Here is a 144,179-nt window from a genome sequence, read left to right on the forward strand (position 1 = left end):
AGAAAGCTATCAATAATAAAAACCGAGAATGAAGCTAACATTACTTTATATATTAAATATTCTGTTAAAAATTCATAATTTTGATATTAAAAAAGATGCTGCTGATGTTCATTATTTTGTCATTCCACAGATAATCTCTTTGAAAAATACACATTCTTGGAAAAGCTTCTTAGTCGGGATTTTATCTTTCTTCCTGGTAATACAAGACAGGTAAGAAACTGGCATTTTTTTTTTTTTTTTTTTACATGGAAGTCACCATTTATCAAGGCCCGGAAGTCACTCGGGAATAAGGGTTATTTCGTATACAGTAATCAATGGGATAGTATCGTAGTAATCATTAGTATTGGAGATTTGATAAAGTGTCTTACTTAAGGATGTGGTTCATCAGGAATTTGTTTATGTTGGACTTGAAGACATCCAAATTGTAGTAAGGTGGGAAACAAACAGACGGAAGAGAGTTCCACTGGTGTGCAGTTCTAAGAAAGAAGCTTTGTTCATGCAATCTATGTTTTGGTTTTGGCACAGTTAAAGAGTGGGGGAATTTTTGACAGTGGTTTCAGTGCTTTGCTTTCATTGGTCGATCACCACTTTCTACTTGATGAATTTTCGTTATTTTGGGATATGTTACTACTTCCGACATTATTTAAATAATATTGTTTTTGCTTAAAAGGATGTATTAAAAAAAAATTGATCTGTTGCCTCTCTTATAATATAAGTATATAAGCACCTGATAAACTTACAGAATTATCTCCCTTTAATGGAACTCTTTTAAAAGAACACTGATAGCTCCAAGATGGTGATAGAGATAAGTCGGAGTTACGACTATGCAGAAAGCACTACTCCCTACAAAAGAATCGTGAGGGTCAACTATGCACTATCAAGGCTGAAGAGAATTGCCTTTATGAAAGCTAAGAAACTCTTCAACAGATTTTAACTCTTCACATCTGCCAAAGTGATATCTTGTAATCTGCTTTAATTTTATCTTGTATGTTTTTTTTCCTCAAATGTAGCTGCAAGCCTCTGCATAATTAAATCTTTTGCTTGTTAGTGCTGGTTGAATTAATAACCTTAGTTAATTGTGAAGTAAATAAAGTGAGCATACCTTTGTTCTTTAAATAACTTCATTTGTGGAAGGTATATCGATGATGAAAAGAGAAACAAATGAATTAACAATGTAACATTTTATCAGCACACACAAGGTGCAAAAGAAATGCGTCTTTTTACATATGTACATGAAGAAGGTATAGATGTAAGAGAAAGAACACTTCGCATTGCATGTTCTTTCATACAAAAAAAAATAATCAAAGGGAGATAATCCAGAGTCCCCAATTTAAAGTCCACATCATCAGTTAAAGGATAAAGAGACACCTGTAAGCTGGTTGTATCACTCACAAATAACGGGGACAACTCTTCAATATCTCAAAATCGACGGACATTGCTATCCCCAATACTTTTTTTGTACAACTACAATAGGAGATATCCATGGGGTCGGCCCTTCTGCTTTTACCCTCACCTTCAGTTTCTTGTCTTTGTGTATTAATTCTTTTATGCCTTTCATCACGTGACAAAGAACTCTGAAGAATCTCTGAGTGATATGCTGTGTGTTTTCATCTATGTGTGGACCTTTTTCCCTTTGAGTTTACCTTGACCATTGAACAGGTCTGCATCCTTAAGAGTAGACAGTTGACTGAGAGTTTGTTGTGAAGTGAATAAATATCTTTGTTCCTTAAATAACTTAATTTGTGGAAGGTATATCGATGGTGACAAAGACAACAAATAAATTAACAATGTAACATTTTATCAGCACACACACAGAGACGCACAAAGAGATACATCTATTTATTTACATGTTTACTCGGAGAAAGCTATACACAAAAGAGAAAGGGAACTTCGCATTACGCGCCCCTTTTATAAAAAAAACAGTCAAAGGGAGATGACTCTAAGTGCCTAATTTAAAGTCTGCGTCATTAGTTAACAGACAAAGGGAGGCAACTGCTTAGAGTCCACATCATTGAAAATAAGGATCAAAGAGAGACAACTCTTCAGTATTTAAAAAAACACTTAACATTAATAATTTCCAATAGTTATTATCGTTATTTCTGATACATTTTGTTTGGAAATTTTTTTAAATTTCTTACAGGATTTTGAGCAAGCCTTATTGGTCTTAACTCATACTTGCGGAGTTGCTGTGCAAGACAGAGCTGTTCAAATAAAGACTTCCACCAATAAATACACAGTCTTCTTCAGTCACATGTTTGAACCTTTCTTGTTAGGATATTGGGTGAGTTATTTATATCAATTTCACTTTATTTACCAACAGTAAAGAAGAGTTTCTTTCCCGAAAAAATAAATGGTCGATAAAATCTTTTATAACGAAATAGTTTTACACAAGATGGTGGAAATCCAAAATATTGTTACTTTATTTTTTCTTGTTTGGTTGAGTTAATTAATTTTGTCATTTTTAACACTTATTTTATGTTTTGCAGAAGTCATGCCGGTGTATACCAAAGAAAAAGTCCTATCTCATTAATATTTACGTATTTCCAATTTAATAATGTAAACTTTTAAAACATTTTTATCATATAAAACCATTCTAAAAAAATAAAAACAAACATTTCAAATTACAGATTAAAAATATTTTTTTTTTATTACAAAAGAAAAATAATTTCAAAGTAATGACTATTTTTAGGTAAACTTTTAAAGATATATAAAAATCGTTCTGAAAAAAAAAAAACTTTTTCAAAATAAGGACTGAAAAAATATTTTTGGATTATGACATATTTTATTAAAAATAAAACCATTCCAAAAAGATTTCAAAGTAAAGACTACTTTATGCAAAACTTTTGGTTCTACTTCATTATTGTAGCAAAAATTGAAACCAATGCTATCTACTTAATAGCCAAAAATTACAAAAACGATCTGATAGAAATTCATTATTAAAGCAGATAGTTTTTGAAGAAATTAGCAATTTTAACTGAAAGCGCACATATTTGCAGGGGAGATAATTCATTTTTGAAACCTGCCAAAAGCTTAAGCCAAATGAAACCGAGTTATTTCCTTTGTGTTTACGTCGCATATGACATAACATAGCAAAATAATTTTTTTGTTGAATCATATAAATACGTGTTTTATGTAATATTCCAAAAATATTTAACTAATTGTAACATTACAAGTAAGTAGATAACATTGCTTATTGTTGAAAATGATAAAAACTAAGTTATTGTTTTTTTAAATGAAAACTCATTTTTTGTAGATGTCGGATTTTTCTACAGTAACGAAGGAGAATCAAATTTTTTAATTAAATTGGAATTACGTAGACATTAATCAAAAGCAACTTCTTTCCAGCATACACCAACATGATTTGTGCTAAACAGAAAGTCAGAATAACATAAGTTTATTTAAGTTAACTTTTTTTTTAATAGTTGCTACTTATCAAGACTAAAAGTCATTTAATGAAATGGATAGATTTATTTTTAGTTGAATGATGAAGAATATTACGAGAGGAATGAAAATAATGGAATGCATGAAATTAGTTTACTTCCAAGGTCTATGATGAGTATTAGTTAATATTGGATTTGAAAACGAGCAAGTTGTAACCCACAGAGAAACAATTCCATGGTAACATGTTCTACAGATGGGAATTTTTTTTAAAAGAAACTCTGTTCATGGAACATGGAAATTTCATTTTATGTTAAACACACAAAGGGAAAAACAATATGGATTAAAAGATGGATAGTTAAAATGATGAAGAATATTTTAAAATTGAAATTATGAATCAGATGAACAAAATTAGACGAATTATAAGCACGGTTTATAAGAGTTTATGATAACAAATAATATCACATAATGGTGTATAAGAGTTTATGATAACAAATAATATCACATAAGGGTTTATAAGGGTTTATGATAAATAATATCACATAATGGTTTATGAAACAAATAATATCACATAATGATTTATAATGGTTTATAATAACAAATGATATCGAATAATCATGTTGACACACCAGTTCTCATAAAATCACCAAAGTTAAGCAATGTTGAGTCTGGGTAGTATCTGAGATGGGTGACCATTTAGAAATTCTAAGTACTGTGTATGCTCTCTGCTTATCTCGGCATTGTTTCCAGTCGTCCTGAACATCAACTTGCCACTGGTATTCAACAACACCAACTCAGGAGAGATGTGGTTGGAGATTGCATCACTCTTGCCACAAAAATTCCACGCGCAGGCATCCTTACTGTTAAGACTGAAGGAAGCTTGCTTGATGATAAAAATGTGAAGTTCAACTCTAATTTCAATCCAAACCCAGCACTAACTCTAATGAGAATTCATAAAAAATTAAAAGTAAATGTTTTAAGTTTAATCTATTATGAAGTAAAATTTTTCTGTCTTCCTAATATTGCTTAAGAACATTTCTGCAACAACGAGGGTAAAAAACAACTTTCAAAATATGAAACAACTCTTGATTTCTGTTAAATTATTTATTGCTGAAACATTTAAAATTAATATAAAAAAAAATTATAAAAATATTTGCTTTTAATGGTTTTATTTTTAATATTTTCAAATAATGTTATGGTTCATCAACAATTAATAGATAATGTTATGGTTCATCAACAATTAATAAATAATGTTATGATTCATCAACAATTAATAAATAATGTTATGGTTCATCAACAATTAATAAATAATGTTATGGTTCATCAACAATTAATAGATAATGTTATGGTTCATCAACAATTAATAGATAATGTTATGGTTCATCAACAATTAATAGATAATGTTATGGTTCATCAACAATTAATAGATAATGTTATGGTTCATCAACAATTAATAAATAATGTTATGGTTCATCAACAATTAATAGATAATGTTATGGTTCATCAACAATTAATAGATAATGTTATGGTTCATCAACAATTAATAAATAATGTTATGATTCATCAACAATTAATAAATAATGTTATGGTTCATCAACAATTAATAAATAATGTTATGGTTCATCAACAATTAATAGATAATGTTATGGTTCATCAACAATTAATAGATAATGTTATGATTCATCAACAATTAATAAATAATGTTATGGTTCATCAACAATTAATAAATAATGTTATGGTTCATCAACAATTAATAAATAATGTTACGGTTCATCAACAATTAATAAATAATGTTATGATTCATCAACAATTAATAGATAATGTTATGGTTCATCAACAATTAATAGATAATGTTATGGTTCATCAACAATTAATAAATAATGTTACGGTTCATCAACAATTAATAAATAATGTTACGGTTCATCAACAATTAATAAATAATGTTACGATTCATCAACAATTAATAAATAATGTTATGGTTCATCAACAATTAATAAATAATGTTACGGTTCATCAACAATTAATAAATAATGTTACGGTTCATCAACAATTAATAAATAATGTTATGATTCATCAACAATTAATAAATAATGTTATGGTTCATCAACAATTAATAAATAATGTTGCGGTTCATCAACAATTAATAAATAATGTTGCGGTTCATTAACAATTAATAAATAATGTTATGGTTCATCAACAATTAATAAATAATGTTATGGTTCATCAACAATTAATAAATAATGTTATGATTCATCAACAATTAATAAATAATGTTATGGTTCATCAACAATTAATAGATAATGTTATGGTTTATCAACAATTAATAAATAATGTTATGGTTCATAAACAATTAATAAATAATGTTATGGTTCATCAACAATTAATAAATAATGTTATGGTTCATCAACAATTAATAAATAATGTTACGGTTCATCAACAATTAATAAATAATGTTATGGTTCATCAACAATTAATAAATAATGTTATGGTTCATCAACAATTAATAAATAATGTTATGATTCATCAACAATTAATAAATAATGTTATGGTTCATCAACAATTAATAGATAATGTTATGGTTCATCAACAATTAATAAATAATGTTATGGTTCATCAACAATTAATAAATAATGTTATGATTCATCAACAATTAATAAATAATGTTATGGTTCATCAACAATTAATAGATAATGTTATGGTTCATCAACAATTAATAGATAATGTTATGGTTAATCAACAATTAATAAATAATGTTATGGTTCATCAACAATTAATAAATAATGTTATGGTTCATCAACAATTAATAAATAATGTTATGGTTCATCAACAATTAATAAATAATGTTATGGTTCATCAACAATTAATAAATAATGTTATGATTCATCAACAATTAATAAATAATGTTATGGTTCATCAACAATTAATAGATAATGTTATGGTTCATCAACAATTAATAGATAATGTTATGGTTCATCAACAATTAATAAATAATGTTATGGTTCATCAACAATTAATAAATAATGTTACGGTTCATCAACAATTAATAAATAATGTTACGGTTCATCAACAATTAATAAATAATGTTACGGTTAATCAACAATTAATAAATAATGTTACGATTCATCAACAATTAATAAATAATGTTACGATTCATCAACAATTAATAAATAATGTTATGATTCATCAACAATTAATAAATAATGTTATGGTTCATCAACAATTAATAAATAATTTTGCGGTTCATCAACAATTAATAAATAATGTTATGATTCATCAACAATTAATAGATAATGTTATGGTTCATCAACAATTAATAGATAATGTTATGGTTCATCAACAATTAATAAATAATGTTATGATTCATCAACAATTAATAAATAATGTTATGGTTCATCAACAATTAATAAATAATGTTATGGTTCATCAACAATTAATAAATAATGTTATGGTTCATCAACAATTAATAAATAATGTTATGATTCATCAACAATTAATAAATAATGTTATGGTTCATCAACAATTAATAGATAATGTTATGGTTCATCAACAATTAATAAATAATGTTATGGTTCATCAACAATTAATAAATAATGTTATGGTTCATCAACAATTAATAAATAATGTTACGGTTTATCAACAATTAATAGATAATGTTACGGTTCATCAACAATTAATAGATAATGTTACGGTTCATCAACAATTAATAAATAATGTTATGGTTCATCAACAATTAATAAATAATGTTATGGTTCATCAACAATTAATAAATAATGTTATGGTTCATCAACAATTAATAAATAATGTTATGGTTCATCAACAATTAATAAATAATGTTACGGTTCATCAACAATTAATAAATAATGTTACGGTTCATCAACAATTAATAAATAATGTTACGGTTCATCAACAATTAATAAATAATGTTATGGTTCATCAACAATTAATAAATAATGTTACGGTTCATCAACAATTAATAAATAATGTTACGGTTCATCAACAATTAATAAATAATGTTATGGTTCATCAACAATTAATAAATAATGTTATGGTTCATCAACAATTAATAAATAATGTTATGGTTCATCAACAATTAATAAATAATGTTATGGTTCATCAACAATTAATAAATAATGTTATGGTTCATCAACAATTAATAAATAATGTTACGATTCATCAACAATTGATAGATAACTGTAGTCAAATCAAAATTGAATTTATTTTCAATAACAAAATGGCGGCTGTCTACGCAATTTCGAGTGTAATCACTCCTCAGAGATTTTTCAGGTTTTGTGCTGTTATCTATCAAGAATAGAATACAAAGGAAAAAAAACAAACTCTGAAAAGTACTTGTACGTGACTTTACAGTGGAATTGAGCTTTCACTCCACTGTTTGAGATACGAAGAGTCCTTTGGCACTGAATGAGACAATTGGTTCATCAACTGAATGAGACAATTGGTTCATCAACTGAATGAGACAATTGGTTCATCAACTGAATGAGACAATTGGTTCATCAACTGAATGAGACAATTGGTTCATCAACTGAATGAGACAATTGGTTCATCAACTGAATGAGACAATTGGTTCATCAACTGAATGAGACAATTGGTTCATCAACTGATTTAGACAATTGGTTCATCAACTGAATGAGACAATTGGTTCATCAACTGAATGAGACAATTGGTTCATCAACTGAATGAGACAATTGGTTCATCAACTGAATGATACAATTGGTTCATCAACTGAATGAGACAATTGGTTCATCAACTGAATGAGACAATTGGTTCATCAACTGAATGAGACCATTGGTTCATCAACTGAATGAGACAATTGGTTCATCAACTGAATGAGACAATTGGTTCATCAACTGAATGAGACAATTGGTTCATCAACTGAATGAGACAATTGGTTCATCAACTGAATGAGACAATTGGTTCATCAACTGAATGAGACAATTGGTTCATCAACTGAATGAGACAATTGGTTCATCAACTGAATGAGACAATTGGTTCATCAACTGAATGAGACAATTGGTTCATCAACTGAATGAGACAATTGGTTCATCAACTGAATGAGACAATTGGTTCATCAACTGAATGAGACAATTGGTTCATCAACTGAATGAGACAATTGGTTCATCAACTGAATGAGACAATTGGTTCATCAACTGAATGAGACAATTGGTTCATCAACTGATTTAGACAATTGGTTCATCAACTGAATGAGACAATTGGTTCATCAACTGAATGAGACAATTGGTTCATCAACTGAATGAGACAATTGGTTCATCAACTGAATGAGAATTGGTTCATCAACTGATTTAGACAATTGGTTCATCAACTGAATGAGACAATTGGTTCATCAACTGAATGAGACAATTGGTTCATCAACTGATTTAGACAATTGGTTCATCAACTGAATGAGACAATTGGTTCATCAACTGAATGAGACAATTGGTTCATCAACTGATTTAGACAATTGGTTCATCAACTGAATGAGACAATTGGTTCATCAACTGAATGAGACAATTGGTTCATCAACTGATTTAGACAATTGGTTCATCAACTGAATAAGACAATTGGTTCATCAACTGAATGAGACAATTGGTTCATCAACTGATTTAGACAATTGGTTCATCAACTGAATGAGACAATTGGTTCATCAACTGAATGAGACAATTGGTTCATCAACTGAATGAGACAATTGGTTCATCAACTGAATGAGACAATTGGTTCATCAACTGAATGAGACAATTGGTTCATCAACTGAATGAGACAATTGGTTCATCAACTGATTTAGACAATTGGTTCATCAACTGAATGAGACAATTGGTTCATCAACTGAATGAGACAATTGGTTCATCAACTGAATGAGACAATTGGTTCATCAACTGAATGAGACAATTGGTTCATCAACTGAATGAGACAATTGGTTCCTCAACTGAATGAGACAATTGGTTCCTCAACTGAATGAGACAATTGGTTCCTCAACTGAATGAGACAATTGGTTCCTCAACTGAATGAGACAATTGGTTCCTCAACTGAATGAGACAATTGGTTCCTCAACTGAATGAGACAATTGGTTCCTCAACTGAATGAGACAATTGGTTCATCAACTGAATGAGACAATTGGTTCATCAACTGAATGAGACAATTGGTTCATCAACTGAATGAGACAATTGGTTCATCAACTGATTTAGACAATTGGTTCATCAACTGAATGAGACAATTGGTTCATCAACTGAATGAGACAATTGGTTCATCAACTGAATGAGACAATTGGTTCCTCAACTGAATGAGACAATTGGTTCCTCAACTGAATGAGACAATTGGTTCCTCAACTGAATGAGACAATTGGTTCATCAACTGAATGAGACAATTGGTTCATCAACTGAATGAGACAATTGGTTCATCAACTGAATGAGACAATTGGTTCATCAACTGAATGAGACAATTGGTTCATCAACTGAATGAGACAATTGGTTCATCAACTGAATGAGACAATTGGTTCATCAACTGATTTAGACAATTGGTTCATCAACTGAATGAGACAATTGGTTCATCAACTGATTTAGACAATTGGTTCATCAACTGATTTAGACAATTGGTTCATCAACTGAATGAGACAATTGGTTCATCAACTGAATGAGACAATTGGTTCATCAACTGATTTAGACAATTGGTTCATCAACTGAATAAGACAATTGGTTCATCAACTGAATGAGACAATTGGTTCATCAACTGATTTAGACAATTGGTTCATCAACTGATTTAGACAATTGGTTCATCAACTGAATGAGACAATTGGTTCATCAACTGAATGAGACAATTGGTTCATCAACTGAATGAGACAATTGGTTCATCAACTGAATGAGACAATTGGTTCATCAACTGAATGAGACAATTGGTTCATCAACTGAATGAGACAATTGGTTCATCAACTGAATGAGACAATTGGTTCATCAACTGAATGAGACAATTGGTTCATCAACTGAATGAGACAATTGGTTCATCAACTGAATGAGACAATTGGTTCATCAACTGATTTAGACAATTGGTTCATCAACTGAATGAGACAATTGGTTCATCAACTGAATGAGACAATTGGTTCATCAACTGAATGAGACAATTGGTTCATCAACTGAATGAGACAATTGGTTCATCAACTGAATGAGACAATTGGTTCATCAACTGAATGAGACAATTGGTTCATCAACTGAATGAGACAATTGGTTCATCAACTGAATGAGACAATTGGTTCATCAACTGAATGAGACAATTGGTTCATCAACTGAATGAGACAATTGGTTCATCAACTGAATGAGACAATTGGTTCATCAACTGATTTAGACAATTGGTTCATCAACTGAATGAGACAATTGGTTCATCAACTGAATGAGACAATTGGTTCATCAACTGAATGAGACAATTGGTTCATCAACTGAATGAGACAATTGGTTCATCAACTGAATGAGACAATTGGTTCATCAACTGAATGAGACAATTGGTTCATCAACTGAATGAGACAATTGGTTCATCAACTGAATGAGACAATTGGTTCATCAACTGAATGAGACAATTGGTTCATCAACTGAATGAGACAATTGGTTCATCAACTGAATGAGACAATTGGTTCATCAACTGAATGAGACAATTGGTTCATCAACTGAATGAGACAATTGGTTCATCAACTGAATGAGACAATTGGTTCCTCAACTGAATGAGACAATTGGTTCCTCAACTGAATGAGACAATTGGTTCCTCAACTGAATGAGACAATTGGTTCCTCAACTGAATGAGACAATTGGTTCCTCAACTGAATGAGACAATTGGTTCCTCAACTGAATGAGACAATTGGTTCATCAACTGAATGAGACAATTGGTTCATCAACTGAATGAGACAATTGGTTCATCAACTGAATGGGACAATTGGTTCATCAACTGAATGGGACAATTGGTTCATCAACTGAATGAGACAATTGGTTCATCAACTGAATGAGACAATTGGTTCATCAACTGAATGAGACAATTGGTTCATCAACTGAATGAGACAATTGGTTCATCAACTGAATGAGACAATTGGTTCATCAACTGAATGAGACAATTGGTTCATCAACTGAATGAGACAATTGGTTCATCAACTGAATGAGACAATTGGTTCATCAACTGAATGAGACAATTGGTTCATCAACTGAATGAGACAATTGGTTCATCAACTGAATGAGACAATTGGTTCATCAACTGAATGAGACAATTGGTTCATCAACTGAATGAGACAATTGGTTCATCAACTGAATGAGACAATTGGTTCATCAACTGAATGAGACAATTGGTTCATCAACTGAATGAGACAATTGGTTCATCAACTGATTTAGACAATTGGTTCATCAACTGAATGAGACAATTGGTTCATCAACTGAATGAGACAATTGGTTCCTCAACTGATTTAGACAATTGGTTCATCAACTGAATGAGACAATTGGTTCATCAACTGAATGAGACAATTGGTTCATCAACTGAATGAGACAATTGGTTCATCAACTGAATGAGACAATTGGTTCATCAACTGAATGAGACAATTGGTTCATCAACTGATTTAGACAATTGGTTCATCAACTGAATGAGACAATTGGTTCATCAACTGAATGAGAATTGGTTCATCAACTGATTTAGACAATTGGTTCATCAACTGAATGAGACAATTGGTTCATCAACTGAATGAGACAATTGGTTCATCAACTGAATGAGACAATTGGTTCATCAACTGAATGAGACAATTGGTTCATCAACTGAATGAGACAATTGGTTCATCAACTGATTTAGACAATTGGTTCATCAACTGAATGAGACAATTGGTTCATCAACTGAATGAGACAATTGGTTCATCAACTGATTTAGACAATTGGTTCATCAACTGAATAAGACAATTGGTTCATCAACTGAATGAGACAATTGGTTCATCAACTGATTTAGACAATTGGTTCATCAACTGAATGAGACAATTGGTTCATCAACTGAATGAGACAATTGGTTCATCAACTGAATGAGACAATTGGTTCATCAACTGAATGAGACAATTGGTTCATCAACTGAATGAGACAATTGGTTCATCAACTGAATGAGACAATTGGTTCATCAACTGATTTAGACAATTGGTTCATCAACTGAATGAGACAATTGGTTCATCAACTGAATGAGACAATTGGTTCATCAACTGAATGAGACAATTGGTTCATCAACTGAATGAGACAATTGGTTCATCAACTGAATGAGACAATTGGTTCATCAACTGAATGAGACAATTGGTTCATCAACTGAATGAGACAATTGGTTCATCAACTGAATGAGACAATTGGTTCCTCAACTGAATGAGACAATTGGTTCCTCAACTGAATGAGACAATTGGTTCCTCAACTGAATGAGACAATTGGTTCCTCAACTGAATGAGACAATTGGTTCCTCAACTGAATGAGACAATTGGTTCCTCAACTGAATGAGACAATTGGTTCCTCAACTGAATGAGACAATTGGTTCATCAACTGAATGAGACAATTGGTTCATCAACTGAATGAGACAATTGGTTCATCAACTGAATGAGACAATTGGTTCATCAACTGAATGAGACAATTGGTTCATCAACTGATTTAGACAATTGGTTCATCAACTGAATGAGACAATTGGTTCATCAACTGAATGAGACAATTGGTTCCTCAACTGAATGAGACAATTGGTTCCTCAACTGAATGAGACAATTGGTTCCTCAACTGAATGAGACAATTGGTTCCTCAACTGAATGAGACAATTGGTTCATCAACTGAATGAGACAATTGGTTCATCAACTGAATGAGACAATTGGTTCATCAACTGAATGAGACAATTGGTTCATCAACTGAATGAGACAATTGGTTCATCAACTGAATGAGACAATTGGTTCATCAACTGAATGAGACAATTGGTTCATCAACTGATTTAGACAATTGGTTCATCAACTGAATGAGACAATTGGTTCATCAACTGATTTAGACAATTGGTTCATCAACTGATTTAGACAATTGGTTCATCAACTGAATGAGACAATTGGTTCATCAACTGAATGAGACAATTGGTTCATCAACTTATTTAGACAATTGGTTCATCAACTGAATAAGACAATTGGTTCATCAACTGAATGAGACAATTGGTTCATCAACTGATTTAGACAATTGGTTCATCAACTGAATGAGACAATTGGTTCATCAACTGAATGAGACAATTGGTTCATCAACTGAATGAGACAATTGGTTCATCAACTGAATGAGACAATTGGTTCATCAACTGAATGAGACAATTGGTTCATCAACTGAATGAGACAATTGGTTCATCAACTGAATGAGACAATTGGTTCATCAACTGAATGAGACAATTGGTTCATCAACTGAATGAGACAATTGGTTCATCAACTGAATGAGACAATTGGTTCATCAACTGAATGAGACAATTGGTTCATCAACTGAATGAGACAATTGGTTCCTCAACTGAATGAGACAATTGGTTCCTCAACTGAATGAGACAATTGGTTCCTCAACTGAATGAGACAATTGGTTCCTCAACTGAATGAGACAATTGGTTCCTCAACTGAATGAGACAATTGGTTCCTCAACTGAATGAGACAATTGGTTCCTCAACTGAATGAGACAATTGGTTCCTCAACTGAATGAGACAATTGGTTCCTCAACTGAATGAGACAATTGGTTCCTCAACTGAATGAGACAATTGGTTCCTCAACTGAATGAGACAATTGGTTCCTCAACTGAATGAGACAATTGGTTCATCAACTGAATGGGACAATTGGTTCATCAACTGAATGAGACAATTGGTTCATCAACTGAATGAGACAATTGGTTCATCAACTGAATGAGACAATTGGTTCATCAACTGAATGAGACAATTGGTTCATCAACTGAATGAGACAATTGGTTCATCAACTGAATGAGACAATTGGTTCATCAACTGAATGAGACAATTGGTTCATCAACTGAATGAGACAATTGGTTCATCAACTGAATGAGACAATTGGTTCATCAACTGAATGAGACAATTGGTTCATCAACTGAATGAGACAATTGGTTCATCAACTGAATGAGACAATTGGTTCATCAACTGAATGAGACAATTGGTTCATCAACTGAATGAGACAATTGGTTCATCAACTGAATGAGACAATTGGTTCATCAACTGAATGAGACAATTGGTTCATCAACTGAATGAGACAATTGGTTCATCAACTGATTTAGACAATTGGTTCATCAACTGAATGAGACAATTGGTTCATCAACTGAATGAGACAATTGGTTCCTCAACTGATTTAGACAATTGGTTCATCAACTGAATGAGACAATTGGTTCATCAACTGAATGAGACAATTGGTTCATCAACTGAATGAGACAATTGGTTCATCAACTGAATGAGACAATTGGTTCATCAACTGAATGAGACAATTGGTTCATCAACTGATTTAGACAATTGGTTCATCAACTGAATGAGACAATTGGTTCATCAACTGAATGAGAATTGGTTCATCAACTGATTTAGACAATTGGTTCATCAACTGAATGAGACAATTGGTTCATCAACTGAATGAGACAATTGGTTCATCAACTGATTTAGACAATTGGTTCATCAACTGAATGAGACAATTGGTTCATCAACTGAATGAGACAATTGGTTCATCAACTGAATGAGACAATTGGTTCATCAACTGATTTAGACAATTGGTTCATCAACTGAATGAGACAATTGGTTCATCAACTGAATGAGACAATTGGTTCATCAACTGATTTAGACAATTGGTTCATCAACTGAATAAGACAATTGGTTCATCAACTGAATGAGACAATTGGTTCATCAACTGATTTAGACAATTGGTTCATCAACTGAATGAGACAATTGGTTCATCAACTGAATGAGACAATTGGTTCATCAACTGAATGAGACAATTGGTTCATCAACTGAATGAGACAATTGGTTCATCAACTGAATGAGACAATTGGTTCATCAACTGAATGAGACAATTGGTTCATCAACTGATTTAGACAATTGGTTCATCAACTGAATGAGACAATTGGTTCATCAACTGAATGAGACAATTGGTTCATCAACTGAATGAGACAATTGGTTCATCAACTGAATGAGACAATTGGTTCATCAACTGAATGAGACAATTGGTTCATCAACTGAATGAGACAATTGGTTCATCAACTGAATGAGACAATTGGTTCATCAACTGAATGAGACAATTGGTTCCTCAACTGAATGAGACAATTGGTTCCTCAACTGAATGAGACAATTGGTTCCTCAACTGAATGAGACAATTGGTTCCTCAACTGAATGAGACAATTGGTTCCTCAACTGAATGAGACAATTGGTTCCTCAACTGAATGAGACAATTGGTTCCTCAACTGAATGAGACAATTGGTTCATCAACTGAATGAGACAATTGGTTCATCAACTGAATGAGACAATTGGTTCATCAACTGAATGAGACAATTGGTTCATCAACTGAATGAGACAATTGGTTCATCAACTGATTTAGACAATTGGTTCATCAACTGAATGAGACAATTGGTTCATCAACTGAATGAGACAATTGGTTCATCAACTGAATGAGACAATTGGTTCCTCAACTGAATGAGACAATTGGTTCCTCAACTGAATGAGACAATTGGTTCCTCAACTGAATGAGACAATTGGTTCATCAACTGAATGAGACAATTGGTTCATCAACTGAATGAGACAATTGGTTCATCAACTGAATGAGACAATTGGTTCATCAACTGAATGAGACAATTGGTTCATCAACTGAATGAGACAATTGGTTCATCAACTGAATGAGACAATTGGTTCATCAACTGATTTAGACAATTGGTTCATCAACTGAATGAGACAATTGGTTCATCAACTGATTTAGACAATTGGTTCATCAACTGATTTAGACAATTGGTTCATCAACTGAATGAGACAATTGGTTCATCAACTGAATGAGACAATTGGTTCATCAACTGATTTAGACAATTGGTTCATCAACTGAATAAGACAATTGGTTCATCAACTGAATGAGACAATTGGTTCATCAACTGATTTAGACAATTGGTTCATCAACTGATTTAGACAATTGGTTCATCAACTGAATGAGACAATTGGTTCATCAACTGAATGAGACAATTGGTTCATCAACTGAATGAGACAATTGGTTCATCAACTGAATGAGACAATTGGTTCATCAACTGAATGAGACAATTGGTTCATCAACTGAATGAGACAATTGGTTCATCAACTGAATGAGACAATTGGTTCATCAACTGAATGAGACAATTGGTTCATCAACTGATTTAGACAATTGGTTCATCAACTGAATGAGACAATTGGTTCATCAACTGAATGAGACAATTGGTTCATCAACTGAATGAGACAATTGGTTCATCAACTGAATGAGACAATTGGTTCATCAACTGAATGAGACAATTGGTTCATCAACTGAATGAGACAATTGGTTCATCAACTGAATGAGACAATTGGTTCATCAACTGAATGAGACAATTGGTTCATCAACTGAATGAGACAATTGGTTCATCAACTGAATGAGACAATTGGTTCATCAACTGATTTAGACAATTGGTTCATCAACTGAATGAGACAATTGGTTCATCAACTGAATGAGACAATTGGTTCATCAACTGAATGAGACAATTGGTTCATCAACTGAATGAGACAATTGGTTCATCAACTGAATGAGACAATTGGTTCATCAACTGAATGAGACAATTGGTTCATCAACTGAATGAGACAATTGGTTCATCAACTGAATGAGACAATTGGTTCATCAACTGAATGAGACAATTGGTTCATCAACTGAATGAGACAATTGGTTCATCAACTGAATGAGACAATTGGTTCATCAACTGAATGAGACAATTGGTTCCTCAACTGAATGAGACAATTGGTTCCTCAACTGAATGAGACAATTGGTTCCTCAACTGAATGAGACAATTGGTTCCTCAACTGAATGAGACAATTGGTTCCTCAACTGAATGAGACAATTGGTTCCTCAACTGAATGAGACAATTGGTTCCTCAACTGAATGAGACAATTGGTTCCTCAACTGAATGAGACAATTGGTTCCTCAACTGAATGAGACAATTGGTTCATCAACTGAATGAGACAATTGGTTCATCAACTGAATGAGACAATTGGTTCATCAACTGAATGGGACAATTGGTTCATCAACTGAATGAGACAATTGGTTCATCAACTGAATGAGACAATTGGTTCATCAACTGAATGAGACAATTGGTTCATCAACTGAATGAGACAATTGGTTCATCAACTGAATGAGACAATTGGTTCATCAACTGAATGAGACAATTGGTTCATCAACTGAATGAGACAATTGGTTCATCAACTGAATGAGACAATTGGTTCATCAACTGATTTAGACAATTGGTTCCTCAACTGAATGAGACAATTGGTTCATCAACTGAATGAGACAATTGGTTCATCAACTGATTTAGACAATTGGTTCATCAACTGAATGAGACAATTGGTTCATCAACTGAATGAGACAATTGGTTCATCAACTGAATGAGACAATTGGTTCATCAACTGAATGAGACAATTGGTTCATCAACTGAATGAGACAATTGGTTCATCAACTGAATGAGACAATTGGTTCATCAACTGAATGAGACAATTGGTTCATCAACTGAATGAGACAATTGGTTCATCAACTGAATGAGACAATTGGTTCATCAACTGAATGAGACAATTGGTTCATCAACTGAATGAGACAATTGGTTCATCAACTGAATGAGACAATTGGTTCATCAACTGAATGAGACAATTGGTTCATCAACTGAATGAGACAATTGGTTCCTCAACTGAATGAGACAATTGGTTCCTCAACTGAATGAGACAATTGGTTCCTCAACTGAATGAGACAATTGGTTCCTCAACTGAATGAGACAATTGGTTCCTCAACTGAATGAGACAATTGGTTCCTCAACTGAATGAGACAATTGGTTCCTCAACTGAATGAGACAATTGGTTCCTCAACTGAATGAGACAATTGGTTCCTCAACTGAATGAGACAATTGGTTCCTCAACTGAATGAGACAATTGGTTCCTCAACTGAATGAGACAATTGGTTCCTCAACTGAATGAGACAATTGGTTCCTCAACTGAATGAGACAATTGGTTCATCAACTGAACATTCAAGCTTTTTCTAGATTGGTTGCCTTTACACTATGCAGAAGCCATGTCTGCTCTGTTAGCTCTGAACTGATAGTTACAGTCCAGTCTAGATCTCGCTCTCGTCTATCAAGGACAGAATACAAAAAAAAACAGAAACGCTGAAAGGTTTGTACATGACTTTCTTTACAGTAGAATTGAGTTTGTACTTTTTCATGCAATCCACTTTTTCATGCAATCCACTTTTTCATGCAATCCACTTTTTCATGCAATCCACTTTTTCATGCAATCCACTTTTTGAGTGAGCTACGAAGAGTCCAATGAAAATGAGATGATTTTCCATACCAGAATTTCAGGTTTTTAGTTAAAGTTTACTTTCTTTTAGATTCGTTGCCTTCACTCAGCCCAGAAGCCATCTGTGCCTCTTTGGCATTGAATTGATGATAGTAACAGTTCAGTTATGGGGATCGTCATCAAAGAGTGCTGATTTTTTTTTTCTGAGTTTTTCTTGTTTTAAATGAACTACTTTTTACCATGGCTAAGGAGCCCCATCCAGAGGAATGTAACTTTACAACTGAATTTTACCAAATACTTTATCCGCTACACCACGGGTGATGAGAACAATAGCCTGAAGAATCGAAATATACAAATAATTGATCCTCATCTCAAAAATTCAGAAACCAAGTTGATGTCTATTTTGTTGCAAATCTCATTTTTCAATGTTGTTGCAATTTTTGTGTCTCACTTTCTCTCCTTTCTTTCACCAGGTCCTCTGTCAGCATTTGTTGTCGATTCCGTCGATTGCCCATGACAAGCCAATGGCAAAACCAGCCAAGATGATCACAAAAGAAGCTCAAATGGTCGTGGCTCGTTTACTTCGGGAACAGCTCATAAAACACCCCGAAACCTTGTCGCTTGATCTGCTCAATAATGGACTGACGGCTTTGTGCAATATGAACGCCTTACACAAGGAGAAAAGGTATTTCACAGTTTAGTTGTATAATCGTTTCTTCTTTTAAAAATTTTTTAATCTTTTTTTTCAAATTTAAAAAAAAAATTTCTTTTAAATTTTTTTTCAAAATTTTTTTAATCATTTTTCTTTTAAAATTTTAAAAATCTTTTTTTCAAAATTTTTTTTAATCGTTTCTTCTTTTAAAATTTTTTAAATCCTTTCTTCAAAATTGTTTTTAATCGTTTTTTTTAATCCTTTTTCTTTAAAAATTTTTTTTTTTATCTTTTCTTCTTTTAAAATTCTTTTTTAATCCTTTCGTCTTTTAAAATTTTTTTTAATCCTTTCTTCTTTTAAAATTTTTTTTTAATCCTTTCTTCTTTCAAAATTTTTTTTTAATTCTTTCTTCTTTCAAAATTTTTTTTTAATCCTTTCTTCTTTTAAAATTTTTTTTTAATCCTTTCTTCTTTTAAAATTTTTTTTTAATCCTTTCTTCTTTTAAAATTTTTTTTTAATCCTTTCAAAATTTTTTTTTAATCCTTTCTTCTTTTAAAATTTTTTTTTAATCCTTTCTTCTTTTAAAATTTTTTTTTAATCCTTTCTTCTTTTAAAATTTTTTTTTAATCCTTTCTTCTTTTAAAATTTTTTTTTAATCCTTTCAAAATTTTTTTTTAATCCTTTCTTCTTTTAAAATTTTTTTTTAATCCTTTCTTCTTTTAAAATTTTTTTTTAATCCTTTCTTCTTTTAAAATTTTTTTTTAATCCTTTCAAAATTTTTTTTTAATCCTTTCTTCTTTTAAAATTTTTTTTTAATCCTTTCTTCTTTTAAAATTTTTTTTTAATCCTTTCTTCTTTTAAAATTTTTTTTTAATCCTTTCAAAATTTTTTTTTAATCCTTTCTTCTTTTAAAATTTTTTTTTAATCCTTTCTTCTTTTAAAATTTTTTTTTAATCCTTTCTTCTTTTAAAATTTTTTTTTAATCCTTTCTTCTTTTAAAATTTTTTTTTAATCCTTTCTTCTTTTAAAATTTTTTTTTAATCCTTTCAAAATTTTTTTTTAATCCTTTCTTCTTTTAAAATTTTTTTTTAATCCTTTCTTCTTTCAAAATTTTTTTTTAATCCTTTCTTCTTTTAAAATTTTTTTTTAATCCTTTCTTCTTTTAAAATTTGTTTCAGGGATGGGGCTGTTTATATGGCACCAAATACCGTTGTATTAACTAAAGTAACTGAAAATATTGGTATGTTTGTCGAAAGTTTTTATCTTTTCTATTTACTAACCAGAGAAATCTCATCCACAAAGGCGCTCAATAAGTAATGCCCTTGATTCACCTCTCATAGCAGTAGAGCAACGGAACTTAGCACAATTATTAGTCTTTCTCTGCATAGGAATTGAAAAGTGTTTGCAAATCGATTTTATTTTGAGATTTTGACAATGACTAAGACGAAAACGAGATGATACACATAAGATGGTCATTTCAAAAGTAAAGCCTCCTATTTTTTTTACCTAAAAAAAATTGGTGAGCTATGAAGATAAAAAACATTTTAATTAATGAAAATCAAATTTTTGTTCTTCAGAATTTATTTTTCTGCAGATGTCACCACCATTCTCAGTGTTCTTTTGTCAGGAATTTAATGACTCATCTCTGCTTCTGGTGCGTGTCCATGATAGGGGTTGCTTTCTTAGACTAACACACCATCAATATCTGCAGCAGAGCGATAAAACTTTGAGGTCATGAATGCATAAGTTCAATCATCATAACAACGCAATTTGCAATACCCTCTGATCCATTCGGACGGAATAAAAAATAGGAAGCATTACTTTTGGAATACCGCTCATATCTATATATCTATAAAAGTGAAAATGTCTGTGTGTGTGTGTCTGTCTGTCTGTGTACATTTCCCTACACAATAACACTATCAATTTTCAGTCTACAGACTCGAGATTTGATATAAGGACTATTGAGATTTGGGAAAATCTTTTTAATTGGTTTTCGGCCAGAAATTTGGCTGCTGAGGGGTCAAAGTTTAATGATTTGACCTTTGAGAACTCTACCAAACTCCTCCGCCAATTTTGGGTCTAAGCACTTGAAATTTTAGATATAGGTTACTATAGGATCAAACTTTATAATTTGATTTGAGCCCAAAACAATAAATGTTAAGGGGTCATAATTGGGGTCAAAGTTTTTTAAAAATTGACGTCTGTGGTCTCTACCAAATTACTCAGCCAATTTCTGGTCTAAACATTTGAAATTTTACATAAAGGGTATTCAAACATAGGGCAAGTTTTTTAATTGGTTTTTGCTAAAAATTTGGCTACCAAAGGGTCAAAGTTCAAAAGATTTTACCTTCGCAGTCTCTAGCAAACTATTCAGCCAATTTTGGATGTAAACATTTGAAATTTTACATAAAGGGTATTCAAACATGCAGCAAGTTTTTTAATCAGTTTTTGGGCAAAAATTTGGCTGACAAGAGGTCAAAGTTTACAAAGTTGACCTTTGCAGACTCTACAAAACTCGGGTCTAAACACTTGAAATTAGATGTAAGTTATTTCGACATGAATCAAACATTTTAATTTAATTTGAGCCCAAAACAATAAATGGTAAGGGGTCAAAAATGGGGTCAAAGTTTTAACAAAATTGACATCTGTGGTCTCTACCAATTCTTCTCTTTGGTAGTTAAGGAAGCCTATTATATAGAAAGTATTACCGTACATATACACACTTTTTAATACATACATATGCACATAAAGTTATGGACAGTGCATAGGGCCCAAGAAAAGCCGGGCGGAACTGCTAGTATACAAAATTTTCAATTGAAAAAATGTCAGAAAATATTAAAAAATAATAGTATCCACTTGATTCCGCAATCCAATAGTTTTCATACTTTCATACGTTTTTTTGTTAATTTTTATTTTCATTTTTTCCAAAGTAAAAATTTTTATTGAATTTGAAAAAAATTTTTTCAATTATGATTTTTATTTAAAACTAATTTCTTTTTGATTACAGCTCAGCACATTGAAGTTCCGACAATGCCAGTCGCCAGCATTAACGTGGATACAAAGACTGTAGTTGTTAATGCGAAATTATAAAATCTTCATTCCCATGAAAATTTCTTTGCTGAATGACAAGGGGAAAAAAGAAAGAAAATAAATGAAACATGTCATTTTTTTTTTTTTTTTAAACAACATTTGGGCAATAACTGTTTGTTTTATTTTTAATTATTATTTAAAAATATTTTTATTTACAATTTTTTATTTTACCTTTTCTTTTTCTTTTTTCTTTTCTTTACTTTTTATCTTTCCTTTTTCTACTTTTTCTTTTACTTTTTTTTTCTATTTCTTTTTCAAATGATGGGAACTCTAAAATAATCTCTGCTCAACTAACATCCTTACTATGAAAAGACGTTTCGCAACCATAATCATTTTATTAAAACTTTAAGCAGAAAAAAAAAAAAAAAGCATTTTTTTATATTTGTTGCTGTTTTTTGTTAAATTTTGCATCAGTGAAAAATCACATTTATTTCACGTGGTTTCCAAGCATATTTTCAACAACATTGTGCCTCGTTGGCTTTAAATTGTTTTTCATTCTAAACTAAAACGCTAACTTGTTCTTTTTTTTTAAGTTTTAGTTTGACATGAAATGCGGATAAAGACATTCACTGACACATAAAAGTAAAGGGTTTTGTTCAGAATTCTACTTGTATTTAAAAAAAAAATAAACAAAAATCTTAATGATGTAAGTACTCATAACAGAACGAAAATATCATATTCCAAAAATCTGAGGAATTTAAAATTGGCTCCAAATTAATTATTAAATAATAATAAATTAAGTAGTTTTACTTTTAATTAATGAAAATAAAATTTTATAAGTTATGTGGAGCCAAGGTTCGGACCATGGAAAGAAAACATGGAACATGGATGAGAAAAAAATTTTTTTAAAGTTCCAAGGATAGGATAAAGGATAAACAGAGCGTACTGTCCAGCATTAATGTCACCATTAAAGTACTTGTAAAACAAGCAGAGGGATGCAACATTTCATCGATGGGACAGAGGCTGAAGCCTAGATGACAGTTCAGGACCTATCAGGTTGGTGACTCTCTTCTGAACCTTGTCCAGGAGTGAGAGACAAGCAGTAGATGCACCAGCCCAAATGTGACAACAGTACTCCATACATGGGCGAATGGTTGCCTTATAGAGGTATAGGATACTTTCAGGTGTAAGTAATTTTCTAGCACGGTAAAGAGAGCCCACCTTCTTTGCAGCAGCCTTGGCAATGCTCTCAATGTATCTATTCCAGTTCATGTTCCCTGTAAACGTTAGGCTGAGGAGTTTAAAAGAAGTTCTTTCAGGTAATGTGTTCTTGGCCATTGCTATTGGTGGTAGAGAAGGTTTCTTGTAGTTATTGAAGGAAACAAGCTTAGTCTTGGCAGCATTGAATGTGACCGTCCATTTTTGTCCCCATTCCACTACAGATTGGAGGTCATCCTCTAGTGTTTCTGCCATTTCCTTGGATATGTGTCCATTTGTTTTCCCCTTATGCCTGTTATAGAGAGTGGTGTCATCAGCAAATATACCCATCTCTGAAACAATTTTATCAGAGAGGTCATTTATGAATATCAGGAATAATAAAGGTCCAAGGATAGACCCCTGAGGTACTTCCGCATTATATCTTTATGGCAACTGCAAAACATTCACAACAAACACCCATCTAGCTACAACCACTATCAACAATTTCCCCTATTCACCATTTCTGCCTAAATCTAAAGACAAATACCATGAACAAAGTTCCCGTCCTAGAATCGTCCACCTGTGGAACTTTGTTCTGTTGGTCTGCTTTCCTGCTGACTACAACATGGTTGTCTTCAAGTTTAATGTAAACAAGTTCTGGTTCAGCTTTCCCTATAAATAATCAAATTCTACCTAATTTTCACCACTACTCATCATTATGCTGTTGTCTCGATGACCACTTTTCCTTGTAGAAGCTTCCAAACTCGGATAAGCGATTACACCCTTGTAAAAAGCAAAAAAAAAAAAACAACAACAATGTATAATGTGTTTGAAAACCGCATGAAATATGTCGCAAGATTTTTTATAAATCGCTAAAATTAAATCAATTCTCTTTTTTTTTTTTCTTTTTTTATTAAACGGAGTAAAAAATCTCTCTTTTGCTTCTTATCTCACCATTTGTAATGTGGGTCAAAAAGTAATTAATATCAGACCCAACTTCGAGGAGATTATGTTCCTCACCTTCTGGCCAATAAAAGGGGGAGTCAAATCACTGATACCTGCATTACCTTCTCTCTTCCCGACTTGTTGAGAGAATTCTAAAGTAACTGAAAAGACGTTTCTGAATTTTTGAGATAAGTTTTTATTGTTCATGTGATTTGGATTCTTCCAACTGTTTTTATCTTGAGTGCTATTTTCACAACATTTCGGTTGATGTAACTATCGACCCTCTTCAAGTGTATCTTGTCAAACTGGGGAATCTTTCCGTTGAACTCTGGAATCTTTCTATCCGACACAGGAATCTTTCCGTTGAACTCTGGAATCTTTCCATCAAACTCGGGGAATTTGTCTGTCGAACTCGAAGAATCTTTCCGTCAAACTCTGGTAACTTTACTTTCTGTGGAACTTGGAAATCTTTCCGTCAAACTCTGGAATCTTTCTGTCGATCTCTGGAATCTTTCTGTCAACCTCGAGGAATCTTTCCATTAAACTCTGGAATCTTGCAGTCGACCTCGGGGAATTTTTACGCCGAACTCTGGAATCTCCCTGTTGAACTCAAAGAATCTTTCCGCCGAACTCTGGAATCTTTCCGTCGATCTCGGGGAATCTTTCTGTCGAACTCAGAGAATCTTTTCATCAACCTTGGGGAATCTTTCTGTCGAACTCTGGAATCTTTCTGTTAACCTTGGGGAGTCTTTCCATCAAACTCTCAAATCTTTCTGTTGATCTCGGGGAATCTTTTTACTGAACTCTCAAATCTTTAAGTCGGAATCTGGAATCTTTCCGTCGAACTCTGAGAATCTGCATGGAATTATGTACAGAATAGCATGCAATCCCTGTGGATTAAATAAATAAATTCTCTGCAGATTCTCAAGTTTAATAAAAAAAAATCCTGAGTTCAACAATGACGGTTAAAAGTTACATCGAAACGTTGTGAAAATAACAAGATGAGAACAGCAAATAACATTAACTAAAAATAGTTTTGTTTCTGCTTTGAACTTGTATAAGTGGTAGGTATCTTCCCCTCCCATCCGCATTAAACTGGTTCTAGGTGGCATACCTTCCCTCATTGGGAGGCAAATTGACATGCGTTTTGTATTTAGAGGGAGATGTAATGGAATAATTGTTCTTTTAATTTTATTTTCTAATATGTTATCTATTCTGGTCCTGAATATTATTTTAAGGTGTATCTGGTGGCATGGCCCCATATCGGAAACTTTGGGGAGTGACTCCTTTGTTTGCATTATTCCCACGAGAATAAAGTTAACTTGGTGCACAGCTTTTTCTCATTTAAAAAATCTTCAAGCTTCGAAATCAAGTATATAACGAAATTGGAATCAAACCCCACATTCACTCTTTTCATTTCTCCAAATGATATCAAGCAATATTTGAACACAGGTTGTCGTTGTGTTGGTGTGTGCAGAGAAAATGAGAAAAGTATCTGATATATTACGATATGAATAATGACTGGAAAATCTCTGGTTCTTGTTCAGAATCCTCCTCCCCCATATTAAAAGCATAAATAAATAAAAATCTGCATTATGTACGTACACGTAACGAAACAAAAATATCATATTTTAAAAATCATGTCAATTGATCACGTAGTTATGTTTTTATAAAGTAAATCATTTTTAAGTGATTAATGAAAATTTGCAGACATCACAACAAGATTTTAAGTATGAATCATTGAGTTATCTCCCTTTGCTTTGGGGGGGGTTTCAAAATGGTGGACAATACAGCTGCTCTCCGGTTACTCATAGAATTTGATTTTCTTATTTAAAAATAAAACTATTTGATCAATTTATGTGCTTTTTGAAGTATGATATTTTCGTTTCGTCATAGACATTTTTCTTAATTTTTGTTTTTTAATATGATGGAGATTCTCGACAAGAACTAAATCTCTTTTGAATTCAGCTAATATTAGGGTTTTTTTAATAACTTCTGTTGTATAAAAACAAAAAAACATTGGAGACATTTATCTATTATCTATTCTATAAAATTATATCAGCTGAATTTTAGTCATCAGACTTAAATAGCATGACATCTGAGATATGGATATTTCATTCTCTTCAGTCAGTTTGTCTTTTTTTCCCTTCCAGCATTTTTTTTTTTTTTTTAGACAATAACAAAATATCTTTCACTTTCTGTTTGAAGAATAAACAAAACAAAAAAAAAATCATCTACTTCAGACGAACATCACGATAACGACAACCTCAAAGTGACTCGAATAATGCAACGCAAATAATTCATGTTTTAAATTGCAAAAACTTATCCCCCCCCCCATATATTTTCTATTATATTTTCTATTATATAAAAGGCAGTTGTGTGGGTATAGGTGTGTGTGTCTCCAGTTAAAAGGAAAAAAAAAAACTACAGAACAAATATACACAAACATTATATATTCTTGATCGGCGTTGCTCTGGATGAATGATATCTAAAATTTAAAAGAAAATATTTATTCTTTGGGCGTCAACTGGGTCACGATTTTTTTTTTGTTTTTTTATCCATCTTCAATGTTAAAATGTACTAATTTTGAAGAATGTTGTCTCATTCCTTGATGAATTTATTATATAAAGAGATGTGTGTGCCTAACTAGAGAGGAATGGGATGAACAGAAGATAAAAAAGAAGTTGAATAGAGGGAGGGGGAAATGGATAGGAGAAAGATAGAGACAGGTTACACTTGTGCTCTGGACAATGCCTGGTAGCCCTGCTAGTTAGTTATATTTAATAAAAATGATTTGGTAACTATAGCAACAACATAAAAATAAATTGAAATAGTTTTTTGTGATTTCAATTGCAAAACATATTTTCAGTTATTGATTTATTTCTAGAAAAATTTTACAATTTTCTCAATAATTTAATTAAGAAAAAGATGAAACTGGCGGGGGGGGGGACATGACGACAAAAAAGACTCCCGGGCAACACCTGGTACATGAGAACAAAAACCTGGAAATAAATCAAGTTGAATTGGATTAAATTCATTTTGTCTTTTTTCTTGTGCGATGTCAACTAATGAATCTCATTCGGACAATAATAATCCGCTGTGACATGATAGTGACAACAAGTTTTGGATTTCAGGAATCTGTTGTTGCTATGCGATCATCCTCCCAGGCATTAACTCCTCCTTTGGGGGTAGGGTAGTATATGTTCATTTCAACAATCTATAATTAAATTAGTCTTCATAGGTACAAGATTTAGAACGAACATTATGCAATACCAGTGGTTTGTTTGATATGACCCTATCCGGCGTTGCCCAGTAGTGTATTTATCTGTAATTGCTTTTCTATTTTTTAAGCATACCATTTTTTTTTTTTTCAAAATACCCCCCCCCCCCCACCCCAAAAAAAAAGAAAGGCATAGTTAAAACAGAAAAGCAATTACAAATATATTTTCAATTATATTATATATATTTAAGAATATAAATAAGAAATATTGACCCGATGGGTCATGGGCAGTCTTGTATAATATTAAAAGTAATGAAAATAATCTTATGAAATCATATTATATGAAATGCTTTCTTCAATCGACATGCGTTTGTGTCAATATAACAAAATTAATGACAATAAAAGATAATGAAAATATAATGAAAAGCTAATACGGAAAATATATTGTGCATTTCAGAAAAAGATTGACATTTTATCCAGTAATTAAAAAGAATTGGGTTGATAATTTTATCCAGTAATTAAAAAGAATTGGGTTGATAATTTTATCCAGTAATTAAAAAGAATTGGGTTGATAATTTTATCCATTAATTAAAAAAAAATTGATAATGTTTCAAATTTAAAAAAAAATTGATATTAAAAAAATGATAATGTTTCAAATTTTAAAAAAAATTGATATTAAAAAAAAAAATCGATAATGTTTCCAATTTTTGTTACATAAAATCTCTGATATGCAATTCACTGAAGTCAAAAATTTTTTCTTTTTTTTTTTTTTTTCTTTTACAAAAGTTCATTTCTTCCATTACATAAAGCCTTTTATTTCTTTTTCAAATTTTTTTAACATTTCTTTTGAATACCGGTAATTTTTTTTCTATTTAAATATTTTTTGTTGTTTTTACTTTTTCTCTGAATTTATCTATTTTTATTGTTATATGCGTATATTTTTTTTTTTTTTTTTTCAATAAAAAATTTTCTTGCTGTGGTTAAAAATGAGTTTGTGTGACAGTTTCTATTAAATCTCTATCTACTTATATATAAAAGGCACATTCTGTGTGTGTGTGTGTGTGTGTGTGTGAGTTCTTTATGGACTTTGAAACGGACAATTTTTTGGAAATTTCACACAGATCTACTTTATAACTCTGAGAGTGTTCTTAGAATTTGTACCGGAATACGTCCCATAAGTATCGAAAATTGATAATAATAAAAATCCCATTAAAGAAGAAACAGTCCGATTTTGGCCAAAGTTAACACTTTTATACAACCTAACATCACAAGTGCATTTGAAAAATTATATCATCGCACAAGCAGAAGGTTGTGGCATATAAAAACAACAGTAGGTCCTTTGGTAGGACAGGGGCATGTTCGTATGTAGGAGGATGCCGTCATCTTCCCTGACAGAGTTATAGATGCAACTGGAGATCATTTCTCAAGTTGATATTTTTGTGATACTCCCTCCTTTGGAGGAAGCCAGTTTAATTTGCTTAACTTGCCTTAGGGTGAGTGTTGCTGGCTTTTTATGTAGTTGCAGACATACTGTATAACGTAGATGTTTCAAATTATTAATCTTTTTCATTTCTTCAGAACTAGTTATTCAAATTTGGAAGCAAGAATTTACTTAGAAATCCAATGGAAAGTCTTCAACGGAGGATTATATAGCTACGAGGAGTCTTCAATAAGATTCCAGACTTTTTTATACAGGCATTTAAAATTGTTGTAGACTCTTGAAAATTTAGTATGTTATTGCTATAATCTTATAAGATGACTGACTAGTTTTTATGATTTCAGGCTCAAATGAACAGCTACAGCAGAAATTGAAATGCACCCTACTAAAGCCTGATTGTCAGCCAGCACTCTTCAAATCGGGTCAGTGGCATTTCTACCAGGACAATGCACCAGTCCAGAACTCCATCCTTGTCACAGACTATTTGACCAAGATGGGAATTAAGACAGTTCCTCACCCTCCCTAGTCCAGACCTTGTTCCCTGTGACTTTTGGTTATTCCCTCAGCACAAGGAAAACCTTAGAGGCTGTCGTTATGAGACAATTAAGGAGATGAAAAAGACCAGGGTCATTGACACGCTCACACGAGGACTTCCATGGGGCCTTCCAGAAATTGTTGGAATGGTACAACAAGTGCATTGCAGCCGGAGAAGATTACTTTAAAGGGGACTAAAGTTTCATGTGTCTACTATAAATAAAAGTTCCCATACAAAAAAATCTGGAAACTTATTGAAGGCATTTTGTAGTTTGTCGTTCTTAACAAACACGGAAAGATATTATTTGTACCAAAAAGATTTTCTTTTTATTAGATTAATTTGAAATTTTATAAAATATTTTATTAAAGAACAATGTTTTTTTAGTTTTTAAATTTTTATTTTTCTAGTGATATTAACTCCAAGGGGTCAGTTCATCGTGAAGAGAGGAAAGAATATGTCTGGTGTTATTGGCAATTGTCAGTTTGAAAATTTTTAGAAAATCAAATAATGCTATAAAATATTTTATGAAATTTATAAAAATTATTTTTTATTTTAATTTTTTGGGAGCTTTTCGATGTAAGGAATTTTTTTCATAGAAAACTGTTTTTAAATTTCATCTCGGGATACATAACCTTTTCTTTCTTTCAGTCTGAAATATGATAACTATTGGCAGCTTTTAAAACCTCATGTTTGGCGGCGTCCGTTCACATGTCCCCTTCTCGATAAATCTCGTATCAGACTTGTTTAAAAAAAGAAACGTTCTTATTTAAAACCTCCAGATATGCTGTTTGATCACACGGTTCCTCCCAATTCGGAACCCACATATTCCCATCCACTTCACTTTTGAAGTGTGATCCCTGTGACAATCACACCTGAACCTACTCAACAAGAATGAGATGACGCAATAAGCCGCCATAATACAACCCTGTAGTCAACAGTTTTGTTTGAATAATTCAAAATGAATCCAACTACTCTTCTCATCTCACGTTATTCGCACAACGTTTTAGTTGATGTAACCTCTTTCTTCAGGTGTATCTTGTCGATATCTGAAATCTTGAATTTGAGATTCTTCACAAAATGTCAAATAGAACCCTAATTTAATTCATAGTAGCATATTCTCGTCCTGTCAGCCATAACTCAGTAGAAGATCTTTTGTATTTTTACAATTGTATTTTTAGTGCTGCCTGCACTGAGGGTTGAACCTTCAACCTCCAGAATAGTGTAACTTAAAACTGAATTCAACTAAGTACTTTATCCACTGCGCCACAGGTCCACAAGAACGTGTGGTGTAGTGGATTGTCAGCAAGAAACTGCAGCATGATGGATAAAGTACTCGATAAAATTCTTGAGTTCAACACGATGCACCCAAGAAAGGTCGGAGGTTACATGGACTGAAACGTTGTGCAAATAACACTCAAGATGAGTTTGATTATCGTTCAACTAAGAATCAGTCATTCTTAGTTGAGGATTTATGAATCTCAAGCAAAAATCGGTAAAGAGATTACTTGAATTGAAAAGAGATTGCTTTGAATGAAAATAAATTGCTGTACCTATTTACTATGCCTCCCCACGGGATAGAGTTAGACACCAGGGTCGTTTTTTAACGTGGAGAAAAAGTACAAAAATAAAAATTGTCTCAGTCGTGAAGGATTTCTCCTCCACCGAAAGAGAACAAGAAATGGAAGTGCAGCATCTGAAGAACAGATGGTATTTATTTGCTCCCCCACCGAGCAAATTAGGCACAAGGCCGATTTTTAAAGTGAGGAGTGAAGGGGAAATGGGGACCAACTCCCCGGGGAGTAGGGGAGCTGGATGGTGACAATTGGTATGAAGGGTTGCCCCTACATTGACCAAGGTCTTATATGTGGAGTTGCCCCCACATATGGTCTTTGCTTGCAGTATCTGCCGGAACAGATACTACACTTTGATCTTGACCAAAAGGCCATTGCTGTAATTGAAAAGAAATTTCTTCAAATGAAAAGCAATTGCTTCGGATGAAAAGACATTGCTTCAAATGAAAAGAAATTGCTTGAAATGAAAAGCAATTGCTTCAAATGAAAAGAAATTTCTTCAAATGAAAAGAAATTTCTTCAAATGAAAAGAAATTGCTTCAAATGAAAAGAAATTTCTTCAAATGAAAAGCAATTGCTTTAGATGAAAAGAAATTGTTTCAAATGAAAAGAAATTGCTTTAATTAAAAAGAAACTGCTTCAAATGAAAAGGGATTGCTTCAAATGAAATGCAATTGCTTTGGACAAAAAGAGATAGCTTCAGATGAAAAGATATTGTTTCAGATGAAAAGAGATTGCTGTAATTGAAAAGAAATTGCTTCAGATGAAAGTACTCAGCTGGATTATCTACCTTTCTCACTCCTTTTTCAATTGAGTTAAACATGTTAGATATGGACCGGGTAATGCCAAGTTATCTGGACGATTATTATTATAATCATTATTGATATTTTGTAAAAATAGAAACAGAAAACTTCAACCTCTGTCCCATCGCCGCAATGTTGCATTCCCGTGCCTGTTTCACAAATATTTTAATGGAATGTGCTCTGATGAACTTGTTGCACTTGTGCCCCCTTGATGTACATATCCCCGACAAACCTGCTTAGCAATAAAATTTCGCCCCTTCACTGTTGAGATTCCTAAATGTCAGAAAGTTTTCTAGTCTAATAGTTTCTTTCTTTGAACAGCCACTTTGGAATTCCCTTCCTGCTTCCCTGGCTGTACTGACATACAAAAGTTTAAATGTAACGTAAACCAACATCTTGTTAATCTTTCCTAGGCGTGGCCCAAATAGTTCCTTATGGCAATATGCCTAGTTAGGGGTGAACATAAGTAAAAAAAAAAAAAAATGTATCAAGGCAAAATATATATTTACAGATAAAATTATGTTAAAATAGTTCCCAAAAATGTTAACTTGGTGAAAAGAATGTTAGAACACAAACAAAATACGTGACGAAGGTAGATCATCCAATTTGTGTCGTTGGTCACGTAGAGTTAATGACATAATGAGATAGCATGGTAATACATGTAATGAATTGCGTTTGGAGTCGGAGGGGAAAAAAGTTGGACGATTAACACAAAAGATATCATTGTGACGTTTTGGAGGTTGGGAGAAACCCGACTTTAGCATCTTTCTAAAGAAATGGCAGAAACACTAGAGGAAGACCTCCAATCTGTAGTGGAATGGGGACAAAAGTGGTTGGTCGCGTTCAATGCTGCCAAGACTAAACTAGTTTCATTCAATAATTACAAGAAACCCTCTCTACCACCCATAGCAATGGCCAGCGACTCTTTATCTGAGAGTCCATCTTTTAAACTCCTTGGCCTAACGTTCACAGGAAACATGAGTTGGAACAATTACATTGAAGGCATTGCCAGGGCCGCTGCAAGAAAGGTAGGCTCTCTCTACCGTGCTAGAAAACTACTAACACCCGAAAGTATCCTGTACCTCTATAAGGCCACCATTCGTCCATGTATGGAGTATTGCTGCCACATCTGGGCTGGTGCATCTGCTACTAGTCTCTCGCTCCTTGACAAGGTTCAAAAGAGAGTCGCAAACCTGATAGGCCCTGAACTGGCATCTAAGCTTCAGCCTCTGTCCCATCGACGAAATGTTGCATCCCTCTGCCTTTTCTACAAGTATTTTAGTGGTGAATGCTCTGACGAACTGCAATCACTTGTGCCCCCACGACGCGAGCACCCTCGACAAACCCGACAGGCTACTAAATCCCACCCCCACACTGTAGAGATCCCTAGATGTAAAAGATCTTTTTACTCCAATAGTTTCTTCCCCAGAACCGCAAGACTCTGGAATTCCATTCCAGGTCCCTGCTTCCCCAACAGTACTGACGTGCAGAAGTTCAAGTGTAACGTGAACCGACACCTTGCTGCCCAAATCCCTACATAGTACCCCAGTAGTTGTTGCCCCTGATAGTAGCCCCCTACACCAAAGTGGCAATTTGCCTTGTTTGGGGTGAAAATGTAATAAAGAAAGAAAAGAAAAGAAAAATATAAAAAAAATTATGTCTTGCAGCTCTGATGGGAAATCAAGAATAAAGTTATATTAAATAACCTGTTATTTGGTTTCCTTTGGAGGGAGATGAACTTAAATAATAAGAAACAAAGACACAACAGAGAAAGGTATTTTCTTTGCATGTGCGCCACACAGACTGAACGTTAATGAACTGTTTTCTTATATGTGAAACAACCACACACACACACATATACAACAATAGAAGAACATTTGAATCACTAGACGTCACACACTATATATATATAACAACGTTAAAGAGACATCAGTTATATAGATGCTGTTTATATACTGGTCGATTATACAACAAATATAGAATGGAAGTATAAGTCTCATTGGTTATCCAAAATTCAACGGTTCTGGATATGACCTAAAACTATATCCGATGGTGAGGCCCCACCTTGCGGGCCTTGGGGAGTGTGGAGCCACCCTTTAATTGCCATTGCTCCCAGGTCCATTCTGACCCGGAGTGGTAGTACCTGTTAGGGTCCCAACTATGGGTTAAATAGAATCCGACTTAAAAAACAAATATACTCCATTAAAAATCGTTCCTCAAAATAACTAGATTCGACATTAAATAACCTGAAAAAGGTTGATATGCCGTAAAACAAAAACAACCAACCAACCAAAATTCAACCTAACAAAAATAAAGAAAAATCTTTATAATGTACGTGCCTGTCATGGAATAAAAATGTCATACAAAAAGCATAAATTGAACATTTTTTTTTTTTACATAGGAAATCATTTTTTTTTTTTTTAATGATTTTTAGCGATCAATAGTAAATCAAAGCCTTTACAAAGCTGATTTTGATCTCTATTTCTGTTTTAGTAGTTCAAATTGAGTTGTCTCCCTTTATTTATTAAATATGGTGGACCAAAACACACTATTCTCACTTCCTCATAAAATTATATTTTCTGAATAAGAACAAAAACTAGTTGATTAATTTATATGATTTTTGGAATATAACATCTTCATTCCACGATGGATGTTTACATCATAAAGATTTTTCTTTATTTTTGTTTTTTCTTTATTTTTATTTACTTATTTATTTTTTTAATTCAATTTGAATTCAGGACAGGAACTGTCTTTTAATTATTTTATGTAGAATTTTTAATTCTTAGAAACTTTTTTTTCTATTAATTTTAAAAATATCTTAAATGTATTAGTTGTTAAAGGTTTATTAGATGGTGGGTTAAACCAGGTTATGTTTCTTTTTAATTAATATTTTTTTCTAGTGTTTCGGAGAGTATTTAATCCCACACTTAAATTCACTTTTTTTTAATGTTCCGTTATGCATTGTTGATTTTTTGGAGGATTTATCCATTTTTATATATATTGTTAGATATATCTTTTGATATTCTAAGTGGGTTGTTTGGCATACCAAAAAAAAGTTATAAATTTAAAGCAGGAAATAAAATACACAACTTGGTTATCTCCCTTTCTCACTGTTTCCTTAAACTAAAAATAGAATGGAAAGGTGTGTTAACTGTGTTCGGCAGGTCAGTGTTTGTAAGAAATCCTTAAGATACAAATCTGGCTTTGCTCTCAAGTCCAATCCACATAGATTCCTTACAATGTATATATAATTTTATTTACTTATTTATAAAATACACATGTATTGAGCACTTTTGAAAAAAATATATATGTTCACATTACATTTAAACTTCTGCAGGTTAGTACAGTCAGGAGACCGGGAGGGAATTCCAAAGTCTAGTAGTTTGAGGGGGAAAAAACTATTAGAGTAGAAAGTTTTCTAGCTTCTACAGACCTCAATGGTGATGGGATTTTGTTGCATATCAGGTTAGTCGAGGGTATTTACAGCAAATGGGTACAAGTGCAATAAGCACCTTCCATTAAGATACACGTCTCTTGACCTTTCCTTTCCAAATCAGAGAGGAGTCTTCACTTTCAAACCCCAGAAAATATTTTTTTTTACATCTTTGGAACTCCCTTCCGGGATTCTACTTTCCCAACTGTACTGACATGCGGCATAATCACGTTGACACACGGGTTCCCATTGGATCACCGAAGTTAAGCAATGTTGAACCTGATCAGTACTAAATGGGTGACCATTTGGGACTTTCAGGTGCTGTATGTGCTCTCCGCTTATCTTGGCATTGTTTCCAGTCGTCCTGGACTTTTCCTTGCCACTGAATCAAACAGTGCCGATTCAGGAGAGGTGTAGTTGCGATTGCTCAACCCTTGCCTCACAATTACATGCGCTACTGCCCCTAAGGGGGATTCTTTGTCTTTCAAGACTGAACGGAAGCATGAGGGACATGCAGAAGTTCAAATGTAATGTGAACAGACATCTTGCTACTCATTTCGCTTCATAATATCCCTGCAACTTATGTTCCCGATAGTAGCCCCCACTTCAAAGTGGCACTGCGCCTTGTTTTGGAGTGAAAATTGAATTAAAAAAAAAATATAATCTAGTTGTTCACACTGTCTATTGACCTCCACGACATCTGCGACAAACAATATCGGCAGGATCACAGGTCACACCTGTTATTTGAATATCTGAGAACAATTATTATTGTATTTCCATATTTCCAATCTGACAATATTATTACATGTTCAGAATATACCAACAAGGTTGGTCGATTTCGCCCGGGATCCATAATATCATCACAAGAAACTAACCCTAACTCAGAAGAACATGTTACATATTACAACAATACTCAACTTTACATTGCAGAAGAGAACAAACCAAAAGCTCTAATTCCTTGAAGTACAACAAACCATGGTTGAACAAATGATGCCAAAAAGCTGTGAGGACACGACGTGTTTAAGAAAATTTGGTGCTTCTACACTATTGGGACAAAATTTTGTCGTCAATATTGGAGTTTTCAGATAAAAAAACAATGGTTTCAATAGATTTTTTTTTTTTCAATTCTAATAAATTACAATTAGTAGCTTCCAAATTATGCAGTCGAAATTACCTGAAAATTACTGAATTATTAAAAAAAACAACTTTAACCATGTTAGCAGGTGAAAAATTGCTGCCATCTTGTTTAAATCGAAACAGAAAATGACCTCCCTTTTGAACTCTCCTGTGTCTTACAATCGTTTTCGTTAAATTCTATTTTTTATTTTCTTTGATAAATAATTTTCTATTTTATCGATTTTCGTAATTTTTTTGACATAAACATCTTAAAAATACAAGGAATACGTAGATACCATTGTTTTCATGTGAAATTCAATTTTATGAGTTCTGAAATTTCGTCCCAATAGTGTAGAAGCGCCGAAAATGACACAACAAAAGAAAATTTGGAGCTATGCAAAAAGCAGCAGAGTAAAAGCACAAAAAACTTAGAGAATTAAAATTGAACACATACATCAAAAATAAATGTAACCAAAAAAATATGGGAATCGTGTAGTCAGCGAAATGTTTGTTCACATTACATTTAAACTTCTGCATGTTAGTACAGTCAGGGAAGCAGGAAACAGGGAGGGAATTCCAAAGTCTGGAAGTCCGAGGGAAGAAACTATTAGAGTAGATGGATTTTCCTCACCAGTGAAGGGGTGGGATTTTGCTGATTGTTGGATTAATCAGGAGTATGTATATCAATAGGATATGAGTGCGATAAGTTTATAAGAGCACATTTGATTAAAGTACTTGTAAAACATTGCAGTGATGGGACAGAGGTTGGAACTTGGCTAATAGTGTGGGATATCTTAGTTTTGAGACTCATTTTTGAGTTGTGTCTAAGAGTGAGATGCAGTAACCCAGATGTGGCAACAATATTCCATGCATGGGTGAATTATGGCTTTGTGAAGTTACAGGATACTCTCTGGTGTGAGTAATTTTCTAGCACGATAGAGGGAGTCCACCTTCTTTGCAGCTGTCCATTCAAAACTTCATAAACTATGATATATCTGTTAAGACATGATGACGATGCTGCAAAAAGAGAATCACTCTTTCTTCGAATACCCAGAGACACATTCAGAAATATTAGAGTGGTTGAATCCACATAGTGAGAGATGCCAGAGGAACAAATAGCTTAAAGCAAAATAGGGGAGAGATAGGGAAACTTGGCATTTTTTTTTTTTTTACTTGGGGGGGGGGGCACTGCTTATCAAAATCCGAAAGTCACTTGATGAAACCACTACCAATAATTTCCCCACTCTTTATCTGTGCCTAAACCTAAACGTAGATTCCATGACCAAAGCTTCTTTCTTAGAACTGCACGCCTGTGGAACTCTCTTCCGTTTGCCTGCTTTCCAGCTGACTACAATATCGTTGTCTTCAAGTCCAATGTAAACAAATTCTTGATGAGCCGTCTCCCTTAAGTAATCCAATGTACCAAATTTTCACTACTAACGATTCCTATGATATTGTCCTATTGACTACTGTACACTCTTTAATCCTTATCCTCGAGTGGCCTCTGAGCCTTGATAAGTGGTGACTGGTATGTAAACAAAAAAAAATGATAAGGGTCAGGTTATCGTTGAGACAACACTGTGATTATCGATAAGGTGGAACTTCGGTAGAATTTCTTTACTTAATAGGACTGCTCAACAGGAACTTGTTTACATTAGACTTGAAAACTGCAGTGCTATAGTCAGCTGGGAAGCAATCCCACGGTATTGTGCTTCACAGACGGGTAGTTCAAGAAAAGAGACTTTGCTCATGGAATCTACATTTAGTCTTAGGCATAGATAAATTGCAGCTAATCAGAACAATTAACTCAATCCCAGAACTAAACTCGTGTGTGTGTGTGTGTGTGTGTGTGTGTGTGTGTGTGTGTGTGTGTGTGTGTATTTTACGTAACATAAGCAAGACTCTAGAAAACCAAGCGTTAGAAGAAAAAGAAGAAGCGCCTGTTATAGCAGACGCGTCTGAAGTATATGAATAATAATGAGATAAATCAACCAATCAGAATCGTTAAAAGTGTTTTCATTCGTTTCTATGGTTACCGTTTATGATGGCCGATTATTTCAAAACAGAAAATTAAAATGAAATTTCTGTTTTTCAGATTCCGAAAATAAATAATTTTTCCTCGCAAAACTAAAATACTAATCAATACAAATATATTTATACGGTTTTTAACAATCAGGTGAACCATAAGGTTCGAATAAACAGTAAGTATTTCTTTGTTTGATACGTATGCGACTGTACTGAAACAATAACGTTATTATTTAGAAAGCCATTCTTAACATGGGGAGAGGAGGGGATTTTGTAAATAGTCTTTACTTTCATCCAACAATTTCACAGAAGATAACGTAAAAATTGTATTTAATTTGAAAATCCTATTAAAAAAAATATATGCTTTGCTTTAGTCAGTGAAATTGCGACAGCAAACGGTATCTCCGTTTATTAAATTTTTTGCCGTATGTTTTTGTTTATTAAACTGTTAGATAAAAGTTCAGAATAGTTAAATATTGGGGTTTGCATTACTGTACACATAATTCGAAAAAGTTGTCAAAAAACAAATATATAACAAATAAATGTTATCAAAGACAAGATAAGTTACTTTTCTACCAAACTGGATATAATTTTCGTGTTTTTATTCAATTTAACATGTTTATTCAGCTCGAAAAGCATAGTGTTTACCGATGTATTGGAAAATTCAAGATGGCGGCCGATTCTCTCTTTAACACGGTAAGTTTGGAAAAAGGTGTAATAAATAAAAAACCGGTTAAAATACTGTTAAAAACTCGCTCAATATATGTTACCGTGACGTGACATAGGTTGACATATATTCGGCGGGTTTTTAGTAGTATTTTGTATAGTTTTTTATTCATAACACCTTTTCCCAAACTTACGGTGTTAAAGAGGGTGTGAGACGCCATCTTGAATTTTCCAATACATCGGTAAACACTGTATGTTTTTCGGGCTGAATAAATATGTTACATTGAATAAAAACACGAAAAATATATCAAGTTAGGTAGAAAAGTAACTTATCTTGCCTTTGATAACATTTATTTGTTATATATTTGTTTTTTTGCCAACTTTTTCGAATCTATGTGTACAGTAATACAAACCCGTTAAAAGCCCTCCTCAGGTTAAGAATGGCTCTCTAAATAATAACCTTATTATTTCAGCACGGTTCGTAAACTGCACAAGTTTTTTTTTTTAATTATTATTAATGACTGTTTTCGCTTATAATTGTGCTTTTTTTTTCCTTAATTTTTAACTGTTTGCTATCGTTTTCGACAATATATATATAGAGATATATTTAAAAAAAATACAATTGTCGACACAAATGCGGAGATTTCTGTAATCTGATGGGAATATGCCGACGACAATGCAGTCCATATTTTGCATAAATAAAAAAAATTATTAGAAGAGATATCGATTTGGGAAAATATACCATTGAGAAATGTGCAATGAGGAACACATTAACATGGTACTGCTTTCCTACAGACTACAGCATGGTCGTCTTCAAATCCAATATAAACAAATACTTTTCATAAACCGTCATCAAATTTTGTTTCATTCCATTCATCAGTTTCATCCCTCTCATAATATTGTTCATAATTCAATTGAAAATCCAACCATTTCCTTAACCTTTATTCTCGAGTGGCTTTTGGCCTTAATAAGTGATGACTAATTAATAAAAATATTGCTTGAAGATGATGAGGTTAACCTGCTGATATAAATAAAGAGAATTTACAAGAAGGTTGGCATTGCCACATGTTGCGATGAACGGGAGGGCCAATTGAAGAAAGAAACATGCTTTTCATGAACCTGAACACTAACTCTAAGTCTGGGTGGTAATACGTAAAAAAAAATTTAAAAAAAAAAAAAAGCCAAAAACGGTGTGTAAGTAGTAGTGGGTATAATGAGATTGTTAAAAATTAATTCAGTCTAAAGGACCGTTAAAAGTCAATCTTGCCAAATATTTATGTTTATTAAGTTTGAAAAAAAATTTCTTTTAAATTTTTCACTTCTGACAGCTAATTGGATAATCGCTTCGCCATCTTCTGGCTGCTTACTTAACCTACCAGAAGATGCTGATGCAAAGTTGCCAGAGATCAGGTCATTAACTGGATAAGTACTAGCCTCTATATGCCGGTTGTGACATCAAGTTACTGCTCCCATTTTTGTAAACAATCACAAATACACCAGAGAGAGACACACGACCATGCATGCTAAAAATAGCAACAATTTTTCCAACAAAAAAGAAAAAACACGCAAAATCTTTATTTTTTGCAAACTAAACAAAAACAACCAACTTATTTTGAACTAAGATTTTAATATACGAGGGGCGTGCAATAAGTAATGCCCCTGACCCACTTCTAGTTGTCTGATCTAGCTGAAATTTTGCATGTGTAATGATTTATATCTCTACGGGTTATGTGGCAAATTACAGCTCTGAACAAATTGTGATTTCTGTTTTACAGGTGTTTGAACTGAGTCAGGTGCGAAATGGAGCCTGTTGAATGTCAAGCAGTGATCCGGTTTTTGTATTTGAAAGGACGCACACCACAGGAGACTTTTGATGAAATGAAAGAAACTTATGGTGATAATACCCCATCATATGACCTTGTAAAACGCTGGCATCGTGAATTCAAACATGGCCGGAAGTCTGTGGAAACAGCTCCCAGATCTGGTCGCCCCCCTTCTGCCATTGATGAGGCATCTGTCCGTCAAGTTGAGGCTGCCATTTTGGAAGAGCGGCGCATTACTATTCGCCAAATAGCCCAAGATGTCAAGATTAGTACAGGGTCTGTGGAAACTATCATTCATGACTATTTGCATATGCATAAGGTGTCTGCCAGATGGATTCCATGGTTGCTCACACCATTCCAGAAGCGAGAATGCGTCAAGTGCTCGAGGATGAATTTGGAGATGTGCCAAGAAGATGAGTCAAAGTTTTTCAAAAGACTGATTACACAGGATGAAACCTGGTTGCATCACTATGATCCAGAGACCAAAGCCCAGTTAATGCAGTGGAAGGACTTGGACTCACCACCTCCAAAGAAGGCAAGGGTGCAGCCCTCTGCTGGCAAGGTCATGCTCACAGTCTTCTGGGACCAGGACAGAGTAGTGATGAGAGATTTCCTGGCAAAGGAGGAGCCTATTATGCTTCACTTTTGAGGAAATTAAGGTAAGCTATCAAAATCAAGAGGCGGGGCAAGATCAGCAAAGGTACCCTCCTCCTGCAGGACAACGCTCCGGTCCACAACTCGCCTGTCGCCAGATCAGAAGCACGGGCGTGTAGTTATGAAATCCTCCTCCATCCTCCCCACTCTCCTGACCTTGCACCCTCTGACTTTCACCTCTTTCCAGCCATGAAGTTGTTTTTGAAAGAAAAGCGTTTCCCAGATGATGCAGCCTTGATTTCTGAAGTCACGTCGTGGTTGAAGGACCAACTTGGAGTGTTCTACAAAAACGGTTTCCAGAGCTGCATCAAACGATGGGAGAAATGCATAACTCTGGGTGATTCCTATGTAGAGAAAGACTAATAACTGTGCCAAGTTTCGTTGCTCTACTGCTATGGGAAGTGGGTCAGGGGCATTACTTATTGCACGCCCCTCGTATACAGGCAATAAGTACCCAAGACATTTTTGGCTGTAAGAAATCCGGCCTGAAATTAATTATAGTTATTTGTTTAACAAGCCAATTTCTGTAATGTGAATACTTTTCCATGAAGTGAGGAATTTCATAACAAATCTACAGAATAGTTTGGGAGCAAAGAGATTCCCAAATCGCAACTTTGACACACACACACTTGTCAGATCATCGATCCCAGAAACCAAGAGACTCGGCAGTAGCAATAGTAGCAGTAGTTCAAACAGTGTTTTTCTATAAACTTATATATTTTAAACTATATATTTAACTATAAATGCGATTCAAACAGTCCTTTTAAAGACAACTCACAAACTACCTGAACATAATACTTCACGCTGATGTCCCCTCTTTTCTTGTTTATTCTTGTGACAACACAGCATTGACGATGGTCTTCATTATTTGGGGTGCCACGTTTAGCCCAAAACCTAATCTACCGGCAAACACCACCATCTGAAAGGGTCACATCGTCTCACTGACTCGGACCTGCAGGTACGCTTTTCTTAGATTCAGCAGGGACACACTGACGCCACTCTTATAGCTTGGTGGCACAAACGTGAGTATCTGCCGTGAACACATCAACATGTGTGTTTAGGTCGCTGTAGTCCATCACTGGTCTCACCTTTGCTTTGTTGTGCTGAGCAACCACCATCAATGAGATCAGGCCTTTGGGAGGTCCAAGTTTCCCCATAGGGGTAGGGAATTAACCAGCATTCTTGATCCATTCGCAGAGTTCCTCTTCGTATGCAGGCCTCATTTGGTCAGGCACATGGTACTCTACCTCGTTCACAGTTTGGTTGGTTCCTGGTTTTCCGACCACTTCAACAAGGTGGCCTAAGCCTTCTGCTGCTGGTCAAATTCAACAATAAAGTCTGGCTGGTCGATCTTCAGTGCAGTGCACACTGAAGCCTTCTCTAGAAACTGTACTACCCCCATCTGCATCATGTGAACACCACCGAGGGCTCTGATGACATCATAGCCTAGAAGCAGGTCAAAACTCAGTGATTTTTCAAGCGCTACTAGTGCCTCGATGTTAGTCGAATTTCCAGTTCTTGTGCGAATGTTCACAGCGCCCACCCCGCAACATATCCGTGTCTCTCCATTGATAGTGGTCACCTTCTTCTAAGCGCAGCAGAGGTCCATGCACGCTATGGTGTGAGAGCACCCGAAATTGAGGAGTGCTGAGCACAATGTCTCATTGCTATAGACCTGAATGGTTGGAAGTTCCTCATCTAATTTCTGCTTGGGGATGAGGTCGACGCTGGCACCTTGTTCCCAACCTCGTTTCCCGCACAATCCCAAGCCATACGATCAGTCTCATTACACCAATAGCAATGAACAGCTATCAGTCACTGCCAGCAGTTCCTCACAATGTGGCCCTGCCCATTGCACCTATAACACATGACTTCACTATGCAGGTCAGGCCCTTGAGACATTGTATCATTACTCGGTGTGGACTGCAGCAGCGACTACCGGTTCTCTCATGTCATAGGTATTCTTCATTACGGTCCTGGCCTGGTCTACCAGGTCATTAAGGGACAACGAAGCTATGCTTGAGCTTGCTTGCAGGAGTTGCTTTGCTCCGATTGGGAGCCCTGCCAGAAATTTGTGTGCTAAGACCCGCTCAGGCAGCCCACCAAACAATAACATCAACTTCATCAGGTAGGCCAGATACATGTCTACAGTTTCACCTGGACGTAAGGTTCTTGCCTCAAATTGTGTGGCGGGGTCAATAGCAAACGCCTTGTATAGTGCTACCTTGATCTTCTCATAATCTTGTTTTTCCTCAGGACTGCCAGACAGATGCAGAGAAATCACATGTTCAATGCTCTTCACTTTAGACAACAGACAATACAGTTCCACCTTCTCTAGCCAGTCAAGTACCAGAGTCGAGCCATCAAATTCTGGTATTAATTTAAGGTTGGACTTGTCCCCTATTACACCGAAATAGCTTACAGTTAAATGGACTGGTATTTTGAGAGAAAAAAAAGAAACAAAAACACCCATAAAAATTCATGGATAGAATTCGTCACTGTATTTCCTTCTCACAATTTTCTCTCTTAACTTCCAGCACGCGTCTGTCCCCTTCACCTCTGCCAACAGGCGTTTTATTAAAAAAAACTGACTGTATTTCTTTTGCATATGTGTGCAGTGGAAGGTGTGATCTCGTGTGCTTCCACGAGACCAGACCTTATAAAGCGACGGCCACCATCTTTAATTTCTTTCTCTCAGATCCCACCTGAAGGTAAGTCGTATAGCCACACAAGGCACACACATGTGGGCGCTTCCTTCTTTGATTATTACATTCAACTCTACAGATCAAAATCCAGTAAATAATTTTCATTCTAGAAAAATGTCTGATGGCCTCAGAACAATAAAAGGATTCATTTAATCACCTGCACCGTGCGACACAATGTCCAAATGAAAAAATGAGAAGCTGAAAGTTCTTTGAGATCCAGAAAGTCTATCAGGAGTTATCTTCATGTGAAGATATCCGATACTTGTGTATCTAGTGGACATGGACAGAAGAGAGAGGGGGAACATCTTTCCTTGTTTTCAGGGTTCCGCTGCAGACTGATCGTGATTATTTCTGCTGCACTTCCTTCACAAACGGAGCATCATCCGGTCAGATCTGTACTATAATTACGCTCTGCTTGTCATTGAGCACTTTTTGAAAGACACCAAAATTTCACTGGATTTGCATCTAGGAACTACAGCAACACAATCATTATATATATATATATATATATATTAATGATGGGACGATTCCAATATTTTTCCTGATTCCAATAAAATTACCGATTCTGTTCTGTATTCCCAATTCCAATTTTAGTTCTTTTTAAATTTCCAAATATAGGGTTGCTTTTTTTTTGGGGGGGGGGGGTCGGATTACAGAAAAAAATAAGTCTAGATAATTGATGTGAATGTATCCACATATACATATCTATGTGCATATACATACATATATATATATATATATATATATATATATATATATATATATATATATATATAGGTATATGTACATGCACACACATGTTTTTTATTCATTTGGAGTAGATATGAATAAAAATATTTCAGAGTTATTACATAACGGTGTATATTCTTTACTGTTTAAATTTATAATGTACTTGGTGGTTGTCAGAGGTTGAAACTAGTCAGAGTTTAGAGTTGGCGATTTAGAAGTTAAGGTTTAGAGTGCTTTGATATAGTAGAGAAAATTATTGATTTCAATTAGAACAAAAAGGTTAAGTTTAGGCTGATTCTTTAATTTCGTTTTATTTGTTTGGATCAAGTCGCATTAAACGTGATAGTATTCCTATGGTATAAGAGGCAAGGACAACAACACAACACATACAGATAATTTTGATTTTGTCGAATATTTCTATTAACAGTAAACATCATAAAAAAGTTTGAAAGAGACTTAATATGGGAGATAACATACATGCATATGCCAAGTGTTAAAATCACAGATGAATTGAGGGAAATAGATAAATATTTGGAGTATGTAGAGAAATTGCTTGGAAGTAACGGATATAGTCATCTGGGATAATTTTTGGAGTGGTTTTGACAAAGATAGTGTAGTAATGAAATTAGCCAATATTTAATTTTGTGGAAATTGAAGTGAAAAGGAGCATTTTTGTGGGATCTTAGTATATATAGTCTTCGAGGCATGTTTGATAGGGACGTAAGGAGGAGGAGTATGTAAGTGATTAAGGAGGTGTGATTTATAATGCTTACAATTTATTCATGTTTCTTATTTTTATTTAGGAGTTTATCCTTATCTTTAAATTTAGTGATAAATAGTTTTTCATTTAAGCAAAGAAAACAAGGGGAGTTAAGTGATTAACAAGTTCTGTTTTTTTTTTTGTTTTTTCAGGATTTCCCAGTTAACAATTAGTGTTAAGTTTTTCCTATTAGTTCACTGTAATATGCATCCAATAATGTCTTATCCAAAGTATAATGATAAGAGTTTATAGCTCAATGTTTAGAGCACAATTTAACCGCGATACTTGACTTTTGCATTTTAAACTTTAATTTAAGCCATTATCACTGCACAAGTATAAAGACCCGGCATATAAAATAAACAATAGGTTCTTTGATATAACAGAGGCATATTCAAAATGAATGTTTCTATTTAGAGTACAATTGAACCATGATACGTGATATTTGCATTTTAAACTTTAATTCAAGTCATAATTTATAAAAATAATTTTATAAAATCAACAGTATGTTCTCTACAGTGCAATGTAGACTACAATGTATTGTGGACTAAGTCACTGTGGAGAGGGTTGAAAAATGGGTGATTTTATTAATTCCGATGACAATAAAATATGGGAGGGTGAAGCATTTGTTCACCCTCATTTATTCCCGGGCAATGTCGAGTCCCCCTGCTAGTATATATATATATATATATATATATATATATATATATATATATACACACACACTTTTTTCTGTTGATACTAGTTTTTGTGATCCAATTTTTGCAGACCAAAATCCTACATCGCATGCTGGTCCGAAAATATTGACAATTCCTTATAAAGTTCAATAATGATTTCCAGTATTTTTTTTTAATTTTTAGGTTGCTATTTTAACAATGGATCGTTCAGAAGAATCAGAACAAAAACAGGCAAACGTGACTGATGAGGCACAGAAGAAACCAGACGATGAGGCAGCAGGTCAGTTTTAGATAAACAAGTATGAGATGCCTTCAATAAGTGTCCAGACTCTTTTCACAAGGGCAATTTTATTGATAATATACATATGAAACTCTAGTCCCCTTGAAGTAATCTCCTCCGGCTGCAATTCACTTGTACTGTTCCAACAACTTCTAGAAGCCCCAAGGAAGTCCTCTTGTGTCAATGACCCTCATCACAGCGTCTTTTATCTCCTCAATTGTCTCATAATGAAAGCCTTCAAGGTTTTTCCTTGAGCTTATGGAATAACCAAACATCACAGAGAGCAAGGTCTAGACTATAGGTAGGGTGAGGAACTGTCTTGATACTCATTTTGGTAAAATAGTCTGTGATAAGGATGGAGCACTCTTGAGATAAACTTTGTGCAAATCTTCCACATCTTCAGTTACTCATGAATAATTTTGTAGACAGTTCCCACACTGACATCAAACTGTGTACTTATTGTCTCTATAGACACACGACGGTCCTTATCCATGAAATTCTGTATTTAGCCAATCAACTCTGATGTTCTGACTTCCTTACTCCTCCCACACCTCTCATCATCCCTTACAGACTCTAGGCCTTCCTTGAATCTCTTGTGCCACTCAAGATGGTCCAAAAGCAATCTGAAGCATTCCATACAATTCTGTGGCATTTTTTCTAAGTTTAAAACAGAATTTTATTGCATATCGTTCTTCTAAAGTGTCCTCATGTGACGTGATCGACCTGAGGGAGCGGTTTGCCCCATCATTGGGGACCGCATAACTATGCTAAAATTATTTTAATAGCTCCTGGGTAACGGAAAATATCCCAAAGATTAAACTAGAGGATATAAATATATATTTTGTTTCATTGTCAAAATAGATATATTTGCTTATGGTTTGGAAGTCAAAGAGATATATTTTGTTATTCAAAATTGACGACAGGAAATTGTCTGACACCAACAGACTCAGTGCCAGGTGTTCTGACTGACAGCTGATGACCCATAGGGGTCATGGGAGTTTAATGTTGATTTGAATCTCAGATTACAAACTAGCGACAAGGCTGGATTGCACACCCACAGTCTGGGTTTTTCCGTAAGTGCGTGGCATGATTTGGTTGGCTGAGGAAACTTTCCACCCCGAACACTGACATTTGTATTAATGCGAGTGCCACGCGAAATTAGTCAGTTTCTAGTCAGAGTTTATGCATGGAACTCGATGTAACCACACCGCTCCCTGAGACGTGACCCCTCCTCCGACTTGTCTGACGCTATCTCCGAAGAGAAGAGAGATTTGAGACTTTTAAAAACTTACCAAGAACTTCACGTGTACATATATGTAAAAAGTCTGTAAACTTTGTGAAATTAACCTTTCGTAGAATAGAATTCAAGCGTCTGTTGTCCTTCTTGCCTGCGTGAGTTTTGTTATTCGTTTTCAGCATACCAGATTCAATGTGATGCCTCCAGAAGTACAATACAATACGAGCCAAGTTTTATGAAGTTTTCGAAGATCAGGTGTACTTACGTAACTTCATAAGAGGGGGGGGGTGATACACTTACGTTCAGATTGCATTTTTGAAATTCACCAGCTGCTACAGTCAGGCTTTAGTAAGGTGTATTCTAATTCCTGCTGTTGCAGTTGATTTAAACCTGAAATCATAAAAATTGGTCAGTCATCTCATAATATGTATAGCAATGACATACTGAATTTTCAAGAGTCTACAATTTTAAATGCCTGTACAAAAGAAAGTCTGGAAAGGATGATTGGAAACACGAGAAAACAATGGACAGCTTCTGAATACCTGAATAAAGTTTTTGTGTTTCGACTTATTTTAAAGTGTTTTCTTTTTAAAAAAACAATGGTAACCTATTGAATTAGAATCAAAAACAAAATGGTGGTTTCATTCGAGTCATAATCGAAAATTAAAATGCTGACAGAAACCCTAACGCAGTAAATGTCAATCATGCAAAAATGTAGTGTTCTACCAATAATTTGTTTAATTTTCGACTTTTGACGATTATTGAGACTCGACTCTAATGGGACCACCACTTTGTTTTTCATTCAAACTCGACAGGTTTTATTTTTTTATTTAAAAAAACAAACAAACGTAAAACAAACAACTCTAAAATGACACTCTAAAGTAAAAAAAAAAAACTTTAAAATAAGTTAAAATACAAAACATTCATCCAGGTAGGTAGAAGAGTAACTTAGCAACATTTAATTGTTGTTTATTTGTTTTGCTATTTTGTTGCCTAATCTGGAAATTACAAATTTTGTATTCAGAGACATTTTTCATGAAAAGCAGAAAAGAGACTGACACAAAATATGAGTACACTCAAATGAGTACACTCAAATGAGTACACTCAAATGGATGTCAAAAGCACCAAAACTCATCTAATATCTCTTCTTTCCTAACATTAATGACCTCAAGGGGGAAAATAATGACCTCAAGAGGAAATAACTCATGTTTTATTTTTTATTTATTTATTCATTATTTTTTTACAAGGTCCGAGAGCCACTCAAGGATAAAAGTTAATGAATGCAAGCTGATAGTGTAGTAATCGTTAATTTTGTAAATTGGGTTGAATTTGATTATTTAAGAGGACTGTTCAACAAGAACTTGTTTACATTCGACTTGAAGGTTACGATATTGTAGTTGGCTGAGAAGCAGGCCAGCGGAACAGTGTTCCACAGGCGGGCAGTTCTAGGAAAGAAGCTTTATTCATGGAATCTGCATTTAGAGTTAGGCAGAGATAGAGAGTGGGGGAAATTGTTGATAGTGGTTGTAGCTAGTTGAGTGCTTTTGGGGAAAGTTCGACAAAGGTGGGGGACCATAGATTGAAGCTCAAATGAGCACTTGCCATGAAAATCACAATAGAGCAGAGACAGGTTCACTACGTTTCTTCTGTGGGAAAGAGGTTGTAGGGAAGAGAAAAAGGAATTACCCACTAGCTTTCGAAGTTGGTTTTGAACTCTGTTAAGGCTGGAAAGGGTGCGCCGAGCTTCTTCTGCCCAGATGTGGCAACAGTATTTCATTTTAGAGTGTAACTGGCTTTTATACAAATAGTGGATTGCATTAGCAGTGAGATAGCTGCTCGAACGGTAAAATGATCCACTTTTCCACCAATCTTTTCTCATATTTCTGGTGTTTTGTGTAAATTGACGATTTTTTAAATCAACACATTTCAGGTGAAAACATTATTAAAAATAAAAATAGAAATTAGCGAATTATCGAGTTTTATCCTATGTTCTAATATGGAATAGTTGTGCGACCAATTCAGGATGGCAAACTAACTTATCTCCCTTGACTTAAATTGACTTAAAATTAAACGCATTTTTAAACACTGTAATTGTGGATAATTTTTTGTTAAAAATATATCTAGCACATCTACTGAATCTGTTTTTGTAATTTTTGAAATTTACACTAAATTTAAACATGACGCATAAGTATACAATAATGTTTTCACCCGAAATGAGTTCGTTTAAGATATCACCAGTCCACACAAGCAATCAATTTTTAATTCAATTTTTCGTTTTTTAGGGGTTTTTTTTTTTTTCAAAGGAGTCACCACTTATCAGTACCGGAGGCCACTCAAGGATAATTGTTAATAAGTGTACAGTGGTCAATTTGATAATATCGTAGTAATCATTAGTAGTGGAAATTTGGTGGCTTGGATTACTTAAGGGGATGGCTCATCAAGAATTTGTTTATGTTGGACTTGAAGAAAACCATATTGTAGTCAGCTGGAAAACAGAGAAACGGAAGACAGCTCCACAGGCGTGCAGTTCTAAGAAAAAAGCTTTGTTCATGGAATCTACATTTAGGTTTAGGCACAAATAAAGAGTAGGAGAAATTATTGATAGTGGTTTCAGGTAGATGAGTGTTTTTCGTGAAAGTTTGGCAAGGGGGAACCATAGATTGGAGCTCAGATGAGCCTTGCCATGAAAATAATGATAACATCTTGTGATTTTTGCTTATTGCAGTTCCTGAAGATGTCACCATTCAACAATTGGGTCAAACTGAAGAAGTCTTGAATTCTTCGGCTCAAGAAGAGAAACAGTCTGAAAAATGTGTGGGAGACAAAGACGCTGCGGATGTAGAGAAAAATCCTGAACCCGGAGTTGAAAAAGAAGACGCCCAAGATGTTCCTCCCACGCAACAAAAGGATCAAGACGTTTCTGAAGCGGCTGACATGGACATTTCGGCTGAAGCTGAACCTGTTAGCACAGAAGAGGCGGAAAAGTGTCTGCCAACCGAGGAGATGGTTGAAATTGAACCGAACGCAGATGTCGACGTAACGGATCATAAAGTGGGTGATGATGAACCGATGGAAAGGGAGATAATTCAGGATAAAAAGGAAGAAGAAACTTCTGAGACAGAGAAGAAAACAGATGAAGAGACAGGTAAGATTTTAATTGAACATCATCATCATCATCATCATCATCATCATCACAATTACTACTATCACTACTACTACAGCCACTATTTTTATTATTATTATACTTATTATTAGAAACATTAACAAACTATTTGGAAAATGTTCCTATGAGACTGATATATATATATATATATATATATATATATATATATATATATATATATATATATATATATACATATGTTTTTTCAGAATGTGAGAGATTGTATATAATAAATTCCACAGCCAAACAACGTCGCAGCCCACAAGAGCCATGACAGTCAATGAACCGGAAGTCCAAGACTTGAGAAATTCTTGCATGCGGGGTGTTTGCTCAGTTGGTAGAGTGCTTGCCTCGCATGCAAGCGGCTCGGGTTTTGAATCCTGAGTTCAGATGTGTCTAACTGATGAGCCCAAATGAGGGCGAAACTCGAGTCTTGGATATATATATATATATATATATATATATATATATATATATATATATACGGCACATTTCCATCAATAACCACACTTTGAATTTTTTTTAGATTTTCAGAAACATTAGTCATGATAAAAGTAAATTTTTTGCCAGAATGGATTTTCCGGGTTAACTCTGGTTGCCCCCACAGAGGGTATTATAGGAGTAGAATTGCCTCCAAATTGTTTGTCTATTCATTTAGTTGCAATTTTCTCAATAACCACACTTTGGAATATTTTGAAATTTTGCACAAACATTAGTCATGGTAAAAGTAAATTTTTTTTGCCTTGTTAATGCTTTAAAAAGTGATGTGCTATATCTATTTGTTATTATAGATGCTTTAGACAAGACGGAAAAGACGGAGGAAACCAAATCGGATGATCTGCCTTTGAAAGAATTACCAAATCCAAGAGCAAATATCACAGGTTTGTAAAACATGATAAATTTCTGTTGTATTTGTATCTATTTCATTTTTTTTTTACATCATATAGTCACTGCTCATCAAGGCCCGGAAGCCACTCAAGGATAAGTGTTAATGGGTATTGTAATGGAAATTAGATAAGTTAATTTATTTAAGAGGACGACTCCTAAAGAATCTGTCTTTTTGGGCCTACCTGAGGAATTTGCCATCTGTCTTTGGTGGAGCTGGAAATCTGTTGTAGCAAGACGTTTAAACGACCCAAGACAAATAATGGGTTTATACATATTTATTTCACTCTTAGGCATTATGTCGAGCAGAGAAGTGATCGATGATCTTGGCTTGGGGTGGTTCTTCTATGTCTCCATTCTGAGACCTCTCTCCCCTTTGTAAGGAGACTGTTTTTAGATTAATCTTCTTCCTTTTATGTCTTCAATCCAACTCAACAATGCTTCAGTAAACTGTAACATGTGACAGACGACACATCAACCTCCAGTCACCTGTTCAGATACCTTCCAGTGCAAACTTGATTGATCACCGAGTTTGACAAGGTTTGATAACCTTATCAAAACATAGATTCAACTCTCTTATTTACTTTGCCAATTAGATAGATAGATAGATGGATAGATAATGAGATAAACTTATAGATCTTCAGATAACAGATAATTAACTCTTCTGCTCGGCCAACTATATAACAGGGGTAAACGGATGTCTCCTCAACTTATATATAGTCGAAAAATATGCTAACACATTGAGAAAATATGCTAACACATTGAAAAATATGCTAACAAATTGAGAAAATATGCTAATATATTGAGAAAATATGCTAATATATTGAGAAAATATGCTAACACATTGAAGAAAATATGCTAACACATTGAAGAAAATATGCTAATAAATTGATAAAGTATGCTAATAAATAAAATTTATGCTAAAAAATAAATTGATAAAATATGCTAATAAATTTATAAAATATGCTAATAAATTGATAAAATATGCTAATAAATTTATAAAATATGCTAATAAATTGAGAAAATATGCGAACAAATTTATAAAATATGCTAATAAATTGAGAAAATATGCTAACAAATTGAGAAAATATGCTAATAAATTGAGAAAATATGCTAATAAATTGAGAAAATATGCTAATAAATTGATAAAATATGCTAATAAATTTATAAAATATGCTAATAAATTGAGAAAATATGCTAATAAATTTATAAAATATGCTAATAAATTGAGAAAATATGCTAACAAATTGAGAAAATATGCTAACAAATTGAGAAAATATGCTAATAAATTTATAAAATATGCTAATAAATTGAGAAAATATGCTAATAAATTTATAAAATATGCTAATAAATTTATAAAATATGCTAACAAATTGAGAAAATATGCTAACAAATTGAGAAAATATGCTAATAAATTGAGAAAATATGCTAACAAATTGAGAAAATATGCTAATAAATTGAGAAAATATGCTAATAAATTGAGAAAATATGCTAATAAATTGAGAAAATATGCTAATAAATTTATAAAATATGCTAATAAATTTATAAAATATGCTAATAAATTTATAAAATATGCTAATAAATTGAGAAAATATGCTAATAAATTGATAAAATATGCTAATAAATTTATAAAATATGCTAATAAATTGATAAAATATGCGAACAAATTTATAAAATATGCTAATAAATTGAGAAAATATGCTAACAAATTGAGAAAATATGCTAATAAATTGAGAAAATATGCTAATAAATTGAGAAAATATGCTAATAAATTGATAAAATATGCTAATAAATTTATAAAATATACTAATAAATTGAGAAAATATGCTAACAAATTGAGAAAATATGCTAACAAATTGAGAAAATATGCTAATAAATTTATAAAATATGCTAATAAATTGAGAAAATATGCTAATAAATTTATAAAATATGCTAATAAATTTATAAAATATGCTAACAAATTGAGAAAATATGCTAACAAATTGAGAAAATATGCTAATAAATTGAGAAAATATGCTAACAAATTGAGAAAATATGCTAATAAATTTATAAAATATGCTAATAAATTGAGAAAATATGCTAATAAATTGATAAAATATGCGAACAAATTTATAAAATATGCTAATAAATTGAGAAAATATGCTAACAAATTGAGAAAATATGCTAATAAATTGAGAAAATATGCTAATAAATTGAGAAAATATGCTAATAAATTGATAAAATATGCTAATAAATTTATAAAATATGCTAATAAATTGAGAAAATATGCGAACAAATTTATAAAATATGCTAACAAATTGAGAAAATATGCTAAATTGATAAAATATGCTAACACATCGAAAATATGCTAACAAATGTTAGCATATTTTCTCAATTTGTTAGCATATTTCCTCAATTTTTTAGTATATTTTCTCAATGTGTAAGCATATTTTCTCAATTTATTAGCGTATTTTCTCAATTTGTTAGCATATTTTCTCAATTTATTAGCATATTTTCTCAATTATTTTGTTGAGAAAATATGCAAAATTGAGAAAATATGCTAACAAATTGAGAAAATACGCTAATAAATTGAGAAAATATGCTAAAAAATTGAGGAAATATGCTAACAAATTGATAAAATATGCTAACAAATGTTAGCATATTTTATCAATTTGTTAGCATATTTCCTCAATTTTTTAGTATATTTTCTCAATGTGTAAGCATATTTTCTCAATTTATTAGCGTATTTTCTCAATTTGTTAGCATATTTTCTCAATTTATTAGCATATTTTCTCAATTATTTTGTTGAGAAAATATGCAAAATTGAGAAAATATGCTAACAAATTGAGAAAATACGCTAATAAATTGAGAAAATATGCTAAAAAATTGAGGAAATATGCTAACAAATTGAGAAAATATGCTAACAAATATGCTAAATATTAGCTAACAAATTGAGAAATATTTTCTCAATTTAGCATATTTTCTCAATTATTTTGTTGAGAAAATATGCTAATAAATTGAGAAAATATGCTAATAAATTGAGAAAATATGCTAATAAATTGAGAAAATATGCTAATAAATTTATAAAATATGCTAATAAATTTATAAAATATGCTAACAAATTGAGAAAATATGCTAACAAATTGAGAAAATATGCTAATAAATTGAGAAAATATGCTAACAAATTGAGAAAATATGCTAATAAATTTATAAAATATGCTAATAAATTGAGAAAATATGCTAATAAATTGATAAAATATGCGAACAAATTTATAAAATATGCTAATAAATTGAGAAAATATGCTAACAAATTGAGAAAATATGCTAATAAATTTATAAAATATGCTAATAAATTGAGAAAATATGCTAATAAATTGATAAAATATGCGAACAAATTTATAAAATATGCTAATAAATTGAGAAAATATGCTAACAAATTGAGAAAATATGCTAATAAATTGAGAAAATATGCTAATAAATTGAGAAAATATGCTAATAAATTGATAAAATATGCTAATAAATTTATAAAATATGCTAATAAATTGAGAAAATATGCGAACAAATTTATAAAATATGCTAACAAATTGAGAAAATATGCTAAATTGATAAAATATGCTAACACATCGAAAATATGCTAACAAATGTTAGCATATTTTCTCAATTTGTTAGCATATTTCCTCAATTTTTTAGTATATTTTCTCAATGTGTAAGCATATTTTCTCAATTTATTAGCGTATTTTCTCAATTTGTTAGCATATTTTCTCAATTTATTAGCATATTTTCTCAATTATTTTGTTGAGAAAATATGCAAAATTGAGAAAATATGCTAACAAATTGAGAAAATACGCTAATAAATTGAGAAAATATGCTAAAAAATTGAGGAAATATGCTAACAAATTGATAAAATATGCTAACAAATGTTAGCATATTTTATCAATTTGTTAGCATATTTCCTCAATTTTTTAGTATATTTTCTCAATGTGTAAGCATATTTTCTCAATTTATTAGCGTATTTTCTCAATTTGTTAGCATATTTTCTCAATTTATTAGCATATTTTCTCAATTATTTTGTTGAGAAAATATGCAAAATTGAGAAAATATGCTAACAAATTGAGAAAATACGCTAATAAATTGAGAAAATATGCTAAAAAATTGAGGAAATATGCTAACAAATTGAGAAAATATGCTAACAAATATGCTAAATATTAGCTTACAAATTGAGAAATATTTTCTCAATTTAGCATATTTTCTCAATTATTTTGTTGAGAAAATATGCTAATAAATTGAGAAAATATGCTAATAAATTGAGAAAATATGCTAAATTGAGAAAAATATGCTAACACATTTAAAATATGCTAAATTTAACAAATTAGCATATTTTAACAAATTGTGAAAATAGGCCAAATTGATTTTGAATAAATGCTAACAAATTGAGAAAATATCAGGTTAGTGCAAAAACAATATCGTTTTCTCACATACGTTACTGTTATATATGATTTCTGAATTAATTCATTAATATATATAGCCATGTTATATATCATTTTGAAGCGGTTTCATGCCGGAGAAGATCCCCAACACTTCCCATAACCGAAATTGCACAAAAAAAAAATATATGAAACAAATATATTTAAAAATATATAAAAAGAAACTGAACAATAAAAAAAAAACTAATCAGAAAATTAAGATATAGAATTTTACTGGAGCTTTTCCAACCAAATTAGTTACCTTTTGGATATTAAATAAACTCATTTTAATAAAATGACGATATTTTTTATAATTTTACATATTCGTATATCAAGTATATGCATGTGTGTGAGGAAGGCAGAAACAATATATATATATATATATATATACACATATATATATATACATATATATATATATATATATATATATATATATATATATATATAGTAATTTAGTAATTTATAAAATATATATAGCAATTAAGCTACACTGAATATTTGGCATTTCATCCACTCTAGGATTCGTCAGGCTTATGCGCGAATTCTGTGGTTGTTTATTGTTTTTATATGGTCCTCTTCTGTTGAGGATTTCTAGTTAGCCAAACAGCTTTCTAGTATCCACCGCGCCCCTTCCTATCAGCCAATGGGCATGCATTTTATCGAACAAAGGATCTGTTTTAGAACTAGGTTAGTGGTTTAAGGCAGACATTTTCCTTCTTTTTTTTTTATATACATAAATATACATATGTGTACATACATATATGCACATATATATACATATATATATACATACATATATGTGTGATCGTTTATGTATATTCATGTTTATTTATTTATTTGTTTATTTTCTATTGTTTTTGTTAGTATATATATATATATATATATATATATATATATATATATATATATATATATATATATATATATTAGAATAGGAACCTGTTAAAATAATGAGAAAGAACTGAACCATAATCAAATGTTAAAAAAAAATACATTAGTCGATTAAAAAAAAAATCACGAAATGTAATACAACCCAAGAAAAAAGTGAACATTATTCGTTATAGAATAAATAAGTCGATTAAGAAAAAATAAGAAAAGATAGAAAAATCACGAAATGTCAAAAGAACAAAAACCCAAAGTGCTTTTCGTACAGACGGACTTTTTCAAGGATATGCATCTGTAAAGAGAAATGGAAATTATTATTATATATTTTTTTTTTTTTGTAGAATTGTTGTAATAATAATAATAATAATAAAGAACCTTAAATGGAATGTGTCCCGCGAAGTAGTTCCAACTGCCAGCGAAGTTTTCTCTGCTGACACAAAGTGTGTGTAGGGGGGGGGCTAAAACTTATGGCAAGTGCCTAGAGGACAGACAGGTGGAACTTAGTGCATCCTCTGTGTAAAATAGAAAAACAATCCGAAGAGAATGTAGAAGCACTATCTTTTTCATCGACTAAGTGTGGTCCAATAGCCGATTCTACTAATTGGGAATGCCTGGAAATAGGCTGATGATCCCAAATGTAGCGCAGCACATGCTGAGCGATTCTAACCTGAAGACGCTGGGTCATCTTGCCTATATATATATATATATATATATATATATATATATATATATATATATATATATATATATATATATATTTGTTTCTTGTTTTGTGGCCACAATTAAAATCATAAAAAATTCTGGTATAATTGCTTGTAGGTCATCCTATAAGCAACACTTGTACAAACTGGTTTTGTGTCAAGTTAGCAAATATCCGCTTATTGTTCAGATGTCGTGTTAGATTATCATTGTTGTGAGAATAAAAATCCAAATAATACGATTTATTTTTTATTTTTTTGTTTACTTGCCTCCCCACGAGGGCAGAGTTAGACACAAGGTCGGTTTTTAATGTGGAGGAGAAACCAGCACTTCAAAAAGGGAAACTCTGGTTTGTAACAAAAATAAAAAAAAAAATGTATCACTCGTGCCTTCTTTTATTTCTGTTTGTTTTCCAGTGAAAGTGAAGTTAATGCCGGCAGAGCAAGTGATTACTGTGGCCAGCATGATGGGACAGACGATAGGCAACCTAAAAGAATATTTTGCAACTGAGCTAAAAATGAAAACCAATCAAATTAAACTCCATTTTGGAAGTAAGTCGAAGCAGTTCTGAATCTTTTCACAACACATTGTTTTAATCTAAATAATAATTTACTTGCTGGTACGTCTAGTGTCACAGAAAACATAATCATTGCAAACATTAATTAATAAAAAACGAATTACCCCCCCCCTTTATACTCGCTGCTTATGAGTTAAATACCATTAAAACCATTTGCTCTCCAAAAATTTTTTAAAAAGACAAAAAAAAAAAAACATGGCTGTCTGTTTACGGTTTCATAGTGGCTATTTTATTTTATAATTAAAAAAAGTCATGCTGAGAGGAGACTAAATTTTTTTTTTATTATAGTTTCTTTTACAAATTAAAAAAAAAATTCAAGTGAGTTTACATCTGTTCCTTTAAAATTTATATAAAAAAATTATTCACAAAAAAAACAAAACAAAACAATGTGTTGTGTGTTAAATTTTAATTGAAAAAAAATCTAAATTTTTAAAATCAATTCTTTTTAGCTTTAAAATTTGCTAAAAATTGTTTTAAATTCGTTGTAATTTATTCTATTTTATTTTTTATTCATTTTATTTATACATGTTTTGAAATTTTTCAACTACTATGGTTCTGCTAGTATATATTATTATACTAAAACTCTGAATTTGCTTGTCACATGTCACCATCTCAAATTTTAACGTCATGACGTCATTTTCTAGTAAACTTTACAACTTAACGATTAAGGCTGGAGTGATATATGTTTTGGTTTCGATCCTAGTTGATGGCACCCAAGTTATATATATTTTTGTTTAATTTTTAAAATCATTTCTATATATTGAGGGCAATATAATAATCAATTGAGAGTGGATCTATAATTTTAGCAGGTATTCTGTAGTTGATTTTTTTTTTACGACCTAACTCAGTGTATTATTAGCACCCCCAATCTCCCAATGTTAAGAACGGCTTTTGGAATAAACACCCCCAACCTCGAAAACTATACTACGTAATAAAACATACTATAAAAATTATAGGGGAGGAGGGTGATTCTCGTTCAGGTCGCCCAATGGAGTATTGGCTTTATAATAATATATACGCAATCTTTATAAATTAAAATATTATATTTAAGCATATTGTATGATCGGGCCACACTGTGGGTAGCATTACTATATATTAGGTACAATATAATAATGAATGGAGTATTGGTTCTATAATAATAAATACAAAATCTGGGATCAAGTAAAGAATAGATACCCTGTAGCAGATGATGCCTCTTGGCGGCGACTGGCGCACATTTCAACTAACACCGGTGATTCGACCTTGACATTGGCACAAGCACTTGGCGTCGGTTGTTTGTAAACACGTCAAATAGCAAACATACTCGAATATTCGCCAGCAATTTTTTTTTTTTTTAATATATTTACAAAACTTTTGAAGATTTAAAAGAAAAAATATATATTTACAAAACATTTTTTTAAAGTAAGTAATAAAACGAATGTATTTAAATAAAAGATATTTAAATAAATGGGCGTCTTTCTGTTTCGGATTTTTGCGACCAAGATTGATTTTTATGTACCGTGTTTTTTCTTGGGGGGGGGTCTGTGTGCGTTTTTAAGACAATTCAATATTTATTTAATTATTCTTTAAAACATTAACTTCAGTGACAATTAATATGTTTTTAAAATAATATTTTTAAATATTAAATTTTGACGAATATTCGCGAACAAGATTAAAAAATATATATATATATATATATATATATATATATATATATAATTTAAAGGGGGTTAGAACAGTAGTCTAAAGAGCAGAGTGTATTTTAATGTGATAGTAAAATTACTAATTTAATTAAAATACAAGAAAAGAACAGTGCTCGTTGTAATTCAGATATATAATAAGTTTGATAGGCAAATATCCTAGAGCTACTTTAATATTTAGAAATGTGATTGATAATTTAAAATTCAAATTAGAATTAAAAATTAAAAATATGTTTCATAAGAAGGAACAACAAAAAGTCAATAATTTGTACGATCGTTTCGGAAACGATGTTTTTATTGTGATAGACATTAAGCCACGGACAATAATTTTAACATATAGTTTTTTTTAAAACAGTGTCTCCTCATCAGCAAAAGTATTGGGTGGTTTTTTTTTTATATATGTAAAAGACACCATAAATAAACCTAGCAATTTTTAAGTAAGGCAGATGTATCTTTTAATTGTTCGCCTTTTGAAAACCATAATTATCGTCAAAGCATTCATTTGGATGTTGATTGTAGCTTATAAATTTCGTACAAAGGCACCATTCGCCCATGCACAGAGTATTGTTACCACATCTGGGCTGGTGCATCAACCATCAGCCTTTCTCTCTCTATGATAGGGTCCAAAAAGAGTTTTCGATCTCATAGGTCCCACCTTGTCAACTAAATTCCAACCCCTGTCCCATCACCGCAATGTTGCATCTCTGTGTTTGTTTTACAAATATTTTAATGGAATTTGTTTTGATGAACTTGTTTCACTTGTGCCTCCTCGGGGTACATATTCTTGACAAACCTGCAATTAGCAAATCACACCTCTTCACTGTTGACGTCCCTAAAAGCTTTCTACTCTAATAATTTCTTCCCTCAAACTGCTAGACTTTGGAGTTCCCTTCCTATTCCCTTGACTATACTGATATGCAGAAGTTCAGATGTAGCGTAACTCAACACCTTGTAAATCTTTCCTAGACATGGTCCCAAATAATAACCGCTTGTTAGGGATGAACGTTGAGGAAAAAAAATAAATAAAATAAAAGGATTAAAAAAAAATGGAAATCGTAGATTTTGAGTTTACTGGTTTAGGATTTGTGAAAAACAGATTTTTCTTTTTTTAAAATTTTGATTAAAACTGAATTTTAAAATTTTGTCTTTTACTTTTTGAGAGGGACTTTTAGGGAGCGGGAAGGGTGATCTTGAAAGGGAGTAAATATGGTTAAGTGATGATTTTTGCTTTAACAAAAATTTGATCTGGCTTCGTAGCTGAGAAAACAGATTTTCCTTTTTTGAAAGTTGTGATCCAAGATAAATTTTAAAACATCACTCTGTATTCATATTTTAGAAGACATTGATCGCTGCGAATACCAGGGATTAATGTGGCATTCCGACATATATATATATATATATATATATATATATATATATATATATATATATATATATATAGGACTGTGACTTGGGAGTCAGCATTCACCAATTCGTAGTCGGAATCCATTGATATTGGAGATCATGGTTGGAGGTGCAACAATATATATAAGTCGAGAGTGGTAGAGTATCACTGGGACTATTAAAGATAAATTTAATCAGATCTCCGATTTACAGAAAGGTCCTATCGAGTCACATCTACATTCATATAAATATAAAACGCGTGAATAACTTCGGAAAAATAATGACATTCGAATAAGAACTTGCGATTGCTGTGTTGCGGGGCCGGTCATCCAGGGACAATCGACCCAACAACTAACAAGGTAGACACAGGCAAAAAGTAAACAGCAAAAAGACAAAGAAGAATGACAGACACAGGCCGGAGGAACGAGGTTGCAGGTGTGAGGAGCGAGGTGCAAGCGAGGTTGCAGGTGTGAGGAACTAGGTGCAACGAGGTTGCTGGTGTGAGGAACAAGGTGCAAGCGAGGTTGCAGGTGTGAGGAACTAGGTGCAAGCGAGGTTGCAGGTGTGAGGAACTAGGTGCAACGAGGTTGCTGGTGTGAGAATCTTGGTGCAAGCGAGGTTGCAGGTGTGAGAAACGAGGTGCAAGCGAGGTTGCAGGTGTGAGGAGCGAGGTGCAAGCGAGGTTGCAGGTGTGAGGAGCGAGGTGCAAGTGAGGTTGCAGGTGTGAGGAACGAGGTGCAAGCGAGGTTGCAGGTCGGAGGAACGAGGTGCAAGTGAGGTTGCAGGTGTGAGGAACGAGGTGCAGGCGAGGTTGCAGGTGTGAGGAACTAGGTGCAAGCGAGGTTGCAGGTGTGAGGAACGAGGTGCAACGAGGTTGCTGGTGTGAGGAACAAGGTGCAAGCGAGGTTGCAGGTGTGAGGAACTAGGTGCAAGCGAGGTTGCAGGTGTGAGGAACTAGGTGCAACGAGGTTGCTGGTGTGAGAATCAAGGTGCAAGCGAGGTTGCAGGTGTGAGGAACGAGGTGCAACGAGGTTGCAGGTGTGAGGAACAAGGTGCAAGCGAGGTTGCAGGTGTGAGGAACGAGGTGCAATTGAGGTTGCAGGTGTGAGGAACGAGGTGCAACAAGGTTGCAGGTGTGAGGAACGAGGTGCAAGTGAGGTTGCAGGTGTGAGGAACGAGGTGCAAGTGAGGTTGCAGGTGTGAGGAACAAGGTGCAAGTGAGGTTGCAGGTGTGAGGAACGCGGTGCAACGAGGTTGCAGGTGTGATGAACGAGATGCAAGTGAGGTTGCAGGTGTGAGGAACGAGGTGCAACGAGGTTGCAGGTGTGAGGAACAAGGTGCATACGAGGTTGCAGGTGTGAGGAACGAGGTGCTAGTGAGGTTGCAGGTCGGAGGAACGAGGTGTAAGTGAGGTTGCAGGTGTGAGGGACGAGGTGCAAGCGAGGTTGCAGGTGTGAGGAACAAGGTGCAAGCGAGGTTGCAGGTGTGATGAACGAGGTGCAAGTGAGGTTGCAGGTGTGAGGAACGAGGTGCAAGGCAGGTTGCAGGTGTGAGGAACAAGGTGCAAGCGAGGTTGCAGGTGTGAGGAACAAGGTGCTAGCGAGGTTGTAGGTGTGAAGAACGAGGTGTAAGTGAGGTTGCAGGTGTGAGGAACAAGGTGCAATGAGGTTGCAGGTGTGAGGAACGAGGTGCAAGCAAGGCTGCAGGTGTGAGGAACTAGGTGCAAGCGGAGGAGCAAGGTGAAAGTGAGGTTGTAGGTGTGAGGAACAAGGTGCAAGCAAGGTTGCAGGTGTGAAGAACTAGGTGCAAGCAAGGTTGCAGGTGTGAGGAACTAGGTGCAAGCGGAGGAGCGAGTTGAAAGTGAGGTTGCAGTTCGGAGGAGCGAGGTGCAATGAGGTTGCAGGTCGGAGGAACTAGGTGCAAGCGAGGTTGCAGGTGTGAGGAACAAGGTGCAAGTGAGGTTGCAGGTGTGAGGAGCGAGGTGCAAGCGAGGTTGCAGGCATGAGGAGCGAGGTGCAAGCGAGGTTGCAGGTGTGAGGAACAAGGTGCAAGCGAGGTTGAAGGTGTGAGGAACAAGATCCAAGCGAAGTTGCAGGTTAGAGGAACAAGGTGCAAGCAAGGTTGAAGGTGTGAGGAACGAGGTGCAAGCGAGGTTGCAGGTCGGAGGAGCAAGTTGCAGACAAGATTGCCAGAAAGCTGCAGGAGGAGCTGGAAGGCTGCAGAAGTGAACTGGGAGTGCTGGAGATTGGGAATGAAGTTCGCTGTTGGTGAGTCTAAGGAGGCAAGTAGTAGGGAATCGCATTAATAGAAAAACTTATTAGTTTTTCTGATAAGGGTTGGTTGTTTAGCCTTATAAGGGCTCTTTGTACTGCTGCTAAGAGTTGGGAAAATTTTTGACAGTGGTTTCAGCTAGACGGGTGTTTTTCATAAAAGATTGGTGAGGGGGCACCAGAGATTGGAGCTCAGACGAGCACCTGCCATGGAAATAACGATAAAACAAAGATAGGCTCGCAACGTCTCTTCTGTGGGAGAGAGGTTGCAGGGAAGAGAAAAGGGCATCCTCCACTAAGCCACGAAGTCTATTTTGTACTCTGTCAAGGCAAGATAGGCTGTTTTTAGCAGTTCCTACCCAGATATGGCAGCAGTATTCCATCCTTGGACGTACTTGGCTTTTATATAGATAGAGAATTGCATCAGTAGTGAGATATCTTCTGGAGCGGTAGAAGGATCCCACCATCTTTCCAGCGACCTTGGCAACAGACTTGATGTACGTGTTCCATTTCAGATCAGGAGTAACGGTCAAGCCCAGAAGCTTATCAAAACATGGGGCTTCTCCTAGACGAGAGCCATCCATTTCAATTGATGCCAGATGGGGATCAGACCGTTGATGATGTAAAGATAAGAGTTTAGTTTTAGATGCATTAAAGGTAACCAGTCACGTCTTCCCCACTGAACCACATGCTCGAGATCAGAGAAGAGAGAATCAGAGAGAACTTTGTCATTTACAGCCTTTGATGTGTTGCCGTAGATGGTTGTGTCATCAGCATAGATGTCAACAAATGATTTAAGTATGTGCTTTGGGAGATCATTGATGTAGATCAGGAGGAGAGTTGGGCCCAGGATGGACTCCTGAGGGACTCCAGCATTAACACTGCAGGCCTCTTATTTTTGTACATCGACCACTACTCTTATGAGCCTATAAGAGAGAAATAATTTAATGATTGAGAAAACATTTCCAGTTATACCGTAGTTGGAAATCTTGTGAAGTAGGCCTTTATGTCATACCTTGTTGAAGGCCTTTGATATGTCAAGAGCAATTGCCCTAGAAAGGAAGCCTTTGTCGAGAGATTCGCTAATCCTATGACATATAACCGTTAGCACATCTGCTGTAAGTCTTTCAGAACGGAAACCATATTGCGTGTCACTAAGAAGGTTATTCCTGCTGAGGTAGTTGACCATTTCTCTATTTAATATGGATTCCAACAACTTAATCATGACACACAGGAGACTTATTGGTCTGTACTGAGAGGGAGATGACTTGTCACCTGAATTCTTAAATACAGGGCATATTGATGAGGTTGTTCAAGGTCTTGGAAAGCACTTCTCTTTAAGGCAACGCTTAAGCAGTTTCGTAAATATGGGAGCAAGTTCTGGTTGAAGCTTTTTTAACACTATAATTGGGATGCTGTCAAGGCCAGTTGCTTTACTGGAATTTACTTGATTAGCTTGGCGACCTCATGCACAGATATTTGTATGTTATCTAGCATGCTTTGTGTTGTAGGAGGAAATATGGGGAGTTGATGGCTTTCGTCGTATAGGGTAGAATTAGCTGCAAAGTTCTTGGCAAATAGTTTGGCCTTTTCTGATGCTGACGAGATGACCTCTGGTCCATTGATAACGGTTGGGATAGAACGCACACTTCTGTTCAGGATCCTATTTGTTATTTGCCAAAGCTGGTGGGAACCAAGCCGCTGATCAGCTACTTTGGATTTAATGGACTGGGCATATAGCTTTCTTGTATTTTTTATTACTATTCGGTCAACGTGACTGGTAGCGTCAGTCGTCGCTTCAGGAGCCTCCTCCTACTCCCCGGCTGAGTTGCCTTGACTTGGCTAAAATGAGCTGTATTCATTTGGCCAGTTAGTGATATCGCTCCCAATAAGACAAACAAACGACTCTAATCAATTCTAGGACGAAATTTATGCAATCAAAAGTAGATTGTGAGTTTGTTGATTCCATTTCAAAAATGTCAATTGCCTTTTTTAATGGCGTTTTGTTGATTTATTTGAATTCCAACATGCGTAGCGAAATCGATGATGAAAAGAGAAAGGGAAGGTGAATGAATTCACTGAACCCGGATATGTTCATACTGCCATTAGCCTATCGCATCCTTTGTTTAAGGGGAGGGAAAATGAAGAGGAACCGTAGGAGTGATGAACAAAGAAAAAAAATGGAGACGGTGATTTTGAAACCGTGTCAGCTGTACTGGAATAAAATAACAACGTTTATTAGCATTATTATTAGAAAAAGTAATTCAAATCATTTCAACGTCAAGGTTTTTGCAACAAGTGTTCATTAGTTTTGTTAATGTGGTTCTCGAAGAAAAGGCAAAAAGTTCACGATTATGAATTTTCATGTTGAGGGGAAACACGTGGTTGTTTTCTGGAAGGAAAATAAAATCATTACTTGCTTAAGTGACATGCGTGTGTGTGTGTGTGTGTGTGTGTGTGTGTGTGTGTGTGTGCGCGCGCGTGTGTGTGTGTGTTCAATACGTATGAAAATAGTAGTTTGCAATAACATAAAATGCCAAGAAAAATGAATCTCATTAGATATGATAATTTTTTCATATTGAGAATTTTAGGTACATAACACATGGGAAATCCTGTTATGTAATTTAACGTCCAGCATGGATGGAGTCTCTTGGCTCCATATTGAGCTGAAGAAATCTGAAGAGAAACTGGTTTGATTTTTGCGGACAAAAGCTTATATACACATGTTCTAGAATGTTCCGGACTATTTGTTGTATTGCTATGCGTAACATAGTTCCTTTATCGCATGTGTGTGGATGTGCAAATTATGATGTTGTAAGCGTGTGCATACTTCATATGTGTGTGTGTTGAAAATGGTGATTGCTATTAGAATGTCTCTGCTGAAGATTTGTTCCAGTCATATATAGCTGTCACTACATATATTTTAAGAATATATTGATATATATACCGGAATGCAATAAATCATTTAAGTTTTAAGTATTACTAGCGGGGGTGCCCGGCGTTGCCTGGAGTGTTTGGAGGTGTGTGTTGAGAACAAAAATTTTTGTAGGCTGGCAGGCAGGCAGGCAGGCAGGCTCGAACCCGTGACGCAAGGGCGGAAAAGAAAGGGAAAGAAAAGCTGAACTCTTACTGTTACGTTATGACGCCACAGGAAGTGAAAAGCGTTCAAATTTATCAATGTCAACCAAAAAGTTTTCAACTCAATGATAATTGAGTTGAGAATCACAGGAGTCGGTATAGAAATGAAAGTGGCTTTTAAACCTGGCCTGGGGCCAGTCAAGCTTTTGCTTTCTCTCGTGGTATTTATTTGCTTCCCCACAAGGTCGTTCCCCCAAAAAAGAGGGAACTCTGGCAGCGGCAAAATGAATAGCAATTGTCTGATATGAAGGGTTTCCCTGACATTGATCAAAGTTAATTGCTTTCAAGACGTTCTGGCATTAAAGGCCAGGCACTATATCTTCGCTCCGATCAGTTTCACTTTATTTATACAAAAAAGACAAACCAACACACGAAAGGACAAAATAGAGGGAATTTTTTAAAAATCGATCAAAATAAATGTAGAGACGATGTCTGTTCGCAATTATATATTATAATCTAGGGAGTATAATTATATATTATATATAATTATATATTATAATCTAGGGAGTATATAAAAAAAGTTCTAAAAAAATAGTAACGTGGTTGAGAGACCGCCCCCCCCCCAGCCTTTCTTGGAAATACAAAAACGCGCACAGCTGTTTTGCCTTTTATATATATAGATTATTATTATTATTATTATTATTATTATTATTATTATTATTATTGGCTCACAAGGAGCTTTCACACAGATCATTAAAGATCTCTTCTTGAAAATAGCCTGTGGTGTTCCCTGGAAGTTGAGTGACAACAAATATTCACAGATTTCCAGTACCCTCCATCTCTTTTGATAACATTTGCAAATGAATTTGCGTTATTGCAACAGCTGCTTGCCATTGATTTCTTGTTGGCAGCGGCTGTTGGTCTTCATTGGAATTTGAGTGGCAATAAGCTTCCCCAAGATCCCAGTTCTCTTTGCACTTATTATTATTATTATTATTTTGAGAGTTCTGGCGTCTCTTAAAGAACACTTTAAATGTTGTATGCTTTAAGTTCAGATCCTACTCATAACCTGTGGTGAAGGTTTGGCCGTTCTTTTTTTTTTTTTCTCAAGTAAACTAAAATTTGATAAAAGATCTTCTAAAATATGAGCTTTGAATTTTGAGAATATATTAATTGTTGGCGAAGACGTTTTATTTTCCTTTCAGAAAATTTCAAATTTATTTCGAACACCTTGCATTATCTCATTTTTTTTCTGTTTTTTTTTTTAAGGAAATATGCTGAATGACATGGTGACCTTAGGAGTTCTTGGTGTGGAACCCAATGGAACTGTCCAGTTAGAACTAATGTCAACCGATCCTGAAAAAAATCCATTGAAGCCTTACAAAAAACTGAGTGGCTTTGAACCAGATATTGTCAGCATCAATATCCCTGATGGTTTGTGTTTTATTTTAATGCAAAGCCAAGTTCTCGATGCATCTAAAAATAATTGTCCTTTATATAATAATCATCCTAATTATTTTGCCTTTCAATCTGATACAATATAATGATATAATGATCATCCTAATTATTTTGCCCTTTCAATCTGATTTGCAACTAACTTTCCCTCTCTGCCCTGCTCTAACTGAGTCTGTCGAACTATTCTAGAAATCCTAAAACTCCATCATGAAAAGTCTCCAGAAAAAATACACGGTTAAACCCAGAACTCCAACTTCCAATGTAGACGCCCCCACTACAATGTATCCTTCTCTAACATCAGGGTCTGTAGGAGTGAACCTAAGTGACCTCAGGCCACATACTACTACCATGAAGAAAAGACATTGTTTTTTTTTTTGTTTTTTCACACAGTGATCACCACTTATCAAGGCCCGGAAGCCACTCAGGGATAAGGGTTATTGCAAGTACATTACGTTAGTGTAGAGATTTGATGAAGTGTTTACTTAAGGGGGCGGTTCATTAGGAATTTGTTAACATTGGACTTGAAGACATCCAAGTTGTAATCCGGTGGCAAGCAGGCAGACGGAACAGAGTTCCACAGGCGTGCAGTTCTAAGAAAGAAGCTTTGTTCATGGAATCCGCGTTTTGATTTAGGCACAGATATAGAGTGGGAGAAATGTTTCACAGTGGATTCAGCTAGACAGGTGTTTTTCGTGAAAGATTGGTGAGGGGGGACCAGAGATTGGAGTTCAGACGAGCACCTGCCATGGAAATAACGATAAAACAAGGATAGGCTCGCAACGACTCTTCTGTGGGAGAGAGGTTGCAGGGTAGAGAAAAGGTCATCTCCCACTAAGCCACGAAGTCTATTTTGTACTCTGTCAAGGCAGGATAGGCTGTTTTTAGCAGCTCCTGCCCAGATATGGCAACAGTATTCCATCCTTGGACGTACTTGGCTTTTATATTTATTTTTGTTTCTTTAATCCTCTCTTTCTCTAAAAGAACTCAACTAACCAAGATACCCAAAAATCTATTCTCTTTTCTCTTCTGCTGTTACTGCTCGCTCACTCACACACACTCTCTCTCCCTCCCTCTCTCTCTCTCTCTCTCTCTCTCTCTCTCTCTGGCTCTTTGACCGATGATTGACCTAAAAGGATGAGTCAGTCTCCAGGTTTCTACGATGTCACACATGTCCTGGGAAGAGCAGACACAGAATTCTAAAAGTATGTAAAAACTAAGAAAATAAAATATTCCTCTCAAGCTAATCTTTGGATCCACTTTGTCAGTTATAACAACCAATAAACAAATATTACAACGGTGACCCGACAAAAAGGACATTACAACCTCAAAAAACAAACTAATTTTACCCAGCACTGAAAGGAAAGAAACACTTTTTGGAGTTTTCAGGAAAATTACAAGTAACTGTTATTTCACGTCACAAACGTTTTCAAAGAGAACCTTCGACGTAAGTAAAACAAACTATATTTTTTTCCCACCTTTCTTCGGTTAAAAGAAAAATACTAGAATATATTTTTGCATACACACACAAAAAAAAAAAGAAAGAAATTTAAAATGGAAGAAGCCTCATTACAACAAATTACAATAAAACCGCCGGAATTCATGGAAACAGCAGTGAATGGCTGGTTTTCCATTCTGGAAGCGCAATTCCATCTGCGGAACATTACAAATTCGACAACAAAATTTTATACGGTCATATCAGCTCTGCCTGCAGAGGTGGTAACAAAAATACCGCTTCATATTTTAAACAAAAAGGACTATGAGGAACTGAAATGCTCCTTAATTGAAGCGAATGAAAGAACGAAGCCTGAGTTGCTAGACGAGTTAATGTCTACAAACACAATAACAGGCCGTCCATCAGCATATTTAAAGGAGATGCTCTCTATAGCAAAAAGGATAGGCGTCGACAAAGAAATTTTTCTTCATAAATTTCTTCAGACCTTACCTGCAACAATTTCCCCCGTCATTGCCTCTCAAAAAGAACTAAATTCATCCCAACTTGGAAAATTAGAGAACGAATTAATGCCCTTATTAAATAACATGAACGGAACAACAACAGCATTCACCACTCAGCATCAGCACACAGAAAGGAATAAAAACGTTCGTATACCGATAGGAATAAAACCCTATTTCCCAGAACAAAAAACTAAAATATGCAGAGCGCACCTCTACTTTACTGAGCAGGCAAGAACCTGCAAACCGTGGTGTAAATGGCCAAAGAAACAGAACATCAAAATGTTACCAAGCTCGCGTCCACCCACACCACCACCAACAGCCTCGGAAAACCAGTAGCGCGAACCGTGTCAGTCCCTTTGAGTTTGCTGCTATTACAAATCAAAGCAAGATTAGGGACAACAATTTTACAATTTATAGTAGACACTGGTGCAAGCCTCTCAATAATACCGACGTCCGCGTTAAAAGGCGTGACGTTATACCCAACACCAGTATCACTCACCACTGCCAATGGAGAGAAAATAAAATGCCACGGCCAAGCTAACCTGGAGATTGCAATACCAAGCTTAAGAAGGACCTTTTCATGGACATTCGTGGTCGCTGATATCACCAATCCCCTCCTCGAAATTGACTTTCTAAATAACTTTGGCCTCACTATCGACTGCAAAAACAGGATAATTTATGACCCAACAACAACCACTAAAAAGAAGTTGTTATTAAACACTACTGCTCCTGTAAATGTGGTCATAAACGAAGCAAATATACACACATTTATTGAAACAAGCTTAGATAAATACCCAGAAGTTATCTCTCCTCACACCAACAAAAACAATAACTACTGCGGTATTTATCACAGAATCAACACAGGTAGTCACTCACCAGTTTTTGCTAAATCCAGACAACTGTCTGCTGAAAAGCTGACTGCTACAAAAGAAGAATTTAAGAGACTAATAAATGAAGGAGTAATAACCCCTTCAGACAGCGAATGGTCAAGCCCACTACATCTAGTACCTAAACAGAGTGGAGGATATCGCTGCTGTGGAGACTACCGCACCTTAAACAGCATCACTAAAAGTGATAGATACCCCATCCCTAATATTAATTCCTTTACTACTAAACTCACTGATAAACAACGATTTTCAAAACTGGATTTAATTTCAGCCTATCATCAAATTAAAATGCACCCAGATGATATTCCAAAAACTGCAGTTATTTCGCCAATGGGACTATATCAATATGAATTTATGCCGTTTGGATTAAAGAATTCTTCGGCTACCTTTCAGAAATATATGGACAGAATCTTTCGAGATATCGACTGTGTCTTCGTATATATCGATGATATACTCATTTTCAGCAATGACGAACAATCCCATAAAAAATATATTGACAGAGTTTTCCAAATCCTTCAAGAAAACAATCTCAAAATATCACTCTCCAAATCGATTTTCAACGTAACTGCTCTTGACTTCTTAGGCTTTAAAATTAACTTAAAGGGAATTACACCAACTGCAAATAAAGTAAAAGAAATAGAATCCTTTCCGTGCCCTAAAGATGCTAAAGGCCTACGCAGATTTCTTGGTATGGTAGGATTTTACAGAAAATTAATACCAGGATTTGCAAAGTTAGTTTTTCCTTTATCTAAGAGAATACGACTAACACCGAAAGGATTAATCACCTTGAATACATTAGAAAAAGAATCCTTCTCTACCATGACTAAAATATTGGGTAAGCTAACGGAACTATCCCATCCTCAATCAAGCTGCACACAGTATCAACTTGTCACGGACAGCAGCAAATATGCAGTAGGTGCTGCCTTACATAAAGTATACCAATAGGATTTTTCTTGAAGAAACTGACAGCAATACAGACAAGATATTCTACTTTCGACCGTGAACTTTTAGCAGCTTATTTGGCTGTATTACATTTTCGCCACCTCATTGAAAGTCGCAAAGTATTACTTCTAACAGACCACAAGCCAATATGCGGCGCATTTCACAGTTTAAAACCAGCAAAATCGGATAGGCAACAAAGACAACTAGCCATGTTTAATTTTATTTTTATTTCAGACTATTAGTCTCATCTTTATTAGTTGTTGTTTTTGGATCTTTTTATTGGTTCACAACGTTTCGGCCAACTTCCTCTGGCCTTCGTCAGGTGGTAACCGCGACGGATAGGAACTTCGAATCTCCTAACTGCATTCTCAGCCATCACTGCCATCTGTAGTTGTTGTCGTCTCACCACATTTTTGACCAATTACCTCTGGCACGCTTTGGGTGGGATTGAAACCGCTATCTTCAGACAATGTTCATCTGGAACCGTAGAGATTCAACGTCTCCATCAACTGCGCCACGGGCCCCGAAGGGCGATCAAGGTTGGATTCTTTGATCTTATAAATCCACGTTTATTTTATTATCTGATCTTCCATAGTCGGGTCAGTACCGATTGGTATATATATTATTCCTTAATTGGAATTCATTTTTTCAGATGAGCATTATATGTTAATTTTTATTTTTATTTCTGACTATTAGTCTCATCTTTATTAGTTGTTGTTTTTGGATCTTTTTATTGGTTCACAACGTTTCGGCCAACTTCCTCTGGCCTTTGTCTAGTTTTGGCCAAGATCAAAGTGTAGTATCTGTTCCGGCAGATACTGCACTTAAGATAATTTGTACCAGTCAATGGAGGGGAAACCCTCTATGCTGGGACAATTATTATTTTTGGTAACCAGAGTGCCCCTTTTTGCCTACTTTAAGGGGAGCTGGTTTTTACCTCACATTAAAAACGGCCTTGTGCCTAATTTGCTCAGTGGGGGAGCAAATAAACACCATCTGTTCCGGCAGATACTGCAAGCAAAGACCAGATGTGGGGGAAACCCCACATACCTGACCTTTAACCAGCTCCCATTTCCCACCTCTCGGGAGCTGGTCCCCTTTTTCCCTTCCCCCTCCCTTCACTCCTCACATTAAAAATTGGCCTTGTGCCTAATTTGCTCGGTGGGGGAGCAAATAAATACCATCTGTTCAGGCAGATACTGCAAGCAAAGACCATATGTGTGGGCAACCTCACATATAAGACCTTGGTCAATGTAGGGGCAACCCTTCATACCAATTGTCACTATCCAACTCCCCTACTCCCCGGGGAGTTGGTCCCCATTTCCCCTTCACTCCTCACATTAAAAATCGGCCTTGTGCCTAATTTGCTCGGTCGGGGAGCAAATAAATACCATCTGTTCTTCAGATGCTGCACTTCTATTTCTTGTTCTCTTTCGGTGGAGGAGAAATCCTTCACGACTGAGACAATTTTTATTTTTGTACCTTTTCTCCACGTTAAAAAACGACCCTGGTGTCTAACTCTGTCCCGTGGGGAGGCATAGTAAATAGGTATAACAACCAATAAACAAATATTACAGGTCTATGTTACCAGGAAACCAAACCAGACCTATTCTTCCTAAGCGAAACTGGCATTTGACCGACTATTTCCCCAGATGAGTTCATAATTAAAGGATATTCTAATTTAACGTCCAAATCTGACCCCCAAGATCGACATGGGCATGGAATATGTGCCTGCATTAGAGATGGATTTCCATGTGGTAGAGATATCTCCAGAGAAGACCTTAAATTACCCTGTATGTGCTTTCGGGTTGCACTTGTTTACACGACTGCGTTAATATTTGCCATTGCCTCGATAACAACGGAGTTACTATCTTAAAGACCACTTCCGACCACTCGGTTGTCTCAAAATAAAAACAAAATGTAATAAGTCCTTTGACATGCCTCTCCATCGTACAGTATATATCGATGGTTGACTGGGATAGTTTTCATAAATTTATATCACATCTACATCTTCATTCCATGTTTAAAAAGAACATGTCCTCAATAGTATCAGACCTGACGGAATAGTTCATTGTAGGTATAGACTGCTTCATACGCTCCAAAAAATTCCAGCAAACACCTAACAACCAATTGTGGTTCTCTCCGAATGTGCTGCTGCCATTGCACACAGAAATCACTTTTTCTATTGCTTCCAACATAAATGTACTGAGACTAAAGCCGCCTTCAGGACTAGCAGCAACCACTGTAAAAGAGTGATAAAGAATGTGAGAGAGTTATATGCTCAGTCTGTAAAGTCCAAAGTAGCTGAGCAGCGGCTTGGTTCCCACCAATTTTGGCAAACAACAAGCAGCGCCCTGAATAGAAGTATGTGCTCTATCCCAACTATCATCAATGGACCTGAGGTAATCTCGTCAATGGACCTGAGGTAATCTCGTCAATGGACCTGAGGTAATCTCGTCAATGGACCTGAGGTAATCTCGTCAGTATCAGACAAAGCCAAACTCTTTGCCAAAAACTTTCCTCCTGTGTCTGAAAACACACTATGTGACATACAAATATCTGTGTGTGATGTTGCCAAGCTAATCAAAAAACTCGATTCCAGTAAAGCATAGCACTGAAAAAGCTTCAACCAGAACTAGCTCCCATCCTTATAAAGCTGTTTAAGCGTTGTCTTAAGGAGAATTGCTTCACAACACCTTGGAAAATCTCATCAGTAATCCCCACATTTAAAAATTCAGGTGATCAGTCATTTCCCTCTCAATACAGACCAATCACTCTCCTGTGTGTCATGAGTAAGTTGCTGGAATCTGTGTTAAATAGAGAAGTAGTCAACCACCTCAGCAAATATAACCTCTTCAATGACATGCAATATATCTACAGCAAATGTGCTGTTATATCTCATATGATTAGCGAATCTCTCAATGGAGGCTTCCTTTCTAGGACAATTGCTCTTGACATATCAAAGGCTTTTGATAGGGTACAGCATAAAGATCTACTCCACAAGATCTCCAGCTACGGTATAGCTGGAAATGTCTTTTCAATTATTAAATCAGTTCTCTCTGATAGGCTTATAAGAGTAGTGGTTGATGAGCAGAAATCAGAAGCTCACTATTAATGCTGGAGTCCCTCAGGGATCCATCCTAGGTCCAACTCTCTTCTTGATCTACATCAATGATCTCCCAAATAACATCCTAAGATCATTTTTAGACATTTATGCTGACGACACTACCATCCATGGCAACACTTCAAAGCAGTAAACGATCAAGTTCTCTGATTCTTTCTCCTCTGATCTTGATCATATGATGTAATGGGGAAAGGCTAGTTACATTTAATACATCTAAAACCAAGCTTTTCTCTTTCCATCATCAATGCTCTGATCCCTGTCTGGCATCAATCGAAATGACTGGCTCTCGTCTTGGCGAGGCTCCATGTTTTGACAAACTTCTAGGTCTGACCTTTACTCCTGATCTGAGATGGAACACGTACGTCAAATCCGTTGCCAAGGCTGCTGGGAAAATGGTGGGATCGTTCTATCACTCCAGTAGATATCTCATTCCTGATGCAATTCTTTACCTGTATAAGAGCTAAGTAGGTCCAAGGATGGAGTACTGTTGCCACATCCGGGCAAGAGTTGCTAGAAGCAGCTTATCTTGCCTTGATAGAGTGCAAAATAATAGACTTAGTAACCTAGTGGGGGATGCCCTTTTCTTATCCCTGCAACTCGTCTGAGCTCCAATCTATGGTCCCCTGTGATAAGAAGCCTAAACCTCTACCACGCGTCTAACCTTGTAGGAAGTGCATAAAAGTGATATATTTATTAGTCCTGCGAGGTTAGCCGCGTGGTAGAGGTTTAGGCTTTATATCATGAGGTGCCTATTTCGAATCTCGCTAGATTCAGCCACTCTGATGAGTTGTAGACGACGAAACACGTGTCAGTGGATAATTATATTTTAAAAATGATATATATGCCGCTCTCCATTAAGGGGGTACCAGATTGGTCAATGGTAAAATTATTCCCAACAAGCATTTAGGTAAAAATGCACTTTCGTATAAATACTTGAATTCATTCAAGAAAGTATCGCTAACAAAAACAAATAAAACATTTATATATATATATATATATATATATATATATATATATATATATATATATATATATATATATATATAAATAAGAGCAAATTCTCCCTTTCTTAAGTGATTTTAGAATCAGAATCAGTAATTGTATTGGAGATCGAAAAAAATATTGGAATCATCTTATCAGTTTTAGTTTTAATTTGCAAAGTTTAGTTCGGTTCATATTGTGTAGAAGCATCGAAACTTGATTCAGCTTTGTATTTTGAATTGTTTGCATGTCTTCATCATCTTTTGATTGTAGTCAAAATGATGGAGTTCACACGCTCATGCCAGATATCCCTGGTCCTGCATAACTGCTTCCAGGTATCGCCTTTCAACATTGGCATCGTTTGCAATGACATCTAGATATGCGAGCATTTTACTTCTGGAGTTATTAGTTATGATTTCACAGAAGGAGGGAAGGAATAATTTTATTTACTTCTGTAAAATAATCGCCTGCAAACTGAACACGTCTTGCTTTGACAATAGATGATGCCAATGGAAGTTTGCCATAGATTTGTTGTTTGGTTGGATGGGTCTTCCATGAGAGATTTTGGGTTCACATGAGAAGGCGGGTATATGCACCATCTAGCCACGTTTCCAACCTTTTGGAAAGTGTCCATGTTTTTGAACCATAGAGGATGCGCTGTATTATCGATTTTGAAAATGTTCACATGACAACCAAATCACAACTGCAGGTTTCTAGTACTTTCCACCTCTTTCGATAACATTTTCAAATAAATTTACATTATCGCAACAGCTGCTTGCCATTGATTTCTTGTTGGCAGTGACTATTGGTCTTCACTGGAATTTGAGTGGCAATAAGCCTCCCCAAGGTCCCAGTTCTCTTCGCACTTATCTAGCAGAGGCCTGGTCAGTCCCTCGGTCTTTCCTTCCTCCTTGACTCTACTTGGCTATTTGGTCTCACTCTTTTTTTTTAGAGGGGGGTGCTGTGGCAATGGGAGGATGAGAGTGGGGTTGGGTTAGAGAACTTATAGATATGCGGTTTCAGTGTTCTTGGTTCCATGTAGTGTTTCATGTTTTGCCTTTGCAGCAGTTTGTCTGGCCCGCACTTGTTGCTCCTGTGGGTTAATTTCCACATTCAAGGTTTTTTCTTAATATTTCAGTTGTTTTCATTATTGTTGTTTGTTATATTTTCCAATCATTCCTTTGATTCCACTTTCTCCTATTCTTTTTTCCAAAGTTTTTCAGGATTGTTCCTAGTGCTCCTACTATTATAGGTATTATTTTGATTTTCTTCATCTTCCATATCCCTTTCAGCTTTTTGGCTAGCTCTGTGTATTTGCTCCATTCCTCCTTTTCTTTGATATTCACCCTGTGGTCAGCTGGAACGATTTGACAGGACTTTTCTTTCTTGTTTACTATTACAGCATCTGGTCTTCTTGCTTGGATGGGTTTATTGTTATTATTATTGCCATTATTATTAAATTTTATTCTTTTATTATTATTATTAATTACTAATATTTTTATTATCATTATTATTATTATTAGCAGTATTATTATTATTATTATTATTATTATTATTAGTAGTAGTAGTAGTAGTAGTAGTAGTAGTAGTAGTAGTATTAAAGAACTTTCTACCTATAAATAAAGATCAACCATAAAAATACGAACTAACAATTATTTTTTTAAGATGTTTATCCTAACCCTAACCCTAACCCTAATTTTTGACTAAGCTTTACTTTGCCAAATCGTTTTAGTTTGGTTTGTATTGTGCCATTGGAGCTTGATTCGGTTTTCTCCATTCATAGACGGAACTGCTTAGATCACAACCGTATTACGACTGCAAATTTCTGGATACCTATTCCTCAAAAGCACTAACTAAGTAGTTGTTTTTTTTTCTGTTGTTTTTTGAAAGGTAATGAAGTGCGTGCAGTTACGGTTGAAATTGAGAAGACGAACCAAAAGAAACCATTTCTTGGAGGATTCCGACATCGGATTAGTAAAAAGGAATTTCATAATGCCTCAACACAGACGAACCCAAAGCCTCTAGCTTGGCCATTAACTGTGAGATTCTCAAGAGCAACACAAACTGCAGTGCTCCGGGATCGATTTATGCAGACAGCAGAAGAGACGTCGACCCAAATGACGAAAATTGGCTATTTTGTGTCTGTGAAAACCGACAAGTTACTGACACCTGGGACGTATTTCACCGCGCAGGAAAAGGAAAATTTGATATTGAGCAAGGTAACCAAAATGGGTGTTTCATGAGTTATTATCTGTTTGCATCTGCCATGGGGGGTAGAGTTAAACACAAGGTCAATTTTTTAATGTAGGGTTCTCTCAAAAAGGGGTATTCTGTATGAAGAGAATATCATATTTTCTTGTTGACACCTTATTTGTGTTGTGCTTAGCGAAATCATGTTTTTTTTCTTCTTCTTCTTCTTCTGTCGACCAGATAAATGTTTATTTTAATCAGATACAAATCCGACGTACTTTTAATTGTGCGATTACTCGCTTTAGCCAATAAAATAAAATATACTACAATTTACTTGCTGTATTTGTGTGAGTTTTTTTTCTTTTCCAAATGCTAATGCCTTTTAACCATAAGGAGTATTAGCGAGACATGATTTTTAGAACAATTTTTTCTTTTCAACATTACTTGTATTTATAGAGATGGTAAAAAAGAAAATTGTTTTGTACTTACTGAAAACTGTATCATTGATTCAGTAATAGTAATTCTCAACGCAATTGCTTTTTGAGTTTTCCCAAAACGGGGTATTCTGAATTGAAACAAAAATAAGAATTGCTTCAGTATTGAAAGATTTCTCTTTAACTGACTGTTAATAGAATAGTCAAAGTGTAGCATTAGAACAGATACTACACTTTGTTCTTAGCCAAAAGGGCCAAGAAATTGAAATCTGATAAAATTTATTAAAAATCTATAATAATAATAAGTTTATTTGAATTCTTTGGATAACTTTATTAGCACAACGTTTTGGCCAGTGTAACTCCCGATCTTCCTCATGTGTATCTTGTTCAACTCTGGATATATATAAGGTGTTCCCAAATGGCTGACCTCATTCTAAGTGTCAAAGTGTAGCATTAGAACAGATACTACACTTTGTTCTTAGCCAAAAGGGCCAAGAAATTGAAATCTGATAAAATTTATTAAAAATCTATAATAATAATAAGTTTATTTGAATTCTTTGGATAACTTTATTAGCACAACGTTTTGGCCAGTGTAACTCCCGATCTTCCTCATGTGTATCTTGTTCAACTCTGGATATATATAGGGTGTTCCCAAATGGCTGACCTCATTCTAAGTGTCCATATCTCGAAAATTACTTAATGGATCTTAATGAAACTAAATACACTTTATGTTGAAGGTCATAAGTTTTATTGGTTAAATTTACAAAGAAAAGTACAAATATTTGTTGGTTCTATAACATATTTTCATAAATGTTCAATATGAGCGCCGCCTGTGACTCTGCACACGTCGAGTCGGTTGATGGCCGTCCTGGTGATTTAGGTATGCATAAGCAGCCCTTTTCTTGAAATTTTTGGTGCCAATTTGTGTTGTAGTTGATGAGTTCTTTGCCAAATTTGTGAAGAAGGCACGCTGCACTGTCTTCGGTGAGATACAACGCGCAGCTCTTTACAAACAGATTTTTCTTTCTCCAACTTTACAAAATGGCAAGGAAGAAGAAAAGAAAAAAAAATGAAAAGAAAACAACATACTGAAGATGGAGTTTAGCTCTGAAATATATTTTTGTTATAAATTTCAGACAAGTAAAATATTCGTTTATTTTCATAATATTTCGTTGTGATTTGGCTTTCAAGCACACTTGATGCGTATTTTATTTTATTGCATAAGAAAATTTTAAATATTTGAATATATTAATTTTAATGATATAAATTGTATAAGAATATTTTAAATATTTTAATATATTAATTTAAATGATATAAACTGCGTAAGAAATTTTTTAAATATTTGAATATATTAATTTAAATGATATAAATTGCATTAGAAATTTTTTAAAATATTTTAATATATTAATTTAAATGATATTAATTGTATAAGAAATTTTTTAAAATATTTTAATATATTAATTTAAATGATATTAATTGTATAAGAAATTTTTAAAAATATTTTAATATTTTAATTTAAATGATATTAATTGTATTAGAAATTTTTAAAAATATTTTAATATATTAATTTCAATGATAAAAATTGTATAAGAAATTTTTTTAAATATTTTAATATATTAATTTAAATGATATAAATTGTATTAGAATTTTTTTAAATATTATAATATATTAATTTAAATGATATAAATTGTATTAGAAATTTTTTAAAATATTTTAATATATTAATTTAAATGATATTAATTGTATGAGAGATTTTTTAAAATATTTTAATATATTAATTTAAATGATATAAATTGTATAAAAAAATTTTTAAAATATTTTAATATATTAATTTAAATGATATAAATTGTATTAGAAACTTAAAAAATATTTAATATATTAATTTAAATGATATAAATTGTATTAGAAATTTTAAAAAATATTTTAATATATTAATTTAAATGATATAAATTGTATTAGAAATTTTTAAAAATATTTTAATATATGAATTTAAATGATATAAATTGTATAAGAATTATTTAATAATATTTTAATAAATTAATTTTAATGATATTAATTGTACAAGAATTTTAAAAAATATTTTTATATATTAATTTAATTGATATTAATTGTATAAATTTTTTAAATATTTTATATATTAATATAAATGAAAATAATTGTATAATTTTTTTAATATTTTAATATATTAATTTAAATGATATAAATTGTATAAGAAATTCTTTTGTATAATTTAATCTATTAATTTAAATGATATTAATTGTTTAAGACATTTTTAAATAGTTTAATATATTAATGTAAATGATAATAATTGTATAAAATTTTAAAAAAATATTTTAATATATTAATTTAAATGATATACCATTAAAAAATGAAAATATCGAAAAAAGTTTAAATTGTATGTATCCGTTATGGAACGAAGTTTTCCGAAAAAAAATTTCACTTAATTTCATCAAGTAGTTTTTTTGTTTTTTTTTACAGCGAAAAAACAATTTGTTATGATACCGAGCAAAATGTTCGATTTTTAGGAAGAAAAGCTAGTATTAAAGATGGGAAGGGGTGTCAGCGCTTTAACTGGAGTTATCTCCCTTTGGCAGTTCTAAAATTCAAACAAATTTTTTTTTAAATCCAAGATGGCCACCTTCAATGCGCTCTCATAAAAACGGGTTTTTCGCTGTGAAAAAAAACTACTTGATGAAATTAAGTGAAATTTTTTTTTTTCGGAGAACTTCGTTCTATAACAGATGCATACAATTTATTTTTATTTTTTTTTCGGTATTTACATTTTTTAATGTCTTGACTAAACTGTACAAGTACCATATGTTTTATAAATTTTCAACTACCATGGAATTTCTACGTGTTTTGCTAGTATTTACTAGTCTTACATTGCGTTGTTACCGTCTTCTAAACTCCAAACCTCTCTTTAATAAAAAAAATATTTTTTGTGTGTGTGTTTTTGTTAGGTGATCATCTTGCAAACCTATTTACGCCGATATCTGGCCAAAATGAAAGTGAAACGACTTATGTTAAAGAAATCGAAACGGATTGAATTTGAGATGCAGCAAGATCTCCAGCGGAAACAAGAGAAAGAAAAACGGATCAAAGCTGAGTTTGAACGCAGAATGCACCCACGAACTGGCGTCGATTTTGACACTCTCTACAATGCTTTAGAAAGTGAGTGGCGCCATCTTTGATCATTTGATACATTTTCGGAACAATTTTTTTTTTTTCTTAAATAATGATGCTGCCGTGTGTGACTACACTTAGTGTGTACACCACCACCACCACAACAACAACAACAACAACAACAACAATAAAAAAAATCATAATTACAATAAAAATATTAACGTTTTTTTAATTTTTGAGATGAGGATCAATTATTCATATTATTTGGATTCTTTGAACTATTGTTCACATGTTGACTGTTATTTTCACAACGCTGTAACCTCCACCCTGCTTCAGGTGTATTTTTGTTGAACTCGGGGGTCTTTCTGTCGAACTTTGGGATCTGCACGGAATTTCAAACATAACCCTTTATTTAATCCATATGGATGAAGTACCTGGTAAAATTCAGTTGCAAAGTTCTGGAGGTTGAAGGTTCAATCTTCAGTGTAGGCAATACTCAAACAGCAATAACAAATTCCTTATGATTTTTACTCAGTCATGACTGGCGGAACGAGAGCATGTTACCACATTTGCTGTTTCTCTTGCGCATGCTCTGGCTAGGAATTTTTTTATCCGGGGCATCCAAATCAACAGAGATCAGACCATTCCTGTAATGATTCGATCCCTGTTGCTTTTGCGGTGGGAGCTAAGTTCTGTGCAGTTCTAGGAGATCCACCTTCCCAGGCCTTACCTTCTCTCTTCTCTGAGGGGCAGTTAGTTTATTGCTAATCATCTGAGGCACCCTCACTGGGGAATGCTGACGGAGCTGCTCAGGCACTTTGTGCAGGTCAGAGTGATCCTACTCAAGTGGGATGCTGACTTCTCAATCCCACTTTTCGGACCCTGGTGTCTAAGTTCTTGCAGTGGGAGAGAACTAAAAACTTACCACGGTGGATTAAATAAACGGCGCTGTTCGAAATTCTGTGCAGATTCCCAAGTTCGACAGAAAGAAGTCTTCAATCTAATAGTTTCCACTTTGTCAACAGAGCTTCAATCCCTTTCCCAGCAAATTGTAGACGTCACTCCCTGACGGTAGTATATATGGTAGATAGGTTGCCATAAAGTTGCTGCTTTGTGGGCTGATCTTGCCAAGATATTTTTAACACTGTTCATAGCATACGGTTGTAGGTGCTGTCTATCTTACTTTCCAATCTTTTGGTGAGTGTCCAGATTGTAGCACCGTAAACAAGGGCAGCTCTGCTCTGAAGAACTGCCTTTTCAGTTTGTCAGTTTGTCTTGTAGTCCATACTGACCACAGCTTATCCAATGCAGCCCATACTTTTGAGATGTGAATTTTGATATCTCTCTCCATATTGTTGCCACATCAAGGCTGGTGCATCTGCCACTAGTTTCTCACTCTTAGACAAAGTTCAAAATCTCAGAGTCTCCAAACTAATAGGTCCAGCACTGTCAACCAAGTTACAACCTCTGTCCCATCACTGCATAAGTGTTGCATCTTTGTGGCCATTTTACATATATAAAGACACATTGCCTTTTACATAAAAACAGTCAATGAAAGGGAGACAACTCAGAGTTACCCAATTTAAGATACACGTCATCAGTTCCTAGTTGGACTGCCTTCCCCTCAGTAGCTTTATATTTTAATTCAGTTTTCTTTTCTTCACTTTACAGGATGGCGCTTAGAAGAGATTGCCCGTATCAATTCCACTATGACTGGCAGCGAACGGAAGGCAGCCCTGTATATGTTACTCAACCAAGAGACAGAGCATCTGGCAGCGATTGGCAGACACAGAGTGGAAGCAGATACTGAAAACAAAGATAAACTTATAGAACGTTTTCTTCATAAGGTCAGAATTTGTTTGAATGTTTCTTGATTCTTACAAAACCTTCTTATATATATTCCCAATTAAGAAAAACACTACCTGAAAACATGAAAATCATTCACATGGATCCAAACGTAATAAAAACATGAAAATACTGGAAGCACTGTATATAAGAGCTGAACAGCCAAAGATAAATCATTTAAATTTTGAAAACAGTAATAAGATTTTTAAGTGCTAGAGTCCGTAACCATCCTATATATATATATATATATAGATAGTAATTTATAAAATATATATGGCGATTAAACTACACTGGATATTCCACGTTTCATCCACTCTAGGACTCTTCAGGCTTATGCGCGAATTCTGAGGAGCATATAAAAACGATAAACAACCACAGAATTTGCACATAAGTTTGAAGAGTCCGAGAGTGGATGAAACGCGGAATATTCAGTGTAGCTTAATCGACATATATATTTTATAAATTACTAACTAGCTCTACCTACGTACTGAGCACTTTTGAAGTATACTTAATGTTTACGCATAAATCTATACTTTCGTATATTAATTTTATGTGAGTAAACTAAGTAGTTATATACATATATATATATAAAGTGCTATTTTATATATATATATATATATATATATATATATATATATATATATATATATATATATATATATATATAGTGTGTTATAATGGAATAATTCCAGAGGAAATCCGGGTATGAGAGCTCAATGTGGTAAACAGAGCAATAACATAAAAATATAACACGAAAATTACATAATTGTCGATGCAATAATTTATTTCAACCTTATGGTATTTTCAAGCATCTAAACTAGACAATTACATTTTTGATACTCAGTATCAAAAATGTAATTGTCTAGTTTAGATGCTTGAAAATACCATCAGGTTAAAATAAATTATTGCATCGACAATTATGTAATTTTCGTGTTATATATATATATATATATATATATATATATACATATATAGTGCTATTTTATATATATATATCTATATAGTGCTATTTTATATATATATATCTATATAGTGCTATTTTATATATATATATATATGTATATATATATAAAATGCTATTTTATATATATATATATATATATAAAGTGCTATTATATATATATATATATATATATATATAAAGTGCTATTATATATATATATATATATATATATAAAGTGCTATTATATATATATATATATATATATATAAAGTGCTATTATATATATATATATATATATATAAAGTGCTATTATATATATATATATATATATATATAAAGTGCTATTATATATATATATATATATATAAAGTGCTATTATATATATATATATATATATAAAGTGCTATTATATATATATATATAAAGTGCTATTATATATATATATATATAAAGTGCTATTATATATATATATATATATAAAGTGCTATTATATATATATATAAAGTGCTATTTTATATATATATATATATATATAAAGTGCTATTTTATATATATATATATATATATAGTGCTATTTTATATATATATATATATATATATATATATATATATATATATATATGTATAAAGTGCTGTTTTAATTCCCCCACTAACCAACAATCACGAGGTTCTTTGCTCAGCAACCGAGAAGGCTAACATGCTTGCCAGTCGGTTTGCCTCAAACTCCACACTGGACCCTCTAAACCACCCCCTACCTCAATTTCCTATGCGGACAGACGCCACGCTAGACGATCTGAAAATCATCCCTGCTCAGGTGCATGGTATCATAAAAAACCTTGACACTTCCAAAGCATGTGGACCCGACCTTATCCCAGCTGTGCTATTAAAAAAGTGCTCAGCCGAAGTAGCTCCAGTTCTCTCCAAACTCTACAACAAATGCCTTAATGAATCTTGCTTTCCGAGCTGTTGGAAAACTGCTTCTGTAGTACCAGTATTCAAGAATTCTGGCGAAAGAACTGACCCATTAAATTATCGCCCTATTAGCCTCCTCCCACTTTTTGCCAAAATATTTGAGACCTTAATTAACCATGCTCTAGTCCAGCACCTTACAGATGCTAAACTTCTGACCGACCATCAATATGGATTTAGACAAGCCCGTTCCATGGCAGACATCCTCACTGTAATCTCTGAACGCATATACCATTCACTGGACAAAGCGGGAGAGGGCAGAGTGGTAGCTCTAGATATATCTAAGGCTTTTGACAGGGTATGGCATGAGGGTTTCCTCAGGAAGATTAGATCTTACGGTATCACTGGTAGAATACTTAACATAATTAAATCCTTCTTAGATAAGAGAAAAATCCAGGTTGTCCTCGACGGTCGTACATCTAAACAATATGATATAAATGCGGGAGTGCCCCAGGGATCTATCCTTGGACCTCTGCTGTTCCTGATATTCATAAATGACCTCCCCGACAAGATTGCCTCTGAGATGGGTATATATGCTGATGACACCACACTCTATAGCAGGCACGACAGGAAAACAAATGAACATATATCTAAAGTAATGGCAGAAACACTAGAGGATGACCTCCAATCAGTAGTGGAATGGGGACAAAAATGGATGGTAACGTTCAATGCCACCAAGACAAAACTGGTTTCATTCAATAATTACAAGAAACCTTCTCTACCACCTATAGCAATGGCCAACGACTCTTTATCTGAGAGTACGTCTCTCAAGCTCCTTGGCCTAACGTTTACAGGAAATATGAGTTGGAACAATTACACCGAGGGCATTGCCAGGAAGGTGGGCTCTCTCTACCGTGCTAGAAAACTTCTAACACCCGAAAGTATCCTGTACCTCTATAAGGCCACTATTCGCCCATGTATGGAGTATTGCTGTCATATTTGGGCCGGTGCATCGGCTGCTAGTCTCTCGCTCCTTGACAGGGTTCAAAAGAGAGTCGCAAATCTGATAGGCCCTAAACTGGCATCTAAACTTCAGCCTCTGTCCCATCGTCGAAACGTTGCATCCCTCTGCCTGTTCTACAAGTATTATAATGGTGAATGCTCTGAAGAACTGCAAGCACTTGCGCCCCCACGACGTGAACACCCTCGACAGACCCGACAAGCTGCAAAATCCCACCCCCACACTGTAGAGATCCCTAGATGTAAAAGATTTCTACTCCAGTAGTTTCTTCCCTAGAACTGCTAGACTTTGGAATTCCATTCCAGGTCACTGCTTCCCCAACTGTACTGACATGCTTAAGTTCAAGTGCAACGTGAACCAACATCTCGCTGCCCTAATCCCTACATAGTACCCCAGTAGATGTTTCCCCTGATAGTAGCCCCTACACCAAAGTGGCAATGTGCCTTGGTTGGGGTGAAAATGTAATAAAAAAAAAAAATATATATATATATATATATATATATATATATATATATATAAAGTGCTATTATATATACATATATAAAGTGCTATTTTATATATATATATATATATATTTATATACATATATAAAGTGCTATTTTATATATATATATATATATATATATATATATATGCATATATAAAGTGCTATTATATATATGTATACATATATAAAGTGCTATTATATATATACATATATATAAAGTGCTATTTTATATATATATACATATGAATATATAAAGTGCTATTTTATATATATATATATATATATATACATATATAAAGTGCTATTATATATATATATACATATATAAAGTGCTATTATATATATATATATATATATACATATATAAAGTGCTATTTTATATATATATATATACATATATACATATATAAAGTGCTATTATATATATATATACATATATAAAGTGCTATTTTATATATATATATATATACATATATAAAGTGCTATATATATATACATATATAAAGTGCTATTATATATATATACATATATAAAGCGCTATTTTATATATATATATATATATATATATGAATATATAAAGTGCTATTTTATATATATATATATATATATATATATGAATATATAAAGTGCTATTTTATATATATACATATATATATATAAAAAGTGCTATCATATATATATATATATATATATATAAAAAGTGCTATTTTATATATATATATATATATTTAATCAAAAACTGAAGAAAATCAGTTGGAAGTACTTGCAAAAAAAAAAACAAAAAAAAAACAGATGGATGAAAACGACTGTAGAACTTTCTTACACAAATTCGACCATATCAGAATGACTAATGAAATGAGAAAAATAGAGAAATTATAAAAAAAAAAGACAATTAAGCAAAAACACTCCATACTGTTCAACATGTCTATCTAAATGAAAACATGCTGCCTAAATAAATATATATATATATATATATATATATATATATATATATATATATATATATATATATATATATATATATATATGATGTTTTTTGTGGGGATATCTTAAAGAAAGCGGCTTCGTTAACAAACTCTAAACTCTGCAAGAATTGAAGGAAACCATCAGGAAAGAAATAATTGAGTTAAATTCTGCAATCTGTCATGAATAATGTTTTGGAAAAAGCACAAATATGCGAAGCTGAAAATGGGCGACATTTAAAAAACATTATTTTTCATAAATTAAGATTGTTTAAATTTTGTATTTTTTTTTAAATTTTCAAATGTCTTTATCAGATTGTGTTAAAATTACAGAAAGATATCATAAAAAATAAAGAATCTATTTAAGTTCAAAACCCTTCAGTGTCTATTTGGGTACCCTATATATATATATATATATATATATATATATATATATATATATATATATATATATATACTAGCATGGGTACCCAGCGTTGCCTGGGTTGACATGAAGTTCTGTTTGAAACACACCTGTATACTAATCATTTTCATCATGGGCAACGCGGATACCCGCACAACAAAAATAAAAGAACGGATGAAAACACGTAAATATAATCGTCCAAAAAAAGAAGTATGTGATACCCTCTCCACCAGATATTTCAGCAGAAGGGTTACAAAGAGAAGAAACTATTCTCCGGATATTGAGCACTAGGAAGACCCCCCCCTTGCAAAGAAAAGATAATTAAAAATAAATCATTACAACTTTTGTTTCAATAAAAATAGCAGCGAATGTCCGTGCGATCGCAAAAAAAAAAAAAGAAAAAAAAAGATCTACCAAAAATTAATTCCAAAAACAATTAAATGACATTTTTCGTTATTGTATACTTTTAATTTAATCCCCCCCCCCAAAATAAAAATTGAATTTCTCATATTTTGCGATTCATTCTGTTTATAAAATTGTTAGGTGAAAGTACAGAATGGTTTCATAAAATTAATTAAATTTATCATTATTTTATGTTTCAAATGTAATTCCTGTCCCCCCCCCACGACCACAAAAAAACTAAATTCAAAAAATGCTAGAGATGACATGTCTGGTTGACTGCTTTGTGGACAAAAAGTGGGTGCTCATTTTACGTTAAATTTATATAGAAAAGTTATCCCCCACACTAAAATGTTAATTTTTTTTTTTTTCAAAATTTCTTCTTTCATATTATTTATAAAGACTGCTTAAACGTATAAGACCACAAAAAATCAGGTCTTAATTTTTTTGGTCAACGTCAAGTTTCTTTCCAACTCCCCCCAAAACTTTAAAATGACGAGTTTTAATGGTTTTCGGTGGTGCTGAAAACGAATATTACGTTTAAATTTGGGGCGGATAAGTAGTTTTCATGATATGAAAAATTACTTTTTCAAAAAGTGAGAGATCACTTTCCTATATAAATTTGACGTAAAATGAGCACTCACTTTCTGGCCACCTAGTAATTAATAAAACTTTTCTGCTTCCTAAATCTTCACCTAATGAACTGCCCGGATGGCAAAATCTTTTATGATTGTTATCATTATTATTGTTGCTGTTGCTGTTTCATTCATTTTTGTCTGAAGAAATAAAAAAACTAATTTCTACATTTTTGTTTTACAGACTTCTGCTCCGAAGATGATCAAATCGCGTTACGACAATTTACCAACGTTAATCGAAACCCCATACACCACACGTGCGAAAGAATTAAGGGATATCTATAACAGTATCCATATGAAATACCTCACGCAAGATGAACGGTTTGATATTCTTCTCACGTTAAAGCACACTGTCCAGGTTGGTCCCCATATTTGTTCTTACATTTGATGGCGAATCCATGTGTTTCTTTTGATGTTGATCTGTCTTTTTGTTTTACTTCTGTTGCAGTTTATGTGTGGCCGGTTAGTGGTTGCAACTCATTTGTATTAGTTTCTGCATTCAAGGGTTTTCCTTAATATTTCCACTTGGTCGTATCTGCTCTTGTATTCCTTTTGGGCCAGTTTGCTGCATTCACTTACTATATTGTTTATCGTTTTGTCTCTTTGTCCACAGATTCTGCATTTACTGTTTTCTTGTGTTTTATCGATCTTTGCTTTGATGTGGTTGGTTCTTATCGAGTTATCTTGTGCTGCACTTATTAGGGATTCATTTTCTCGACTTATGTGTCCTTTTCTCATCCATGTCCAAGTACTTTCGTTATTCTCATCTTTTGTCAACCTTATGAATCTTCCGTGGAGTTTTTTCTCTTTCGATTTTTCTTTTCTCGTCTTATCTTTTATCTCTGTTTTGTTTTGTCGATTTCTTGCTGCGATGATTATCCTTTCTGTGTTTTGTGTTTTTTTTCAAATTCTTTTTTTTGTGTCATGCACACAGTCTTCTATACAAACTAGTCCTCTCCCGCCTTCTTTTCTTTTCACATAAAATCTGTCAACATCGTCCTTTGTGTGTAGTGCATTGTGCATGGTCATGAGTTTCCTAGTTTTCTGATCGAGCTGTCTCAGTTCTTATTTAGTCCACCTTATAAATGGTCCAGAGTATCTTACTAGTGATACTACCCATGTATTTATAACTTTTATTAGGTTTCTGCTATATAATTTCGTTTCCAGGAGTTTTCTTGTTCTCCCGAGGTATTCCTTTCCAATTCTCTCTTTCATTTCATCTTTGATGGTGTCTGCTTCCAGAACTCCCAGGTATTTATAAGCGCCTTGTTCCCCTAGTGCCCTCATTTCTGTTTGGTTGGGTAATTCCATGCCCTCCGTTGTCTCCAGTTTTCCCTTTCTCATAACTAATAGTATAACCGTAATGCCCTCTCTTGTCCGGGGGCCGGGCCGCATCTGTTACTAACCTGGTTCACAGGAGCATACTTGTGATGTACTCTTGGCTATGTTCATCGCTCCCAGCTCGCAGGACTATAGATGCAACCCAGCAGGGCTTCATTCTTACTTGTCTAGTGGTGGACCCCTCAAGGGTGATCAGACTCTCACTGGTCACTGGAAAATATCTCTCTGCTGCTCAGGGCACGCGAAATGTGCATGCCCTAAGTCCGTGTGGCAACATTGTCAATTTCGGCCGTCACTCTGGCTTTGTGCTGGATCCAGTCTATCTCTTTCATCATCTGACGTCAGGGCATACTTGAAATAAACTGCATCCTCATTCAGGCTGGCAATCGAGAAACAAAGAAAAACTCTGGTTAATTTTTGTAAAAACCAAACAAAATAATTATTTATAAATCATTTTACACTTGTTTAAAGTTGAGTTCTTTGATCCGAGCTTCATGATGCAGGTTGTATAACTTAAGTTCATCTAATCAATTTCCCAGCTAAGAACAAGAGCTTTTCAACTTAGCTCTTATGAGGGTTTCGCCCCCCACCCCCAGCCGAGGCGAGAGTGATGTGGATGTCTCGATGCCAGCCAGTAAAAAGGCTCTAATTCTAAAAAGCCAATCGTTTTTATAAAACTGGCCTCTTCCCACCTCTGTCATATTGAAGATTTTTTTTCCCTCTGAACCTCTTTTCCATCCCATTATCTTCTTTTCATTTTCTCTTTTCATGTGAACTCTTCCTTCTCTTTCGTGACCATATCTCTCCCTAGGTTCAATTTTATTTATTTATCTGTCCAACTAACTTATCACTGGCTTGGTGGCCTGGTAGTTAAATACAACAGGTGGACCCAAGTGACAACATCTCCCAGACACCAAAGCAGGCATTTTGAACCCAAGTCATTGTTTCCATAATATTTGAATTGTTCTTTCAGAAAATGATCCTGTATTGTTTTTCTGCCAAACTCAAGAATCTCATTATCATATTTATTTATTTCTTTTTGCCATCGAAATATTTTATATCTTATGGACATTTTTGCCTCTTCTTATCGCTACATAAGTACAAAATGGAAATTAAAACCGCTTAAAGAACAATTATTATCTATTATTTCCTTGATAAAGTCCCAGGGACATTTTTCTTTTTTCTTGATCAAATATCAGACTCCCTCTCCTACCTTCTCTTCCTCTATTTGTAAAGCAAGACCATCTGGTATCGCCTGGGATCTTGCTACAATAGTGCACACTTTTCCATACCAAACTCCATTTGTATATCCTGGCTGAAGATCCTGGTAGTGTTTATTAGTGTCTCTTCTTCTTCTTCTTCTTCTTATTATTATTATTATTATTATTTACTGTCTTCCAGGAACATGATTGCAAACTTACGCAAGAGATTCTTAAACTGATTGACCGTGAAACCGATTTGCTTGTTCGAGGTGTTTCAAATGAAAATCTAGAAGGACTGCGTAAACGGATTGGCACTCTCTTTCTTCAATACATCAAGACGCCATTGTTCAATCCTGAATCTGCGAAATTCATTAAGGTAAATATTTGACACATTATTACGTACTCAACAAAGAAAATGACAATTGTTTTATCTATGAAAAAAAAAAATCTTTATTTGACAGGCAGCGTGTGGCGCAGAGTGGGAGAGAGAAGGTGGTATGGCTTTAGTGGTGAAAGGCAGAATACGGCCAACACATCTCTTTGCCCCAAACAACGACTTTCCTTTTACTCAAACTCACTTGTTTTATTTAGTTTGCAGTGACTTTTCCAAACATGATTTTCCATTCAAAATTTCTGTTTTATTATTTATTGTTTTGTTCTCTTTGTCGCCCTCATATTGGCGTTTGATTCTTGTATCACAGTTCAATAACCAGGATGATCTTAGTGTTAGCTATTAGCAGGCAACCCCAAGAAGAAAACATTCAATGGGTTGAACAGACGCAAATGGATTTTATGTAAGGAGTGTGGGACTTTCCACCATTGTCTAACTGAATGCATAATTTGACACAGAAATATGTGAGAAGATATCAGTCAAATGGTTTGAAACAATAGACAAAAGAAAATATTAAACAATCCAATAGGAAAGGAATGTTTACATAAATTGTCACAAAGAGAAAACAGTCAGTCGGTCAGAAAGAGAGAAAGACTGTTACCACTTCACTTCTTCACCAGCATAAATACGCATCCCACCATACGTGTCTTCGGAAATGTCAAAACACCAGTAATAACTTATAATCAAAAGTTGATTTGGCAGTGTGAATTAAAAACAATATATTTTCTTCATAGATCATCTGTGTTGTGTTTTTTTCGCTGTCAGTGTGTGTATATATCTTGTATCAGCGACAAAAGTAAATGTTAAAAATTATATGGACTCAATAAACATTCTGAACGACTGTCCGCAGTGAATATATGACATTTGTTCATACTTTTGTTTGTTTCGGATGTCCTGAGTCCAGGTATGCAGCAACATTTTTCATTTGTTGTTATCGCTAGAGGGAAAGGTGGTGGTGGGATCATGGCCATCAAGTTTCCTTCTTCTTACTCACATACTGTTATACATCAGAGCTGTTTACCCAACTGAAGCGGCACTAACCCTAGTTGGATTAAACAGATTTCCTCTGAAGGAGTAAGTTTCATGGGAATATAAAATTCACAAGCAGTCTACAGTCACATGTATATCCTCATCAGAGAAGGTTTTTGCAGTTCTTATAGGAAAGTGTTGACGTACTTCTACATACAGCGCCTGGTACTCCCAAATTGTTACCCATCTGGTACTGATCAGGCTCAACGTTGCTTAACTTTGGTGATGTAATGAGAACGTCAATATGATTTTGTTGTATCAGCTTTATTGTATTTACTTTTTAAAAGCAAGTCACGTATTTATATATCCTCAATAAGAATGTACTTATAGCATTATGTTGATTGTTTTCTGTTTCTGATTTGTTTTGAACAAGTATGTCTTGAAAAGGTAATGAGTTATTGTTTCCTGTTTCTTTTCTAGACGTACTTATTCAAACCAAATTAGAAAAAGCACAATATTGTATACAGGTGGGGGGGGGCAATTTGGGAGCTTTGAAGAGCGTGCAGTCACCTCTTAGTTATCGTTACTTCTAGGGCCGCTCCATCAGGATCCTACCTATGAGTTAAAAGCATAAGAACTTTTACTAAAATGATTGGATTCGTAATTAAATAACCAAAAGAGGGTTAATATGCCCCCCCCCCCACATGATCAACTTTTGTTTGGGGTAAAATAATTACAAAACAGAATTTTTTGAGACACATTTCACATCTATAAATTGTTTTGTATTTTTTTTTTTAATTTGGTTGAATTCTGGATAAGAAATAATTGAGTGAATGAAAACGTGGGTGAAAAACAAAATCTCTTTTCGAGAAAACAGATTTTCATACACCTTTCAGTTGATTAAGTTCACGCCAAGCCTTGGCTATTCTGACGTGGACGGCTTATTTGGTCGATGCGATGTGGCTGCCGAAATACTAAAAGTCATCTACTTGTTTGAGTGGTCTTCTGTTTAGTGTTTAAATTGGGCCAGTTTTAGTTAGTTTTTTTTTTTTTTTTTTTTTTTTTTTTTAACTAGGTTGAATTCTGGATAAGAACCAATTAATAGTAAATTAAAACGTAACATGTTGCAATATTTTGTTCCTATAATGGGGTATGATCCACACAGTCGGACGATTCTATTTATAAAAGATGCTGCTAAGAACTGACGAATCAAATTAACTATGTTCTGCTACCAACCAATCAGAAACCAGAATTGCTTCATAAATATTAAACCCTTTCTGGAGCAATTTCACATGTTCTTTTCCCGGGTTTCGACACGGTAAGAATATTTTGTTCTGTGGAACTGTCTACTACAAACAAGTCACCTCCCAGGACTTGTGTGTAACAGCGAACCATCTGAAACTGTTTCTGAAACTCAAAATGGCTTACACTTCTAGATAACAGTAGGTGAAAACAAAACCTCTTAACAAAACAACGAAAAACTTTTTTTTAACAATAGAAAGTTGGACAGTGTTTGAGTGAAGAAAAGGAACAGTTGAAAGTTCTTTGTGCTGTCAAGTGCCGGCCAGCAGTTATCTCTCTCTCTCTCTCTCTAACTCTCTTTCTCTAACTCTGTCTCTGTCTCTCTCTCTCTCTCTCTCTCTAACTCTGTCTCTCTCTCTCTCTCTCTCTTTCTCTCTCTCCAGATTTCTCTGTCTTCCATTAGCTACCTCAGATCTTCAAGATCTCAAAAGCATAGGCTGCATTAGATAACTGCAGTCAGTATGAACCTCAAAGCTAACTGACAGACTGAAAAAGCAGTTCTTCAGAGCAGTGGTGGAGTCTGTCCTTGTTTATGGTGCTACGACCTGGACACTTCCCAAAAGATTGGAAAGAAAACTAGATAGCACGTACACCTGTATGCTATGAACAGTGTTAAATACATCTTGGCAAGATCCTCCCATGAAGCAACTTTATGGCAATGTACATGACATATCGATTACCATTAGGGAGCAATGTCTATGATTTGCCGGTCACTGCCAGAGGAGCAAGCAAAAGTTTGTGAGAAATGTATTGCTGTGGACTATATTACACGGGTTCACAAGAGCCACGTACATCCAGAAAGTTTCACATGACAAATTCATATGGACCATGGTATTTACTGTCTATGTATTTATGTGAATGTTTTATGCTGATAAACCAGAGATTGGAGCTCAATCGAGCACTGAAATAACCAAAAAAACTATTCTGATTGTAGACAATTTTCTTTTAAGGTGCCTCCTGAACCGGCCAAACTCTCCGGGGAGATTTATTTCTGTATAAGCTGCGGCAGTTACTTGCAGTCGAGTCAGTTCCTCCTGAATCTTAATGCAAATAACCCGGGCAGCTGCAAAGCGTGCAAGAAGAAGGACAACGAAGGCCGAAACAGGCTGGACGACAGTAGCTACAGGCACATGCTCAAGGTTCTTAGAATGAACGAAGAACGATACAACGATAATTCGACTGTGGCTTTCCTTCTTCAGGTAAGGTTGTCGATCAATATTAAGATTGCATATTCATTAACTTGTTCACATTATGTCATATAGTTGCTTCATTGATTAAATGTATTTTTTTAAGAATATACTATAGAATAACCATTTATCAAGGCCCGGAGGCCACTCAAGGATAAGGGTCAATGAGTGTCAAGTGAGACAACACCATAATGATCAGTGATGGTGGAAATTGGGTAACGTTAATTTTGAAAACGATCATGTTATAGTCTGCTGGGAAGCAGCTCCGTAGTATTGGGTTCCACTGGCTATTCGTTCTGGAAAAAAAAAACTTTGCACTAGAATTTGTTTAGTTTTTTATAATAAACCGCTGATAGCAAACAAATGTTTTCTTAATGATTTTTTGATGTTTTTTTTCTTTCTGGTTGCTGCAATTTCATCGGCTCAGCATTTCGGCACCTTCCGACGTTTTATATAAAGTGCTCGGAAAATTCTGACGATAATACAGTCCTTATTTTTATTTATTTATTTTTTTTTTTTACAAAGGAGTCACAACTTATGACAACTCTCTTTTGAACCTTGACTAAACTTTAATGTTAAAGTAAGATTACATCGAGGCTCTGAACTGAGTCTGTTACTTTTCAATTGTGTTTTATTGTCTCATCCAGTATTTATAAAGAAACCAAAATGCACTCTGGCAGATTAAGTTTTGTTTTTTGTGGATCCAGTAAAAGCTTTAAACAGCATGCTAAGAGATGTTGTTTGGTAGACATTACACATGGGCAAACAAGTGATTAGTGGAGATTGTTCGAGCAATGTACAGAAATGCTGAAAGTAGCGTTTAAATGAACAACACATTTAAAGAAAGCTTTAATGTTGATGTGGAAATCTATCACGTGACTCTCACTCCGATGTGACTCTTGCGTTATATTTTTCTTTCTGTCTTTTAATTTTTTTGTCTCCATTTTTTCTTTTATTTCTTTCAGTTCTTCGCAAATTTACATATTCTTTCTTTCTGTCTTACTTTTCTTTTTGTTTTTTCTCCACTTTTAATGGTTGATATTGGTCATGGCACCATTTGTGAAATCATGTGCTCCCTTGCTCAACAACAACTGCCAAACCCGGCGTCGTGTGCTGTATTTTTCTTCCACTTTGTCTTTGTTTCCACTTCTGATTCTCATTCTGGCTGTGTTGTTTTCTCCCATACACTGGCAAACGCCAAGGGCGAGCACTAGTTCTCAATTATAATAAAATAAAACAACGCAAAACAAACTCTGACATATTCTGCAGATATCCATTCTAAGTTCTGTGCATATGTGTGTGTGTGTGTGTGTGTGTGTGATACCCTCAACCCTTTAAGCGTTAGTCTTGTGACATCAAATTCATCAATTCATCTCGATCTGCCCAGAACAACAGCCGTCATCAACTGTCACATAACTAACTCCCACTCCAAAATAAATGAACTCTAAATATATTGACCTCTGTGTCCGATTGTAACGTGGCCGTTACGTTTATACCATGTCATTACATTCCAACCACTCGGATCCATACTTCATCACAAAAAACAAACAAATAGAACAGGAAAGAAATAAAAGTCCAACTCAGCATTTTTAAAAGTGCAAATGAAATGAATTTGTTTGTGGTTCTTCCAAAACAATGCATTTCATTATCTTTCAAAAGTCTTTTCGCACGCACGTTTTCAATGCTTTACCATATAACGTTTTTTTTTTTTTTTTTTTTACATGGGGGTCACCACTTATCAAGGCCCGAAGGCCACTCATGGATAAGGGTTATTGCCTGTATAGTAATCAATGAGATAGTATTGTAGTAATCATTAGTATTGGGGGTTTTGATAGAGTGTCTTACTTAAGGGGGCGGTTTGTCAGGAGTTTGTTTATGTTGGACTTGAAGACGTCCAAGTTGTAGTCAGGTGGGAAACAGGCAAGCGGCAGAGAGTTCCATCGGCATGCAGTTCTAAGAAAGAAGCTTTGCTCATGGAATCTACGTTTGGATTTAGGCACAGATAAAGAGTGGGGAAAATTATTGGCAGTAGTTTCAGACAGACGGGTGTTTCTTGTGAAAGATTGGCGAGGGGGGACGAGGGATTGGAGCTCAGACGAGCACCTGCCATGGAAATAGCGATAAAACAAAGACAGGCTTGCAATGTCTCTTCTGTGGGAGAGAGGTGGCAGGGAAGAGAAAAGGGCATCCCCACTAAACAACGAAGTCTATTTTGTACTCTGTCAAGGCAAGATAGGCTGTTTTTAGCAGCTCCTGCCCAGATGTGGTAGCAGTACTCCATCCTTGGACGTACTTGGCTTTTATAAAGATAGAGAATTGCATCAGTAGTGAGATATCTCCTGGAGCGGTGGAAGGATCCCACCATTTTCCCAGCGTCCCTGGCAACAGATTTGATGTACGTGTTCCATTTTAGATCAGGAGTAAAGGTCAAACCCAGAAGCTTGTCAGAACATGGAGCCTCTCCAAGACTAGAGCCATCCATTTCAGTTGATGCCAGATGGGGATGAGAGCGTTGATGATGTAAAGATAAAAGCTTGGTTTTGGATGCATTAAAAGTGACCAGCCGCCTCTTCCCCCATTGTACCACGTGCTCACCCCACCACCTGACGCCGGCTATAGCTAGCACTTTCTCGCTTTCAACTTCACACATCCATCTTCCCTGGTTCTCATTTTTCTTTACTTCTTTTTGATCGACCATGTGCTGTCATTTTTTTTTCTCTTTTACTTTTTGTGATGTCAGCATGTGCACACTTGCTTAATTTGCATATGTGCTAAGACGGCTGCTGCTACTGCTAATATTTTTGCTCGTCAGCTGCACTGATTTTCTCACACATACGCCGTACACAATCTTTTGTCCCAGTCACATCTTGATTAACAATCCTATTTCAGATGGTCTTTGTGTTACTTGCTTTCTACTAATCTCATTTTCTATACTTTCGTTCAGCTGATCTACTTATAACCCAACACCATCATGGAAATGGACCCTCTAAACGCTAACGTTCACATCTTAGTTGTCTGTCGAAGCCATGTTCGTCAGTTGATCAATTCATCTCACTTCAGCCTCCTACAAAAACTCTTCCAATCTGGTCCAATCCCAATCACTGTGACACACCTTGATTAACAATCCTATTTCAGCTTTCCTTTTGTGCGCCTCAGTGAACCACCTCCCCCTATTGTCTTTCTACTAAAATCATTTCCTGTTACCTTTGTTCTGATAATCAATTTATTTCCTCTATTCATTATAAGGTTTCCTCTTTTTTTTTTTTTTACAACTTCCTAACACTTTGGGGTGGAAGGGGTCTTCCATTTAGTCCTCACATTCCAGGAGCGATGTTTCTGACAAAGAGAGAAGAATTGCTGTTTTCTGGGTCAGAATCTATTTCATCTAACACTTATCATTGTGAAGGTTTTTTTATCTTTTCTTAAACTCTTTACGTTATGTCTTGTCTAAAGCGATTTTCACCCCCACCCCCAAATCCATCTAACACTTATCATCGGCAATATTTTGATCTTGAAATAGCATAGCTCCTTAAATTAAGTGGCTTCATGCCTTGTCTGGAGCGATTTCCATTAAAAAAAAACTGTTCATAATATCACGCTGGTTCCTTTACTTTTAATCTGTTTCTTGGAGGCCATTGTTCAGGCAGTTCTGAGCAGAAGAGATGTTGAGTGCTAATGGCGTAGCACTTGCTTGTGAAACAATGGGAAGTATTTACTCATCAAATTTAAACTTGAAAGAATGCTTCAGAGCATAAAGGTCTGAGTGGCAAGACAAAAGTGTTGATAAATGGTTGTAGTGTTGGAAATCTTCAGAAAGAGAAAAACTCTTATGTTCGATTTGTGGTCAGGAAGTCAGGAGCAAGTTTTTTTTTTTTTTTGTTGTAAGCATTCGATATACACACTTTGTCTATCAAGCTCCATTCATTGTCAGATCGCCACTTTCACAGAATGTGCTCCAATGAACTTACTGAACACTCCCAACAATAATATTTCTGGCTCACTCAATTAGCAACAAAATCCTTTTCTACTCAAACAGATTTTTTCTTCGGACCGCTTGCTTTTGTAATTCTCTTCCTACTCCTTGTTTTCTCAACTATACAAGAAATTTGCGGCATGGGGGAGGCAATAAAATTAAAATAAAAAATTTTAATTTTTTTTTTTTGTTTCATACAAAGGAATCACCACTTATCAAGGCCCGAAGGTCACTGGAGGATAAGAGTTAATGAGTGTACGCAGTAATCATTAGTTGGGGAAATTTCATAAATTGGATTATTTAAGGCGACGGCTAATCAAGAACTTGTTTACATTGAACTTGAAGACGGTATATTGTAGACAACTGGAAAGCAAGGAAACATAAGAGAGTTCCACAGAAAGAAGCTTTGTTTGCTTGGAATGTGCATTTAGGTTTAGGCACAGATAAAGAATGGGGGAAATTATTGATAGTGGTTTCAGCTAGACGAGTGTTTTTCGTGAAAGTTTGGATTTCAAGTCTGTTCAGATTTTTTTCCTCACAGAAGACACTTTATCACTATTTTTATGGCAACATCTGGACTGAGCTTCAATATATATTCTCTCACTGATGCAAAACATTCACAGCAAGCACTCGTCTAACTACAACCACATTCAATAATTTCCCTTACTCGTTATCTGTGTCTTTAACTAAACGCAAAGTCCATGAACAAAGTTTCTTTCCTAGAACTGTCCATCTGTGTAACTCAATAGCACGGGTCTGCTTTTCAGTTGACTACAACATGTTTTTTTTTTTAAGTCTAATATAAACAAGTTCATCTTAAATAATCAATTCAACGCAATTTTCATCACCACCCATCATTACGGTGTTGTCTCGTCGATTTCCTGACAAATTCATTAACCCTTATCCTCAAATGGCCTTTGGGCCTTGATAAATAGTGACTACCTTGTAAAATATGAGGTGCCTTAAATGAGTTTCCAGACTTATTTGTACAGGCATTTAAAATTGTCATAGACTTTTGAAAATTCAGTATGTTATTGCTATACATCTTATGAGATGACTGACCAATTTTTATGATTTCACGTTGAAATAAATAACTACAGCAGGAGTTGGAATACACCTTACTCAAGCTACTTGTCAAAAATGCAATCTAGACGTGAGGACACTTTAGAAGAACGATATGCAATAAAATTCTGTTTTAAACTTGGCAAAAATACCAGAGAAACGTATGGAATGCTTCTGACTGCTTTTGGACCATCTTGCATGAATCGAGCATCAGTTTTTGAGGCAGGGAGTCTGTGAAAAATGATGAGAGGTCTAGGAGGAGTACACCAGAGCACTAGAGTTAATTGGCCAAATAAAGAATTTCAAGGATAAAGACTGTCGTGTGTCTATAGAGACAATGCGTGCACAGTTTGATGTCAGTGTGGGAATTGTGTACACAATTATTTACGAGGAACTAAAGATGTGGAAGATTTGTGTGAATGCGTGAGTCCACAATTTGACAAAGATGGGCATCAAGACGTCACCCTCCCTATTGTCCAGACCTTGATCCCTGTGACTTTTGATTATTCCCAAAGCTCAAGGGAATGACCTTAGAGGCTGTCGTTATGAGACAATCGAGAAGATGAAAGAGGCTGTGACACAAGGGTCATTAACAAGCTCATTCAAGAGGACTTCAATGAAGCCTTCTAGAAATTGTTGGAACGGTACAATAAGTGCATTGCAGGCAGAAAAGACTACTTTGAAGGGGACTAAAGCTTCATGTGTGTACTATCAATTAAAGTGCCCATGCAAAAAAAAATCTGGAAACTTATTGAAGGCACTTTGTAGGTTGTCGTTCTTAACAAACACAGAAAGATATTATTTGTACCAAAAAGATTTTCTTTATTTGGAGGTTAATTTGAAATTTTTAGAAAACCAAATAATGTTATAAAATATTTGATTAAAAAACAGTGATGTTTTTTTAGTTTTTAAATTTTTGTTTTTCTAGTGGTATTAACTCCAAGGGGTCAGTCCGTTGTGAAGAGAGAAACAATATGTCTGGTGTTATGGACAATTGTTGTCAGTCTGAAATCGATCTGCATGTTTGTGTGGTTGGTGCAAATCAGACTCAAGATGAGAGCAGTAGTCCGATGAATCTAAATAATACAAAGTGTATTTCAGTCGGAAGATATTACTTCGAAGAGGACTACAATTTCATGTGTGTTCTATCAATAAAAATACCCATATGAAAAATGTCTGTCTTGGTTGGTTGGTTGGTTGGTCTGTCATATTTCAGCTTGAAATAGCAATTGCATCCTCATCAGCTACACACAATAACTTCTAATTTTATAATGTCCAAATTTTATAATGTTCACATTTTATAATGTCCACATTTTATAATGTAGACATTTTAGAATGTCCACATTTTATAATGTCCACATTTTATAATGTCTATATTTTATAATGTTCACATTTTATAATGTTCACATTTTATAATGCCCACATTTTATAATGTCTACATTTTATAATGTCTACATTTTATAATGTCTATATTTTATAATGTTCACATTTTATAATGTTCACATTTTATAATGTCCACATTTTATAATGCCCACATTTTATAATGTCTACATTTTATAATGTCAACATTTTATAATGTCAACATTTTATAATGTCTATATTTTATAATGTTCACATTTTATAATGTTCACATTTTATAATGTCCACATTTTATAATGCCCACATTTTATAATGTTCACATTTTATAATGTCTATATTTTATAATGTTCACATTTTATAATGTCCACATTTTATAATGTCCACATACTTTATATTTTGTTTTACTCAATAACTCAACATTCTTTTTCATTTTTGTACTGTTTCCCCCCCCCCCCCCAATAAAAAAGAATGTCATTTTTTTTTTTCTTTTTTGATTTTTAATTCTCAGGAATCCGACATGCGTTACCTTGTCGAAAAGGTCTGGGACAGTGAGAGTATCATCAGTAACACGCATGACCTCTATGACCTTGTATTTGTTCGGTGGGATGCAGACACTCCCTGGTCCCCATGGAACTGTCTTCTGGTCACAATCGTAGAAGCGGAAAAACATGGGAAACTGTTGAATATTTACAAGGTAAACGTTTTCATTTTTTCTTTCCTTGTGATATTGTTGCATCTCTGTTGGTAATAACAGTTTTGAATTAATCAATTCCAGCCAATGGCATTTACTTGAGGCAGGTTGAACCAGTTTTCTTCAAAGGAGGAAGTTTTGAGAGAATATCAAGTTCACAAGCGGTCCTCAGTCGCATGTCAGGAGAGATGATGATGTTAGATTTTTGAAATTCTTGCAGTTGATGTCCTCTTACATACAGCAGCACCTGGTATTTCCAAATGGTCACGCATCTTGTACTGGCCAGAGTCTATGTTGTACTTTGATGATCTAACAAGAACCAGTGTACTAATGTGATTATGCCATATATATATATTTTAAAAATATAATTATCCACTGACACGTGTTTCATCGTCTACGACTCATCAGAGTGGCTGAGTCATAGACGATGAAACATGTATCAGTGGATAATTATATTTTTAAAATAATATATATGCCGCTCCCTATTTAAGGAGATACCAAATTGGTCAAAGGGAAAATTATTCCCAACTCGCATTTAGGTAAAAATGCAATCTCGTATGAATAATTGAATTCATTCAAAAAGTATCGCTAACAAAAAAAAATAAAAACATCTATATATACATATACCATATTACAATAGAAAAATGCGAGCATGAAAATATGGTTAAGCTTAAAGTATTGCAGCATTCAGAATTTTTTTTTAAAATTCAATTTATAACATTATATAATCAATTCTTAATGCTGCAATATTTTAAGTTATAAATTTATTATATTTTTTATGAGAATATCTTGACCTTTTCTTTTCCAGTTTTAACAACTAGTCCTTTACTTTTCCATGTTTAAGCTTAACCATATTACTTTTCATGCTCGAATTTGAACACCAGTAAATTCAGTATAACTTTTGTTTTTAATGAACGAAAATTAGAAAAAAAATTTTTCACAATATAGCTGAGAAGGTGATTTATAAACTGTAATAATTGTTTGAAATTTGGTCGAAAAATGAGTGAGCGGTGGAGCTTTAAAGCAGTTGTAAATGACTAAAACTGCCACTTAACCATATATTCAAACATGATAGTGTTTGAATGTATAATTAATTATATTATATTAGCTGTCCTCTTAAATAATCTATTAAGCGGTTGCATGTTTAGAATGCTGTAGGTGAGATATATTAAACTAAGAAAAGAGAATTCATCCAAGATTTAGGAAATATCTCTGATTTGGGGATTTGGCCATCCAGAATTTGATTTCTCTCCTTAATCCATTAGGTCCCATTGTCCCATAAATAACTTACAATCGTTGAAGCAGAAAAGCATGTAAGATATTTCTAAGGTGAACAGACATCTTTGCATTTTCGTTTTTCTTTACGTTTTTGTTTTCTTTTTATTCTGTTTGAAAGTGCTCAATAATAAACGGTCCTTAGCAGTAGCATAGCTTTGAATTAGCCTAATAGGTTTCACTGTCCTATAAATACGACACCAAACAATTTCTTTTTAATATATAATAGTATTGTTTACTGTATAATTAATCTGAAGAAAGGATAAAATTCAACAACTCCTTTCCTAGAGTTGTTAGAACACTCTTCAAAATTATGAAATTTTAAATTAGATTAATGCGATACGTGAAGGTTTAATGCCGAGAGTAATATACCCTAGGAAAATAATGGCCAGCTTGATATGAGACGCATAGACAGTAGGTTTTTTATGCTCACAGATTGATAGCAGATTGGCATTTTTAAATGGATACTGGCCAGACATCTTTACATTCTTTTTTCTTTCTTTTCCTTTTTATTTTTTTTTCTTTAACTAGTGTAATATTTTCATTAAACAAATAATTCTTTATACGTGCATGCGGTATTTATACGTCTTTTACGTGATTTCCACTTCTACTCATCATTGCTGTCCTGTCTAGTGTTTGTTGCATGATTAGCTTCTTATTCAAAACAGACACAAAAAGATGTTTGCTGAGGTTTCTTCAAGGTTTTATTTGAAAAGAATGGACTTAGGAGAGACAGAGACTAATTCTATCTTAGCTGATTATTTACTTCTTAGCTTTCAAACTTAAGAAATGAGTAATACAGATGGACATCGAAGTAAGATTTGCTGGTTATCAATTTTCTATATCATCTTGTATCGCATTTATATAAACATATGTAACTTTATATATATTTTTTTACATGAGACCCTGATGTGTTAATATAAGCTATAGATGATTTAGTGCATAGGTAAGTCCTGTATTGGCAAATAAATTATGTTATCTTAATAATTTACCCTTTGTTAATTTTATTTTTATTTTTTTTGCAGTCATATGGTGAAGTCATTGTGGATAAAGTTCAGAAGAAACACCAACAAGCCAGGAATTATTTTTCGCGTCTGCCGAGAACCGCCAATCTCTTACGCAAACACCTCACACCTTTGATGGACAATGTTTCAAAAAAACAGGCCGCAGTCTCCAAGCAGACGTCAGGTTCTTAAACTTTACAACAACAAAAGAAAAAGACTTTTGACTTCAAAACTGTCGTGCCAATTGTATATTCAACATTACGGCTCATAAAATTATTGAGTTTATTGGCCCGATCAATGATGCCACAAAGTCATGAATACTTGGACGGGTTTCCTCATCTTGAATGTTGTTATCATAGTTATTCAGACGTTTTGTTCCTTTGCTTTCTTCTGATGTCTTGTGTCGAACTCCGGAACCGATGTCAAACTTTTTAACCTTGAAAATGGAGATCTAGAGGTATAAACGTCTGGAGAATAGAATTCAATCAGAGTATCCTCAGGGTTTGACACAAAGTATCTGAAGTAAATCTGAGGGCAAAACATAAAAAATAATCATGACAATACCAATCAAGATAAAGAAACCTGTCTAAATATTTAATATATAAAGCAAAGTTAGTCTTTGATAACTTGTATTATTCCGACTACTGTTCTCATCTTCTATGTTATTTACACAATGTTTTATTTGACCATAAAGATCCATAGCACAATGGATAAAAGTGCTAAGTTATGTTTTCTCTTGCTTACAAACTCTTTCTCACAGAAGAGACGCTGCAAGCCTATCTCTACTCTATCATTATTTTCATGAAAAGTGTTTGACGGAGCTTCAATCTACAGTTCTACCCCCTGCAAAACTTTCATAACAAGCACTCTTTTAGTTACAACCCCCCCCCACTCTCTATCTGTGCTTAAATCTAAACACAAATTCCATAAACAAAGCTTTTTTCCTAGAATTGCCCACCTGTGGAACTCTGTACTGTGAGGACGTTTTTTCAGCTAACTACAACATTGTTGTTTTCAAGTCCAATGTAAACAAGTTCTTGTTGAGCTGTCCGCTTAAATAATTAAACCCGACCCAATTTCGACAATTACCAATCATTATGCTGCTGTACACTCATTAACCTTTATCATTGAGTGGCCTCGACGTATTGATAAGTGGTGACTCCTGTGTTAAAAAAAAAAAAAGGTTCTAAGTGACAGTCTTCTGGAGGTTGAAGGTTCAATCCTAAATATAGGCAATCTTAAGAATGGCTGATGGAATAAGAATAAGATGCCCCATGGATAAAAAGTTCCATTCAAAATTCCATACAGATTCCAGAGTTCAACAAGATGAACCTGAAGGAGGTCGGAAATTACATCAGCTGCTATGTTGTGTGAATAACATACAAGAGGCACATAATAATCAGAATAACCCAAAACATCAATTCTTCAAAGCTTGTCATCGATAGCTTTGAATCTAACAAATCTTCTTCCGTTTAACATGTTTTTCTTGTGGATCATGCCACCATGTTCTTTAGAATAATAAATTGTAATACAATTTCATTTCTTTCCGAAATCTTTTATCCGCCTGCAAATATTTTCCAGATGGAGGCCATCATTGTTATGTGCAGCAATTTCTAATTAAAATGGACACCATTTTTAGTATCAGCAGTAAACACGACTACTACTACTAATAATACATTCTTTTATTTATAACTTTTTGTTGCTGGTCCCATAATTCAACAGGGTCATAGAGGCAAGTGTTTGGGTAACATTAAAGCTTTTCCTTTGTCGGATCAACGATGTTGTTGGTCTACTTTTTCTGTATACTCAGTCTCCTTTTCCCCTGGACTGTTCCTTGCCAGATGGTCTTTGAAAGTCCTTCTCAGCATGTTATGTGTTTCATCTTGTTCACGTTGGTCAGTAGGTCTTCATAGTGACGCACTTGTTGAGTGACCTTTTTGCTGATTTATTGTTGGTGCCATGATCCTTCTATTCGATGCCAAAAAAGTCTTCTGCTTGAATCCTCGCACGTGTAAAGCACGAATGAGTTTATTCGCATGTAGATTCACTTTCGTTCTTAGATGAATGTTTCTGTCTCGTCGTATGGTTTTCAGTTTTGTCATTGTTGTTATTGTTCATCATCATTGATGATGATGATGATGATGATTTTGCTGGCATTCATTTCCCTGATATCTTTCTATAAAGATTTTTTTTTAGGATATCAGGTACTTACAGAAGGGACCACATGAAGATCACCACGTCCATAAATAAAAGTGTTTCTGTGGAACAAACTGGGTTTGAACTTGGCACACTCAGGTTGTCCAGCATTGTTAACCACTGAGCCACCATCATCTCCCTGATGCTGCTGCTGTTGTTTATGTCACTTTTGCCAGGATTTCAGACCTCAATCCTTCCTAGCTCCAAGGTACTTGAAATGGTAAACAAAAACTCCAGTACTTTTTTGCTGCGAATGATTTTCATGCTGATTGGATGAGAACCGTTTCACATGAGCTTCGTTTCTTCGGCACTGATTTTCATGCCGTATCGTTTATAACAGTTGAAGAATAATTTATTTTTTGTTCATAAAAAGTAAAAGAGGTGTTGCATAGAATAATGTTGTATAACGTGACATCACATTTTCGAATATATTTACTATATTATCTTATTCCTTCGTTCTAAAATAAACACTTTATTATTTTGTTTACTTTTATGGCCTCGGCCAACGTTGAGTATATATATATATATATATATATATATATATATATATATAGTGTACAGAAAGTTGTTAGATGAGACAAATCATTGGTACCATCGGTTTCAAGCCAATATTCGTTATTCCTGAAGAGAGCTTGATAAGGATACCTTAAACGGTCCTTATTATCGGGCTTGAAACCGACGGTACCAATGATTTGTCTCAACTAACAACTTTCTGTACACAAAATATAAATACGCTCTTACATTTCGGGTTTTCCTTTTAATTGAGCACTCTGCTGGATTTCTAATCATATATATATATATATATATATACATATATATACACATATATATATGTGTGTGTATACATATATATATATATATATAATCAATTAAGCTACACAGAATTGCCCATGTTTCATCCCCATAAGGACTTGTTAGGTTGACAAATTCATATAGAGATGAAATTCAAAACTATATATATATATATATATATATATATATATATATATAGAGAGAGAGAGAGAGAATAAATGACAAAAAGTTATATTCCAAAATTCGTGATGTTGATCATCTTATAATTATTCCTTTAATTCAGTTGACTTATACAATTCTTGACAGTATCTGTGTGTGTATATATATATATACATATATATATATATATATCTACCCTTAATGATTATACGTATAACTGCCAAATATGTCTATTGTGCTCCTGTTTGCTCAGCCAAGGAGTGGATGGCTCATTTTTTATTCAGTAGCGGAAAGGCATATAAATAGGAATGTATTTAAAAAGAATGTTCAAAATGTTTAACATTTTTCAACAGGTTATTTTAAGGTGCAGATGGGATAGAGAAAAGAGCGGCTCTTTTGTTTTTTGTTTTTTAAAGGAGTGGCAGCCGTTCCCAGAATAGTGGAATCGGTAAAGTTTTGCATGTTGTCACACTTTAAGGTACAAAAACAAGGATACAAGCTGGTGTGGCACATCTGAATTAACCCTTTACCACCAAATTGTACTTTTAAGGTGCCTTTCAGAAAACACCTGTATAGGAAAGATTTCTTATTCTTATAGCTTGGCCTTCAAAGTACAGATCTATGCATGGTTCAACATTTTGGTGATTTTTTTTTTTTTTTATCCCTTTCTCGAGTCAGGAAGAACATAAATTCATGATTAAAAAATCTGCCAGTAAAAGGGTTAAAAGTGATAAGATTGCTACAGGGTATACAAAAGGTTGGTCAACTGATATACTTAAAAGGTCAGTGTGGCCTTGCATATGCGCTGATAGTTTGGGTTTCTTTTTAAGATGGCAGCAGTGAAGATGAAGAAAACAATATGGAACATGCAAGAATGTACACGAAAGTTTTATTTTTCGAAAACCATTCTTTTAATCGGAACAAGTTTTGCAAACTTTTCATTCCGCAGTTTATTCTTATTTTCTTTTCCTTTTTTTTTTTTTTTTACAAAGGAGGAACCACTTGTGTTCATGGGATTGTTGATAAATACAGATGCGGCTCCAGCTAGTCTCTGAATATCAGAGACAATGATTAATCACTGGAAGGAATGGTTCCTTTGTTGAATTTTTGGTTTGAGCTTTTTTTTTTTTCCCTGCATTAGAAAGTTCCGCTATTTAAGGAAGATTTCTGGAAAGCTCCGATGCTGTCTAAAATGAAAATCCTGCAATGGGGAAAAAGAAAATAAAAAGAAAGCAAAACTTTAAACAGAAAGTTTTTATTAAAGAAAGAATGGAACCATTTCAAGAGGCATCCATTCAACAAAAATCATATTCGAAAACTTCAACGTCAAAGACCAACTAAAATACTGTACAAAATTTATGCACCAAAAACTTTGAATTTTCTTTTTTAGAAAACTAATTTTTATGCCTATTTTTAAAATGACTCTGCAAGTATAACCTTTCATTGTATGTGCATAAAATGATGTGCGTGACGTCTGTGAAATATAATTAAGATTATCAAAATAAATTGTAAAATTTGACTAATTTGCATATTGTAATGACATACATCTTGAATTTAGAAGGTCGAACATCTGCTCATGGAAAATTACTGAATTTATTGTGTAGACTTGCATTGTTGTGTCTTGTATTGCAAATAAAGCCAGTTTGTTACATAGTGTTATAGCCATCTATATAACATACATTACATATAAATTCAGGTTTGAGATGTTCAAAAGTAGGGACTAATGAATACAACGAGGTTGTTAGATAGTGCTCGATAACAAGAGCAAAATATTTTTTTATTATTTTTCGAGAGCAAACAGTTACATTTGATCGCTACAAACAACCATCTGTTTTTAGGAAAAAACGCTTTTTTTCTACGGCATCAAATGGTTCAGAGTCACCTGACAAAGTCTCATTGACTGAAACAGATGGCTGTTTGTAGCAACCAAATGTAACTGTTTACCCTTGAATAAATAGTATATATATATATATGGTCCAGGGGTAAGGGTTTAGGCTCTTTACCGTTGGGTCCCGATTTCGAATCTCGCTAGATACAGCCACTCTGATGAGTCATAGACGATGAAACACGTGTCAGTGGATTTTAAAAATAATATATATACCGCTCCCCATGTGGGGGTACCAAATTGGTTAAAAGGGAAAATTATTCCCAATTCGCATTTAGGTAAAAATGCACTTTCCTAAATGAATTCATTCAAAACATATCGCTAAAACCAAAACAAAACAACATCTATATATATAATATTATATATATATAAACATTTGCTAAAAACATTTCATCTTATGATATAAGACATTTGTTGAATACCCATGGATTAAGGAAAAAACATTAAAATTTTGTATTACTTGTTGGAAAATAAATTTCTTGTAAATTTTTTAATTTACAAAATTTAACTCCAAATTTGCATTTGTAATATTGCTCTATCTCGTATGTTGAGCTTTTTTATTTGATTGCGATTGTCTTATTAATATTGATTCTAATATAGCTACATAGACTCTGGTATTATACAATCTGCAATTTGAAAGCATTTAAAAATTTCAATTAATTATATATTTGTAGAAATGTTCTTTATTCACTTATATTTCCTTTTCATATATACCAATCCTTATTTAATAAGTTCAATGTAATTACAGATCATATAATGAATGAATGACAAACGTCTATATTACATATTTCATGATGTTGACCATCTTCCAATTTATTCCTTTAATTTAGTTGATACTTACAATTCTAAAAGTTGGATTAGTTGTTGCTATTTCTTCTGATGAGTTAAGGGCAAAATAGATTCACTGATTTATGTGCTATGAAACAGATACTGTCAAGAATTGTAAATGTCAACTGAATTAAAGGAATAAATTGTGTGACCTTTGGACGTGGTCCTTACACGCCCTTGACCCTTGATCGCGGCCCAGTTATGATCTGCACCCTGGTCGGTACAGTTATGATATGTCGACTGGGCCAACAGGTCTGCCAACCGTTAGTACGTCGCGTCACCCAGTGAGTTCTTCGTTAAGGCGTTGGGGATTCTTCTCGGATGCTCGGTCCTCAAGGCCTGTTCTCCGTGGATCGTCTAGTTATACTGGGTGTTCGTTGACGGATACGGTGTCACAAATGGCAAATAAAGAATGTACATATATATGGATCAACGCACATCAGCAACAAAACTCCGGAGGTTAGTTAATATAATATATATTTCGGAAATTCATAAAAGAAGTATTTACAGCATATACATAGAGTTGACAATTAATTCAAGCAAGCAGTTAGTTCTACAACTGAGCTTCTGTTGTTGAAATACCTGGTCGGTATTGCGGACTTTGCGTAATTCTTGTTAAGTGATTGACACGTTATAAGCATTGAGTTATCAGGCAACAAGCGAGGGGGAGAGAGAGAGAGAGAGGTGATTCTGCCGAGACTTATCTCTCTTCTTCTGTTCTTCTGTTCTCTCTTACTCTTTCGTTCTTCTCTGACTTAATCTCTGATTTTTCATTTCTTTTATAATACAATTATGGAATGATGACAACACCCATGTTCGTCATCGACCAATCAAATTGCTTGATTATAATTCAACGGGGCCTTTTCTCATTGGTTGATTATACTTCGACAGGGCCCTTTTTCATTGGTCCATTTCCAAAATTGGATTGACTCCTCCCTTTATTAACGCCCAACTTACACGTTGTATTAATTAACTCCTCCCTGGCTTACTAATGGAATTTCCCCATATCCAGGAAAATTATTTTTCCTCTGACTTAAAGCAAATCACGCAATTTTATTTGTTTTAAAATTATCTATTGATCTCACCTTTCGCTTTGATAATTCAAAGGAATTTTAGTTTATCTTTGAATTAAGTTCTGGTTGTCGGCCATTTTATTATATCAGACATTTTGTTTACGTCAAAAGACCAAGAATGCATTTGTCGCTTTGAACTTATCGGACAACACATTTTCCCATCCGAGTAAACATATTTCATAACTTTCGTTCGACCTGATTCACCAAATGGCAATTCTCGATACGTTATTTTATTGTTTTGAAATTTCGGACAATTCATTTTTTTTCCTCTTCTTTGTTCTAAACATAATGCCGAGTCACTGCGTGTGTTTCTCTTAGATCAAAAACAACCCGACTTTTCAACTTGTCAAATTCACAGGTCAACTTTGGCTCATAGTTTTGCCAATTGCGGGTGTGAAATCCCCACCCCTCCGGCTACTGTACCACTATGATTCCGGCCATCGTAGATCAAAAATATTTTATGCATTCTTTTTCGCTTTTGAAGTCTAGAATGTGATTAACCTCTCGCTACAAAGGCACTCTTGCCGCCGCCATTTCAACAACAGACTTAGCTCAGAATTTATTCACAAATAAAAATTAATAATAATTTTTATTACTTCAACCCGATCATCGTCCGGGAACAAAAAATTACTTTTAACTAAAAGAAACGTCACATCAACCCTACAGGTCTGATGTGGCCTCTCTTTAGTGTTACAATTGTAAGATGGTCAACATCATGAAATTTGGAATATAGACTTTTATATAATAAATAACTATATCTATATATATTATTTTACTTATAAAACAGTAATCTACAGATATGCATGTTTCTATTGTATTGTGGTTTAGTGCGTTAACTCTTACGCTACAAAGTCCTAGATCACTTTACGTGTTATTTTATCGCTTTTAAACTTATGTAGACGTTTTGTTGATTTTTAAACAATACGGTTAATAAGCGTCTTTAACCTTTACTCTTATTAACTGTATTATCATTTAAAAATCAACAATATATATGTGTGTATGTATATAAATAAATATATATTTACCCGTGTCTCTGCGATATATGTATAATCTAAAATGTATATGTTATATACCTGCGTGCATATAAAATGTTCATCTAAATAAAGAAAGTGAGTGAATATACAGCTGTTAGAAATAAATATACAAACAAATGCCAAGCATCTCTTTTGAAATTTATGTATTACGGGTGTATATACATAGTCAATTACGCAGGACAAATAACATTTTACTTTAACAGAGATAAAAACATCCTTGTCTGCTTGATGCACCACACACACCTTGTATAGTTCTTTTTCCTGGCAGTTGTTTTACTCATGAAGAACTGAAAAAATAATCAAAGATACTTTCCTCCAAAGGAAACGCCAGATCCAGGTTATAATTACATCTAACTTTATTTGCACTTCCCTCAGAGTTTGCAGACATTTATCTTTTGGTTCCTACCTCTTCTAGTTGCATCCACTAGATACTTCTATGAATGACCAGGACAAAATCTCTTCCAAGCCAATAACTCTAGTTTTGATTGAACCACATCTATTGACCAACTCTGACTGACTCTCTAATTAATCTGTTTTTTTTTTTGTGAATATATGATCCTTGTTTCTTTGTTAGTTACCACATCAATCTTATTGTTTTTGTAAATATTATTGTTTTGCTAATTAAAATTCCAAGTATTTTATTATATAAATATTTAATATCCTTAACTGGCTTTAATATTTTATTGCGATGTTTAAAATCTGTGTTTGTTCCAAATATTTATTTTACAAGAACCCAAGTTTGCCCAGCTTGGCAAACTTGAGTCCTTGTACCGGAAAAATATCCAGTAAATAAAACGTTGTTTAGTAAATCGTTACTTTTTGCATTTCCATACACCAAACATGGATATAAATATCACTAAAGCATCCACATTTCGGTACCTTAGTTGCCTGGGTGGGTTGCCTGTAGGCTGAGATAAACCGTGTCACACACACACACACACAGTAAATCGAACTTACTAAGGGAGATAATAACTTCCGGTGAATACCGGAAAAATATCCAGTAAATAAAACATTAAACTGCGTCACACAGACAGACAGTAGGAAAATTTATAATAAGATTTCAATAACATTCTTCTGCTATCGAAATATTTCATATTTAAATAACAGTGAAAATATCGCAGTTTATCTTTGTTTCACTATTTTTGGTAATCTGTCACTGTCTAGGAGTCACATTATTTGGCAATCTGGCGCTGCTCAGGAGTCAGACTATCCAACATTAATATTGTCTGCTATTAGAGGTGGTAGACTTGTCATAATTATGCAACAGCCACATTAAGTATTACAAAACAATGAAAATGCTATTTTAAACTTAAAATGATAGTTTGAAATATAAATATTCCTTTTGAAAATTACTTTAAAACAAAATCGTTTAAAAAAATTAAAACTTACTTGGCTCTTTCCGCCATTTCATTGCCACTCCATCTTGGACTGTACGGATAATCCTTTTTGGATTCAGTGTAAGGTTTCCCCTTTGATTCATGGTAAATCGATTGAAATGTTAACACAGGTTGCTCACGTGGAAAGTACAAGGACAGTTCAGCTAGAGCGACAAAAATAGAAAATACTGTTACTCACACGCACACATACATATGGTAGCCATAAAAAAAACCGAGTCCATTCAGCAACCCAGTTCTGCTTGTCTCTGAAAGGGACAGGTTTAGCACAACACTATATCTAATGTCACTGCAAGCAACATGCTTTCTCCAAAAGTAAATATGTATTTTCAAATACTCCTTGTTGTAGGTTAACATTTTCCCCATGAATTCAAAACAGTTTATATTTACTTATATATATATATATATATATATAGTAAGTTATAAAATATATATGGCGATTAAACTACACCGAATATTCCGCATTTCATCCACTCTAGGACTCTTCAGGCTGAAGAGTCCTAGAATGGATGAAACGTGGAATATTCAGTGTAGCTTAATCGCCATATATATTTTATAACTTACTAACTAGCTCTACCTATGTATTAAGCACTTTTGAAGTAAATACTTAAAGTTTACGCATAAATTTATACTTTCGTATATTAATTTTATGTGAGTAAATGAAGTAGTTATATATATATATATATATATATATATATATATATTAGGCAACTCTAAATCTTACTGTAAATCACCACAGAATTGGTGATGTAATCAATATGTATTAACTATATGAATTTTTAAATATCTATGGATGATCAGAAGTGACAATATATTAATTTCAATTCATAAAGATTTTTTTTTTAAAGCTGTTTTTTTTTTAATCTTTTCCAAACTGAATTGAATAATGGAAGTGACATTTTTATAAAATTTTGTTACATTTTGAGATTTACACAAATGTAACAAGTATATATATATATGTATATATAATTATTTACTATAATAATTATTAAATACTTACACACACCGTTTCATCCTTTTGGGAATCATCTGTGCAAGGTGTCATGATTAACACCAGTCGAGAGATCCGAACCCGGCAATGAAGCCATCTCTGACTCCATTAGCAAGGACCAAATCCATTCGGCTACCATTAATGGTGAGAAATATTGTTGAAATTTAAACATTTATTTTTAAATGTTTTTAACGTCTGTCAGAGTGATCTAATCATTATATGATGAATTTAAACATTTATTTTTAAATGTTTTTAACGTCTGTCAGAGTGATCTAATCATTATATGATGAACCTTTAACTTTACTAAAAGGGGCTCATTACTATCATATTCTTTTTCAATAAATATTAATAATTTTTTAATTAAAATTTTAATTTTTTTAATTAATTAAAACTAATGTTTCATGCGTATGCAATCATCAGTACAGGAAGTGATATATATATTTTGAAATGTTACATCCAAAATTTTCTGTCACACTTAGCAAACCTATGCTATACCACCGGCTTTGTGATTGTTACTACAGGGTGGAACGATAAATTTGTCACCCTAAAGAAAACAACACTACAGCTTTATTTGAAAACTTTTATTGAAAAAAATCAATTCAGGTAACTTGATTATGTAGTAGAGCTGACATCTGTTCAATGTAACTGCCTTCAGCCTCAATCATCGCCTCGATGCATGTCCCGAACTGGGAGCATGCCTTTTCCACAAGCACTGGCGAGAGCTTGGCGAATACTTGGCGGCTGGCTTTGGTGTTGTGGGAGGTCATGTGGGTGATATTCTCGACATATGACCAAACGAAGTAGTCCAGCAGGTTCAAGTCGGGGGAGAATGAGGACCAGTGAGGGAAACGTACAAAGCCGTAGCACTCTTCTGAAGCCAAGCCTGGGTTGCTTTGGACTTGTGGACTGGCGCAGAGTCCTGTTGCCACACTCAGGATTTGCCAGCGGCCATCTGATTGCACCAGGGGATCACCACACTCTTCATCCAGGTACACTTTGGTGTTAAGTTTCAAGTCGACTTTGAAGATGTGAGGGAGCAATGATGTAGCCTTACTTGAAACCACGCCGAAGATCATAACCGTAGCTGGAAATTTTGTTTACATCGCCCTGGGCACGTCTCTGTTCCTATTTACAATGCCTCCCCACGGGACAGAGTTAGACACCAGGGTCGTTTTTTAACGTGGAGAAAAGGAACAAAAATAAAAACTGTCTCAGTCGTAAAGGATTTCTCCTCCACTCACAGAACAAGAAATTGAAGTGCAGCATCTGAAGAACAGATACTACACTTTGATCTTGTTTATATATTTTATTGAGAAAGAAAAAATTGAACATAAAAAACGTACAAAAAATTAAATTCAACAAAATTAGGCACAAGGCCCTACAAGAAATTGGGAGGGGGAGGGTACAGGGTCTTTTTGACTATGTGACAGATGAGACTTTGAAGTCTTACTCTTGACTGGCAACATTTACCAAAATACCTCAATCACTCTGTGGATCCTAATCTAACTAATAACCCCAGCGTTCAATGTAAAATTTAACTATGTACAATTTGTATATTCATTTCTGTATTTTGTGTGTGCATTTTTTTTTTTTTTTTTTTTTTTGTGTGTGTATGTGTGAGAAAATAAAGTTCGATTTCATTAGAAAGAGTTCTTGAATCAATTGGCATAAAATGTTCGTGGAGTGGGAAAAAACTAATGAAAATGTTCATTTCAAAAAAAAAAAAAAAAAAAAAAAAAAAGGAAAAAACTACTAATGTGTTGTTAGTAAGACCCCCCTGTACTATTCTATGTGGCTAGATCCCCCACTGTTTTCCGGGGAACCGAAAACAAGCAGAGCATCCCTAATGGGGTTTGGGGAAGTCGCCTTAATGGAGGTGGGAGAGAATAAAGCAATGGATGGAGGGGGTAGGAAGGTGACCTCTGAGTAGGGGGATGACCGGGGGCATCAGAAAATAAAGATGAGGAGCAGGGGGGTTGGGCAGACTCAGAGGTTCTCTAATACCAAAAAATAAAATCAGGAACAGGATCTCATTTGTACCACCAATCAAGAGTTACTTTACTGAACTTATAATGCTAACCTAGGCGGGATGGGTTCCGTAGGACCCAGCACCGCCCATGCCATGCCTAAGGAGGGAACACGCATTGAAACTTGGCTCCTCGACGGATGCACAAACTAGTGCTGTGCACCCACCTCTTGTCAAATTCCACTCTAGGCAACCTCTTCCAATCGCATCTGATCTTTACTTTAAGCAAATGTTTAAAGTAAACGATCAGATCCCGATCAGGAACAGATGTCCCTTCGTGGACCAACTTGAGGCGCGCGATCCAAATGGTCATGCGCGCTACTGCTAGGATCGCCAGGAAAACCAAACTTTCCTCCCTGGGGAACGGCGGCTCCATGTTGTACACAAAAGTTCCTACGTCGAGGTCGAGCAGACACTCAGCATCGATGCGAGCTGTTACCCCCTCGACGTACCTTAATAGGGGCTGTATCCGGCTGCAACTAAAAAACGCGTGCTCGATTGTTTCGGGCTCGCGTTCGTCACAGCACGGACAGAAGCGGCTGGTATGTTCTTTATACCGGAAAAGTACGTCGAAGAGGGGCAGCGCATTTCGGACCAGTCGCCAAGTCAGGGAGAATTCCGAGTTATTCAGAATCTCCCGTCCCGGCGCCCAACGCCATTGAGAACGGACAACCTCCATCGACCATCCCATCCGCCTACAAAGTGGATCCTTCGCGGTCCCCTCCACTAAATCCCGATACAGTTTCTTCCTTGGCTGATCGAGGACATTGGTCCCCGGCAAAGCTCTAAGAGCGGTTCGGCATTCGGAGAAGAACTTGGACTCCCTCTTCGGTCTACGACGACCTTCTACCGAAGGGTTGGGTTTGAGGTTGGGAAACGAGTTCTCAACCACAGGGACCCAAGGAGCGTCTCCTTCAAGCGAACGACCCAGGAAAGCCAATCTCTCGGCGTTTCTATGACACAAGAGACTGGGCTGACCCAGGCCTCCCTCGCTCGGATTTTGAACACAGACCTCTCTGCAGACATAATGCTTACCCTCGTTCCACAAAAGTGAATCGAGGCGCCCTTGTAAGCGGGTTAGTCGTTCTGCAGGGAGAGGAAGTACAGACAAACGGTAAAGGATGAGCGGAAAGACGTATGTAGCACACGCCTCCGCCCGACCCTTCAAGGACAATTTCCTTCCAATCCAGGTCTTTACTGACGATTTGACCTTAGACTGTACTTCCGACCAATTCTTTTCCAGCTGAAGTCCCGGTCCAAACCAGACACCGAGAATGCGGACCGGTCCATCGGTCCAGCTGAAAATACCTGGAAGCGAGTTTACCCCAGTCCAGGCCCCCAACCGCAGGCCAACAGACTTGCTACGGTTGAAGATGGCCCCTGTTACTTCTTCGTATCGAGCGAGCGCCTCGACCACCGCTTGAACGTCCGTGAGGCAAGACACGAACACGGTGACGTCATCGGCGAACGCGGAAACCCTGGCTCGTGTGCCTCCAGGGAGATCTATTCCGCGCAGGACTGGTGTAGCCGCCTCGTCCCTTAACTTGCGAAGGAGGGGTTCCAACGCCAGGACATACAACAGAGGCGACAGCGGACAACCCTGTCGCACCGACCGAGAGACAGCGAATGACTCCGACAGCTTACCGTTGATCTGCACCGCTACCGTCGGCCTGTCATACAGAACAAAGATCCACTTGCGGAAGTCCGGATTAAATCCGGCGGCCTCTAGCACAGATCCTAGGAACCGATGGTCGACCCTATCGAATGCCTTGGACTGATCCAAACTGATCAGCGCGGCTTCGGCGTCGTCTTCTGTCCCCTCTATGATCGAGCGTATCAAGTGCAAATTGTCTTGAATCGATCTCCCCTTCACAGCATAAGTCTGGTCCGGTTCGATCAAGTCAGTGATGACAACCTGCAAGCGATTCGCAAGAATCTTTGCCAAAATCTTTAACTCTGTGTTTAGCAGAGTCAAGGGCCTAAAATCATCAAAGTTTTCCCTCCCACCATGCCGTTGACCTTTCCTCAGCAATGTGATCACACCCTTGGTCACCTGTCCAGGGATGGAACCCTGGGCAAACCAATGGTTGAACATATCCTTCAGAATAGGGACCAACATGGGCGACAGCCTCAAGTAAAACTCGTAGGGTAAACCATCAAGCCCCGGGGATTTGTTATAGCCGACCTGCTTCAACGCAGTAATGACCTCATGTTCAGTAATAAGACCATCACAGCTAGCCGCCCGAGCCGCCGTGAGGCGGGGCGAGTCAGCCAAATAGCTGCCAAACTCATCAACCCTGAGTCCGGGTAGTTGGGTGAAGCGCACCGATAGATGCTCCCGAAACCCCTCGCAGATCTCCCGAGTCGATACTAAGGGGTGTCCTTCCAGGTTATGTACTTTACGAATGTACCCATCCGAACCGCGCCTTAAAGCAGCCTTACGCTCAACAGCGTCAACATTCACAGCCTCGTTAGAAACTTTGTTTAACCTAGCCCTAACTACTTGACCTTCATACCGCTCGCTAGCCAAGCGGTTGAGATCTTGTTTAGCTAGTGCTAACTCTAGGGGGTCCCCCCCCTCCACCGCCCGGGTCAGCTTATCCTCTAAACGCTTCTTTGCCTTAGCCTTATCTATCGCGAGGCGTTGGCTATACTGGACAGAGAAGCGCCTAATTTTGGCCTTGAGACTAACCCACCACTTACTCCCTGTAACCGCCCCCACTAAAGCCTGCTGAATTAGCTCAGTGACCTTCAACCGGTAGTCCTCCAGCTCCAACAAGGTGCTGTTGAACTTCCAGTATCCGGCCAGTTTAGGCCTAGCACTTAAGCTCAAACGGGCCATAACAAGTTTATGGTCCGAGTGTCCTAGCAAGTGGAACGTGGGGCAAGATAGGAAGTCTAAATCGCATCGCCTCTTCTAACTAACATCCGATCCAAGTAAGTGCTTGGATGGGAAGGCACTACAGGATGCCACGTCCACATCTCCCGCCCCGGATGATCCAGACGAAATCTGTCGACGAGATCGCACGAGGCCATCAGGTCAGACAGACTGCTGTCACACCACGCCGACCCGCTAGTCCCCCCGACCTTATCTATTTTGGGATCAAGGATTGCATTCCAATCCCCCATTAAAACTAACCGTTCCGGATCCACTAAGAAGCCCTCCAACCGTCGAAAAAAGGTTGCCCTCTCTACAGCAGCATTGGGAGCATAAACAGCAACAATCCGAAAAACACTACAATTAACAGCAACATCAACAACAAGCGCCCGCCCGTCCTCGCCTGCGTGAACAACATTCACCGACGCTGACAGGGTGCGACTCACTAGCAAGGAGATTCCACGACTATAGGCATTGCCATATGCTGAGTAGACATCGTAATCGTTTACCAGCACCTGACAATCCCCGTCACAAACAAAGTGGGTCTCCTGGATAGCGGCAATATCTACCTTGAGGGACACCAAGTCTCTCACAACGCGCGAGGCCTTGCTTCGACACCTGATGCCCCTCACATTCAATGTAGCCAAGTTCAAAGACATGATCACTTACCTCAAGCACTGTCACAGACGGGTCTGAAATCCTGGGCAGTGAGGACATGGCAGGCCTGGCCAAGGCTGCCGGTAAGTAAATCCGATGAAGGTGATCCATCCTTGGCCACGCCCCCCACGTCCAGGGGGAAGGTTAGTTTGAGTGCCCTGTATAGCGATGGGTGTACATACATGGGGATTCTACCCTCACATTTAAAGAAAATGTTGGTCAGTGAAGGATGGTCCCTATCCACCAGCTGCTGGCCTGGGATCGCATTCTTCGCTGCCTTAATCATTGCCCACATTCCTCCAGTCCTACCGTCCTTGTTGACCCTAACGAAAGTGGTCAACAAGGGAGCATCCTTGAATTTAGTGGGGTCTGTTACTAGGTCTCCACCGACTTTTTCAAAGTTTTTGAGTTTATTGTACCGGACCTTCTGTTGTCCTTTAAGGTCCGGAGCCGGTTGGAGAGGGTCTGTTTCACAAATCCTGCTTCCTGGCAGGAAGGGGAGCTTTTTGGTCCGTTCAGTGCGGACTTTGGGAGTGGGGGAGGGGACCTCTTTTGGTTGATGGGGAGGCTGAGCGCTTGGGGAGGGGGTAGCCTGCTCGTTTTCTTCTTTTTGGCTCCTGTCACGGGATGAGGGGCGGGAAGAGTTTCTTGGGGCCTTTATAGGAGAGGGGGAAGGTTGTTCGGGTTGCTGGGGTGTTGGGATCACAGGGGGCTCATCCTGTGTTGTTGTTGCGAGGGAGTCCTTCTCAGTCTCAGTGGGGGTAGGAGGGTTTGCGCGTGTCTTGCGGCTTTTCCTCCTCCTGGCCCTCCTGATCTCTGTTGCGCTCAGGGCCATAGAGACTGTTGTTGTCTCTTCCTCTGCCTCTGACGCGGCCTCCTCCTCAGATTCTGGTAGTTTCCTCTTGTTTGAGGAGGAGGGTGTCTGTGTGTCCATTTTCTCCGTCTCGCTCTTCGGTTGTTCTTGGTCTTGGGTGACTGTCTGCAAGGATGGCTGTTTGTTGATCTTGCCTTTCTTTACGACCGTCACCCAGCCTGTCGGTGCCTCTGGAGGATTTGCGGCCGGCGCGGGAGCAGCGGCTTGATTTGTTGTCACGCTTGTTCCCGCCGCTTTTGTGGGCTTCTTCCCTCCATTCCTCTTTGGACAGTCCTTCGCCATATGCCCTTGTTGTGTGCACAGCCAGCAATGAGGCCTCCTCCCTTCCACTATAAGGGAGAGTGTCCACTCTCCGAACTTGAGTGTGGCTGGGATGGCGTAGAATCCAGCCTTGTCCAGGACCATCTGTACTTTGTAGTCCCCGGTCATGATGTTTCTCAATCCGCGGACCGGGGTGACTTCCTCTACGTCTCCATACTGGCTTAGGATAGCCCCCAGTTGTTTGGCCTCCATATAGCAGGGGACGTTTAGAGCAGAAACATTTGCTCTCCTCTTGTTCATATAGATGGGTTGGAGCTTTATGTTCCTGCTCTGATGGCAGGTCCTGGACAGCCTGACTGCGTCTTCGGAGGTGGGGAGCAGAACATCCCACTGTGCGTAACTCCTTCTACAGATGTAGTTGGCGGGAATGTTCTGCTCCAGCAACACGTTCATCATGGTGTCCTTGTTGACGCCCGTCAGACCCCTTGTCTTGGTGTCTGAAGTTATCAGCGAGAGCACTCTTTTCTCCAGAACTTCCACTTGACCCGGGAGGGGTTGGATGTTGTTCCCCTGGGTATACTCCTTGTAAGTGGAGTCGAAGAGTGCTCTGTAGTCTTCGGGCGTCAACTTCCCTTGCTGCTCTTTGGGGCCCCATGCCGGTCCTCCATCCTGGTGGGTGTCAGCTGGACTCGGGTTGGGGGGCGTAGCTGGTGTTGTGGGGCTCTCTCCTGTTATGGGCCTTTTTGGTTTCGGAACTGGCCCGTTACCAGGCAAAGTAGGCCATTGTGTTTTTGGCGTTGTTTCGTCCTGGCTTGGTTTGCTCTCCGGGCCGCTCCCCTTTCTTATTTTCTTCCTTTGCTGGGTGACTGTCCCCTTGGGGGATGGAGGTGTCTCCCCTTCTGGTGCCGTGTTCCCAGCTGGAGCCTTGGTGGGTACTGTCAAGGGTGTCTCTCCTTCCAGCTTGCTTTTGTTACCACTGGCCGGAGAGTCACCCCTTTTCCGTATTTGGTCCTCTTGGGGAGTGTTGGGGGGCCAATCACTGTCTTCCCCGCCGAATAGTGAGCAGATGGAGGCTATTACGTCTTCATCCAGCGCCTTGGTTTGGTCCGCGGTGCTGTTTTCCTCCTTTTCTGTTGGGGAGTCGCCCTTTGGGGGAGCGGGGGATGGGTTTCCCGGTCTTCCTCCCTTGGTTCTGCCGTCCTGGGGTGCAGCTGGTTGGCTGGGTTCTGCACTTTCCCCAGCTAGTGAGTTAACGGCAGCTTTTTCCGCTGGGTTGCCCTCGTGGGGAGCGGTTGCAGGTGCTTTTCGGGGGGTCGCCGCGGGCTGCGGCCCTACCCTCCCGCTTTCTTCCAAGGTCGCCGCGCGCCGGGGCCCTACCTTGTTTCCTGGCGCCGTCTCGCCGGGAGATGCATCAGCTCCCTCACATAGGGAGTCGTTCGCAGTTGAGATGCTGCGCATTTGGGGTGACGTACCCCTCCTGCCTGGCATCGTGGCGGTTGCACTGGCCGCTGGCGCGGACCAAAGTGTAGTGGGGGAAAAGAAAACCCAGGGGAATGGAGGGGGAGGAGGGGGAGGAGCGGACTTTGAAGAAATTAGAGTTTTTGACTTCCCCTCACGGGGATGTCGGGTTAGCAGCTCAGATCCCCCCGCGAGGGGGGAGAGCAGAGAAGAAAGACGCAGTGGGTGCTAGCGGGTCAGAGTGCCGCGTCGCAATTAAGAGAGAGAGGGGATAGGCATCCCTGCCCACAGAGGGGAGCAGAAACGAAGCACCCGCCCTACCCCACGTCACCCTACCCACTAACTTACCCCAACGGAAGCGAGAAAGAGAACCCTGTCTGCTCGATCCACTGAGAGAGCAGCGAAGATAGACAAAGTTTGGGCCTGGCAGGTCAGAGTGCTGCTCAGGCAATTAAGTGTTGAGAAATTAGACCATCCCAGTCTCGAGAAGTGAGACCGAAACGAAGAAAAAACAACATGCAAAAACAACAAATGAAAAAAGAAGGTCTCAACTACCAGCGATAGTGGTGTTGGTCCCGAGATTCCAGTCTCCCAAAAGAGGGGATCGGTTTCCGGGTCCAAGCTCCCACAAATGTGGAGTCGGTCCTCTAGGTCCTGACTCCCCAAAGGAGGGGGTCGGTCCTAACTAACAAAGGTTAGTACGAAAAAACACCTTAACCTAGCCCGAAAGCCCGGTGGTGGGTCAAGTTTAGTAACTGAGAGAACAGATACTACACTTTGAGATATTAAATCTTTTATTCATGTTAAAAAAATACAGAAAAAAAATCAACGATGAACAAAAAACTTAGGCACATGGCCAACTCAAAAGGGGGGATTTTGGGGGTCGTTGGTCATCCTTGTCACTCCAGAACTAAACAAAGTCAAAAGTTTCTCCCAGCTAGTATCTTCTTTCACCATAATACCGCATTCACCCTTTCATATTGGGGGACGTCCTAGTAACTCCCAATTTTTTAAAACATTTTTTATTGACGTGTAAAAACAAAAAAGATAACAATAAAATGGTAACAATAATTCATTTGTGTCGAGGGAGGGGGAAGAAAAAAAACAAAAGGTGATTAGTAGGACCCTCCCAACCCCGTCTAGTTGATAGACTGCCCGTTCCACTAGGTTTGTAAAAGGAACCTCGCTTCTGCGGGTCAGTCTCTAGGTGGGGATGCCCTCTAGATGGGGGTGAATGGAGAAAAGAAAATTTTGTGGGTAAAGGATGGAGGTTAGTTTGTATTTCTTTTTCTCCAAGATGGGTAAAATTTAGAGGAAGGGGTGAAAACAAAAATTGCAGGTAAGAGGGGATGGGGATCTTGGAGGCTTCCTAATCGGGGAGGGATGGAACACACACTCAGCTAGCTGAGAGACTACTTGTTTAATTTAACTTTACAGAACTGCGCGTTCCACACCTAGGCGGGGAACACGTATTCAAATTTGGCTCCTCTTCGTACACACAGACTTGCCACATGTATCCATCTTCTGTCAAATGCCGCGCGATGCAGCCTTCTTCTATCACATCTGATCTTCACCCGTAGTTGGTGTTTAAAGAACGCGATCAGATCTTGATCAGAAAAAGACAACACCCCCCGGCAACCTTGCAGACGCGACGTCCAAATCACCATTCTCGCCACGGCCAGAATCGTAACGTAGACCATTTGTCTTTCCCGGTCCCACGGCGGCCTCACGTTGTCCACAACATTGGATACAGTAATTGGGCGAGGATGCTCAGGATCGATGCGAGCCGTCACCCCACTGACATACGACCAGTACTGGCGGAGTTCGCGGCAATCGAAGAAAGCGTGATCCGTAGTTTCCACAGCCGTTGTCCCACAACGGGGACAATCAGGCGACTCCAGAAACCCAGAACTGCATTGTATGTTGTTGAGTGGAAGTGCATTTCGGGCCAATCGCCAGGTCAGAGAGAACTCCGAATTGTTCAGATGACTCGAACCTGGCGCCCAGCTCCACGCGGAGCGGATCTCACTCTGCTGCCACCCCAAACGCGCGCATAGCGGGTCGTCAGCGGCCTCCTTCACTAGATCCCTGTGGAGTTCCCTACGGGTAGCAGTCACAAGGTCACTGGACCTTGGTAGTCGTTTTAGCGCGGCTCGGCACTCTTTCATGTAGGCAGATTCTCCCCGCGGCCTGCGACGGCTCTCGATGGAAGGGTCGAGAACGAGGTCGGGGAAGGCGGCAGTAACCACGGGGTGCCACGGTTGGTCCTCCTGCATATAGTGGCTCAGGAAGGCCAGCCTCTCAGCATCTCGATGACACTTTAAGTCCGGCATTCCCAAGCCTCCCTCACACGGACGTTGAATACAGACCTGTCTGCTCACCCAGTGTCTTCCTCTGTCCCAAAGGAGCGAGGACAAGAGTTCGACAAGAGCTTTTAGGTGTTGTGCAGGCAGGGGAAGTACGGCCAGTCGGTAAAGGATGAGAGGAAAGACGTAAGTGGCGCACGCCTCAGCTCTACCCTTTAAGGAAAGTTTCCTAGGAAGCCACGAATTGACTGCAGCCTCCACCTTTGACCGTACCTCCAACCAATTCTTGTCAAGCTGGAGACCCGGTCCGAACCACACGCCGAGGATCCGGACCGGGCCATCTGTCCAGCTGAAGGGCGCAGGGAGGTTTGCGTTGCCACTCCATGCGCCCAACCGCAGTCCTACCGACTTGTTGCGGTTTATCTTGGCCCCTGTAATTCTTTCGTACTGTGTGAGTGCCTCCGACACGACCTCAATGTCTCTGAAGCCCGACACGAAGATCGTGACATCATCAGCGAACGCGGATACCTTAGCAGCTGAGCCGCCAGGCAGAGCCATTCCGCGCAGGGCCGAATTTGCCTCCCCATGTCTCAGCTTGCGGAGAAGAGGCTCCAAAGCCAGGACATAAAGCAGGGGCGACAGCGGACAACCCTGACGAACCGACCGAGAGATAACAAAGGGTTTCGAGCGCTTTCCGTTCACTTGCACGACAGCCATGGGCTGTCGATACATTATGGAGATCCACTTGCAAAAGTCCGGTTTAAAACCGGCGGCCTCTAAGACAGATGCCAGGAAACGATGGTCGACCCTATCGAAAGCTTTGGACTGATCTAAGTTTATCAGCGCGGCTTCCGTGTCGTCATCTATTCCCCCCTCTAGGATCATGCGGATCAGGTGCAAGTTGTTCTGAATCGATCTCCCCTTCACAGCATAGTTCTGTTCCGGTTCAACCAACTCGTCGATAACAACCTGCAGCCGATTCGACAGGACCTTGGCCAAAATCTTCAACTCTGTGTTTAGCAGAGTTATGGGCCTGTAGTCATCTAACTCTTCCCCTCCATGCCCGTCACCTTTCTTCAGCAATGTGATCACTCCCTTGGTCACCTGCCCTGGGATGGATCCCTGAGCAAACCAATGGTTGAACATATCCGTCAGAAGAGGCAGAAACATGGGCGACAGCCTCAAGTACAGTTCGTATGGCAGACCATCAAGTCCTGGCGATCTGTCACAGCTGACCTGCTTCAGCGCAGTAAAGACCTCCCGCTCCGTCACCCGGCCCTCGCAACTAGCCGCTCTAGCCGCCTCGAGGCGGGGAGAGTCGGCCAAATAGTCGCTAAACTCAAGGACCGGAAGATCGGGCTGCTGCGTAAAACGCTCCTCGAAATGTTCTCGAAACCCCTCGCAGATCTCCCGAGTCGATTTCAGGGTGCGTCCATTCGGATGTTTGATTTTTGCAATGTATTTGTCCGAGCCACGCCTAGAAACCTCACGGCGCACGTCTGCATCAGAATTGACTGCTTCGTTGCCTATCTTTCTAAGCCTAGCTCTAACTACTTGGCCTTCGTAACGCTCGCTAGTCTCGCGTAGAAGGTCCTGCTTAGCTAGTTCCTGACTAACCCTATCACCCTCCCCCGTAGCCTGGGCTAGTTTCTGCTCTAGCTTCTTCTTCGTCTTGGCCTTATCTAGTGCGAGGCGCTGGGCATACTTGACGGAGAAGCTTCTGATCTTGGCTTTGAGACCTAACCACCACTTACTCCCGGTAACCGCCCCCACTAGTGCCTTTTTAATCAATTCTCTTAACTGATCTTGGAAGTCTTGTATCTCCAGAAGGGAGGTGTTTAACTTCCAGTACCCCGCTAACTTAGGCCTATTTCCTAGCTTCAGCCGGGCCATAACTAATTTATGGTCCGTCTGGCCTAGCCAAGTGAACGTGGGACAAGATAAGAAGTCTACTTCGCCTCTCCTAACTAACATCCTGTCCAAATAAGTATTTGGATAGGAGGAAACACTATTGGTCCACGTCCACATCTCCCGCCCTGGATGCTCGACCCGAAACCTGTCGACCAGACCGCATCTAGCCATCAGATCAGCCAGGCTGGACTCGCACCTCTCCGATCCTCTAGCTCCGCCTCCTACCTTATCTATGTCGGGGTCTAAGATGGAATTCCAATCCCCCATTAGCACTACCCGCTTCCGACAATCTACAAACGCGTCAAGCTGACTGAAGAATGAGACCCTCTCACGAGCGGTGCTGGGCGCATGAACCGCAATCACCCGAAACACAGAATCTTTTACGGCAACATCGGCCACAACCAGCCTACCCACTGCATCTCTATGGACAACGTCGACCGTCGCCGACAGGGTACGTTTAACCAGCACGGAAACTCCCTTCCCCCGCGGGCTGCCATATGCTGAGAAAACCTCAAAGTCTCGGGCCAGCACCTGACAGTCCACAGAGGAAACGAAATGCGTCTCCTGAATCGCAGCGACATCCACTCCCAGGGACAAGAGGTCGTGCCGGAGGCGAGCCGCCCGGCCCGATGATCTCAAGCCCCTCGCATTCAGACTAGCCAAATTCAAAGCCATGGTACCTACCTTAAGGTGTGTTACACTCAGCTCCGAAGTCAGCCGGGGAAAGGACACCGACGTTGTGTGCAATGCTCAAGGTGGTCAGGTTTTTCATGTCCTGACCTTCTCTCACAATGCCGCCGACATCCAAAGGGTAAGTCAATTTAAGGGCCCTATAGAGTGACGGATGGACCAACACTGGGACCCTTCCCTTGCATTGTTTTGCGAGTTCCTCAAGGGAAGGGTCATTTTTCCTAATCAGTTCAATTCCCGGACCAGCCCCTTCAGCGGCTTCCAGCATTGTCCACACGTTGGTTTTGCAGGCCTCAGGAAGCCTGACGAAAGTTGTTAGCCGTGGGGCGTCCGGGAAATTAGAGGGGACATTAACGTCTTTTCCCCATATCTGTTGGCAGTCCAGCAGAGGTTTTAAATTTTTTCTCTGCCGGTGTGGTACGCCCATTGCCACAGACAGGGGGTCTACAGAACAAAGTTCCTCTCTCGTTTCGAGGGCGAGAGTCCCTGTTGGAGTGAGTCCGTAAGTGGGAGAATCTGAAGGGTCTCTCCCCCTCCCGGGTTCATTCTTTTCTTTCTGGGATGGCGGCTCAATTTGCATTGGTGTGGGGACGAGTGTCTGTGTGGTGTCTGGTGTTGGTGTTGGTGCGGTGTCTGGTGTTGGTGTGATGTCTGGTGTTGGTGTTGGTGCGGTGTCTGGTGTTGGTGTTGGTGCAGTGTCTGGTGTTGGTGCAATGTCTGGTGTTGGTGCAGTGTCTGGTGTTGGTGCGGTGTCTGATGTTGGTGTTGGTGCGGTGTCTGATGTTGGTGTTGGTGTTAGTGCGGTGTCTAGTGTTGGTGCAGTATGTGGTATGGGGGTGGAAGTGGGTTGTGTTGTTGTTAGAGGTGGTGTATGCTCACAGGGAGTGGGGGCTGCCTTTTCTTCCCCTTTCCTTTTCTTTTTTATTCTTTTGAATGAACCGGGGAGTGGTGAGGTTGAGTTCCTCTCCCTCTCACTAGCAGATTCATCCTCAGAGGAGCAGTGTTTTCTTCGCTTGATCCCCGTCTCAATTGGTGTGGGGACCGTTGGTTGTTGCTGCTCCTCTAATTGTTGTTTCTCCGGTTGATGCTGTTGCTTTTCTGGTTGCTGCAGCCGTTTTTGTTGCTGCTGTTCTGGCTGTTGCTGCTGCTGCTGTTTTTGTTGTTGCTGCTGTTTTCGTGGCATTGGTTGTGGAATTGGCCGCGGCAGCTGATGTTGTTGCTGCGGCTGGTTCAACGGCTGGTTTGGCTGCTGCTGCTGTGTCTGCTGCCATGGCTGTTGCTGCGGCTGTTGTGGAGGCTGCTGTTGTTGTTGCTGCCTCGGTTGTTGGGTTGGTTGTGGGACGGTGGCAGATGGGATTGTGGGCTTCCGTTTCCGCCTCATTACCGTGATCCATTCCTCCCCTTTGGGCTCCTGCACAGTTTTGGGTTTCCTCGGTGCTGGGGTTGGTGCTCTGGTTGCAGGAGTTGTGACAGCCTGTTTGGACACTGGTGCTGTCTCAGAGGTTGGGACCGCCTTTAGTGTCACTTGAGTAGGATTTGACCTTTGAGGGCAGCTCTTGGCCATGTGACCCTGTTTTTGGCAAAACCAGCAGTGCGGACGACGCCCCTCCACTACTACTGTCATAGTTGCCTCCTTAAATGTCAGCTGTGCTGGTATCGCCTGGAAGCCTTCTTTCTTTAGCCTCATGGCCACAGTGTAGCTGCCCAAGTGCATGCCGGTTTTCGACCGCACTGGGGTTATTTTTTCCACCTCGCCGAACTGTGTGAAGAAGGATCCCAGGATTTCTGCTGATATTTGCATAGGTACATTGAATACCTGCACCCGGGTCCTTGTCCTGCCCTGGTATTCGGGCTTTAGTTTTGTTCTCCCATACTTAATTTCCTGTAGGGAGAGTCTCTCCGCATCTTCCTTGGTGGGTAGGAGGATGTCCCACATGGCGTAGCTCCTCTGGTACAGGTATAATACCGGGATGTTTAGCTTGTGTAGGAGCCCTGCCATGTCTTCCTTTTTCATCCCTAGGAGGCGGTTTTCCGGCATATCCGAGATGATGAGGGAGAGCACTCTGTCTTCGATTGCCTCCCAAGCGCCTGGCACTGGTTTAATTTCTGCCCCCTCTATGTATTGTCTGTACTTGGTCAAGTACAAGTCTCTATACTCTTGAGGGGACAGTTGCTTCTCTACAGTCTTCCCCCATGCCGACCCTCTTGTTGGTGTTGGATCTTTGGTGAGGTTGGACTGTTTTTGCTGTTCCTTGGCGGAAGGGTTGCTATTTTGAGGGGCCTTTTCCTTTCCGCTTTCCTTTGGGACCGACTCTCCCTGCTCTATACTTCTTCCAGGAAATACTTCCCTTTTTGGGGAGTCGGCCTCCTGGGGAGCATTGTCCTCTTTATTGTCTTTGGGAGCTTTTGCCCCTTTTGTTTTGGGGAGGTTTAGGCTGTATGCCCCCTCGTTTTCTTGATTTGCTCCCCTTTTGGGGCAGTAGCCCTCCTGGGGAGCACTGTCTCTCTTATCGTTCTTTGGGGCTACTGCCTCTTGATTTTTGTTGTCAGAGCGGGATGCCCTGTCCAACATTGTTTTTTCTCCCCTTTGTGGGGAGTCGCCCTCTTGGGGAGCACTGTCTCCCTTATCGTCCTTTGGGGCTACTGCCTCTTGATTTTTGTTGTCGGAACGGGATGCCCCGTCCAACATTGTTTTTCCTCCCCTTTGTGGGGAGTCGCCCTCTTGGGGAGCTGCTGGTGAGTTTTCTCCTTTCTGAGGGGCGTCCTTTGGTTTAGTGTCCGGGCGGTATGCCCCGTTGCTTTTTGCTTCCCCTGTTGGGGAGTCGTCCTCTTGGGGAGCAGTTTTTCTTGTGGTAGCCCCCTGGCTGGGGGTATCGGTATTGGTGGTCCCCGGGCTGGGGGTGTCCATTTTTGAAAGAAGCTCTCTCTTCCCTGTATAATTCACCAAAATGAGTGACGTGGAGTCGGCGTCCAAAGTGGGAGCCGACTTTGGCGCCAAAAAGAAGTGGCGCCAAAGGCGGCAAGAGGGGAGATAGAACTGAGAGAGGGAGTGGGAAGTTAGTGGAGGGAAGAGAGAAAGTGTTTCCGACCCTCCCTCGCGGGAAGGTCGTAAATTATCAGCTCGGATCCCCCCCGTGGGGGAGGGGGGAGAGCAGAGAAAGACAGACAAAGTGGGGGTGCGGACAGAACGCTACCCAACAAGCTCGCCGGCCACGAGAATGTGTCGCCAGAACAACACTGCCTATCGCTGTGTATGTATCAGAGAACAGATACTACACTTTGATCTTGTCCCGAAGGCCTGAGTACATCTCTGTTATTTGTGGCAATCCAGCGATACATTTTGAGGATGCTAGCAATGGTTCTGCTGTCATAACCTCAATTCCGTAACATGAGTTGTACAGTGGTGCATCTTCAATCTTGCTCGTTGAATATTGTGTCACTTTTACATATGTTAGAAGGCTCCTATTGCTCTTAGGATTTGTACACAACTGGCCAACCAGTAGATGGCCTGCAACAAAACAAAAAAACAGTTTTCATCAAACAGAAATGGAACCATGTCGTTTTTTCTAGGGACACAATTTTATCATTCCACACGTTATTGCTAATGCCAATAAAGAAAAAAAGAAATGATTACCTTGGAAGATAAAGAAGAAATCATTCCATTCAAAAAGAAATGAAATTCTTGAAAATCCTTCAGCATCGTATTCCAAAAGAGATCTACAGGAAATAAATATTTTAAATAAATTAAGAATAATAATTCTGTAATAAGATTGAAAGATATGTATATTGTAAAAACAAGAGATGCCTTCTAGTTGTAGCCTTGAAAAGACCAAGGTTATAGGTAGGAGGAAAACATTCAGCAAGAAGAGAATTCCACAAGCCGTTCTTGGAAAGAAGTTACTAATATAGGAAGAGGTACTACAATGCTGTATCAAAATAGTGAATTGATGGAGACCACTAGATCAAGGAGTCAAAACGAGCTGAAACAAAGGAAGCAGGGTATAGATCAGATAATTCTGAGGAACACATACCATGATAGTATTTGTAGAAAAAAACTGAGACTAGCAACATCAAGTCTGTGAGAGAGAGATTGCAGAGAAGAAGAAAGGGCGAAACGAATCAAGTCACAGATGCATTTCTGTCCTTTATAAAGAATCCTCAAAGGGGACAAAGATTCATCAGCCGAAATATGACAACAGTACTCCATATGGAAAAAAGGGAAAAAAAACCTGTGGCCTTATTAGAAAGTTCTCTGCCTTTCGTCCCCATTTTTGGGGGACTTCCTCAGGAGACCGATAAGGATGATTGACAAAAATAAAATATACCAAAGATGAGAGAAGAATTTTATAAGTGAGATATTTATATATTTTAAGTTCATACAGGGAAAGCAATTAAAAAATGTAAGTAGAGAAGGCGTATGTAAAAACGTCGGTGGGGAATCGTAAGTAAAATATTAAAAATTTTGAACATAAATGGAGAAATGTGTTTAAGACGAAACTGATCAGATTTCAAATCTATGTACGAAAGGGGAAGCGCTTAAAGTATGAGAAATAAAACTGATCAGGTTTTAAACCTATGTACAAAATGAAGATAAAACGATGAGAGGAGATATCTGTTTTACGTATGTCTGGGTAAAGCGATTAAAAATGTGAGTGGGGAAGGCATGCGTGAAATATAAGTGGGGAAACACAAGTAAAAAATAAAACATTAGTATTCCATATATGATCTGATAGTAGGTGTGAGAAAGTGTTTGGAGTAATAGAATCAATTTCTACAATATTTCAAGTTCCTAGGTCTAACAGTCTGAAATTAGTTAATAGACATGTCTTTAATTTATATGAATACAAATTAGCAACACTATCAGGTTATTATTATTATAGAAGAATTTTTTTTTAGATTGGGCAACTTGCAAGCTATTTAGACATTTAAAAAGGAAAAAAAAATCTGTCGACAACGAACCTTGCAAAATGACTTAAAAATGCTGCGATGTATTCCTTCCGCTTTTCATGACCTTGTACAACTTGTTCAACCTGTTAAAAAAGCGTTATTGCAGATAAGACAAAGTTTATGACTTTCAATGCGGAGGGAGAGATCAGGGCTCTAGATGGAACAACACTGAAAGAAGTTACTGAGTTTACGTACCTGGGCAGCAACATAGGTTCCACAGAGAAAGATATCGAAATTCAATATAGCTTCAATGTATTTGTGCCAATTTATGTTGCCTGTGAATTTTAAGTGGTTCAGGTGTTGACTAGGAAGTAACATATTTTATTGTATGCCGGGCGAGATGGGTGATGGCAAGAGACTTTACAAGTGGTGTCGATACGAGAGAGAGAGTAACGGTAATAAACGCTTTTATAAAACAAAAAAAAAATGCCTGCCCGGATTTTTATTTATTTCTTTCCTTTGTTTGTTTGGAACTGCAACATCACACACGCAAGCGTATCACATGCAAACGTTATACACATCAATGTTACATACGTCAACATAACGCACATAAGCATCACACATGCAAACGTTACACACATCAACGTTACACACATACACATGACACACGTAAACATAACATTGCTAAGTTTCTTTCTCACATATCATCTATAAAAAAAAATTTGAAACAAAAACAAAAAAAAAAAAATTTGAAACAAAAAACAAAAAAAATAAATTTAAACAAAAAGCAAAAAAAAAAAAAAAAAAAAAAAGTTTGCCTTACTTTGTTCTTCAATAATTGGTTCACTTTTGGCACGTAGTCAATAAGTACGCCTCCATTTGGAAATGGAGGAATTCTTAGGTTAGCAGAACCTCCCAAAGCGCTGGAATAGAAAATAAAAATGAAAAAGAGAAACTTTTTAAATCAAAGATGAAAAAAAATGCTAATTCTAAAGTTTTGCTATTTGCTTTTATGTATCAACCACTTTAATAAGAAGATTCCGTTAAAAAAAACAAAAAAACGCAAAAACGTGAAAATAGAGCTGCCATATTTGAAGTTATGGGTTTAAAAAAATAGTCATCTTCAGAGTCAAGCCTTATTTGGAAGTCATAAGACGATGAAAATGTGCTCGAATTTTGAAAATTTTGTGCAATATTGTAACGTTACACACGTAGCAAAGAACATAGGACAAGTTATAACTTGACTCCTTTTTTCTTTTTGTAACAACTACATTTATTTCCTCATTCTACTGCCACACGTGACTTCTCGCTGTGGCTGTGACATCACTCACGTCTCTAATGTGATCGTCTTCTCTAACGTAACAAAAGTTGAGTCAGATTTATGTATTTTTTTATTTTTTTTTTTATTACATTTTCACCCCAAACAAGGCACATTGCCACTTTGGTGTAGGGGGCTACTATCAGGGGAAACATCTACTGGGGTACTATGTAGGGATTAGGGCAGCGAGATGTTGGTTCACGTTGGACTTGAACTTATGCATGTCAGTACAGTTGGGGAAGCAGTGACCTGGAATGGAATTCCAAAGTCTAGCAGTTCTGGGGAAGAAACTACTGGAGTAGAAAGATCTTTTACATCTAGGGATCTCTACAGTGTGGGGGTGGGATTTTGCAGCTTGTCGGGTCTGTCGAGGGTGTTCACGTCGTGGGGGCACAAGTTATTGCAGTTCATCAGAGCATTCACCATTATAATACTTGTAGAACAGGCAGAGGGATGCAACGTTTCGACGATGGGACAGAGGCTGAAGCTTAGATGCCAGTTTAGGGCCTATCAGATTGGCGACTCTCTTTTGAACCCTGTCAAGGAGCGAGAGACTAGTAGCCGATGCACCGGCCCAAATATGACAGCAATACTCCATACATGGACGAATAGTGGCCTTATAGAGGTACAGGATACTTTCGGGTGTTAGAAGTTTTCTAGCACGGTAGAGAGAGCCCACCTTCCTTGCAGCGGCCCTGGCAATGCCCTCGATGTAATTGTTCCAACTCATGTTTCCTGTGAACGTTAGGCCAAGGAGCTTGAGAGACGTACTCTCAGATAAAGAGTCGTTGGCCATTGCTATAGGTGGTAGAGAAGGTTTCTTGTAATTATTGAATGAAACCAGTTTTGTCTTGGTGGCATTGAACGTTACCATCCATTTCGTTTGTTCCTTTTCATTTGAACGTAACGGTCACATTACACGTCTTGTAAAGTCGGTTCTATCACTCCTGAGACTAATCTCTTTCACAACAAATCTACTATTACACTGTTATTTAGAAAGCCATTATTAACATTATACAGAATAAGGACTGTGCTGAAATAATAACGTTATTATTTAGAAAGCCATGCTTAATATGGGGAGAGCAGGGTATTTTTATATGGAATACTGTTGTAAAATTTGGGCCACTGAATCTTTGTCTTATTTGAGGGCTGTTGAGAAGGTGCAGAAACGTTACATGTAATTTCATTGCCCCTTTTTTTAAATTTTTTTTTTTACACAGATGTCACCACTTATCAAGGCCCGGAAGCCTCTCAGGGATAAGGGTTATTGCAAGTACATTACGTTAGTGTGGAGATTTGATGAAGTGTTTACTTAAGGGGGCGGTTCATTAGGAATTTATTAACGTTGGATTTGAACACATCCAAGTTGTAGTCAGGTGGGAAGCAGGCAGACGGAACAGAGCTCCACAGGCGCGCAGTTCTAAGAAAGATGCTTTGTTCATGGAATCCACGTTTTGATTTAGGCACAGATGAAGAGTGGGGGAAATTTTTCACAGTGGATTCGGCTAGACGGGTGTTTTTCGTGAAAGATTGGCGAGGGGGGACCAGAGATTGGAGTTCAGACGAGCACCTACCATGGAAATAACGATAAAACAAGGATATGCTCGCAACGTCTCTTCTGTGGGAAAGAGGTTGCAAGGTAGAGAAAAGGGCATCCCCCACTAAGCCACGAAGTCTATTTTGTACTCTGTCAAGTCAGGATAGGCTGTTTTTAGAAACTCCTGCCCAGATATGGCAGCAGTATTCCATCCTTGGACGTACTTGGCTTTTATATAGATAGAGAATTGTAGTGAGATATCTTCTGGAGCGGTAGAAGGATCCCGCCATCTTTCCAGCGACCTTGGCAACAGACTTGATGTACGTGTTTCATTTCAGATCAGGAGTAAAGGTCAAACCCAGAAGCTTGTCAAAACACAGGGCCTCTCCCAGACGAGAGCCATCCATCACAATTGATGCCAGATGGGGATCAGAGCGTTGATGATGTAAGGATAGGAGTTCGATTTTAGATGCATTAAAGGTAACCAGCCATGTCTTCCCCCACTGAACCACGCGCTCGAGATCAGAGAGAACTTTGTCATTTACAGCCTTTGACGTGTTGCCGTAGACGATCGTGTCATCAGCATAAATGTCAACGAATGATTTAAGTACGTGTTTAGGGAGATCATTGATGTAGATCAGGAAGAGAGTTGGGCCCAGGATTGACCCCTGAGGGACTCCAGCATTAATACTGCAGGCCTCTGATTTTTGTCCATCGACCACTACTCTTATGAGCCTTTTTTCTTCTCTGTAACCATTCTTTTACAGACGTGATATTGCTAATCTTAGTCCTTTTTCTATAAATATTATTATGGCAGGAATTCTTCAGAATTGTCTAATATATTTCCTGCTTCCTTTGTTCCAGCTCGTTTAACTTATTAGTCTAGTGGTCTTCATCAATTCGTTATTTTGCTACCTTGCTGTGATACAGCTTCCTATATCAGTAGCTTCTTTCCAAGGCTACAAGTTTGTGAAATTCCTTTCCTGTTGACGGTTTTCATTCTACCTATACTCTTGGTTTTCTCAAAGCTAAAACTTAATCGGCATCTCCTGTCTTTGAAATAATCATCTTTCGTCCTTGTTAGCTCCTTACATCAAGTGGCTTCATGTCTTGTCTAAAGCTATTGCCATAAAAAAAATAAAATTGTTTGAAGATTTTATGAACTTACTTTTCAACCCGTGGCGATAGATGTAATTGCGGATTTGCAGTCGAGGCACCCGGGTAGGGAAACATCACCAACAAAACTGCGCTGTCTTCTCCAGGATCATCCTTTAAAATGAAACAAATTTAGAAGACGAAGAAATATAGTTTCATGATACGAATATCTCTAGAGATATATAAAGTTAGGTACGTGTGTATGGCTGTATATTTATATGTACAGGAATTCCTCTGTTAAGACAATAGAACTGCGATCAAAAGGAGATAAGTATTTTTTGCTTCACCCTTCTTTTTACCCTCTGTTATAGTTGTTGCGTGAAGATGCAAGAACGGGATGAGACAGACTTTGAATCCGAGTAAATGAAGATGAAGATATATTATTTCTGTCCGTGATAGATGTGCCGTACAAACTTAAGTAATAGCGGACTAAGACTGATAGATGTAATTTGTTGCCTACTTTTAGATAAAATGTCTGCATTAATTCGACAGTATCTATATATCTTTAACTAATTTCTGTCAGTCATGCGCTACAAACACATATTAGTCTTCGGGCATTAATAGTTATCATATATTAATAGTTATCAAATATTAATAGTTATCAAATATTAATAGTTATCAAATATTAATAGTTATCAAATATTAATAGTTATCAAATATTAATAGTTATCAAATATTAATAGTTATCATATATTAATAGTTATCAAATATTAATAGTTATCATATATTAATAGTTATCATATATTAATAGTTATCAAATATTAATAGTTATCAAATATTAATAGTTATCAAATATTAATAGTTATCAAATATTAATAGTTATCATATATTAATAGCTATCATATATTAATAGTTATCAAATATTAATAGTTATCAAATATTAATAGTTATCAAATATTAATAGTTATCATATATTAATAGTTATCAAATATTAATAGTTATCAAATATTAATAGTTATCAAATATTAATAGTTATCAATATTAATAGTTATCATATATTAATAGTTATCATATATTAATAGTTATCATATATTAATAGTTATCAATATTAATAGTTATCAATATTGATAGTTTATCAAATATTAATAGTTATCAAATATTAATAGTTATCAATCATTAATAGTTATCATATACCAACACCCCCATTCATAACATCTCTCCTAAACTAATTAATCATTATGACTTTTGGATCATCGCTAGGTGTAAGGGGTCCAAATGTGGGATATACTTAGTTTAATGCAAAGTTAAAGTGGAAGTCTTTTGTGAAACTTTAACAATTAGACATCAAGTTATAGATATTATACAAATTTCAGTTTCTTTAGAATATTTTTGTTGGATTGGCAGGTGACCCTGGGAAGAGAGGCATTCAATGGGTTGCACACGCAGATTGATTCCATTTGAGTAATGTAGGATTTCAAACATTGTCTATTTGAATGCATAATTTGACCAGAAATATGTGAGAGGATATCGGTCAAAGGATTTGAAACAAGACAATATTAAACATTCCAGGGAAAAAGAGTGTTTATATGAATCATCAGAAACAGAAAGCAGGGCAATCAATCAAAGAGAAAGCAAGTTTGACACATTTCTTCACTGTCAATATCCACACCTCATGCACCTTCACGGATGTCAAAACACTAGTCATAACTTTAAATTCAAAGCTGTTTGTCGGTGTGAAATAAAAATAAAATATCATTTTATAGATCAGCTGGGTTTTTTTTACAAGGAAATCACCACTTATCAAGGCCTGGAAGCCACTCAGAGATAAGGGTTATTGCATGTACAGAACGTTAGTGTTGAGATTTAATAAAGTGTCTACTTAAGGGGGCGGTTCACCAGGAATTTGTTTATGTTAGACTTGAAGACATCCAAGTTGTAGTCAGGTGCGAAACAGGCAAACGGAAGAGAATTCCACAGGCGTGCACTTCTTAGAAAGAAGTTTTGCTCATGGAATCTACGTTTTGATTTAGGCACAGATAAAGAGTGAGGAAAATTTTGGACAGTGGTTTCAGCTAGATGGGTGTTTTTCATAAAAGATTGGCGAGGGGGGACCAGAGATTGGAGCTCAGACAAGCATCTGCCATGGAAATAATGATAAAACAAAGATAGGCTCGCGACATCTCTTTTGTGGGAGAGAGGCTGTAGGGAAGAGAAAAGGGTACCCCCATCAAGCCACGAAGTCTAGTTTGTACTCTGTCAAGGCAGGATAGGCTGTTGTTAGCAGTGTTGTACTTTACTCACTGTCAGTGTGTATATATTGTAAACCAATAACAAAAGTAGATTGAATAATTACAGACTGAAAAGCACATTTTGAATGACCGGATGCAGTGAATACATAACATTTTAAAGGATTTGAAAATTCAAATATTTCAGATTTACATTAAATTTGATCCATGGTTGTTGGATACAAAAATTACTAAGATTAAGGCCAAGTTATAATGATATTAAACCTTAAGTCTACAATGCTTATTCTAATTTAGATCAAGATCCACTACATAATTTTGATTATAGAAAATGTTTCAAAGTTAAGGCTTAAAAATATAAAGTAAAGAAAACGTATGACAGTTTATTGCAGAGTTCAACTCAACCACCAAAACGGTTACTCTCATTTGTTAAGAGGCAGATAACTCTTCAGTACTTCCTGTACCAAGGGCAGGTAACTATTATTTTAACACAGGGGTAGATAACTCTTTTAACTATACAGAGAAGAAATTGAAATTTAAGGAACCTTGCTCAACTGTTATCTAATAACTATGGATCAATAATGAGGCGTTACTTTATTTAGGATACAATCCTGTATATGAAATATATAAACAAATAAACATAACTTTATATTTTATTTTTTATTTGAAAATTATAGAAATAAAAATAAAAATATGGTAAATTAAAGTTCAAGGTTTAAAGCAAGAACATCCATATGGGTCCTCCTTTCCAGGCAATCTATATATAAATAAAACAGTAGGTTGTGTGTGCGTCTGTGTATGAATATTTAACCAATAAACTCTTAAACTACTGGTGACATAACATAAATTAACATAACATAAATTAACAGTAAATAGTAATCATACACCAAGGATGATGTATAACAAGTAAAATCTTGGTTTGGATGGATGAACAATGTGTATATCAGCAAGTTGACATGCAAACTGCTTATTTCAACTAGTTGAAATATTACTATTAGTCTTACGCATGTGCAAATTCATTCATAGTTAGAAGTGGTTTAATTTTAAATCTTTTTTATCTATCTGTCACGTTAGCTTAAATGGTAGGGAATGCATCTGGAGTGCTAATTGTTTTGATTTCAATTCTAACTGATGGCACAAGTCATTTTTTTTATTATTGAAATCATTACTATATATATATATATATATACATATATATATATATATATATATATATATATATAAAATATTCAATAGAGAATTGTCTCTGCAATAACAAATACAAAATCTGCATGAATCAAAATATATTTAAGCGTATTTTACGACCCGCCACCTTCCCACTTGTCTATAAATCTATGAAAGTGACAATGTGCGTGTGTTAGGACACTTCTCAACCTATATACTCAACAAATTTTTGATCTACAGACTTGAAATTTGATACATAGGTTATTCAGACATGTGGAAAAGTTTTTAATCAGTTTTCATGAAAAATGGCTGCTAAGCGGTCAAAATTTTAAAAATTGGTATGTGGGGGGAGTCATCGGATTTTTATCTGTTTGTCAACTGCTTTATGACTGCACATGCATGAACTGTTCACATGACAGATTACTTATGTTAAGAATAAGTAGGTTTGAAAACACTTTTTAAAGATTGTATCAAGCTGGCCTAATGGTTATTGAACTTGACTCACTGTCTTTAGGTTTTGATTTCGATCTCAATTCAAGTATTTTTTACTTACAAGAAGTGAACTGTTTTGAAAAACATAAGGCTCTCATACACATATCTCAGTTTCTTTCTGTTTTTGTTTTTTTACTTCACTTTTTTTAAAAGGAATTTCATGTTACATGCAATACTTACAAATTCTTCATTAATTAAAATAAAATGTTTATGTGTATTTTACAACCGGCCAACGCCGGGCGGCCTGTTAGTAAGTAAAACTGGTACAAAATATTGCCGACGTACCTTTGTCAGATAAGAGGGTATCCGGGAAAAATCTACAGACAATTTGATTAAAAAATGGACAGCACCGATTCCATTATTCTGGAAAGGAAAAAGTATGCATTAGAATAAAAGTATTATAATGGTGAATGCTCTGAAGAACTGCAAGCACTTGTGCCCCCACGACGTGAACACCCTCGACAGACCCGACAAGCTGCAAAATCCCACCCCCACACTGTAGAGATCCCTAGATGTAAAAGATCTTTCTACTCCAGTAGTTTCTTCCCCAGAACTGCTAGACTTTGGAATTCCATTCCAGGTCACTGCTTCCCCAACTGTACTGACATGCATAAGTTCAAGTGCAACGTGAACCAACATCTCGCTGCCCTAATCCCTACATAGTACCCCAGTAGATGTTTCCCCTGTTAGTAGCCCCCTACATTAAAGTGGCAATGTGCCTTGTTTGGGGTGAAAATGTAATAAAAAAAAAAAAAAAAAAACTAAATATTTTGTGGTAATTCAACATTACATTTCGTATAATTGATGAATGACAAAACTGCAAAAATATGATAGCATATCATATTATCTATATTTTTTTGTTGCGTCTTTGGTGATTGGTAGATCCTATTTATTAAAAAGGAGGATAGGAGGTGATAACGTACGACGAACATTACATATACAAATTTAGAGCATATTATCAACTTCTATCTTCCTTTTTAATAAAAAGAATCTTCTGATTGAATAATTTATTATCTGGAAACCATAACACATGTACATACATTTAAGGTACTACAGTATTAATATATAGATTGTTAATAATAATGATGATGATGATGATTGTTATAGGGACAAGGGCCGTTACCTTTCCATGTAAATAAGAAGAATATTATATAAGTAAAAATGAGATTAGGATAAGCCTAGATTCGAACCCTGCAGGCAAAGTTAAGAGATGAAATATTAGAAATGAAGTCTATTGTTAATTCTGAATATTAAATATGTCAGCTAAAAGAATTAACAATGCAAATTAAATTATATTGTTTAAAATAGGTTAGATTAGAATTGCAGATTCTTTTGTTGTCAAAATTGTGTTGGACAAACATATGTAAAGCCACGTGAAATTGGTCACGTTTGAAAAACAAACTTCTGACGTCATAGACAAAGGACATTTCTCCATATTATGGGTTTGGATTTTAGTCAGTCAATGAGAAATTAATGGTAAATGGCTGTCGCAACAACGCAAATTCATTTGCAAAGGTTATTGAAAAAGGTGGAGAGTACTCGAAACCTGGGGAAACTTGTCACTCAGACACCAGAGAACACCATAGGTTGTTCTGAAAGAGAAATCTTTGATGATGGCCTGTCTGAATACTCCTAGTGAGTACACATAATTTATGTATTGATACGATAGCTTATGTGTTATTTTGTGCGTCACACTTACATCTGTTTTCTTCTGTGTGACTGTTGTTTAATTGTTATGACCTTCCATTTCTTGTAATAAATAATTTTACTAAGAATTCTTCATAAGTTTTGGTTTCGGTTTCGATTTTGATTCAATACACCCAAGTCATATGGATATATATTTTTTTATTTTTGAAATCACAACTTTATAATATAAGAATTGGTAGAAAATTGACTATAATAATAATAAATACGAAATCTGCATAAATTAAAATATCATTTTTAAGCGTATTTTACGACCGAGCTACGCCGGGCGCCCCTGCTAGCTTAGATAAATACTTCTTTAGTTTTAACAAAAAAGCTACAATAATATCAGGGCGTCTCCATTTACGCTGAACATATGAAAGAGTCCACTGTGGAATTTCCACAGGTCCCGCTAGTTTGATTATTATTATTGATGGAGTCCAAAATTTA

General features: G+C 36.0%; 3 protein-coding genes and 2 pseudogenes across 3 annotated transcripts in view; 3 read left to right on the plus strand and 2 right to left on the minus strand.

The window, feature by feature from the left end:
• LOC145256356 (dihydroxyacetone phosphate acyltransferase-like) overlaps positions 1 to 22,721 on the plus strand; it is a 79,743-nt gene extending 57,022 nt beyond the window's left edge. The window contains exons 10-14 of the mRNA XM_080115175.1: positions 131 to 210; positions 2,141 to 2,281; positions 19,365 to 19,576; positions 20,722 to 20,783; positions 22,551 to 22,721. Of these exons, the coding sequence (XP_079971301.1) occupies positions 131 to 210; positions 2,141 to 2,281; positions 19,365 to 19,576; positions 20,722 to 20,783; positions 22,551 to 22,633 (578 nt within the window). The 3' untranslated portion in view covers positions 22,634 to 22,721. The remainder of the gene's footprint in view (positions 1 to 130; positions 211 to 2,140; positions 2,282 to 19,364; positions 19,577 to 20,721; positions 20,784 to 22,550) is intronic.
• Positions 22,722 to 35,928: 13,207 nt separating this feature from the next.
• Positions 35,929 to 36,045, plus strand: LOC145256721 (5S ribosomal RNA; annotated as a pseudogene).
• A 2,836-nt stretch (positions 36,046 to 38,881) lies between these two features.
• On the plus strand, positions 38,882 to 106,613 carry LOC145256357 (IQ motif and ubiquitin-like domain-containing protein). The gene is made up of 14 exons (XM_080115177.1): positions 38,882 to 39,032; positions 47,051 to 47,147; positions 51,110 to 51,529; positions 52,339 to 52,428; positions 58,878 to 59,012; positions 68,718 to 68,882; positions 78,681 to 79,009; positions 82,375 to 82,585; positions 84,209 to 84,384; positions 90,326 to 90,499; positions 92,884 to 93,060; positions 96,297 to 96,545; positions 103,436 to 103,621; positions 105,919 to 106,613. Exons 2-14 carry the CDS (start codon positions 47,066 to 47,068, stop codon positions 106,087 to 106,089), a joined length of 2,565 nt encoding a protein of 854 aa, XP_079971303.1. The 5' UTR covers positions 38,882 to 39,032; positions 47,051 to 47,065; the 3' UTR covers positions 106,090 to 106,613.
• Positions 79,512 to 79,680, minus strand: LOC145256634 (U2 spliceosomal RNA; annotated as a pseudogene).
• Positions 106,614 to 109,916: 3,303 nt separating the features above from the next.
• The window catches only part of LOC145256359 (BRISC and BRCA1-A complex member 2-like), a 43,376-nt gene continuing 9,113 nt past the window's right edge, over positions 109,917 to 144,179 (minus strand). The window contains exons 5-11 of the mRNA XM_080115183.1: positions 142,332 to 142,409; positions 138,221 to 138,321; positions 135,021 to 135,120; positions 134,270 to 134,340; positions 132,945 to 133,027; positions 115,254 to 115,404; positions 109,917 to 110,245 (exon numbers count right to left, since the gene is read on the minus strand). Coding sequence (XP_079971309.1) covers positions 110,182 to 110,245; positions 115,254 to 115,404; positions 132,945 to 133,027; positions 134,270 to 134,340; positions 135,021 to 135,120; positions 138,221 to 138,321; positions 142,332 to 142,409 — 648 coding nt within the window. The 3' untranslated portion in view covers positions 109,917 to 110,181. The remainder of the gene's footprint in view (positions 110,246 to 115,253; positions 115,405 to 132,944; positions 133,028 to 134,269; positions 134,341 to 135,020; positions 135,121 to 138,220; positions 138,322 to 142,331; positions 142,410 to 144,179) is intronic.

Source organism: Euprymna scolopes, chromosome 32 (genome assembly GCF_053919585.1).
Source record: "Euprymna scolopes isolate OS-2025 chromosome 32, ASM5391958v1, whole genome shotgun sequence".
Taxonomy (NCBI): domain Eukaryota; kingdom Metazoa; phylum Mollusca; class Cephalopoda; order Sepiida; family Sepiolidae; genus Euprymna; species Euprymna scolopes.

Bases quoted from the DNA above. Each gene is read 5' to 3' on its own strand.
- LOC145256357 (XM_080115177.1), top strand. From the start codon at position 47,066: ATGGATCGTTCAGAAGAATCAGAACAAAAACAGGCAAACGTGACTGAT. The intron at 52,429-58,877 runs GTTTGTAAAACA...TTTGTTTTCCAG, and splicing joins TCCAAGAGCAAATATCACAG to TGAAAGTGAAGTTAATGCCG. The intron at 59,013-68,717 runs GTAAGTCGAAGC...TTTTTTTTTAAG, and splicing joins AATTAAACTCCATTTTGGAA to GAAATATGCTGAATGACATG.